At 38.2% G+C, this 119,330-nt stretch overlaps 5 protein-coding genes across 5 annotated transcripts; 4 read left to right on the top strand and 1 right to left on the bottom strand.

Moving 5' to 3' along the window:
* Positions 1 to 8,517: 8,517 nt before the first annotated feature.
* LOC108666433 (telomere-associated protein RIF1) lies at positions 8,518 to 34,873 on the top strand. The gene is made up of 20 exons (XM_018153308.2): positions 8,518 to 8,696; positions 16,609 to 16,791; positions 17,096 to 18,781; positions 19,231 to 19,474; positions 19,678 to 19,787; positions 20,154 to 20,268; positions 20,705 to 20,834; positions 22,012 to 22,241; positions 22,561 to 22,695; positions 23,259 to 23,403; positions 23,847 to 24,061; positions 25,656 to 25,804; positions 26,052 to 29,368; positions 29,608 to 29,704; positions 30,313 to 30,401; positions 30,869 to 31,138; positions 31,703 to 32,021; positions 32,774 to 33,415; positions 33,738 to 33,955; positions 34,168 to 34,873. The coding sequence occupies exons 2-20, from the start codon at positions 16,649 to 16,651 to the stop codon at positions 34,341 to 34,343; spliced, it is 8,430 nt and encodes a 2,809-aa protein (XP_018008797.1). The 5' UTR covers positions 8,518 to 8,696; positions 16,609 to 16,648; the 3' UTR covers positions 34,344 to 34,873.
* Positions 34,874 to 35,050: 177 nt separating this feature from the next.
* LOC108666424 lies at positions 35,051 to 39,084 on the bottom strand. The gene is made up of 3 exons (XM_018153299.2): positions 38,996 to 39,084; positions 37,592 to 37,762; positions 35,051 to 36,436 (listed from the first exon to the last, which is right to left on the bottom strand). Exons 1-3 carry the CDS (start codon positions 39,082 to 39,084, stop codon positions 35,335 to 35,337), a joined length of 1,362 nt encoding a protein of 453 aa, XP_018008788.1. The 3' UTR covers positions 35,051 to 35,334.
* A 13,846-nt stretch (positions 39,085 to 52,930) lies between these two features.
* Positions 52,931 to 61,665, top strand: LOC108666439. Its single transcript, XM_018153316.2, has 7 exons — positions 52,931 to 52,973; positions 54,328 to 54,508; positions 55,669 to 55,845; positions 57,012 to 57,110; positions 57,570 to 57,693; positions 58,484 to 58,605; positions 59,174 to 61,665. Exons 2-7 carry the CDS (start codon positions 54,383 to 54,385, stop codon positions 59,267 to 59,269), a joined length of 744 nt encoding a protein of 247 aa, XP_018008805.1. The 5' UTR covers positions 52,931 to 52,973; positions 54,328 to 54,382; the 3' UTR covers positions 59,270 to 61,665.
* Positions 61,666 to 88,160: 26,495 nt separating this feature from the next.
* LOC108666425 (monocarboxylate transporter 2) lies at positions 88,161 to 91,298 on the top strand. The gene is made up of 6 exons (XM_018153301.1): positions 88,161 to 88,165; positions 88,356 to 88,525; positions 88,911 to 89,054; positions 89,295 to 89,901; positions 90,210 to 90,430; positions 90,714 to 91,298. Exons 1-6 carry the CDS (start codon positions 88,161 to 88,163, stop codon positions 90,848 to 90,850), a joined length of 1,284 nt encoding a protein of 427 aa, XP_018008790.1. The 3' UTR covers positions 90,851 to 91,298.
* Positions 91,299 to 105,286: 13,988 nt separating this feature from the next.
* LOC108666415 (monocarboxylate transporter 2-like) lies at positions 105,287 to 109,019 on the top strand. The gene is made up of 6 exons (XM_047884957.1): positions 105,287 to 105,931; positions 106,031 to 106,146; positions 106,663 to 106,806; positions 107,040 to 107,646; positions 107,964 to 108,184; positions 108,479 to 109,019. Exons 1-6 carry the CDS (start codon positions 105,870 to 105,872, stop codon positions 108,613 to 108,615), a joined length of 1,287 nt encoding a protein of 428 aa, XP_047740913.1. The 5' UTR covers positions 105,287 to 105,869; the 3' UTR covers positions 108,616 to 109,019.
* Positions 109,020 to 119,330: the final 10,311 nt, after the last annotated feature.

Consider the following 119,330-nt stretch of genomic DNA (forward strand, 5'->3'; position numbering starts at 1 on the left):
AAATTAGTAGGTTAATAGTTTTCCATAAGTTTGTTTCGAAGTTGGTTTGATTCGTTTCCATTAGCAAATGTTTAGAAGTAGTCCAATGTATCGAATTTCTTAAATCGCCGATTATACATCATAAATTCTATTGAGATGTTTTCAAATATATTCTTGTTCTCAGCTATCACAATCACCTTAACTATTTTATTTTATAGGGACATTTCCGACAAGTTTTATTTTTAAATGAATGCGTCATGCGCCCTTGATCTCATGTACTGTTGTTAATTTTCTTAAATTTAGTATTTTAATTGAACCCCGAAAAATTTGATCGTGATGACATAGTACTGTATATAGATCAGATTAAGGTAAAATTTCGGAGTAAGAAGTAACTTTCTCACTATGAAGTAATTAGGCTAACAAAATTATATGAAAATTTTCAGGGGGGCTGGTAAAGGGTACGAGTATGCCAGCGAGGTGTTCCCGACGTCTTAGTAGTTCTTGTACTTACGTACAAGAAGTTACGTGTTGCGTAAGTAGTACTAATGTGCAATAGTAAGGAGTAGTACAGAAATAATTTTTCACTACCCAAAAGAATATAAATGAAAAATCGTTTTTTTCGTTTTCTAATCTCATTTTGTAGCTATGAAAAAGGTGCGTCTAACGCAGCAAACCTTATGTATGAGCTTGCTATAGTTTGCGAGTGTGGCAGTTTCTAACATGTAAAAAAACATTTTCTCCAATTGCTTCAAAGATTACTTTAATTTATTTTATTTATAGATTGTTATTATTGTTGAACTGGACAACAATAAGTTATGCAGCGCATGACGGTACCCTCAATGCGCTTAATAGGTGACGGGAAAGGCGGAGGTACAGTGTCAGTCAGGACCCGTTCCAGTTCCATAGTTCATTACCACTGAATTATTTAAATTTCCAATTGGCGTCATCTTAAAAGGTTATATTTTTCTGTCATTTACGAGACACAACGTCGATACACATATCAATTGATTTGAAAAGTAAATATCTTGCGACTCTAGAAGTCTTTTTAGCGCATTTTTTCATTTATGGAAAAAAGCTGCTATTGTGCTCGACATGTCCGTCCGTCCGTCTGTCCGTCCGTCTAACCGTCCGTCTGTCTGTCCGTCCGCGACCTCAAGTTTTCGTCGACGAGAAAATGCGCTCTCTGTCACTCACTGCAGTGAGTACTGAGTTATATTTTTCTTATTTACTCGAATTATTGCATAACACAAGAAAATTGAGGGCCCCCCTAAATGAATGCGTAATCGGAAATAATTCCTCTAGATATAAATATAAAAATGTGAGCAAAATTAGAAAAGAGAGCCTGGTCTTTTATAGTCGCTGAATGATTCCATTGCATTTCTGAATTATTGCATCCCGGTTTTCCACATTTCACACTTGTCAGACTGACAGGGCAATAGTTACCGGGGCTACTACTTTTATCCACTTATTTGAGCAAGGGTGTTACACGATCTTCTTTGTAATCGGTCGACAAAGTTCCTTCGTTCAAAGTTTTTTGAAAGAATACTGTCAGAGGGCCGGCCAGGACGGTTGCTAATTCTTTGAGCAATCTAGGGTAAAGTTGTCTGATCCACATGACTTGTTGGGATTTAGAGGGACCAGGCGCTTGAAAACTTCTTCTTGGTGTATTTCAAACTGTGTTAACTTTGAGGCAACTGGGCGGAATACTGTTTAATCCAACTCAATAGCTGGAATACTGTTTGAGTCCTCATCTGTGAAGACACTGCTAAAGAACTGATTTAGAACCTTAGCTTTGCCCTCATCAGAGGATATCTTTCGTTGGTCTATTTGCAGATCAGAAATACCGTCGTTTCTCTTACACTTTGAACTAGCGTACAAAAAAAGACTTTTGGGATCTTTTTTGTATTTTTTTGCAATATTTTTTTCAAAGTTTTTCACGGCGATGCGACTGTTTTTCCAGCTTGATTTTGAGCTCTTGCATACAGGTTATAATCAGCATCGCTGCGAGCTCGTACATAATGCATGTTGACTTCCTTTTTGTTCGTAAGCTGAGCTATATATAACTGCATTGTTCATTTTTACTCCTCCGAGCGTAATCTTAGGTACACAGGCATCAAATGCAGACATAACCGTGCCATTGATAAATGACCATGAATTAGCCACATTCATGTGTTTAATACAGTCAGAAATATTCGCCTCAAGCAATACATCACAGAGTTTACCATAGTCGCCTTTCGCAAAGTTCAACCGTTCACGTTTCCGAAGCGTCTTTTCTGCACAGCACTTTATTCTGAAAAATAATGATTGGTGGGGGCTTTTGCCCAACGGAGGCTCGTGGCGAAGCTCATCTAGCATTGATTCTTCACTAATAAAAACTAGATCTAGAAAATTTGGAGTCAGTTTACCCCTAAAATGGGTTGGCTTGGTGATGTTCTGGATTAAAAATGATTCTCGTACAGACTCCAAGAACTGGGATGCTCGGTGTTTCTTTAACTTGGAAAGGGTTCATTTACCCAGTCAATTTCTGGATGGTTGATTTTTGATCCAGAAAATCAGGCGGTAGATGGACAAAGGCAAAATTCAAAAAATTTTCACGAGCTATAAACATCTCCGTTAGGTCCTACTGAAAACGTGTACCAAGTTTCATAGAGCTGCGTTCACAAGTCTGAAAGCTATTCTTTGATCATTGAATTTGCAACCGATGTTAAGCATAAACCTAAAGCATGCAACCTTCTATAAATGCCAAGTACCGAAAACTTGCATCGTAAAATTGCTTTGTTCCAAAAGAATTGACGAGGAAAGTCACACCATGTAACAACATCTTTTAAAGATATTTGAAGGAAAAACTAGCAAATTTTCCTTTACAACTGAAATTTTCAGTCATATACGTCATAGTATAAAGAATACCACACAATAAACAAATGCCTGTCAATCCTAACAAAATCAAGATACTGCAGAAACACGATGGCAGCCGCCACCCGGTCACACTCTACCAGTCAACATATGTTTTTTTTTTTTGCAATACACCGTAAGCCGCTATATAGTAAGTATTGAGTTCTAAAATGAAGTTATTCTCAAGATTTCAATTTATCAACTGCACTCTAAATTTTTGGAGTGACATAAAAAAATATGGCGGAATATACGATACTAATGGGAATCAAATAAGCTGCTCAAAAATGGAATACCGTTTGAACACGTTCTCCTTCAGTCGTCTAGCACGAGATAGTCTACAAATCTACATCAACACGACAGCCGGGGCAGGGAATAAATTTAGTGTGCAATCTTCAATAATTAAGCTGTCGGCCGTCAGGATGCTCAGAAATTGTAACTAAAACCATATTTGCAGGAGCTAATTCTATTGCCGCTCAAACAGGCATACGAGTATGTCAAAAACCGAACATTTCTATTGTTAGAGAAATCATTAGGTCGCAGGCTTGCAGAACCATGGTCTCCAGACAATTCAAAATCGATTAGACATAGGTCAATACAAGTTCTCAATATGGGTTAATTTATGTATTTCAGAAAGTCTCCGAATCTTGGGTCCAGAGTAAGAACATGAGCTACGAGTGCACATGGTTTGATTTTTTGTATTATTATGTATGAAGTTTTATCATCATTATATATATTCAATTATAACTTTTATTTAATTCTTTTTGCCACAATATACACACGACATTATGATATCGCCCATCTTTGGCTTAGGGTCATTCATACTAATCTATTCCGACTAAGTACTGTAATCTGATTTGGTGAATCTTTTTCATATTTGAAATGGTTTAAAATCTCAAAATTCATCGACTAAGAAGATTAACGTAAATAAACAGACCGAATACTAAGCACGTTTCCGCGGGGTGGATAAATAAACAATTAATAAGTACATCACGTGCCTCCTTGGAGTCACGTCAGAGGTGACTTAAAACATCACGTAAAATATTACACGTATCCCAACTTTGATAAAAACCAATTATGCACTACGTACCTTAACAATAGATTATCCGTTATTGAAAATTTTAGCAGCATTTAAGATCACACATAAATGTTTAGATGGTTGCGTATACCGAAAATTATTGTATATATGTCACTTAAAAATTTTAGGTACTGTATACCTTTTTATATTTTTTCAGATCAAACTTCCTGGAAACCCTGTCTAATTTATGCGGCGTCAAATATTGACATAGATTCCAAGTAAAAAATAATACGTTGCAAATATTCTGAAATGTAAATTTTCACTGAACTTAATAGACTAAACAATTCCGAAAAAAAATATTTCGCAGAAAATAATGAAACTTTTCCTATAAGCCTTCTTACGGCCTAACTCAGTGAAGGTTTGGCTGCAAGTTCTGTGCTGACTGCTGGACTTCAGGCTGCCGCTGATGAGCCTCAAAATTCTGCGTCCAACGGTGACAGGAAAAAGTGAACCAAAACTTTTGTCAAAATTGACGTTTCAATTAAAGGTTAATTTCGACGTTGCTGCTTATGAGTGCAATTTCCGGAATCAATTCATTTGAAAACATACAGTTAATAATAAACGAATAACAATTTCATAATGATGTTTGACTCCAGATACTAACCTAATGATACTACATTAAACAGCACTAAGCAACTGAATCCAAAGAATACATTTACTTACAATTAGGTCTTGATGTCTTTTCATATAATGCTTGCTGTATACTGAAGTCTATTGCCTAAACATTCACGCATGTTAGCCCTGTAAATATTAGATAGGACGTTTTCTATTGTACATTAAGCTAATCCTCGTCTTCACCGACGAGTCAGTCTCTGGTGAACCTGCCTTGAATAAACTTGCTTTCTCTGCCCTGGTCTCTGCTTGTACCACCACTGTCGTAAGGGATTTCGTCCCAGCGTCGTAATTAATGATATTACAATGCGTTAACCTTGTGAGCCATTCGACGACGACCACCTGGCCTAACCAAGAAACTCAATTCGATTCTCTTATTTCACAATCTTCCGTTCCACAAATTTATCCAGTTGGTGCGATGAATTAAAAATTAGAACCTGAGACATACGTGCATAAATCGCTCTAATAACAACTGATCCAGAGCATACGCCTCAAACTGAAATTTTCTATTATTGTCGAGTGCCGAAACATTGCATCTGTGTTCTCAAATAAGTGATGGTGAAAGTCACACCACATAACTACATCTTGAAAACTACTTGAACGAAAAATTGACAATTTTTTTCTTCGCAATTGCTTTTTTCAGTCAAATACGTCATGGTTTAAGGAAGACAACGCAATATAAAAGTGTGTGTTAATCTTAGCAATGTAACTTAACTGATTAGGCAGTAGCTTAATTGATTGACCAATTGATTGATTGATCTGCAGTAGCTTAATTGATTGCAGCTAGCAGCCACCCGGTTACTGCTTGCCCCATTTGCCTAATATGCGAAAAAGACAAAAATAAAATATTGCTAAGCATATACCTCGATATAAGAATACTCATTCCTGCCTAAATAATTTGCTGCTTAGCTCCCCGTTAAAGTTTAACTGTGCGAACTTATGCATGCAGCAATAACTAACTCAACAAGTTTCATGAGAAGCTTTCGTCTTAATAACACCAGGGCCTGTACCTGGCTGTTAGAGAGCCACCTGGCTGTTAGAGAGCCACCTGGCTGTTAGAGAGCCACCTGGCTGTTAGAGAGCCACCTGGCTGTTAGAGAGCCACCTGGTTGTTAGAGAGCCACCTGGTTGTTAGAGAGCCGAGTGGCTGTTAGGGATCGAGCCACCTGGCTGTTAGGGAGCCACCTGGCTGTTAGGGAGCCACCTGGCTGTTAGGGAGCCACCTGGCTGTTAGGGAGCCACCAGGCTGTTAGGGAGCCACCTGGCTGTTTGGTTGCTATGAATTCATTATATATATATGTTTTCAATATCTGCAAACCTAATTATTATTCTTGTTCCGATGGTTCCATGTTATCAAGTTCAACGGTTTTCTTCAGATAGATCTAAAACTTACACTAATCGATGGGAGACGTACTCTCGGAAGGTGAGATACTGAAATGCTGGCAGCGATGACCGTAGACTTGTGTATAAATTTTAACTGACTGACAGGCCGTTCTATTGCTTGTCTGAAGAATTATGCCGGTGTAGTTAGTTCCTTTCTTTCTGCTCATGTGACTACGCCGTGAAAAATGGTATTTAAGTGTGAGTATATATTATGAAACCACAAGACACCCAAATTTACGTGCATGGCTATATAGATATGAAAGATATTTTAAGCGAATGTCGTTTAAGGCATAGAAAGAGACTCAGATGAGCATTTGTAACGATTAAAATATGGAATTGAATGAATAATATTAAGGCAGTTCATTTGCTACAAATTTAAGTGCTACAAATCCACCAAATTTATATTTTAACAGGCCAAAAAATTCTTTCTGCTGCAGTTACCGATATACAAGTTAATGATGGGATGCACAATGGGATCCGCTGTTTGCAATAACAAAAACGGTAGTCGGCAGAAGTCGTTTTTCGTCAATATTACGTTTTTAGGCGCATAAATCACAATATTGTCACTAAATTCTCGTTAATTTAAAATTTCAAAAGTAATCAGTATTGTTTTATGTAATTTAAATAATCAAAGGTTTACCCGAAACCTACTATGGAGCGCCATATATTTTCTTGCGGGGTTACGTGTGATATTTTCTCACAATGTAACGACATTTAGGCTGCAAGGGTCGATAATATATATTATGTATATAATCGGGTAATTGATTGTATATAATTGGTTAGTTGATTAATTAGCAGAAAATTGCCTAGAGGTTATAATTTAGTGCATCTAGATTGAAATAGAGATTTGCGCCTTCGGGTTCTAGCAAGCCAACCTTACAAGATTATAATAGATGCATCGGAATAATGGTGTGGTGGTGTTGATAGTATAATGCAATGGTGTCAGGTTTCAAGTTTCAGTCGTGGTTGGAATGTAACCATTTCTAGTTACCGCATGATTTTCACAGCAAGCTGGGTCTCGAGCCCACAGCTCACATCATGTTCTAATTTATCATACGACCACCGCACCAATGAAGCCGAAATCTGACCATTCATCATTTAATAGTGTATTCCCATGTAAATTCTGTCATAGCATATGATAAAAGCGGTTTCAGCGTTTAGTAAGCCGTGGGCCTGTCGCCGATTCTTAACATCGCAGAACATTCGCAGCTTGATGTGCTTTCGAACACACAACTCACTGCTCCAATTCTGCTGCGCTTAACCGCCCGGCCTCCTCGCCGTTTCTGCCCAGAAGCTGGCGCGCAGAGCTGGGATCGAACCCGCGCCTCTCTGCTCCAATCCTGGTACTCTGAACTTTAACCACTGGGCCACCCTGCCCCATATGCCTACATTACCATATGCCTTTGCTATTTATTTTATAAGTATTAGAAAGACACATCACTTAATTTTGATTAAAAAAAACACTCAGCCACATTTTGAACGCATCGTATGGACACCCAAATATAGAGCATAGGATTACCGGATACCGGTCCCCAATGCAGCTGTGCAAATCAGTGCGCTGTTGCCGAGTGTTTTATACTAAAAACATTACTTTTAAAAATCTGTAATAATTCTTACTGCAGCGTATTGAATACCTACTTATATTCCGAAATTCAAGCAAATCCGGTCAGAATTGATTGACTTATGAGTTACAAGGTTACTTAAAAAAATGCACTTATTTGTTTTAGTTAAAACGAATTAATGTAAAAATCTGTAATCCTTTCTACCGCAGCGTATTGATAGTACCTAATATATTAGTATTAAAAATACACAATATAATTTATATATTAATATATAAATAATAATGTATAATAATATAATAATAATAATAATAATAATAATAATAATAGCGGTTTCAGCGTTTATTAGGCCGTAGGCCTCTTGCCGATTCGTAACATCGCAGAACATTCACAGCTTGTTGCGGTCTCGAACTCGCAACGCACTGCTACAATTCTGCTGTGCTTAACCGCCCGGCCTCCTTGCCGATTCTGACCAGAAACTGGCGTATAGAGCTGTGATCGAACCCGCACCTCTCTGCTCCAATCTTGGTACTCTGAACTTTAACCCTGCCCACTTATAATATACTTATATTTCAAAATTCAAGCAAATCCGTTCTGTATTGAAGGACTTAGTGGTGGTTAGGTTGCTTAAAAAATGCTTTTATCATTTTATTCGATCTCATTTAATAAAATTCTATATTAAAGACTCTATATTAAACTGTAATTTGACTCCATACTGAAAATCCTGTCGAGTATAAGAATTAGTTTTACCCGTTGAAGTCCATAATTTTCACAATTTATTGATCAAAACCTATTCACCTGACAATTATTTAAGAACATAGAAAACATCAAGTAAAAACCCTAATCAAATTTATAAATCACATATTCAGATGTAACTTTAATTGCCCAACAGGTGTGGCCTTTGAAAATCGTCAAAAGGTATTGGGAGGCATCTGCCTAGTTGACATAGTAGCGATGAACGCTTCACAAATTTCCCGCCCGCGATGTTCGATGCCTGATCGCTATTTTGTTGTTTCGGTTTGATTTTAAATTCTTTCAACTGTTTTCCAAATTCCTCTACGATGTTGTTATTTCAACTATAATATTTAGGTAAATCCCACTCACTCATTCGTCAGGAAAAATGTGTCAATAAGGTTTTTACAGTTGACTTTTATTCCCTGCGGACTGCAATCACCATCGGAACGCATGATCAACTCGTGAGTCGACGTTCCCACTAGGCTATCTAGTAAGGGACGACTGAAATAACCCAGCATTGCCCAATACCAGCATAATTTTCATACTTCACCCCGTGCACAAGCATACTGCGGAGCAAATTAGCCAACATAATTGCATGTAGAGGGTTGGCATTGGCTTTTGGGCTGATTTAAGAGTCAAATTTTTGGGCTACGGCAGCGCTCCCTCTAGTAACACGAGGTGACGAGGCCTTTAGTTTAGGCCACCGTAAATAATTCTTTTGACACCGCAATTTTAATCTCTTCTTAAAGAAATAAATATTTTTCAAACGTAATTATGTTTATTCTTATTTGATATTGAACTAGCTAAGAATTAGTCTAAGTCTGACTATTGGATAAAATAAACGAGTAGGCCTATAATCAGTAGGCTGTAGGTAGCCTATATATTTGATCAGTATGTTTAAATGTTTCCATCTTAATCAGCCCAATCACTGATTGGCCCAATGGCAATGCTAATCAGGCATATCCGGGCCCGGGGCATGATTTATAGTTCATAGAACTTAGAAGGGAAAGATGTAATGCAAATAGGTATTTGAAATAAAAGTCTATAAAATTCTCTGCTTTGCCTCTATATGAATTGCATTAGCCTTAGGTAGGTAATTGCTTAGGCTAATTTGAAACACTACTAGCCTATACAGTATAGCCCACACCAATGTGAAATTGTGAATGTGTATTGCATAATTACACATTAGTAATTAGTAATGCTAGGTATATCATACATCATGATACATGGTTTGACTCGTTTGAGACTCTGTCAATTTTGCAACGTCAACAATGCAAGACTCAGCAGGTAAGGTGCCTGTACACAGGGATAGTACTAGCCGCTAGTTCATCGGCCAGTTGAACTGTCCACGCTACTAGCCTCATGTATAGGGGTTCAGCTGCTTCAGAGGCATGCGCCGGCAAGTGCCCGAGACGCGGCCGAGAGGGACAACGACGTGTTGATTTCTGCGCTGGAAAAGTGGCTAGTAGGTAGTAGTAGCGCTGATGCAGCCATGGTGAGAGCATCTGTGCTGCTCTTGTGGAGCTAGTCTGGAAAAGTCCTATTTTTGTCTGAAATATCACGGCTCTAATATCATATAATTTCAGTAGGTATGAAATCTCGCGGCTCGAATGTCATAAATTTTTGTTTGATTAAAAAATCGCGGTTTGCACTTTGCAAACATGTCATTTCATAAAATTTTCAACTTCCGCAATCCGCATTGCTTTACCGTTTCCGCCAAAAATATCTTGCAGAAAAAACATAAACATCGTAATGTAAACAAATAAACAAAACGTTTGTTGAAGATCACGCATAGTTGCGGTCATGTCAAAGCGGTCAGACTGTATATTAACACGTGCTGAACTTACAGTAGAGACAAATTTTATTGTTGCCGTTTGACTGTTTAAGGGTAAAATTAGAGATTTGGGGTAACACGTGCATAAACTTTGTAAATAAATTCGCATTCGCACCTCGTAAATGGCTTTTCATGGCCGAGATATGGAATTCACGGCTCGTAGAAATGGAATCACGGCTGGCAAATCCATAAAACCACGGCTTGAAAAATTCAGTCGCGGCTCGCCAAGTAGATATATTCCATACTAGTTGTGGAGTATCTTGGGTCATGTAATGATGTGAATCATGGCTTGTTTGACTGATAATGGTTCTAAGAACAGCCCTACAAAGTGGAGTCCAGACAATATTCAATTGTTCTTTGATATATTCTAAAAATATGAATTATTGTGGAATGTTTGCCATGTTGTTACTCCAACAAAATTAAGAGAGAAATGAGTACTGTAAAATGGGGTAACTTAGACCACTTTTTTTTATCAATGATGCCATTTTTTTACTAGCTAAATTAAACTTGAATTGAAACATGCAAAATACAGGTCTATACTCTAGCTTCACTCACCATAAATTACTGGCAAATTACCATATATAAGACTCTGTAGAGTCTGAAACCTAAAGAAAAAACATAAATAGGCTGTCAAACATAAAATATGTTATATATGGTAATTTTATATTAACTTCCAACTTCCAAGCCGGTCTATGTTACCCTGTCTTTCTCTTGTGTTATGTGGCCTCAGTATTAGGCCTTTAATGCCCATTGACAAAATTTTTCTATGTCAAATAGTTTTTGAGTTGTGGGGATTTTTGTTAAAAAAACAAAAAGTGGTCTAAGTTACCCTGCTGGTCTAAGTTACCCCATTTTATGGTATTTTGAAACTGAAAGAAGAACTTATTAGTCAGGGTTTAGTTATTCCCGACGTTGCAATTTTAAGGGCTAGAATAAAGAGTATAAAAATGACGTTGTTGAAGGTGATCCCTCAATCCATCTTCACAGACCTAACTTGACGGCTTCTAACGATGCACTGGCGGCGCGAACGAGAAGATAGCGGCACTTTATACTCTCCTCGAGTACAGGCTTACAGCTTACTAGCCGGATAGTCACCAATTAAACGACACTTGCCAGATTTACTAGCCGTCTGCACTATCCCCGTGTATTAGCAGTTAGCACCTTTACCTAAAGGCTAAATGATGGGTCATGGCCCACTGGTCACCACACCATTGGTGGCTTTGCTTTCAGTGGCTATTGGTTTATTCCAATATTTTGACTTCTTTCTTTCTAAAATATAAAATGTCCAGGACCAAGAAGTGTAAATTCAGTTCATATTTTGTAACATAATTAATTTAAACTATACACTGCTAGTTGCTACTGCTTCCTTTACTTGTTACTGGGAGTTTCAATTTTGTTCAGTTGAAACTTCAATCCTGGTCCTGTGTCTGCTTTCATATTTTCATTTATGATTAGGTATCAAATTGACTTTTGCTAATAGTAATTAGTAAGTGTGAGCAAAAAAATGATTTTTCCACTGATCTTAATGAAAATTATATAGCCTATCTGAAAAAGAAAAGAAAAAAGTCAGAAAAATATTACATAAATATGAGTGGTATGTACATAATATTGAAAAAAAACTAGTAATATTTTTCTTTATTAAATTACATTTTAAAGATTGACTAATTTGTTGCACTTTTCTTGGAAAAACTATAATTTCTAGGCAATAAAATGTCCTTCTGAGTTGTGTTTGTATTTATTCAAGTACAACTATGACAGTCGTATGTTGGCTCTCAAATCTTAATTTCAGCCAATTTTACGCTGTGACTGTTTTTAATTTTGTTTAAAGTGCCATAAATTACTTCACGCAGGTCCTTTGTCACATCTGGTAGAGTTCTGAACACAGAAAATGTTAGGCAATTGTCAATTCACTTGGTGGTCTTGGCCACTGCTTTGATTGGCCAGATTACTAATAGAATCTGCATTAGAAAATAGTGGTAATCTTATTGGCTTAAAATGAATCGTGCATGCTGACTGAACAAGTGACAAGGTCAACTGGGCTATGGGAATAAACCTGGAAAGCTGGATTAATCTGGACAAGCCACTCAGTATTAACCTGCTGCATATGGTTGTTCTTTTGTGGGTTAACCTGTCAGGCGTGGATTGGCTGCAATACCAGGTTATGTCCTAATGATAGGTTAACCTATTACTAATGACACTTTTGATTAACCTGGTAATCCAAAGTTTGACTATTTACTCTGTCTGCTAAACAGATTAAACAAATGGTTTTAACATGAGAGATCCCATGTAGCTCCATATTCCATACCATGAAATGGGATAACTTAGACCACTTTTTTTATAAATGATGCCATTTTTTTACTAGCTAAATTGAAACATGCAAACTACTAGCTTGAATTGAAACATGCAAAATACAGGCCTATACTCTAGCTTCACTCTGAATCACTCATAATAAATTGCTAGCTCCTGCCTCTCATAGTCTTTATGTAATTTCAAAAAAAGTGATGGTCTTTGTTACCCCAGCTTTTGGGGTATCTTAGACCGGGTGGTAAAATCAATTATATTTTTTGGTAAAATAACTCCAAATAACTCCAGGTTTTGGTGCATTGTAGTAGAACTCTTCTAAATATGCAAACTTTTTAAATCTTTTTATTGTGTTATGTAGCCTCAGTATTAGGCCTTTAATGCCCATTGACGAAATTTTTCTATGTCAAATAGTTTTTGAGTTTTGGGGGTTTTTGTTAAAAAAACGAAAAGTGGTCTAAGTTACCCCGCCGGTCTAAGTTGCCCCATTTTACGGTATAGCCTATTGGCATTAACTTAGATTAGGTTTATACCAATAATTTTGCTAACATCTACTGCTACAATTTGTAATAACATGATTGAGTTTTTAATCATGCCCTCTAATCATTCACAACAATCATATCAATTTGCTGATTAAAAGTGTGTGTGAGTTAGCGTGAGCTACAGCCATCCCATTTTGATTGGACCCATTAATTCCATTCCTAACCATTTACGAAATTAGGTATACAGTTTTCAATACCAATTATTCCGTGGCAAGGATATTTTTTCATATTTTACCTACTCTCAATTTCAATAGTTTAGGTTAAGTTAGGTTCCACTCCTTTTATCGTTTTAATTAAAGACTGGAGGAAATGAAAAAAATACTTGCCACAGCTCATGAGCATTTACATGTCTATTCAATTTCATATCTATTGCTTAGGAATTGATGAGAAAATCATGCCGAAGTGGTGTCGAGATGACTATTCTGTGCCATGCTAATGACATGGCCCACTCACTTCTATCAAACCAGTTGTGTTGTTGACAATTTTGAGACATGTTTGGAATGAATTTTGAATGAATGAATGACCATCTCACTCATATAGCAGAATACCGTCAAACAGGGTAATAAGGGACAGGCAAGGTAATAAGGGACACCCCTCCAACATTTTGTAGAAATGTCATAGCAGCTAAACTAATTAAAATATTGCAAAAAAATAGTGGTATGAAGTTCAATATTTTTCCTATGTAGCATAAAGCAAGTTAAGAAATCATACATATACTACCTCAAAAAAATCCTTGAAAAATAGTATGAAAAGTGAGATTTTGGAAAAGTACCTCTGCTAAATTCTGTAGCAAAAAAAAATGTTTACCGTATTGAAAAATTTTATGTAAATAAATGTTGCACACAGGTATTGGCTTAAAAATGTGATTAATGGAATTAGCGTATTTCATCCCAGAGAAAAATTGCGGCCATTTCCGGACGACAGGGTAATAAGGGACACCCCCTGGGGTTATAAGGGACACCCCCCGGGGTTATAAGGGACACCCCCCGGGGTTATAAGGGACACCCCCCAGGGTTATAAAGGACACCCCCCGGGGTTATAAGGGACACCCCCCGGGGTTATAAGGGACACCCCCCGGGGTTATAAGGGACACCCCCCGGTGTAGGCGGAGAGGTTTCAACTAGTATATCTGACTCCGCTCAACATTTCATCTCTGGTTTGGTTTAGCCATGGGGTGAAGGAAAATGAAACACGGAGTGTGACTGACAAGAAAATATAAACACAAAAGAAATGAAGCATACAAAGGTAAACAAAGAACACCCCCCGGGGTTATAAGGGACACCCCCCGGGGTTATAAGGGACACCCCCCGGGGTTATAAGGGACACCCCCCGGGGTTATAAGGGACACCCCTAAAAATACATTTACAGTAGAGCCTTGGTTAGCAAAGGCTCCAGTCAACAAAAAAATCAATTAACAAGAAAGAATTTTGATTAGATGAACCTCACTCAGCAAAAAAATTTCACATGACAAAAGATCAATGCATCATTGGTCATCGTCAATTGAATATAGAATTAGAAGAATAGAAGATAGAATTGTTCACTGGGCAACATAGAACGAAATGTAATTGACCTAAACTATGATTTTTTCTCAAAAAATATGATGGTTGTCAGTAAAATATTCCTTTGTGTTCCAGGTATGTTTTTTACAATCATTTTTTTTTTGTTATAGTGAATTCACTTGAGTCAATTAAAATGGTGCAAAATTACAAGTCGTCCTGTAAGCTTACCTACAGAAGAAATGCTATCTGGCTACTGATATCAAGCTTGCAGTGGACAAGGTTGTTGTATATTGTAAGGTTCAATTTAAGGACGACTCCAATTTGATTCAGTAAATTTCCGCCACGACTGCCACCTAACCTCAACAAAGGAGAAATGAAAGCCAGATAAACAAGTATCTATTAACCAGAGACAACTACAACAATAATAACTAACGGAACACTCAACTATTTAACAATTTATAACATGAACAGATAACTACGAATAATAGGCACACTGAACTGAAAAGATACGTAACTTTATAAAGAAACAATATGCTGAAGGCACAACAAGCTTAGGACGCAATATGCTGAAGGCAACACGCAGATGACACTATATGCTGAAGGCAACACGCAGATTACACTATATGCTGAAGGCAACACGCAAATAACACTATATGCTGAAGGCAACACAGAAGACACTATATATATGCTGACGGCACACTGTACTGTAGGGTACACGAAGATGCACAGCATCAGCTGGGAGTGAACACACTGTAGGTGTCAGGACCGGTAGAGACTTGAATGTGGCGGACACTTCCCTAGAAGCACCGCAGTCGTCGGCCTACGTAGGAGCCGTACTTGTTGGCCAGGCAAGAAATCGATCCTGCCAAACAATGGTGGTGAACTACTCTAGTTACGCAGATAAATACACAACACTATTAATTATATCAGTTATGCAATTCAAATTAGCGGGTCGGTAAACACTTATTAGAAAATTCATAAGCTAAATTACAAACACAGAATTAGCCTATCTTATATCTCCACTGCAACTCACCTACTAGGGACGCTACACAGTCACTAGAGCACAGTGAGAGGAAGGTGCGCTCCGACCAAGTCTCAACGAAATAATGAATAGGTATCCTAACGCGGACTTTAACCCGGTGATGCCACGTCAGCACACGCGACACGGTAGCCAACTTTACCGGTAACATTATACCGTAAAACAAGAAATAATTTTGATCACAATAAAGATCTGACAATGGGTGAATTTCCCTTACATATATGCACACAGAGTACTCTAAGTAATGGATGAGTACACTCTGCATGCTTCAAATGTTTTAAAATTGAGTTTAATTTCAAGTGTTCCAGGTTACCCTGTTATCAGGGGTAATTCAGGACACTTTTATTTGCATCTGGTACCTCACAAATAGCATATGAAATATTTTTGAAGATGCTTTTTGATAGCCCTTGCAAAGAGCTTTAAAATGAGCTTGAACTGGTTTTTGAAATGTTTTATAATAAGAAGTTATTAACAAAAAATGCTCAAAACCATCCCTTATTACCCCGTTTGGCAGTACTTTAATTTAAAATTTCTGCTTTCAGTATCCTATATTCAAGGAGTCAAGGCATATGCAATGGTTTCTGTTTGATTTGCAAGGCTAATAATTACTCTCCTATTGCTGTCAATTGCCTCTTTGGCCTCTCCTTCCTAAGCCCCGAGTGGCCAGCGGTTGGCCAGAGCATGAAGGCGCTGGCTATTATCCGGCCACATGAAAGCTGCCCCTTAACAATAATCATGTAGGCCTGGGGCATGATAGCTACATATATGTTGTTGAAGTGATAGGCCTGGGGCATGATAGCTACATATATGTTGTTGAAGTGATAGGCCTGGGGCCTGATAGCTACATATATGTTGTTGAAGTGATAGGCCTGGGGCATGATAGCTACATATATGTTATTGAAGTGATATCAGGCCCAAGGCTTGGTGATGACCAAACTGATGCGCAAGCTCAGATTTTACAGCAACTGCTGGTCTCAGGGAACTCAGACTTTGTACTGCAGTGGCTCAGCCTTTTAATGTTGACAACATATATATGTAATAAAATTCAACCTGATCTTGCTTAGTGCAACACTTATTCTTGAATTGTGATTGAAATGCAACTTTCTTAATCATTCTATTAAAAACTGAGGTAGATTTAAATAATTTTTTTATTCACAGGTGATTGAGATGCATTTTAATAGCAATAGACAACCTTAAGATGAAAGAAAGTGAAAAATTGAATGCCAGTCCAGCCCCTGAGGCTGACAGCACTGGAACTGTACCTTCTGATGCAGAGCTGCTCCAGGTCCTGCTCCATGGAACTCCAGCAGAAAGACTGGATGTGCAGTCAGCTATTGTCAGGTGAGGGGTGCAAACTGTATTTAATTTAATGAACACATTTTAAAAATATTTCCTAACATTTCTGTGCAATCTTCTACACTAGTTTGACTGATTTTTGGTACCTCGTTTCTAGAAGAAAATGTCTAGAGGTAAAAAGGTTTATTTTTTATGATAATTTTGATGGAATTTTTACAATAGGATCCCTGCATCTCAATGCCTACTGGATGAGATAGTTGCCCCAATTATGTGAATTAGAATAAAAGTTCCAGAAAAATAACAATAATTGTCTCTGTTGATGTTGTACCTCATGAAGTTAATTTTTCAGGAGAGCTTCAACTGCAGGCACAGTGGAATTTGACTGGTCAATTGTGGAAGAAAAAGATATGGTACAAATATTTGCATCCCTGCAAAAAGATATGACAGGACCAAAGAGCTCTTCTGAAGTTCTTCATAATTCTGTGTCTATTGCAAGTCTCATAATGAGCCGTTCTTACATAGTTGATTTGTTGCCTTTGTCATATCATGATGAAATGGCTAAAACTCTCATACAAGTCGTCAAGAAAGAAAACGATAAGAAAATTGTGTCCCGTGTCCTATGGGGATTTGCAAAAGAAAAGTATCCCATTGCTGTTTATCATAAACATTGTGATGAACTGATTGATATAATTGTGGATGCTCTGAACGAAAAACAATCTCTTGTAATTGTGACAGAAGGACTCAAGGTATTACTTATTCTACTGAAGACTTCCAGTCGGATGGTAGTAGATAGAGCTGTTGACTTCTATTCTGAAATTTTCCCTCAGCTCTTCCATGGCAACACTCAGGTACGCAGGCTTTCTCTTAAATGCACGCAAGCATTGCTTGATCAGCCTGACTCAGTGGAAGTGCTCAGTGCTGTTGTAAAGAAAGCTGTTCCTGAAATCAAAGCTTCTTACTCCAAGGTCCTTTGCACATTGATGGATGATGGTCAGTGTGCCTTAGAGTCTCTTATTATATGGCAAGTCTGTGTCAAGCTGCTTGGCCGGCAGCTGCACAGTGGAACAACTCTCATCAATTCTTTGTTGTCAGTGATAGAACGTGGCTTCAAAAGTCCTGAAAGCCTTGTCAGAATAGAGGCTTTCCAGTCTTGGTCATGTCTGATAGATAATTTTAGACTTGAAAAGTCAGTTCTGTGTAGCAACAAACGTTTGCGTCTTCTCATGGCTCCTTTCCTGGCCAATAATGCCAAGAATGAAGAAATTGCTGATGCTAAATTAACTTCATGGTGGCATTTATTGTGTTCTGTGGATTCTCACATTGTTGAAAATAATTTTGATATGCTTGTTGTGCCACTGTTGCAGCTTTGCTTCAAAGCTCCTATTGTCTCAACATCGCCTAAAAGTGCTAGCCTTGTAGCAAAGCATCTGAGCTCAACTTCTAGTGTTGCCACATCTTTTTCCAAGAAAATGCACCTCAAATTAGTCCACGTTCTTTTCTACCTTCTTAAAAGGGAGAATGCAAATTCCCTTCTTCCACCTGATGGTGGCTTGGAACCATTGCTGCGACCAGTAATGTCAGCAACTCATTATAGCAAGCACCACAGTTTGATCAACACCAGTTTCCATGAAGTCTTGCATGTCATAGTAAAGCTGAAGTGCGATTCCATGTTACTGGGGGAAATTTCCGAATCATTAATTTCACTTTTAGGTGAGCAACTGAAAAACCCAAACTCTCGTGAAGGTGCTGAATCTCTTAAAGGATTGTATGACATTTTGAAGAGCTGTTCTATTGAATGTTGTGCTGAAGCTCCAGACCAGAATGAGGAAGTGGCCAAGGCATTGAACTCTACCTTGTTGCAAGTGATAAACTCGATGGTCAGTGGGGGATCAGCTTTCCCTCTTGCTGTCCTCTCATCAAGACACTATCATGTTGGTGGAGCAGGAGTCAACCTCATGAGAGGAACGTTGGCCTCAAGTCTTCTAGATTTCTTGTTTTTGCCCTCAGTGTTCTGCCGCGCAGCATCTTCTGACTGGTAAGAAAAAGACTAATGTTTTTCTAAATAATGGGTTGTTGTGTTTTTTTAAATAATGGCTTGTCTTGGGTTGTTTTGATTATTTTCCATATTATTGTGTTTCTTGAGCACAAAAAGTATGTTACTTTGTAATTGTGAATAATCTTCTTTAATTGACATTCTAAATAGAGCACATTATTACCATTATTAACTGAATTTCACTGATCAACTACCTCTTTGCTTGTGCTGATTATTTCTTATTCATTTCCTTGCTAACTGGTAACTATTTCCATGCCAGCTAAAACACATGCAAAATGATTGATTGACAAATTAATATTCGTTTCATGATTAGCAGAAATTATTCCATTTCAAATGCATTGAAGAAAAATATCGACCAAGGAATAAGCATTCATTTACTAAAGATCAGAATTTGTTTCACGATCATGAATTTCTATGACTCTTCATTGCAGTTACTTTGCGTTGCTCGAGAATCTATTTGCAAGCTACCAAACAGACGGCTTGTCCCGACTAGCATTCATTGAAGGTGCAAGCTCGGGTCTCGCTGGCTGCCTCTCTACCGCCGCCATAAGTCTCGCCTCTGCCGAGTTGACAGGCAAAGATTCCTGTCACTTTGGCAGTCCTTCGCAAACTGCAGACGTTGCATCAAAAATTTGGATCATCATAGCAAAGGCTCTGCAGGCGTCTATTGAAGAAGTGAGGGTTCTTTTATTTAATTCATTTTATTATTTGATAAATAATTGTTATTCAGAATGTGGATAGATAAATGATTGTCCATCTTCTTAGTCTCTTTATGCTTGAAAAAAAATTGCAACAAAAGCCAGTTATTGTCTTTAATGGGCCTTTTCCATGATTTTCTGCTGAATGATTTCATTTACAATGTTTGAATTTTTGGTCAGACTGGAACAATTGACAATGGAGATGGAAGTGAGCACGACTTCAGCAGTGTGTACAGCGTGCTGCTGCTGCCTCTGCAGCACACATCTACTCTACTCTCGGACTTGCAGCAGTAACAAAATATATCGACTTGAATCTGTTTCCTAGTAGCAGTTTATTCTATATACCTACTATTAAATTTTTAATTTTATGTTGTTGAGTGAAATTTGCTGTTAGTTGCTTATTTGCTTTGAATCAGAATATGTCTTTCGTCATTTTTTTGTTATCTTAAAATATGACTCTATTAAAATAGAGGATATTCAAGTCAATGGAACGCTGCCTAGCTTACTAGCAATCATGACATAGGCTGAAGATGAAGTCAGGAATATCAGAGTGATGAAGTATTTACACAGAATTGTGTGTAATTAACTAATCTTATAACTCGATACGGTATGTGTTCAAGTTTGTCAAGGAGTTAATCAGTATGTATTTATTACAGAGTTCAACTGAAGGCATTGCTGGATCAGTGGTGCGGTGTGTATCGCTGCTTCGCCCGGCTTGCTCATCTGTCTCTTGCGCCACCAAACTGCACAGCTCAGCACATTTCCAAACTTGTAAGATATTTTCATGTGCTTGTAAAACATTTTTGAACATAAACTTGTTTCGGTTTTAGTAAAAATCGCTACTTTTATTAATCAATTAGTAGAAAGTTATTGTGAGTGATAGATAGCTCAGGGATTGTCTGAAGGCATTGGCCATATTAATTTTTTATCTTGATTTCGTTTAAATGAACAATAGAGCCATGTAAAGCCAGTCTGCAATTTTAACAACTTGTCATTTCATTTTGTTAGTTCAATTCCATACCAATTAAGCAATGCAAAATTAAATAGTACTCACTGACGGTAAACTATAATCAATGAACATTCCCACAAATTCTCAATCAGCATTTTTTTTATTTTTTTCGCATTTGTCAATTTTTTTAATCAATTCATTGTTAAATTCCCCATTGATATTCCCACAAATTTTCCCCTAAAATGTGTTCGTGTGCAGCTGTCGGAGACGTTGCAGCGTCTCTCTGGTCCCCCGGACCTGCACGGCAATGTTCTGGTCTTTTTTTGTGGCCTGGCAGCGTGTTGTGCTTCTGTCTTCTGCTACTCTAAACTCATCACGTCTGTACGAGGTGAGTGTCTGCGATGTCATGTTGTCCATAGACGTTCTTTTTACTATAGTATGTTGTCCATAGACGTTTTTATTACTCTGATATATCTTATGTTGTCCATAGACGTTCTTATTACTCTGGTATATCTTATGTTGTCCATAGACGTTCTTTTTACTATAGTTTGTTGTCCATAGACGTTCTTATTACTCTAGTATATCTTATGTTGTCCATAGACGTTCTAATTACTCTAGAATGAATATATAATCACCTCACTGCAGTAGTTTCTTTATGTAGCTAGGGACAGGACAGGAATGGTCTGATGACTTTCATGTGCCGAAAATGACAAATTTTCAATTGTGAATCATGTTCAAGTTCTCCCCGATTATATCGTGCACATTGGATGAGAGTGATGGCTTAGAGCTTAATAACTGTCGCAGGAAAGTCCCATAGTGGACCATGTCTATTATTGCATATTTGCCACCATGTATACTTCTTTACCATGTACATGTCACCATGTATACTTCTTTACCATGTATACTTTACCATGTACATGTCACCATGTATACTTCTTAAATGATATATTCAGATAAAGGACATATTATATATTCAGCTAAATTTATTAAGAAAATATGAATTACAACTTCTTGACTCGCCTCTGCTACTGTTTAGTTGATGTTAGCGCATATCTGCGGCAAAAAATTCATTTTTTTAGCATTAGTGTAGAATGCTATTTATAAACAGTACTATGCTTGCGTCCGTTGCTTCAGGAATTTGGATGCTATTTCTTTTCAACTTGGGTACTTTTTTAATGACGAGAATAAATTTAAAGTAACGTCACTGTTTGATTTTGGTTTGTGTTCATAGTACAATGAAGTTGTTATAGTCAACAAGAATATGAAAATATAACTCAGTACTCACTGCAGTGAGTGACAGAGCGCATTTTCTCGTCGACGAAAACGTGAAGTCACGGACAGACGGACATGACCAGCACAATAGTGCATTTTTTCTATAAATGAGAAAATGCGCTAAAAACTTCTATAATGTACTATTTGCATTAAAATTTACCTAAATAGAACAATACATTTAAAAAAATAGACGCGCGGAATTTCACCGGACCCCGAGTTCAGTCTCTTCTCATTACCTTTCTCCCGCCTCATCGCTTTGGTCCACTTAACGCTAATGACTTTGAACACATCAGATGGGCCCGGTGGTCGCAAGAAGGCACACAATCTACAAGAACTGGAGGGGCTAACCGCTGTTGTGGTGGAGTTGTCGGCGCGCGTACTGCGTATGGTCGGCCAGCAAAGACAAGCTACTGCTCGCCACCTCACTGCAGCTCTCAGCGCTCTGCTGGGCGGCCCCAAGCAAGCTAAACTCATCGTCGCCCTGCTTGTTGCTCTCCTCGGTACCTTCACTGACATTGTTGCGGTCAGTGGTGCACGTCATTTCAAACATTGCTGCTGCGTTTAACTCAGTTCTGAGCCACTAATATATCATCAAAATTCTCTGCCAAATTCTCTTTAAGGGATAATTGATCTGCCAAGAACGATCGTTAACTCGTTTTTAGCGCATTTTTTCATTTATGGGAAAAATGGTGCTTTTGTGCTCGTTATGTCCGTACGTGACTTCACGTCACGGACGCACGAGAAAATGCGCACTCTGTCACTCACTGCAGTGAGTACTGAGTTATATTTTTTTACTGCTATGCCCTTTTGCTGACATATCTTCACTTTTTGTTGTGTTACAGGTTAATCCAAGCGTGCGGTACGGACATGAGATCGCGCTGGAGATCATCAAGGCGTTCGAGATGTACTGCACTCTCATCGAGGAACACCGAGTCCTGAGCTCCGCTGATGCTTCGAAAGTGGTACCTCTGGTACAGGTTAGTTGATGGCCGTCGAGTTGTTCCTTGTGCATGTAGCTTCATTGTGTCTGTTAAGGCATTGAAGAGAAGCAAAGCTACTTAAAGCTTCCTTCACTTGACCAGCATTTGCTAAACGGTGATAAGAACGAGTCATTCATGATTTGTTTCTTGACGTTGGTGAGCAATAAATAAATATTTTTTTTAAACTTACTATAACAGATATAATATTAAAATTTTGAAATTTTGATTTTTGTGCAATTTGGAAGTTATATGAATGGATCGTACAACGCTACATTACCTCTTCATTCTTATTTTGTGCCTTTTTGCTGTGCTCAAGCAAATCTCTTTCTTTTATAGCTGTAAATTTTTATAAATTACATGTTGTATTTTTCTGGTTATTGGCCTCTTGAACTGAATTATCCTTACAATTATATAGCATTACCTATCTAGTAGCTATTTCTAAAGGCAATTCACCTTTGCTGTAGAATGAAAATTAAAACTGAGGTAGTTATGATTTTTTTTACTATTCATTTGTGCCACGTATCGTTGAAAAGTAATTGAGAAATATGGGCATATTACAGAAAGCATTGGAATCAACACACACGGCCATAGTCCAGAAAATATTTAGGCTGTGGAACAACAGCGACAAGAAGGCGCTCCCTGAAAATCTGGTGGCAGAGACTAACAAGATCGCCGCTCGCCAGAACTTGTCCCTACCCACGAGAGGTAAAGTGAATGCATAGGAAATAAGACGAATGATGCTGAATAAATACTTTAAAACTTAAACTGCAGAGGTAAGCTCGATGGTGTTGACGAGTACAAGTGTTCTCACAACTAGGTGCCTTTCATCCTATTATATCTGCCCATGGCGTTATCAAAAAGCGAGTTACTTCTTATCTTTGAACTCTTCTGCATGATTATGCTCCTATGTCAATGGTGTTTCATACGCTGTATTTACGATACTGCTCACTCATTAAGGGAACATGAACATAAGTTTTCTCGCACGTCAAGAGTACAATAAGCCTTCTTTCTAGCTGATTTAGTAAAAGCTGCTCTCTTTCCAGTTTCTGAAAGCCTGTTAAGGGAATATGAACATAAATTTTCTCACACGTCGAGAGCACAATAAGCCTTCTTCCTACCCCATTTAGTAAAACCTGCTCTCTTTCCAGTTTCTGAAAGCCTGTTGCCTCAATCAAGAGCTGCTGATGTTGGATCTCCCGCTACCACGCCTAAAGGGAAGAGGCATTCAGCAATCGCTTCTTTTGGGAAGCCGTCGCCTAAAGTCTATTCTCCAGCAAGAAAAATGGCGGCTCCATCTGCCCGCCTCAACACGCTCATAGAAAAGAAGTCTACTGCTATATTACCCTTGGATGATGATGATGTGGTTAGTAGAAATCCATATTACAGTTCACCTGGTTTCCCTCAGATTAATTTTAGAACGTAAGTTATTTTCCTGCATGTTTTTGATTAATTTGTAGTTAAATAAATAAATTTTGAATTTCCACACTTCAACTTCAGATGAGTGTATTTGAAACATTTCATTACTTGTCAAATTCTCTGTTACATAGTATATTTTTGACTGCCTGACCTATACCTGGGCCCATACTTTCAAAAAAAGTTACGAGATCGTAAGTTCATCAGCCAATCATTGACGGCCTTTCAAGCAAAATCCACCAATCATAGACAAGAAAATAGAGCATAAGTACTTACGTTCACTTAGCGAGTTTTGAAAGTATGGCCCCTGGCTAATTACGGTTACGAGAAAATAGAATATGACGAAAGCATGTCTTGACTCTCTCATTAAGGGATTTTTTCACGTTTCAATTTCTTAGCATGTCCCTTGATCAGCGCATGAAACGCCTGAAATTAGAAAGCATTTGTGCTAGTTGAATCGCTGCACTAATCGGAAACGTTGGCAATTACTGATTTTTTGGAGCCCACGTAACGTGTAAAACTAACATGTCTGTACCGTAAAATGGGGTAACTTAGACCGGCGGGGTAACTTAGACCACTTTTTGTTTTTTTAACAAAAACCCCCACAACACAAAAACTATTTGACATAGAAAAATTTTGTCAATGGGCATTAAAGGCCTAATACTGAGGCTACATAACACAATAGAAAGATTTAAAAAGTTTGCATATGTAATAGGTTAAAAAATTAAAAATGTGACCCACGGAAAAAAGCTATTATTTAATGCCTGTCAGAGTACCCCCTCCAATTTTTTTATTTTTGATTAAATAACTCCAGGTTTTGATGCATTGTAGTAGAACTCTTCTAGTTACATATGCAAATGACAAATTTTAGGAAAGTGTCATAGTTTGCAAATGGGGGGCGCTGCCCCCAAATGGGGTAACTTAGACCACCTAATGTCAGCCCTGACGGGGTAACATAGACCGGCTTGGAAGTTAATATAAAATTACCATATATAACATATTTTATGTTTGACAGCCTATTTATGTTTTTTCTTTATGTTTCAGACTCTACAGAGTCTTATATATGGTAATTTTAACTTAATTTCCAAGCCAGTCAATATTACCCCATCAGGGCTGCCATTAGGTAGTCACATTTCCCCCATTATGAGGCGGCGCCCCCCATTTGCAAACTATGACACTTTCCTCAAGTTTGTCATTTGCATATGTAACTAGAAGAGTTCTACTACAATGCAACAAAACCTGGAGTTATTTTACCAAAAAATATAATTGATTTTACCACCCGGTCTAAGTTACCCCAAGAGCTGGGGTAACATAGACCATCACTTTTTTTTAAATTACATGAAGACTATGAGAGGCAGGAGCCAGCAATTTATGGTGAGTGAAGCTAGAGTATAGACCTGTATTTTGCATGTTTCAATTCAAGTTTAATTTAGCTAGTAAAAAAATGGCATCATTTATAAAAAAAGTGGTCTAAGTTACCCCATTTTACAGTATACTATATAAATATAACATGTCTGTATAATAACTGTAAGTATCTGATGCAGGAATTCGTGGCAATCAACTCTCCTGTAGGAGGGCGTAAGCGCATCTTGACGCCCCACCAGCGCGAGAAGCTGCAGGAACGGCGCTGCGACATCCCGGCGCTCTACAGCGACCTGTCGCAGCAAGCCTCACAGTCCTTCCTCGACCCTACGTATGTGCTTGCTAATTCATTATTTCATGTTCCTATGACCATCCTGGCAACTTGCGGTCATTTAATTTGGTATTTTTGTTGTAGACCGCATTTCATGTTCCTATGACCATCATGGCAATTTGCGGTCAATAATTTTAATTGTGTTCACTTTCCTTTCTCAGTTTCGATGTTTATATATCTGACGAATGTTTAGGGGCGCAACGCTATCTCTCAGTATCCTCATTTGTTAAGAATTTTCTCGTTGTAGATTCAACAGTTCAAGCAAGGATAATGAATCACAGAGCTGCTTTGCTACTGAAGAGCGTGACTCCACGAAAAATACATTGGAAACAGAGGCAAAGAAAGAAGAAACAACGGTTGACCAGCCGAAAGAGATTGCTCCCGTGGAAGATCCTAAGAATCTACCTACTTCTTCTGGAATAAATTTACTTGAGATTTTTAGCAAGCTTGAGGATAAGGAAACTTCTTTGCCAACAGAAGATAAAAAGAAGTTATCTACGTTGAAAAATGGTAATTCTGCGTTGTCTGAAACGGAAAGAATCGACAATGTTGGCTCTATAATTAACAGGAGCTCCAACGAGAGTGAAATAAGGAATGGGTGTGAAAACTCCGATTCCGATGACGAAATTCCTGACTCTCAAGCTGGGGAGATTGATGACCAAATAAAAAGAAAGAGCATTTTCAGCGGCTTAGCCAGCCAGGCATTGGGAAGCTTCAGGTGCAGTCCAAAAATCACGTCCAGCATCGACGGAGTGGAACCTCTTGTTCCTGGCAGCACTCGGACTTCGCAGCGCAAGTCGATCAAATCCTCGGACGAACATGCAACTCTAACCAGATATTCCTCTAAATCTATCACTCCAAATAAACTTCTTGATGACCGTAAGGATTCTGTGAACGATGAATTGCCGCCACCAACTGACAACAGTGAGGTAAATGAAGTTGAAAATATTGATGCATGTACATCCTCTCGTGATTTGAGTGTTCAAATACAGAGCAAGGTCTGCCCATTAAACCTACGTTCAACGCCTTCAAAATTGAAGGACATTCCCTGTGAGAAGAAAGCTACACCTAGTAAAATAACGCGATCTGGTCGGAAAATAGTGCCGCCCAAGAAAGATATGCCAGAGCCGATGACTCCTCCGGGTCTTACATCGTGCAGTAAGAAATATGCTGTTGTAAAGATGGGACCTCTTGCTCCATCTACCTCGGCGAAAACTGTTGGGGCTACGCTCGATGTATCTGCCGATAATGAAAAATCAGATGAAGCCAATACTGCTCAGCAAACAAGAAGCTTAAAAAGTCATGACGACAACAGTCTGAAGAAGTCTGTACCCGTGAAAAACATTCAAAAGAAAATAACTGATGTGTTTGCGAGCTTGAGTGATCGGAAAGCTGCAAGTCCTTCAACTGATTCTCGAGTGATTAGTGAAGTGGAAAATGGGAAAGAACTCACTCTTACGACAGAAACTAGGAACCCCAAAAGCTATTCCCGCAGATCTGTAGCCAGTGCGTCTGAGGTCGCCTTTGCAGAACTTACTCAACATCAGGATGTTGGAGGTAAAAGTTCTGCAATAGACCCCAAAAACAAGACAAATTGTTCCAAGCCAAACAACGAGCTTCAAACTAAACCTGTTCCGACAGCCATTTTGATAGATGAAATGCATTCTGGGCTGGCAAATGAAAAATCTAATGATAATGATGTCCTATCGGAGGCATCATTGAACAATGACAAGAATCAGGATCCAGAGGTTATTAACGCAACTAGTGTCCCGTCTGAAGTAATTGATGCATTTGCTCTCGAAGAGCGGATAAAACCAAGTCATGAAGTTGAAGAGCAGGTAAGGGAAAAATTAATTGATGATGAGGAAATTAACTCTGAAATGATTGAGAGATCAAATGACTCTGATCGTCCTGTTACATCTGACAACCAAAGTTCTGCTAGTGCCTCCGCAAGTAGAACGAGAAGTAAACGAGTGAGAAAATCCGTTAATGAATTGCAGAATTCTCTAGCTGTAAGAAGTAAACGGGGACGCTTAGTAAAGCCGATAGAAAGTTCTGACCAAGGTTATGGAGTTCAGTCGGAAGAATCTTCGTCTGTGCTTGACTCTGATGATGAAACCCTCTCTAGTAAACGACTCAAGTCCGGAGACAAAATTGACGCAACGATCTCGAGCATAAAAGAAATTTCAGTGCCTAAACTTTCTCGTGACGACTCTACGTCCGTCATTTTAGGTAAATCTCCCGATAAAAATCCAACTATCACGGAGGCATCTTGTGATAACCCCTCAAGTAATTCAGATTCGTCATCGTTCCTGTCATCTTCGATGGAAACGTCAGACAAAGACTCGAGTCAGAGTTCATTGGTTTGTGATGCTGCAGTCGAGAACCCTGTTCTCACAAAAAGCACCAGTGAAGAAAACGATATGAGCGCTTCTAATATCCAGCCGGCAGTCGGCAAGCGTGGAAGTAAGCGTCTTCGAATGCATGAAAATACTAACGATGATTCCCCAGCAAAACGAAGAAATACTCGCAGTCTAACTGACTCAGTCAAAAACACTGTAGGAGTAAATGATCAAAACAAACTGAGAAGTTCAAGATCTCGTGGCTCTCACCGAAGTACCCGTGCTAACAGCGCTAGGTCGGAGCCCAGTGATGAGAGTGACAACGCATTTGATAACGAAAAAATTAACGCATCTCGTAAGAAAGTTCCAGAGTCTCAGGAAATAGGTGACATTTCTAAGCCTAGTGAGACATTTGTGAGCGAGCAAAAATCCAACATTACTCCCAAGGAAAAGGATGTTGATCACGAATTATTCCGAGAACAAGGAGCCATAATCAATTTGAATAGTCATCAATCTTCGGCAGGTGGCAAAGAAACATTAGAAGAATCTATGGAACTTTGTGTACAGGAGGGAGAGGGTCCTGCGTCAACAGAGAAAGACCTACGGAAACTAGATTCATCTACTCAAAAAACCTCGGAGTGCAAATTGGGCGAAGAGGCTTCAACATCTGACGAGAGAACGACTGGCAAGGACCACAACATCAACGCCTTTGTAGAAACCAAGCTTACGGAGTTGGAATCTCCAATGCTGCACTCTAGTGACGGTGACATTCCTAAAGATAATACTGAAGAATGTTCAATTGCCACAAATTATACTAAGTCACAAACGGATGAACCAAGCGCAGAGTTACGAGTGGAGCCACAAAATACCTTAGATTGTCACGTGGCTACTGCTGAGACAGAAGTCGATGCGGATAAACCTATTGATCCTCCTACATCAGTCAAACCTGATGACAGAAGTTCACCGGATGCTCTGGAGCTCATAAATTCAGCTTCAAAGACATTACCAGCATCACCGAGTTCCGTCACTCGGACCAACAAGCGGTGCAGGTCCACTGAAGTGACAAGCGAGAGGCGCCGTAATGTTAACGTTCGTTCACTGAGCGGCGGGTCGCGGTCTCGGGCGGCACTGATGGTCGCTTGTGCCCAGCGTAATAGACACGCTTCTTCTCCCGTCACTTCTGCAACACCTGCTAGGAAAATGATCATCGGCTCATCGTCAGGCAAGTCTTTTTGAAAGATTACGCAGCCGCAGATCATTTGTTGCGCTAGAGCCTTGTTGGACTTGAGATTTGTTGCTACTATATTGATTTGAGGTAAAACTTGAAAGGAACTTCACTCGTTTTCTTTGGTATATTTTCAAGACAGAAACAAATGGCAACTATTGATGGTTTTCCATGCAGTATGAAGTACGGCAAATACGGTTACGATATTCATTAACTTCACATGTATTATGTAACAGATGAATGTTCGCCTCCTATTCGTGACCTGTCTGAGGCGGTCCACACATCTGCCCAGTTCACACCTCCCACCGGCAAGAGACTGCAGCTCACTGTCACGTATGTACATGCAACAGATTGGCAAACAAGCATAGTTCGTCTCGAGAGAGAATTTGAGACTCGTTGTATGGTAATTTTATCTATCTATCCCTTCTTTTCTTATTTCGTATGAACGGTTCGAACTAGGCCAATTGCACGTTTGTAGCATTCATGTGTTCATAAAACACGGTCCATGTTGATACCTTAAAAATATATCCCATAATCTGTTAAGTAAGTGCCTGGAATTGCCTCTATGGTCTAGCGGTAAAATATCCTCACAGCGAAGTGCTTGTGTTCTGTCAGCATCTGAGGTCATAAAGATTAGCTGTTAATCACAATCAAAAGGAAACATTCGTCGAAATCATTCATCATATTTTCAATTAAAATGTACGGATGGCCTGCTCTATCATCAGTTCTTACAACTTTTCGCTATTTGATTGAAGTACCGTTTATGAATTGAAGCTTGAAAGCTCAGGCTTCCTCAATGAAATAAGTTAATGCAAACCATACCTGTTCCACAATCCTAATATTCTAATTGTCTATCTATGCCCTAGAGATAGCAGAACCATGTACTTTAAATTGAATTCATTGCTAAAATCTTGATGTTTAATTTGTTATCTTGTTCACAGGCCGCACAGCGAACGTCTGTGGCCGCGGCACAGACCTTCACCCGCGGCGTCGCCTGGTGGCAGCATCCTCAAGAAACCTCTCACAGATTGTGAGTTATAAACATACAAATTATCTTGAATTTTGTGAACTTATTGCGTACACTGAATCTTGTATAAAAACCTCAGGTTATTTGTGCAGCTTATTTGTTCTTTCGTGCATCGCATCGTGTTTCATGAAGTTGATTTTTGATGTCCTTGGCCATGAAAACGATTAATTTTTTCCATTTACGTTTTCACTGACTAGTACCTAATCAAGTTAAAATGCAATGAATATTACAGAAGTTAACTATGTGAATAATTGGAATTTTTATAGTTGATATTCACCTTTTATTCAGCCGGGACGGAAGGCCGGCGTGTGATTTACAGAAGTAGACTATGTGAATAATTGAAATTTTTGTTTGTTAATATTCACCTTTTTATTCAGCCAGGACGACAAGTTAAAATGCAATGAATATTACTGAAGTAGACTATGTGAATAATTGGAATTTTCTATAGTTAATATTCACCTTTTATTCAGCCGGGACGAAAGGCCGGCGTGTGAGCTTCGCCGACCCGCCTGTGTCAGACAGCGTTGTGATCCACAAGGACGAGTCCAGGGACCACAGCAGCAGTCCGCGCGTCTCAGAGGCCCCCACCAACGAGAGCAAAGTGCCGCTGAGTGTGCGAGCTCAGAAACGCTTGGATATGAGCCGCGCTGCCTCCTTATCTGCTGTTGTTCAAATCGGGCCTTCCAAACTTACCAAAATCGTTCACCCTTCAACCTTACCACAACTGCCTTCTCAAAAATGTGAGCTCGTATTTGTGTTGAAATTTCCCAGTTACAACTGTATCTTGGCTCCCAGCATGTTGCTGGGAAAATTGACAAATGTATGAATCATCGGCATTTTGATTTTTTCTTCATATAATTATAATGGAAGATATTAACTTTTGTGCAACATAAATTTTTCCCAAACGCCTGCAAAATTACCTAGCAAATACGAAGTTCTTCTCACATTTGTCTACTTGTATTCAATTGTTCATAGAAAATGTGTCCTATCGTATTCGAAAATGTTTTTAACATGTCAAAGATTCGTCAAATCTGTAATTTCCAATTTGTAATGGATTTTAGTTATATATAAATTAAATCTTTCAAGGAATAGTAAAATATTTGATGAGAACTGAGGCTACAATATTTTTCAAAATGTTCTCCATCCAATCGAACGGTCTGAAGTGTAATAATTACCCATGAAAAGAGCTTGACAAAATTTACTTGAATGTATTTGTTTACTAATTATATTTTCACTGTTATCATTATTTTGCTATTTGTAGTGCATATTCCTTTTAAAACCTCGGTTCAATTCTATTTCATCAGCCTTGGCGCTGCTGGTGGAGAACGGCGGTGACACCAAGCTTGATGAGGAAGAAGAAGACGACGACCTGTCAGCGATGAGCTGCAGTCAGGGCATCTACAGCAGCCTTGCTGGATGCTCAGCGCCTCTAGCATGTCTCCTGCCATACCTCACCAGCCCCTCCCTCATCTGCTCCCTTGAGGCGGTGCTGCGACACCGCGGCCTCACGAGCGTAGGACACGTCGCCAGCCTGACGGAGGGCGACCTTACCTCCCTGCCCATCAAGCCCCCCAAGCTCCAGAACACCGTCGCCGCTCTCAAGCTCTTCGAGCAGAATGCCAGGTACTCAGTGAACAGACTTGGTATTGTCAAGTAAAGTTGCGTCTGGAATTATTAGCTATGAAGTTCTGTTTATAAGTTATATTAATCTGAACTCTTTCTTTGTAGCTTCAAGAAAAATTTGCTATTTGAACTTTTTGTGTTATCTAATCACTAGACTGACATTTAAGGAAGCAGATAGTATTAATTTTTTTGAGGTCATTATACTGATGGATTCAATCATTATTACTTATCACTTGGAATTAAAATTTTATTTGTATCATTTTAAATTGTGATTTTAGTTGTTTATATATGCGTATCATTTCCTTTGCGTACTAATTTCCATTTGTTGATGTTCAATTAAATTATATCGGCGATCTTATTGTATCGAGTACTTTTTTTGCGATTTTTATTGGTCTATTGCATTGGTGGTTGCCAGATCTTGGTTTCTTATTTCATTTGTTGCCTCCATTTGGCAAGATTTCCATCTCACAACTGTATAAAATGGCACTAGGTTGAATTACGAACTTGACTAAATTACAACAAAACATCAATTTCTTCCAGACTGCCTTCTCACGGTCTTGAGTTTGGCGTGCCCCTTGCTTTGGGTGTACTTACTAGTTCTACTTTATAAAAGTTAACTTGTCAATGTTTAAACGTGATTTTTTACTTCCATGTTGGTCTTTAATAGATTTTCTGAATTATTGCTTCGAGTTTAGCTCTCACTTTGATTTGAATTTTGTTGTTTACATGCCAAAAAAATTATTTTTCGTCAGTGTTGAAAGTGGCAAAGTGCTGCTGGAGGAGCCGGCAGAACGTCCAGAGAGGGAGTCGAGCGAGTCTGAACTTTGGGGGCTCACAGGAGAGGGGCCTTCTGCTGCAGCAATGGCTGTTGAAGATCCTGTTACTGAGAACGAGGATAATACACTTGGAAAATTGAATGAAACTTCCACTCTGAATAAGGAGTATGTACCTACAAGAGACGGAGTTGAAATAACATCTCGTTCTAGCGATGAATCTGCCACTCACAATTATGGTGATTCAGCCATCAGAGATGATCAAGTCGATGATCAAGAATTAAATAGTGAAAAATCATTTGGTGTTGATCCAACTACTGACCCTATTATTACTTTGAGTGATAGACAGTCGAGGGAAGAGGATGTTGTCCTCTCTAATAGCGAAACTGGTCCCTTAGTGGATTCGAATATGGAAACTGAAGAGACGAGTGATAAAATGGAAAATAAAGTGGTCACAATGGATATGGATTCTGAGGATGATGCAATGCTGTCGGGAACTGAAACTGTCCATGTTGATTCAACTGCCTTAGCTGAGACCCAGGGTGAAAACAGCGATAAAGAGAATTCATCTCCTGAGCGAAAATCATCTCAAAATGAAACATCTTCTGACAGTAGTCTGGGGTAAGGATATAGTTTTGTACTTTTTTATATGGTTATCTGTTTTTGTTGTATTCATTGCTAGTGCTGGTATTTGGAGCCATGTTGTGTGTCGCTTCACAACTTTCGATATTTATACGGTTTGATCCTGCACTTTCTTGCTTATTCTAATTACTAAGGTGCAGTAAAAAGGAACGTAATTCCTATATGAGTTTTAATTTTCTACTTTTGGGTATTCTTGGAGAAAAATGCTACCCATTTTAATCGAAATTCGTTTCTTTAATAGTTACTCCATACTGACACGTACACCTCAGTCCCTAATTACAAGTTCACCTCTCGATTGCAGGCGAAGTGCAGTGTCGGTTTCCAAGTGGCGAGACCCCGTCTCGTTGGCGCGTCAGGACCGCAGTGAGGGACCGAGGCAGGTGCTTGCAGAGCTCCCCATCGGTCTCGACGTCCCGTCTGACGAAGAGAACGAGGAGGCCTCGCCTGACCTCAACGAGGACGTAACTCAAGACTCGTCTGCTGGAACCATCGCCGAAAGTACTCCAATTAATAATTCAGGTACTAGCTTGCTCTAATTTGTCTTGCTAGCGATTTACATCCTACATTCTTTAATTGCCAAGTTTGAGGGTACCTCAAATTTTTTTCTTTAAAGTATTTAAGATTATTGTTCTGATATCCCACGAATTGTGTTCATACTTATTTATTCGATCTTAATTTTTAAGTTTAGGAATGGCTTGTAAAAATGTTTCTTTCATATTTCGTTTCTGTAGGTGCTACGACGCCCATTGCGACTCCAAGCTCTGACCTCAGCGAAGAACAGCTGGTATCTTGGATGCGCGCTCTACCTCCTGAGAGAAAGAAGGCAGCACTGGCTGCCGTCCTGTCAACGCTCGAATATTCTGAAGTATTAGAATCGTTCTTTCACTATTTGCGACAACGAGAATAGCTGACCAACTTCAGTGCCCGATCGCGCGCGGATGATTGCGTAGGTTAAGCGTTATTTTTCTAGCTTTGTACTCCTGTGGTGACTGTTGTTGTCACGCTATTAACTCCAATTATTGAACAATTGTTCGCACAATAACGTAGCTTTAGTTTCGTATTACTATCCTTAATTTATAGTTTCTTTCTCATTCATTTACTGCAATCTTTGCATAATGTACTCGTACATTAATTAATCTTAACATGCTCTGACTGATTTGATATTGAATTGCAAATAGGAAATGCAGTTGCCAATAACCATAATCTATTCTTTCTCGTCTAATTGTTTTGAATTTATTATTATTTTTTTCAATATTGAAGCGTACATATCAGGATGATATTCAATGCTCGTTAAATTTAATTATTATGGAGGCGTAGCTGTGTGTGGTGTAGCATTGATACATTTTTTCGTTTAACAAATGGAAATTCGTTACTGTTTTATTACGTAGAAACTGTAATAAAAGTACAGATCAAATTAGTACATATCAATAGATCTTCTTCTATGGTATTATTTGCGTTACCCGACAATGATTTCCATTAGTTGTGCTGATGTGAAACAGTGAACTCTTACTTGCCTTGTCTCCGCCGAACGCTCCTGAATTGAATTCAGTGTACAAATAAACTATTGATTCAATAATGTACGATTGAATTGCTGAAAAGAACACCACTTTGGGGGTACATTCGAAGAATATAATAGGAAAGAGTCAATTATTTTGTAACCATAATGTGCAGAAACAAACTCTTACAATGTTATATTCTGTACTCTCCATTCGCTTAAAAAATTTTCGTAGAAATGTCTAACGAATTTTTTAGACGATGATATAGAGCATAATAATACAGTCTGGAAGCACAAATTTGATTGTCATTGAAGCTGTATCGTCTTACAGAATTCTTACTTGGCAGAATCATTCCATGGAAAATCACTAAATACAATAAGTTTATATAATTTCCCTTAATCCTCATATTTGATTGTCTCGAGCATTAGAAGTCAGGATAACACTGCACTCGTTGTCGCTGGAGATAACGAAGGAGTTGAGCGTCTTTAAAGGTTCAAACGAACTCCGTGTACAGATCCTCGGCATTTTTGGTGTTGATGGACCACTACAATTTCTGGCTATACTTTTGTAACCTGGCTTGTTTAACTGGACAGCCGTTGCGCTGCTCAATCCTTTTGCAAGGTTCGTGCCTACAAAGGTGGAACACGTACAGCGATTAGAACTGACAAGTGTTAAAGGATGAGTTAACTCAGTGTAAGGTCGAAGATGCGAAGTTTCTCCTGCCGGTCTCTGGCAATATTTCTCACTGTAAACCCTCGAGCAGCCATTGCCTGCGTGGCATGTTCCGTTTACATCTTTCGGCGGGCATGTATTTGGATAGAATTTGAGTTCCTCTTCCTCGCTGAATGTTATAAACTCCCCAATGCTTTTTTCACTGTTATGGACTGGAGATTTTTGAGTAGTTGATTTAATGCTCAACTCGGATGCAATGGGCATTTTGTACAGAATCTTGAACGATTGGAAATTGGAACTTCTATTACCGAGGTTATTTAGATTAATATTTTTTGCTATATGGAAAGATCTCTCCTTTTTTCCGGTTTGGTGTTCATTCGTTAGATCTCCATTTAAGCTGTCAATGTGGACGCTTTTGCCCGAGTTTTGGTCAACTTGATTTGATGCCTTAATGACCTCGCTATTTATCACATTATTCTGTAGATGTTCCTTCATTTCATACGACGTGAAATTGTTACCCTCTGGCCTGTTATTTTGACCTACCTCTGCATAACAATTGTTAACGATATCTTCACGTGGGAAATATGGACGGTTTCTACAATCACTACTTCGGCACAGACTTATTTGGCGTCCAGAATATTGGTCGGAATTGCACTCTGTGTAATTTGGGGGCTCGGCATCATAATAGGTCTTTTCCACCCACGACGAATGTGACATCATGCGCGGCAGCGAACTGCGATGACGTTCCTCATCAAAGGACTCTTCACAAGCGGGATCTGGACAAAGCTTCTCCAACTCGTCTTCGTTCCGCATGTATTCTTCCCAGCCAATTCTGCATAATGAATGAGAACTTTGAATTAAATTCAAACATGAATTTTTTATTATTATTAAGTGCGGTGAAAATTAATTTAGTATCATTTTCCAGTTTTAATGACACAGTTCATCTTGCCTTTCGGTGCGAGACCGCTAAAGAGCTGAAGCGCTAGTAAACATGTGGCCACTAAACTAAATAACTTATTGAACGCACTTCTTTTACAGGAATCATAGAACAGCGCAACACTAGAACTATTTCTAGCTAATTGACTTCGCACCCAATCATCGTCGAGATGACTGGTGGAAGCTTCAAAAATTTAACAGAGTTTATCTCATGGATTTGCGTCGCGACATCCATATAGTAAATCTTAATCCAATAGTGATAGTTCAATTAAATGTGTTTTTTGTGCTTTGAAGCCAAGGAAAGGAAACTCGCTCATGTTCGGTAACTGAAAACGCTGGCTTGACAGAAAATTGCGAAATAACCCGCCAGTCGGAAAATTGCACCGTCTTGTTTCATCAAGATTATGCGGAATTAGTCCAAAAACATTCTCGTCTTGGTCTGGAAAAAGGGTGATAGCGGTACATCCAAAACCAAGAATGCGATCTTTGATTATTACACTGAATATGAACGGTGGATTCAGTTACAGGTAAAAATTACCAACACTCCAAAATTACCAGCTTGTTTTCAAAAGGAGTGCTAAAGTCACTACACTTCTTTCTTTAAAATAAGCAAAATAATTCACACCCCTAAATTTGGGATTTGATATCCTATTAAATTTTAGAATTTACTAAAATGCGATTAATTCTAGTTCAGAAGCAATCTACGATACGGCGAACCCATGCACTAAATCCAGCTGCGGTGGTGCAGTGGTGAGAGACTCCGTCTCTCGCACCCAGCTCTCGGATTCGAGTCCCACTGAGGACAAGTTCTTGCGAGAAGCTCAGCTCATGGTCAACTCAGCCATTCATCCAACTCTGGTTGATAAATGAGTACCTGGCTTGTCCAGGGTGTTTTGTAATACAATAAAATGGTTCTGGCGGGTCAACGAGCCAATGATGGTCGTGGAACTACCAGCGGCATGAAAGTGCCCGGAAAAACTGACCTATCACCCCCTCCCTTACCTAGTCGCCACTACCAGGATGGGCAATTACAACAACTAAATGCACTTACCTCAAGCAATAAATGACGCTCGTCAAGACAAGCACCGTACCCAAGACGACGAATGTGAACGCGACAGCCAAGGGTGGCGTGTGTAGTTTGTGGCGGCCGTTAACAGGGTTACGTGTGATGACACAGAGCAGCACGGAGCCCACAGTGATGAACGCCACTCCTCCTGCGAACCTGAGGGCAAAACGCATTCATTCCATGGATCCTGCCTTATAAAATTTTCAGGCTATGCTATGGAAAAATATATGTTTAGACCTGAAATGCCTAGCGCCATATCGAACCCGGCTGAAGTCGAGTAGCTATTTCAAACTATCGTCTGTCATGAACTGAACAGGTCAAATGACACGCTATTAGATCTTCTGCGGACAAGGCACGAAAAGGAAAAGAATCGGCGACAGGCCACTTCAGCGCCGAGATCAATATGATGTGTTATGTTAATTGATTTTTTTCAAGAGTGTTTCATTATTTTCAAAGCTATAGCTCAGCGTTATCTGCTAGTTATTTTTACCCTTCCATAGAATTAGTTCGGCGTTGTCTGTTGGGAACTCCACCCAGACAGGCATGAGATTCTCTCATGCACTATCAGCTAACCCAATCTAGCCGCCCTAGGATTTGTGCACCACTGCCTGAAAGCTACTTGTTGATTTTTTCGTTTTTCGAATATTTAGACGCGCAGCGTGGAATTAATATCCGTAAATTCTGAAGCAATTTTCTTATTTTCGGCAGTGCTTCCGACATTACAGGCACATGTATTCAGAAAGTCTCCCTTTGCAAGATATGAAAGTGTAGTTATTCGGGTTGTATATATTAAAAAAAACCCTGCCATCATCGAGATATGACATCGCAGTTATTCGAGTCAGCAATATTGAACTCCTGAGCTCGCTAAAAAAAATACACAAAGGGATACACGCAAAAAAAGATCCATGCTTTTGGCCATACCGAAGTCCTGTTCAGCATTAATTATAAGGAGAAATATATTGCAAGCATTCGGCATGAAAACGCTTATTGTCAGGCCTTGTGTTTCATCAATCACTACTCGAGCGCTGACGCTGTGAACGGTAGCTTTATGCTGCCTCGACTTGAGTCGCGATGTGACGCAATACATTCCACTCACTGATGAGTAAACTTGAATTTCCTCGAATTTTATTCAATTTTTAACTGCAATGATCCTTTTTTCAACTGAATGGTAAAAGACTAAATACTTCGATAAGGTTGTTTGCGAGATAAAAGGTTTATAATAACTATATAAATGCGGACACATACTGTACGTACTCTATGGTTATATCCTGGAATAATAATCAATATTTGTATGCTTTATATTGATTTAAATTATATGTCAGAATTTAGATAAAGGTTGATGCGAGACGAGGGAGCATAAGATTAATTTTTAGCACTTAAGTTACTCACGTGAAAAGTGGGCAGTAGCCATTACACCGGCACCGGGGAGGCGCGTTCCAGAGGCCGCGGTAGCGATGATTGTACGTCTTACCAGCCATCCTGCAACCGACCAAAACGTAAGCATGGCAGTGGCCTACACGACAGGCAATAAAAGCGATGCCCTCATTGTGACAGGTAGAGGATGTATCATCCTGGGCGCGAAACCTAATATTCCACGGAGGCTGTGCAAGAAAATATCCCCACGCAAGAAGAATGAGACGCTTCGGCTCCCTTGATGAGAAAAACAATATCTGAAAATTCGATAGCTGAGGAAATATATTACCAGGTTACTGGCATAACAAACGGTAGACTATCGTTTCGAGCTGCAACATCAGGAATTTAAAAAAATAGGTCCATTCTGTTAGACACATGAGGAAGCAATGTTGCATAGTAACAGTGAAGAAAAACTATACCACATTAGGTGACTGGTAGGAAGCGTATTATTCAGTCTGTATAATAATTACGACTATTTACATTGTCATTACAACTATTACGAGTCGCAAACGATGTAATCACAGAGTCTTTCGGATAAATTGTTTGTTTTTTGTTCAAATTCGTCGTTAGGATTAGAATTTGACGCTCAGCATTTCTGCACGAAATTTGAGGCATTAAATGAAATTTTACGAAGCTAGTAGGTTTGATGACGAGGACTGGAAATTAATGAGTATTTTTTCTCGTGGGTTTCGAGTCTCACTCCGGTCGCTCGCATTATTTTGATGATCCTGACTAATGATTCACCAAATGGAAAAAAATGCACGACCGAAAGATCAGATTGGATCGCATGGAACATAAAAGATCTTCAATAAGGTCTTCAGGGTGGCCCAGTGGTTAAAGTTCAGAGTACCAAGATTGGCGCAGAGAGGCGCGGGTTCAATCCCAGCTCTGTGCGCCAGTTTCTGGTCAGAATCGGCAAGGAGGCCGGGCGGTTAAGCACAGCAGAATTGTAGCAGTGAGTTGCGAGTTCGAGACCGCAAAATGCTGTGAATGTTCTGCGAGCGATGTTAAGAATCGGCGACAGGCCCACGGCCTAATAACGCTGAAACTGCTATTATTATTATTATTATATAATAATCAATGCAAGCTCAAGCACGGGTTTCAGTAAACGCAGATATGCCATAGGTCAGTGGATGCGTGCGTGTAAGAACTTATGTAGTAAATAAAAGATCAGGTGGTGAGGACTGGGCGGTGGTCATGTACGCAAGCAATGCGCGATCGATGCTTGCAACCGAGTTCGACATGGATTATTCAGTCTTCGTACTATATTGGCAGCCAAAGTTCGTGTATTCGAACGAATCACGACAACGACAGAGTATAATGTCCGCACTACAAGGTCCGCATTAAAAGTTCCGCATTAAAAGGTCCGAATTAAACGGTCCGAATTAGGACAGAATTAAAAATTCCGCATTAAAAGGTCCGAATTAGAAGGTCCGAATTAAAAGTTCCGCATTACAAGGTCCATATTAAAAGTTTCGCATTAAAAGGTCCGAATTAAAAGTTCCGCATGAAAACGATCGCATTAAAAGGTCCGCAGTACAAAGTCATGATTACGAAGTGAAAATTACGAAATAAAAATGCTAAGGTCCCAATTACGAGGCGACCTGAAGTACTCTAACAGGCATATATTGTGCACGTCAATTCAAGTCCGCTTATAAGTTTCAGGAACAAATTATTTTGTGAAAATGTTGCATATGATTAATGTAGAGACGAAAACGAGATACTCAACAACTCGGAAAAAGTCTCACGCTCCTAGTGGCAAAGGTTACAACATTACATTTTCGTTGCAACATTACATTTTCTTTATATATAATTTCCATTACAAAATTGTATTTTCATCACAACATTATATTTCCATTATATAACTTTATTTCCATTACAAAATTGTATTTCCACTCCATCATTTCATTTCTAGCACAGCATTATATTTCCATTATATAACTTTATTTCCATTACAAAACTGTATTTCCACTCCATCATTTGATTTCTGGCACAGTATTTGATTTCCATTCATGTAGGTTGCCTGAAAGCATCAGTGAATTTTCACGATAAACAAATGATTCTGCACACACAACATTGGCTTACATTTTCCCTCTGTCCCAGCTTGATTGGATTTGGGACAATTTTTCTATCGAATGAATTCGATTAATGGATTTGGTCTCATGATGTACTTTGACGTTGCAGCACATACTGAAATTTAATTTCATGAATAGCGTGCCTCGACATGATTAAATATACTTAAGTCCTCCATGAAATCTAATTCTTGTTGAAATTCATTTAAATTTTCACCATTTGCATCTCAAGAAGACCATTCAGTACGCCAAACAGGAGCTCGTAGCACAACCTATGCCCCGAATTGAAGTTCCATGCTACGAACAAATATTTTTGTAGCAAATAAGGCGTTGACATTTGACCGTACGTACCCTGAATTGACACCGGAGGCTTGCAACTAGCCCCCAAGGAAATGAGATATAAATGACATTAAAATCTCCACGAAAAACCTGTAGTTTCATAAAGACGTAATTGGTTAATCGCCGGAAGCTCACAGCCGACGTGTCAGTTGAGATTAACTCTGGGATATTGAGGCTAGAGCGCGTGATGTGGCCTCATGAAGTACACCACAGGGCCTCCTGAGGCGCACGTCGAGAATTGTTTCAATTAAAAGCCTACTCCTGAGTACAGAGCGCTGTAAGCTTCACGAAAGATGTTTGGATTTGGTGCTCAGCCTAAAGACTTTCAAATGAGGACCCGGGGCTAAATAATAATATAATTATTTTAGGTTTAAGTTTATTAAATTTTAATAATTAAAATAAAAATAATAATTTTAATAAAAATAAAATAATAATAATAATAATTTTTAATGTAATAATTTAATAATTATTAAATAGCTTAGTGTTTTCTTAAGAGATTAAAAGATCGAATCTCAGCACATTTTCTTTATGGGAATATGCATTAGTTAAATTTACACAGCACTGGTTTTTTCGCTCCTGTCGGTGTTCTCTATCAAATTAATTATAGCAAAAGCGTTAAATTGTGAAATCTTTAATTGAAATGAAGCAGAAATAAACTAAATTAAGTTTACGACTGTTGGCTATTGGCATTTTTCCCCATTACATCTTTACAGCGCATTAATTTTAAACAGTTTATTCTATCGTAATATCTCATAACAATCGAATCGTGAGAGCTAGGAATGATCGGGAATATGCCGAATATTCATGTATATAATAGCATGCAACATATGGATATTTTCAGTTTTTGTCTGACGATTTTCAAGGGAATTTTTTGGCAATAATTAAAGCTCTTCTTCATTGAACCATTATTTTTCAATGTATTCCAATTTAGTGACGTGAAAATGAGAAGCCTCTTCAGAAAAAAACATCCGAAATTTCTACAATGTACTGATTTTTTCTCACCAATCGAATTTTAATAACGATCCATGGATTTTTGCGGCAGCGCTGACGATAATTCAAAACCATGCATGGATGCAACCGAAACATTTTGTCTGAGTAGTTCTCATTGTTTCATTGTTACTTGATATATTGAGGCTGATATATATATTGATATATTAATATATTAATATAATATATATTAATATATTGTGGTCCATTTTCTTCAGTGAGTGGTGAGGTTGGTTGCCATTTCCTGCGGTCTCGTATTTCTATGCTACCGCAAATTTCATACCGAGCAGTGAAGAATATCAATATATTAATATATAATATATTAATATAATGATATATTGAGGATAATCAACATTTGTTCGTAAAGCCTTCGGTAGAATAAGCATAAAATTTTTCACTGCGATTCAAAAGACATAGAAGTATTTACAATTTTCATTTAATGTAAGAAAATGAATGTTTCATTGAACCTTAATAATTCATGCTAGCACGCATGTTCCACGCGTGGTGGCGAAGGGAACGTCTTTTCCTCCGACACCTCCGAGCAAAATTTCCCTTCGATTACGTTCTTCAGGGATGGGCTGAGGGGCGCTCGCTTCCTGAGGAAACAAGGCAAGTTTAGTTCCCTTAATCAGCAAAAAAAGTTCGCCGGAGGCAGGGAAGGCATGGATGGATCTCCCATCTTGTTCAATTCCAGAGCCGTCGACACTGCCTGAGTCAGGTCCGGACACTTACGTTCCACTGAGGAAAAGCGCCGGTAGGTTTTATTATGCAATTATGGTAGCATAAATTCTTTGTCCACACATCCAATAACATTCGTCAATGCTATTCAGGTCTATATCCCAACAGGCAGTAAACCAAATATTTATCGAACGCAGTCGATTATCAAAACATGAGAACCATCAATATTTTGGTTTAAAAATCAAAATATTTTTGCTAAATTATTCCATCGACGAGACTTCTCAAGAAACGAATACAAGAACCAATTCTGCAATTTTAATAGGAAATATAGATATTTAATCTAGTGCGTTTCCCAGCTCCTCGACACAGCCGCCGAGAAGCAGGAGGCGAGCGAGGGCTGCGGCACCGGAAAGATGCGGCGTAGAAGACGAGAATAAAATCCTCTTGAAGAAGCAAGGGGAAGCTCTTCTGTGGCTTCCGAAAGTGGCAAGTCCCTTGCAGCTTCGGGCGATCTTTTGTGATTTGTGTGCACTTTTAGGCATGTGTATTTTTCATGAGCGGTTATTAGCGTTCCGTATTCACTTTAGTTGCAACATTGTTTGTTAGTTCACAATGACATTAGTTGCAACTTTGTTAGTTCATGAGAAGCAGGAATTATGAAAGGCTATTGACCTAGCATTCAGTTAGCGTTTTTTTCTTTGTTTCTACAATAGCGGTATTCATCTTTCAAGGAGCGCCTTTCGTGTTATAAATACGAGTAGTGCTCTCATCGCTTGGAATTTCCTTGTTTTTCAATATTTCTAGGTTCTTATTTACTTACATTCTCCTGAATAAGCTAGGCTGCCTCAATCAAAGCCTTTCTGCACTCCACGTTTATTCGCTGTGAGCCGTCCGTTTCTACAGGGCCGAGAGCTACCGACAATCGACCTTTGTGTTGCAGAAAGCCACGAGAATAGACCTAGCACTTACTTGATTGTAAGAGGAACAAAAATCATCCGGTGTAAAAAAAAACGTTCTATATTTTATGGGCTAAAATCTGTAATTTTAACATTGTTGAGTGGAGAAAAATAGAGGTAAATATTCGTGAAAAAAATGTAAAAGGTTTTGTGTCACACCCGGAAGACCTTGCTATGGAAACTAGCGTATTATATACTCTATCGAATAACTTACAATTGAAGTATATTCGTTTGAAGAGAAGATCCTAAAACTTTTATCTTTCACTTCAAAGCTCACGCGCAAATCAGAAGCAAAATTAGATATCGGCCATTCTGATCAAAGTGCTCGGGAATAAAAATATGATGAACGAAACAGAAATATTTCTAACTCATTTCTCGACAACACTAGAAGATATTTTTTACACTTTAACATTGAACTTCTATCGATTCATCAATGCAAGATGTGCGTTTTGAATTCAAATCTCCAAATCATGTCATGTCTAGAGCACTAAGCTACTTCTTACAGCGCATAATGTCCACTTAATTAAGCTAATCCTTCCCTCCATGAGTTCCATTCTTGGTCGTGTACATGCGGTGCACGAGTACGAAGCTCCGAACTCAGCGTGGGTTCGATGAGGATCAGAAAAACGTACCTGAGCTTTAATTTGAGCTCTCAACACCTAATTCCCCTGCTAATGACGAGACCAGCTGTGGTCCTTGATCGTCTCACCACTGAGAGCAGCTGTCGTTTTTCACAACCCTGATACGAAATGGAGCAGCAGTAATCCAGTGATTCATGTTTGAGTGCCATACGCAAAGCAGTTCGTTCATACAGACCATGCGAGAACTTCTGCTGCCATCCATTGACTCGGAAAGTTTGCTCTAAACTTGGGCGATCTGATGCATGGGGCATCATAGTTGTTCCTTATGGTTTATTGATCCACTGTATCGTCAACACAGACAAGTTTTCTTGAAAAACATGGTTAAGCATACAGACTAACACAGATATGAGTGAGACGATGGTCAACGGAAACCTTTAATTCTGTACAATAATCTGCACATCTGGAATTCCAATGACATGAAATTTTCCTTCCATGAAAACAGAAAACGAAATTTCACTATTTTGACATATTTCTTTTGAAACCATAAAACCATGAAAAGTGAATGGACGATTTCTAAGTAACTTGAAATAAAATTAAGATTAAACTATGAACGAAATTTTACTTAAGGCGCTGTATTGTTCTCATAAATTCCAGAGACGCTCTTGAGTCTTGTTCTGAAGGCTCCTCAAGGACCTGGAGGGCGGCGTGCTGAGCGGGAGCACTTCACGCAGACCTCGGGCGTCGGCTATAGATTTATTAATATTATTAATATTATTAATAATATTAATTAAATATTAATAATGATATATATTAAAATAATATTAATATTATTTTTCCTGAGATAAATGGGGACAAGTCGCTCGTTCTTATTCATAATTAAAAAAAATGCATCATCCGATTCGTTATCGTTTTGAAAAGGTAGATGAAAATTATTATTTTACATAAATAAGAGTGACATGAGGAATCATCAGGCAATTTTTTAATCATCGAGAAGAATCACGAACCGAAGTAAACTTCAGTCTTCAATAAACTCCAAAGATTTTATGAACGCGGCATCTTGGCATTTTTTATTTGGTAACATCGTTTGGAATTTTCAATTCATTTCAATGTTTCTTATTAATGTTGTCTATTTAATTCCAAAATGTGCGATTTTTCACATAATTTTAAGATAACCGCGATGTTTCTAACATTCAGCCGAGAAACTCTAATGCTCCAAATTACCATTCATATGCAATTTCTACTTATAACTAAATTAAGTTATTGCTCGTTCTCAACAAAAGACTTGCTCAATATAACTATAAAAATATTAATAAATATTACGCTAATAACTATTTTGTTCTCCTGGCTTAGTCCGCCCTTGACACTGCGTGTATCGGGGACAACGGCTTGCGTGATAAAATGAAACGAGTTTACGTTTGTCGGCACTCTGGCTGAATATTGTCGGCAGTTTCCATTAGCGTTTACTTATATAGAATTGCATCAGGACGTTGCATTTGTTCTATACATTGGTCGTTTACTCTTGAAACAACTTGCAAAATTGTTCAAGGTTGTCGCTTCAGGGCTGCGATTTATGTTTTTGCTTAACACAATCAATTTGCTTGTACACTCGTTTGAATAACAATGTATAACAATTTGAATAACAACAAGAATTTAAACTAAGCATAATTCATATTTTGAAGATAATTTAGATTTTGTAACTTATATAAAATTTGGGAATGATTCCGCAGATGATTACACATTCTACTATTCCCAAATTAATTAGTGGTCAGTACAGCAGAAGAATATTACCTGTCATTTTATCAGTGTCAGGAAGATCAATGGTTTAGACCTTAAAGTGTCAAGAACTTTAATGCATAAACCTCCAATAGGGCGGAAAACTGAGCCTTGAGGGACTTGAAATAAATTACAAGTGATGGCATTTTCGTGGAGACTGGAACGGGCTCTCGATTTATTGCACGAGTTTCCAGTCATAAAGTATCGGTCGCTAAATTTTAAAGTTTGCGAAGAACAAAAAATGTGCGTGATGAACGAACCGTGTCGATAGCGTCCCAGATTCTATGTCGATACGAAGAATCATTGGATTTTACTTCAGCTATATAACCAAGAATATTTAAAATTATTCCAGCGCTCTACGAATATATACTACTTCAATACCGCTTCCAAAAATTCATTATGTATATTCAAAATTCAAGTTCAAATTATATATGCTTCAATACTGCTTCCAAAATTCACTATTATTTTTCTTATGACGAGACACTCACACGACAACTTTAATCCAAAAGAGCTGGGGTTCGATTAACCGATTTGACACGCCACGTTTCCCAGCGTCATTTAAGTCGGACCAGGACTACTACGTTTGGAGTTTACGGTGCAATCCTTGCGTGTAGTGGCCCCTTCGCAGAGGTCATATCATTAAAGCCGGCAGTCTGAACGGTTCCGTGACTTACCTTAGCAAGAACATAATTGCTGACGACAAATCAAAACTAAGTTTCGAGTATACCTTAAATAGAGTAACTCCAGTCACTTTGTTGGAAAATGTGCATGTGGTGGTGGTTAGATGCAGTTTTATGTTCGGATATCCAAAGACTGTTCACGTATTTTGTACCGTTTAAAATAAGTTACATTTTCCATGGGTTTCTCCGAGTAAAAGGGTACACAGAAAGTACTAATTTGATATCTCCCTAATCGAGAATTCGAAACAATTATTTAAACACTACTACAAAAGCTAGTAACAGTTTTTACAGCATTAGCATTATTATAATTAGTAGCAATCTCATTGACCGAAGGTCTTCCTAATTGCGTCTAAGTCCCCAGAAAACACATTCTCTCGCAAATTCCCCCTTCTTTCACTGCCATGCATGAATAATTCTCATTGGAAATCCAATCGGATGAATGGAACCAGAATCCGTCATCATTTTTTCATTAATGACTCCAACGCTTCTTTCTATGTCATTTTCATTTGACTTTGAAGCAAAAAATTAATTATAACGAACAAAAAAAACCTCCATCCAAATATCAGCTCATTCAAATAACCCCTTTCGTCGGCAGCGCATTAGTCCTGATGAAGCCTTTCTTTCAGTCTTTCCATCAATCGCATTAGCGTCGCACCGGCGTTTCGTGCTGACCTAATGAGGTATAGAAGAGAAGCGCGTTAAATGATCGTTCCGATCATCGCCGTGTCTCCTAAATTTCAGTAACTCAGTTGATGGGATTTCCATGGGATAAATCCTTGATCGTCTCCACCACAAAATTAGCGTCATAGCAATTACGTGACGCGCGTGCATGCACTTTCTAGGAACCTGGAATTTCCCGAGATTTTAAAAATTCTGAAATTGAGTGTAGCTTTGATGTTAGATGAGCTCTCTTTTCTGTTCGTTGCAGATGGATTGCATGATATGCCTAGCTCGCCAGGAAAAAACGCATTCATTGTTCTTCCGGGTGATACGCGTTCATGGAAATCATGATCATGGTTGCGGTTAATTTAGTTACGGTGAACTAAACTTTGCGAGCGATCGAGGCTAGTGCTTTAATTTTGTTGCAGTCTGACCTCCTGTCCTGCGAAAGTTTCCCCCTCACTAAATATGTAAGAATTAAATAGTAATCTAACCAGACTCCGATCGGATGACTCCGGCTGAGTCACAGGAAAATTTTTTAGTCACGGTTCAGGACTACCATTTTTAACTGGCAATTATTGCATCAAGATGATTTTCGTGAGACCCAAAGTTCAGGATTCGGACGAAAACACTATTTTTGTTGAAATGCCGCGTTTCTGGATTAGCGGCTTTGATACAAAATACCAAATAAATCTATTTTTATAACTGCAAAATCTAGTTGAAAAAAGGAAAAGTATTGAATAAAATTTTTTTCTCGAGGAAGCTTGCAGTCTTGCACTTACTGACGCAGTTCTGTAGACAGGGAATGCGAGTAAAGCTCTAAAAATGCAAACAAATTCAAGTGAAAATGATTGCTTCGCCTAATTGCTCTGTCGGTAATAAAATAATAAAATTCATCGATAATAATATCAATCCGAAAATTTGTTACAAAATGTTGTTTTAGGCTCGTTCATCATAAACTTGAACAATTTTAGAACTGATGGTCTTGTTCCATATTCTGAGGCATAAAAACAAATTCAGAGGAACACGTCATTTCGCTTATCTCATGAATATTCTGTTTTGCAGACCTCCAGCCCCGGTCGAAGGAAGCGCTCGCATGAAGAATTGCTTTTAAATCCAAGGCGATCTCATGACTTTGATGTGCTTTTGAACGAAGAACATTCCACGCAATCAATGTCGGGACTCGTTTCATATATTTTTTGGGGGGAATTCCAGCCGCTTCTCTCCTTCACCCAGCGCCACATTAATTGGACCGTTTGACTAATTAATTACGGTGAGTGCTCTGTGCGAGCCCGGAGCAGTAATTTGTTAGGGCAGATCTCCACCGTAACAGTTATTGTTCTCCAGCTTTTAGGTTGCTTTTTATGTACAAGGAATAGCAGGACTGCGTGTAGCTCATGCCGCGCTCTCTGCCTTTGCTTGCTTCCCGTTTCGCTGCGGACGGTTGCTGGGCTCGGGTTGGTTATGAGGAATAATTTCAATATAGAGTATATCTATCAAATGAATAAATTCAAGTTCTTTGTTGCAAACTACTTAATTTAAATTTTTTAATTATATAAGTTTAAATTTCTATTTAATTTTTTTTTCACTTTTCGAATTTTTAATTTAAAACAAACCGGATATTTATAACATAAGAACTATCAAGCGAGTGGTAAAGTTATTGTTTTCCCCCTCACCAAAAAAAAGGAAAGGTTGCGACTGCCATTCCACTCTAAGAAATTTCCCGAGCTCGGCTAAATGAATTTATGCTGCAGATCTTTTGCAGATTCGATTTCTGTGATGTGGATTAAAAAGAACACGTAGCACCGGTCGTCGACAGCGCTCGACGTGCAAATTAGATTTGTCGGTCGCGGTCTTGAAAATGAAGTTGATTGCTGGTCCAACACCTTGGTTCGGTGGTCGAAGATAAGCTTTGTAAACGTGGAAATTAAGTAAGTTTCAACCTTGTACTAGCAGATGTATAGCAATTACTACAAATTCGAAAATGGGCTCAACAGCTCTTTGCCATCTTGTACGTTTACCAGAACTGAAATTTCGCAACTTCGTTTAATTTGAATAAAATAAATCGTGGAAATCAATATAGACCAACAGGAGAATCTAACTTTATCGACTGTCAAAATCAAGGCTTTTAATTGTCAACGGCAAAATTTACAATTTTAGTGACGTCATTTGTTTAACTTTAATAACACAGGCAGTAAAAGACAATGGAGTCAAATGAGCCTAGGGTTCTCGTTTTATTGCAATGAGTTTTATTGAAAAAGCAGTCAACCTCGCGTAATTTTCTCCGAATTCACACGCAACAGTCGCCATGCCTGTCCCAGGACGATGCACAAGATGCTTCTTTACATCGTATCTCGTTTTCTTGCTGCACCAACATCCTTTAAAGGTGAGCACCGAGTCTTTCTTTGCAGGATTTCTTAAAAAAAAAACTTTTATCCGAAGGAATCACCTGCAGCTTGGCCGAGTTATTTGTATGTCAGTAGGAGCCCCAGTGGGCCGCAACCGCAGTCCCTATACATCCTAACCTAATAAATTAGATTATTTGTTGAGTCTAGACGAAAAAGATCGATGCACAAATTCTGGTTGCATTCCTGGCAGGCTAAGCAAATGCTTGATAATCTGTAGATATTGAAAATAAATCATTTTACATTAAAATCACAAGCATGAATAATATTTTCTTTCGATGTGAGTTATAACTCGTGAAGCACGAATGATCATATTGCAGTAATCATCATTGTTATTTAAACATGCAGAACCACTTCGTCTGCATCACCATTACAAAAGTCCGTACGTATCCCAACTCCCTGCTAATCTAGCAGGCTTACTGAAAAATCTGCGGAGCAACTACTCACAATTAGAGATTAAGCCTGGCCCATGTTACCTAGCCTGTCCCTTGCTTTGCATGTCAGGACAAAAATATTCAAGAAAAACATCAAAGAGCCTCGCGTAACACAGGCTGGACGCGATCTGCCCCGCGGGGCGCAGCGAGGCGCGCAGAAAACGTGAGGCCGATGCAGCGGTAACTAGGATACTGGAAAATCAGGCCCGTAAAGATCAAAGTCTTGCAGACCAAGCGAAAGATTTGTTCCGGAAAAATTACGACAAATGTTTTGCTTTGTTGGTTGGAACGATGTATGCTCAGTATAGGTAATATTAAGATGAGCGAATTAGTTAAAAAATTTGGACGGATCTCGGAGCGACCGAGTTAAGATCACCTATATTGGATCAGTGAGTTGTTGGTTCGACATCCTCAGGTAGCTGTTAAATCTTTATGATTGCTAGAATAGGCGTCAGGATAAAAATAACCTTATTTTCTATGCCAACACAATACTATATTAAATATATGTTTATATAATTGGTTTCAATAGGCAGAAAATGCTGCCATTAAATCTTCGTGATTTATGAATGTTTGAGTGTTGAATGTATGCAGTGGAACCTTTCAGGGTTTCTTATGACGGAAAATTTTGCCACAACTATAAAAACCAAACTATTTACATGGCACAAAACGTGGTCACAGTTTTGAATAGTTGTGAACTTCAGTCGTTGCTGTATAATCTTATCCTGTCGTGGCTATGCCGATAGCATTGCAGTATTGTTCATTTGTAGCCTTAAAATATAGTCTAGTCGAGGCCATCCAAAGCTACCACATAAAATGTACAACTGTGGCCTTATAACAATTTTATTCTGACGATGCACAAAGTTTTGTCTGCTGCCACCGACACAAGACACCACAATGGTTGACTTTTATTAATTTTATGTAAAAATGCTGTAGTATTAAACGGTTTAGAAACAAGCCGCCACAAACAAGGTTAAGACCTAACCGCTTACCTGTGGTGATGCGCTCAGGTGTCCTCGAATAATCCGCTTACAAATTCCTAGTGCTGAGATACTTTTGAATAAAATTCAACGATGATTTGAAAAGACTTTCGGCAAGCATCCAGTAATGATCGGTTCAAGTACTGTTCCCGGAAGTACTCGCAAATATTGATATAAAAATGCACGTATGCGTAACCGCTAGAATATCTCCCTGGAACTTGGCGGCGGGACAGAGGAGTTACACCCTCCATACACGACGTCCGAGACATGACTGGGCAGGTCACACGAATTTGCTGAAATCAGCACTCCCTTTATGAGGGCGGCGCGCTTTTTTCCCCCGGATTTGCTATTCATGAAAATTATTTTTAGGCGTACAATTTACTGAGGGCGACTCTGCAGGATATTCTTATACGAACATGTCCATAAGAATAGAAGAACTGATAAAATTCATTATGCCCATCAAATATTTGTTGAGGAAAAAGAGTAATATAAAAGAGTAAAAACTATGCCATCATAGTTTTATTAGAATATATGAAAAATTTTCAGGTTTTTATGACAAAACATGAATTTTGAATATTAAAATCATCCTATTCACAAACTGAAAAGCGTTCAATAAATTTGTTCATGATTTTTCTATTAATAATTCATGATACTTTTTAAAAACAAGCGTCCATTTTGAAGCAAATTTTAATATATGATATCCCAGCCTAAGTCATTACCCCCGACGGCAATAACCGCGAGTTTCGTCAGGGTAAAAACGCCTATAAAGTACTGTCAAGCCTTTTATTTGGCAGTTATTATGATTCCAAAGAAAGGTTTCCAAAAAATAAAGTTTTCGTGAACGTCCAAAGCGTACGTAAGCCAATATTTTTCACGATCAATAGACTTGATCTCTTGTAATTTACACGCCTAACGACTGGACTGAATTGTTCATTCTAGTGTGGCTACAATTTAGTCAAGAAAAACAATCAGGATAGTTCTTTTAAAAAGAGCCATTAGAATTTATGCATAGAAGAAACTTTCTCTTAATTTTAGCCGGCAGTACGATTGAATTTTTAAATTACATAAAAATTTGTTACAAGTTTCGAGACATCACGACAAACGGAAGTGTGCTATTTGGTTATTACTTTTTGATGGTTCAAAAAGTAATAACGCCAGGCTTGGACTAGTAAAAGTAGACCTAGACAACGTCCTTATACCAATAACGTAGGAGACACGTAAGGTGTGGAGACACGATGTAAAGATAGGCACGTCCCAGATAAAGGACGATGATAAGGTTATCTCTACTATCGTTAACATTTGTCACAACGATAACAATGTCAGCTCTGAGTGATACCGTACGTACACAGAGACAGCGTCGCAGTTGCGGCTAGCATTGCGAGTGAGAAGCTGTGTTCGACTGGCATATCGTGGTACGACTTGTGTTTCAAATCAAATTTTGAAATCACACAGTTACTTTTTGTTAAAAATCACAATTTTACTTCGTTGGATCCTGTATTCAGTAACAAAGAAAGTTGTTGTTAACACGTAAATGTTGCACCGTTCAACTCTGGTTTTATTTTTGCCCCATTTTCTTGTACCGTTTAAAGCAGGTTTATTGTACCTTATTTGTTGATGTAAATGATGTAGTGATGTACCATTCAAAACAGATTTTGTTTCACACCGTATTTGTTGCCGTAAATTGTGTATACCATTCACCACAGGTTTTGTTGTGCAATACAGACTATAAACTTTCTACATGCTAAAATCATGGCTGATATTTTGTACACGGTCGAAAGTCGTATCTTCAATGTGAAATAATTCCGATCCGATGCTCTTTTTGGCTCAATTCGGGAATTTATTGTCCAGTAAATTAACACTCAGTAAAATATCTGTTGCATCAGTTGTGGAAAATGATGGAGCAAGATTATCTACGTTCGGAAAAATGTTATGTTGATTCAAGTATTCAAACTGCATGAGCAAATCATGTGTAACTTGATTGTCCGGTGGGGAACCATGCCTTGAATTGATGCTAATCCCTCTGCACGTCTGAATTAGGAGTTTATAATTGCGAAGGGCTGATTAAATAAGGATTTCTTTGCCATAAATTTATTAGTGCTGCGAAACACGCGCATTTTTTCTAGCGCCAGCAGGCTCTATTAACGCTGTTCTAATAAGAAAGCCAATAAGAACATTGGCCCTTACGGCTGCAGGGAGAGCAGGCTGTGCACCACATGTCTCTGCAGTGGCCGGATGCTGTGCTGTGCTGCCTGATAGTGGGACAGCTGTGCTGTTGTGACCACAGCACGCTTCCGTGCAGTGGCGTCGATGCGTTGCAAGGGCTTTAGCTATAGTATTTACCATAGAAAAATACACAGTCCCACTTTCAAATCAGAGATATCAATTAAAAAAAAAGATTGTTTATAGAATATCTAGTTACGTTCTGAACGTATTAGGGTCACAAATCTACTACGAACAACTCATATGTTTAACTAATCCTTCTTCCTGCAGTTTATATTATACTGATTTTTTATTTTCCTTTCTTTTCTTGTTTGAATTTGTGTTCAGTGGTATTCCCAAAAACGGTTAACCGCAATTTTTACACCATCACCAAATCAATGCAAGAAATTAGTTATTTGTGGAAATGAAGTTTGGTATACTTGATGCATCATGCATCATACGGTTTATTTATGCATAATGCTTCACTCTTCTTCACTACCTCTATTGTGTAAATCATTAGCAGTGCAAATACTTGTTATCTACATTAATTAGTGACTTTATTTGCAGATGAAAAACACGACGAAGTGTTGACGTAAATTCTAATACATCAGCTGGCAGTGACATGGCTCAGCCAGTGCAGCCCTCAGGAGCCGACGCTCCTTCCGTCAGAGGAAGACCAGCTCGTCCCCTGACTGCAGATGTTGCTTTCTTGAAGAGTTTCACGAGTGCGCTGTTTATCACTCAGATTGTGAGTTGCGTATCATGTTCTTTAAGCAGCCTGGACCTCTAGGATATAACAGGGTGGCCCAGTGGTTACAGTTCAGAGTACCAGGATTGGCGCAGAGAGGCGCGGGTTCGATCCCAGCTCTGTGCGCCAGTTTCTGGTCAGAATCGGCAAGGAGGCCGGGCGGTTAAGCACAGCAGAATTGTAGCAGTGAGTTGTGAGTTCGAGACCGCAAAATGCTGTGAATGTTCTGCGATGTTAAGAATCGGCGACAGGCCTATGGCCTATTAAACGCTGAAACCGCTATTATTAACATCTATTACTAAAGTTACTTTTTTTACATGTCCCTTTCCAGCTGTGATTGGTTGAGATGTCATTCTTACCAGACTGATTGGTTGATAGGACCATTATGTCATCCTATCCAGACTGTGATTGGTTATGGGATCATGATGTCATCTTATCCAGACTGTGATTGACAATTTAATGGCCTTTCAAATGGTCATTTAAAACCCCTCTAGAATTCCATCATAAATAACGTGAAGTGTATGACGTAAGATTCCAGAGATACGCTCAAATTATGTTAGAATATTTAATAAGTTACACTTCAACTATTTTATGATTGTTCAAACATAACATACAAACCATTGTACACATAACGTTGCCTGAAAACCCGCACGTAATTTCATCTGGTGGTCGTGATCGATGTTACTAATCTTTTATGAAGTTCTAGCAGGGAAGCCAGACAATATCGCAACATGATATGTAAGTATCCTGGATACACGCCCTAATAGCCCCTATATATTTACGGTACCAGGCTTCAAACATAAATACCATAACGCACACAAACTTTGACAATTGTTTAGAAGATTAACGTTTATTACAACACTGCTCTTTAACTTCATTTGTTGTTGTTTGTTTGTTTGTCTGTCTGCAACAAGTCTAATAATCGGTAATTGACACACTTCTACCTGTCCAATCAATCTGAAATTTTGCACACTTGCGTGAAGTTGGTGACAATGCATGGATCAATTGACAGAATAAAAAATGTTAAAAATATATTTTTAAAATATTTAAAAATAAAATAAGAAATGCATGGTATATGTGTAACATCGGAGAAACTGGCCTCTCTAGAAGTGTTGTCTTCAAAAATTAATTTTTAAACGCATATTATTTTCTGTTGTGAGGTCTGCAGTTTGATGGCACTGATCCTCTCGTGCTCATGGCGTGGTCGCTACGTCGCGGGCCACGTTATCTTCATCGTCGGTGACCTCTTCGTGCTGCTCGGCAGCTCGGCCGTCTTCGCGGCACGGCTTCTGAAACTCGACGACCATTTGCTCAGAAACTTCATGTGGCCCATCGTCGTGAGTGGAAAATGCTGCAAAAAGCCATTTTAAATATAAAGATATGTTCAGAACTTATATTACCATTAATTCACTTCCGTCAAAGTCCTGCTCAGATATCACTTGCTTTGTAAAATTTTCAAGGAGCGTAACCCGGCATTGCCAGGAAAGATAACCCCGAAGAATTAGGCATCCTGCTTATTATAACGCGTCACCCTTAATTATTTCCCAACGTAGGCTGTATCAATTAAATAATAGCTTATATTTTGTGTGTGGGAATAATAAGTAATTGAAAAACAGAGAGGGGAGGATTTTAAGAAAAAGTTATATTCTAAAATTGTTTTGTTAGATTTGGGTCTGAATGTCGTTTCCTAATCACCATTAGGTGATTTTGAATTTTTTTGTGGGGATTTAGTTTATAGAGATTCTCCCTTCTCAATGACAACAAATTTGAAGTTGTTAGTGGTACCATGCAGGGTGGATGTCAGGAAATAATATTTTGCAGACGTGTTTTGCTAATTGCAATCATTTACCGTGCGATCATAAATAGTAAAGAGTTCTTAGCTCCATCAGCCAATCATTGAGAAGCTAAGCGCAATAATCAGACTAAAAGTCAGCCACCACGTGTACTTAGGTCGCTACGTGTACTTAATTAGGCCACTACGAGTACTTCGGTCGCTACGTGCACTTAGGTCGCTACGTGTACTTAGGCCGATACTTGTACTAAGGTCGCTACGTGTGCTTAGGTCGCTACGTGTGCTTAGGCCGCTACGTGTAATTAGGTCGCTACGTATACCAAAGTATTTTGATAGTACGGCCACTGATCGTCGGAGCTACCTAAAAATTTATTGGCAATCCTCAGTATTTATTGGCAAACCAGCGATATCTCCACAAAACTGATAATGTGATGGAATAACTGTGCTAAATTAAATATTTTTATTTTAATTAAAAACCCTCTGTTGTTTCAGTGTTTAACGAATAAAAATGAAAGCCATGGCAGCAAGGCAGCGTTACGACTCCTTCCATTTGCGCGGAAGCGCAAGAAAATTACCCTGAAAGCGTCTAAAATGTAGTAAGAATAGCACCTCAATTTCTTGACGGTTCTTAAATGAATTTTAATGTAAACGGAGGCTTATTAAAAAATTTAATCAGTTGTGGTGGCATATTTATTTGTTTTATGCCTTCAGTTCGCATGCTACAGCGGCCCTGCCGCCCTCGTGATGGTTATCATCAGTTGTATTATGGTCGGCGTATCGTCGACAGCGTCTGCACTCAAGGCTGCGGCTGTGAGTGAATAACTGAGAAATTTCTTTTCAATTGTAAAGAAGTCGGCGCCTAATTGCACTAAATTGTTCTTTAAGACATGATGTTTTTTGCGATAATTTAATTGTAAAGAAGTCGACGCCTGATTGAATTAAATTGTTCTTTAAAATATGTTTTTTTTTGTGATCCGCGATGGTGAAATGACTTATTTCCAATTCATGCTCAAGAGTTTTTCCTCAAATCACTTCAGATTAGATAAAATTTATTCACAATAATTTAGTATAGAATTTTGGTGTCGTTAGGAACTTGTATATTTAAATTTATATTCTTAGCTCAGATAATTAGTGACAAAATTAATTTTTAGTTTTGAAATTTTCTGGACATTTAAACCTCTGTTGCTCCATTTTTCCTTATCAACAATGTATATACATGGATTTCACGAATGCAGTTAATTTTCTCAATTTGCTTTCATTTCATGTTAGGTTTTTGGGTTCTTCACGTGGACAGCGTTGTTACTGTGCTTTGTTCTGCACGTGAAGCCGCTGTGGGATGAGAAGATGCAACCTCGGGAGCGACATGCATCTCAAGATGATGCTCAGTCAAATGGTCAGTTAAATGCTGCTCAGTCAAATGGTCAGTCAGGATGCTGCTCAGTCAAAGGGTCAGTCAGGATGCTGCTCAGTCAAATGGTCAGTTAAATGCTGCTCAGTCAAATGGTCAGTTGGAATGTTGCTCAGTCAAATGGTCAGTTAAATGCTGCTCAGTCAAATGGTCAGTTGGGATGCTGCTCAGTCAAATAGTCTGTTTTATTGGATGGTCAGACATATAATAATGACTTTGATATTATTGACGCTGCCTTAATTCCGTGCTCACGGAAAGCAGCGAGTTGTTCGGGGGCAGAAAATAGAGAGCCGGAAGTTGTATTTCAGTTGAAGGAATTAATGAATGTTTTATTGCAAATAAAAATGTCTTGCGAATGATATTCCTCTAACTTATTAGAAAACGAGGGTGAACAGCAAGCGCGAAATGATGAGTATGTAGCTTGAGCTAACATTGCGCTAATATTTCAACTGGCTATCAAATACTTTTCATGAATTTATGATAATATCATTATATAGTAAGCTGGGTTCAATAATATCAAAGGAAGAATCAATCCATGTCTCGAAACCAGCCTGAGTAGTTGACTTGAGATCATGACTATCCTGACCGTAATACATAATTCAAAATATCAACAAGTATTTTGTGAATAATGATATTGGCATGGGTAGTTGACTCGCGATCATGACCATCCTGGCCGTAATATATAATTTAAAATAGCAGTCAGTATTTTGTGTATACCGTTGCTGACATATAATGATATAAGTCGTCGTGATTCTCAACACTAATCAATTTCCAGACGACAGCGAACCGTCCGACGACTGGTCCAATGACGAGGACAACAGCGCTCAACCCACAACTCCGAGCGTAACCCTGACGCGGGCCATCGCTAGACCCTCGTCTCTATACGCCTCTTCCCCGGTGACGTTTGCGTGTATCTCAGAGAAATTTGCAAGACCAAATTCTAATTAGCCAGACTTTGTCCAAATTTTGATGCAATTTTCCTCCTATCTAATCACTCTAATCCCTTTCCCTTATCTATTCCCCTTATCTCTTATCCCCTTCTGATACAATTTTCCCGTTTTCCAACTTAGCTTAGCCAAAGTATAAGGACGTATCACTGCTACGTTCGCTCTCTGACTGTGTTTTGGGTAATAAAGTGTGTTATTATTTGTACAATATGACTCAATATTTTCTTTGAGTATGCGCATGTTCCGCTAGACGATTCTGTTATGCCAGTTCATGATGCTGTTTTTGTGGACGCAATATATATATACATATACAGTATAAGGGTGCTGACAAGAAATGATGATTGATGTGCTAAAAATGTTACAGCTTCGAAACGGTAATGAATTCAAATTTTCGGGCACGTTCCGATGATAAATAAATAAATATATACTAAAAATAGCTCATATTTCCACTAGAACTCTGAATTAGTTTTCATGTGAATATTTTTCGAATTATAACTTAATGTTCGTCTGTCCAACAGCCAGCGATCACTGAGACGTTCCATGTCTCAACGCCGCAGCTCGTCTACGCTCTACCTAAGAACTCTGTCTACGCGCCTACCACGCATCCCGTCTGATGTGTCTACCCGTCTACAACGCATCCCGCCTAATGTGTCTACCCGTCTACCACGCATCCCGTCTGATGTGTCTACCCGTCTACCACGCATACCGTCTAATGTGTCTACCCGTCTACCACGCATACCGTCTAATGTGTCTACCCGTCTACCACGCATACCGTCTAATGTGTCTACCCGTCTACCACGCATCCAGTCTGATGTGTCTACCCGTCTACCACGCATCCCGTCTGATGTGTCTACCCGTCTACAACGCACCCAGTCTAATTAATCTACCCGTCTACCTCTCATCCCGTCTAATATGTGTCTACCCGTCTACCAAGCATGCCGTCTAATGTATCTACGATCCTACCACGCATCCCGTCTGAAGTGTCTACCCGTTCACCATGCATCCCATATAATGAGTCTACCCGTCTACCACGCATCCCGTCTGATGTGTCTACCCGTCTACCATGCATCCCGCCTGAAGTGTCTACCCGTCCACCATGCATCCCATATAATGAGTCTACCCGTCTACCACGCATCCCGTCTGATGTGTCTACCCGTCTACCACACGTCCCGCCCAATGTGTCTACCCGTCTACCACGCATCCCGTCTGATGAGTCTGCCCGTCTACCGTGCCTCCCGTCTAATTAATCTACCTGCCTACCACGCATCCCGTCTAATGAGTCTACCCGTCTACCACACATCCCGTCTAATGAGTCTAACCGTCTACCACAAATCCCGTCTAATGTGTCTACCCGTCTACCACGCAACCCGTCTAATAAAGTGCGCGTATCAAAAGAATCGTTTTGACATCCAATAATTTATTTGTTTATATATACGATAAGTTTTAAAAACGAATCAAAAGACTCCCTTTACCCAGTTCATCTGCGCACTCGAATTAAAAATAGTTAAACTTTCTAGCGTAAGCGAATTAAAAACCTTTATCATTTTTGGCGCTTACAAATTCAAGACATCTATGAATTTTGCTACATATAAATATAAAAAAAATTGTTTTGAAGGAAACTGATTTCGGCAGATTCCGGCCTTCTTCTAAACAATTGTTTAGACACAACTGTACACTTTTTTCTTCTAAACAATTTCAAACAATTGTTTTGAATGAACTGTAAAATAAACATATTTTGAGAAGCATGCCGTTTTTTTACGATCAATTCAAAGTTCTCTCCATGTATAATTACTCATTAATTAATATGATTTGTACGCCTCAATTTTATTCATTAAAAAGAATATTCATAATTGTAATGTTTCAACGCTGATGATGGCAAATGTTTTCAACTGATTGTCTCTAGTTTGATATTAGTGTAATCGTGGTTGACATTCTCAACATTAAACTAATTCGAAATTGACATTTCTTGACCTGAAAAATTTAAAAAACGCAGAAACGTTCATCTAATCTCCAATTAAAATCGATTGGGACATCATTGACATTGAATTATTGAAAATTTTATTTTTTTAGCCGCTTCCATAATTAACAATTAAATGGATTTTTTAGGCAGGGCATACTGCCAAATGATCTAATTTCAGCATGTATAGTTGATGTTATTTACAGAAACAGGTATAACGCACCGTATTTATTTGGATATATTACCAATTAATCGTTATCAATAAATATTGATAAAAGATGTAAAACTAGCATCACTGAGAGGTTTTATCCCCTATCTAAACTTATAATAGCAGGATAATAAATGTTGACATAGACTGGTAACTCAATTGAGTGGAAAAATACAGTAAGAGGAAACGATGGTAAATAAATAAAACAAAAATTCAATAATGTTTGGTCTGACATTGTTCATTGTACAATTTCACGATACAATATTTGTTTATTTGTGCTGGTTGATGAAGATGAAGTAATACTGATGTTTGCTTGCAGTTTTTCGTTTCACAAAAAAAAAGAATATAAGAAGGGCACGTGAGTCAATAGATAAATATGAATCACGGTGACTGATTGGATGTGTTTTTGATGTTTTTAAACGTTTTAAAGTTTATGAAGACTGTGTTAATTGTGTTACCAGTACATTTAATATTATTTTTAAGGTGAATAATATTTCTCATTCATATCAGTGTTATAATATTACTTTATCAACAATTTTTCACTGTATATGATCCGTGAACGTGTAACATTTAATTTAAACTTGTGCGGTGCTTGTGGTGCGATCGTCGATTTGTTAATCAAACGACTGCGACAGTTCTACTTCACCTAGGTTTTCTTTCATCCCATTTACTTCATGAAGTTTATAATTTCATTCAAAATTACTTCATAGCGTACACACAATTCGTTTAAATAAGATCTTAGTTTGTTTATTTAAAATTAATGATTTTAAATATTGAAATAAAGTCACAATGTAAGCTTCCTAGGAAAGTTCCACCACTGAAATAAAACAATAATTCTTCACAAAGATTTTATTTCTGTACAAATATTATGTTTCCTCCTCAAAATATACAGGAATGTTCGTAATTTCGTCAATCTCGTAGAATGGTAGCATAACATAAACCAAATGACTGAACTTCTGGGGCCATACTTTCAAAACTCGCTAAGTGAACGTAAGTACTTACGCTCTATTTTCTTGTCTATGACTAAGTGAACGTAAGTACTTACGCTCTATTTTCTTGTCTATGATTGGTGGATTTTGCTTGAAAGGCCGTCAATGATTGGCTGATGAACTTACGGTCTCTTGACTTTTATTGAAAGGTTAAGAGCAGATTTGATGCTGTCGTACCCATAATAAAGGTAAGTCATAATAACAGAGGTTTGATGCCGTCTTAACATAAAGATGCACAGAGATTTGATGCTGTCGTACCCATTATAAAGGTACGACATAATAACAGAGGTTTAATGCTGTCTTAACATAAAGTTGTACAGAGGTTTGATGCTGTCGTACCCATAATAAAGGTACGACATAATAACAGAGGTTTGATGCTGTCTTAACATAAAGATGTACAGAGGTTTGATGCTGTCGAAAATGATTCTCACTGAATACTGATTAATCGTTTGATTTAATACTAAGCAATTGAGATGCTGTGTGAAAATGCATGATGATAGGTCTTGGTTTGACTAAGATAATCCGAACTCAATCACGCTCGGCCACCTGCAAATACAATATAAGTTTAAAAAACTTTTTGGGATTACTTAGCAATATATAAAATTAATTTTCTTCTCCAACTAAACTGACTTTTATTTCTTTTGATGATTCATACCATTGGGCGAGAATTAAAACGTGAAAATTTCAGCAAAATTTCTCTCTTTCACTTTGCAGCGCATTTAAGAGTAATTTTGTGAAAAATGATATATGCTAAAAATGTCAGGTTTGAAACTATCTCAAAATAAGGATTGGAAACGATTAATGAATGAGAGTGATTTTGAACTGAATTTATCTTCAGAAACTTGTCAAATTATTAGATATTCGATATTCAGAGTTTCAGATTACAATCGATATATTCAGCGGTAATATCCGGTTTCCAATCTGAATATACCAATTCGGAAATATCCCATTTCCGAATCGGTATGTTCAGAGAATATACCTATTAGGAGAACTTTCAATGTTTTTAAAACGAAGTGCTGTATGTAAGTTAATGTCCGTGAAGCACAGCAGGATCACGAGCTCCGCAATGTTTCAAGCGACTTTTTGTCAAGGAAGAGTAAGAGTATAATAAAATAACACTATATCGGTAGCAGCTCAATAAATTTGATATGTTTGGCCGGTCGTCTGTTCATGACAACATAGAATTTTCGTTGTCAGCTGCGTTATGCGCCTCGAACTGAAACTCTCTGCTCCAATCTTATTTTTCTTAGCCACCCGGCCAACGCCGGTATTGTGAAGAATTTTGACTACAATATTAGGAGGGTAACTTTGAATGCTAGGGCAATACCAAAGATTGCTTCAAAAGTTACGCAGAAATTCGAATGGTAAGTACTGAAGTACTAAAATTTTACATATCTAGCAAAAAAATAGTTCAAAAAGTTTCACGCGTATAAAATAACTGTTGAAAAACGTTTTCTACGAGGATTAAAAATTTAAATTTTGTTTTTCGAATCCACAGGAGGTTAGTGTCTTCTCAAATTTGGTGCTTCAGTTTGTGAAGGCCTTAAAGAATTACAGTTTTGCTAGAGGTTAGCAAAGGCATCAATAGGAGAGCGGCCACTTCGGCGTCTTGAACGAGTACATGACAGACGGTTTACCTTTTAAATGATAGTTGTGGTGATTAAAAACCGCTTACATAACATTTATATGGTATCTAGGCTGAGAGTTAGTTGAATTTTTACCTGGAATATTAAGGAAGTACATCATAAATTTTACATAGCACTAAGAAATCGAGGTCTATTGCCGTATTCGACATTTGTAAAGAAGTAAAAGTTTCATTTGCAGATATATTTTTTCTGGAAGTATTTTGAATATATTCTACGCATTATATGAATATAATTTCGTAGCTTGGATCGCAATTTTATTAAAAATTCTAGAGCAGCCAAAAAATTGGACATAATTTATGTTTTTCTCGTGAAATGTTCAGATAAACAGCTGCATCAACAGTTTTGATGTACTGCCATTTTAAATATTATCAATAAATAATATTGATATGTAAAATACGTTTTTGATGCATAAAGTTAGATATTTCGCAATTTTAAATTAAAATATAATTTTTTTTTGAAATATTTAATTTTTTCTATCGATGACAAAACCGCTAAGTCTGCGCTCTAACAATATTTTCTTTATGTGATCAAAGAAGGTTTCAGATTAATGACTATATTAATTTTTACTATAGGCTGAAACCCACTGAGCAAATATTTAGGTTCGAGACATTTTTTTTATGTGTTGCACATATGAGTAGGAATTAGTAATGAATTAATCAAGACACAATCAAATTTACAATCGATTGCATTAATTTAATTCGACAAAATAATATTTTTTCTTTTATTCGACGCGAGGAAGGTTTTTCTATATTATTGAAACGCCCAAATATCTGAAGTAGGCTATCGTTATCGAAGAAAAAAATAACACAACGTATGCAACGGCTAATGCATTTCTGATAGCAAATAAATTCTATGTCAACCCACCCTTGCGCGCTCTTCCCTGAAATGGAATATTGGAGAAGGGACTGATAATATAAATATGGTGAACACGCCGCATAGGGGACTCGCTTCAGGCGCGAAAATTATCAGATATATAGCGCCCATGTGCTTATTGACTGGCTTTGCAATAAAAATAATCCCACGAATCGTATCAAATTACTGAACATACATCTTCAATTTAAATTGAGGTATATAACTAAAATAAGTTCATTCTTCTACAACACGAATTCTTATCTTTGATCATTTATTGAAGTAAAATGATCCATTATCTTTAGCGAAGATTGATCCAATTGCTGTTACGTTCACTTGAGATTGGCATTCTGAATTTCATTCAATTATAATGCATTCCGTCATGCAGCTGAAAAGAGTTTTCGCACAAAATTTCTTGTTTGGCACTTGTGGTTGTTCATTGGACGTATTAATACTTATTTTTTTGTCATCTTGGTGGCAACCGTATAGGTGCCTTGAACCATGAATGGACCTCTGCAACAGATTAATATTATATGTTTATTGGAGATTGCCTCACACATCGATGCTAATCGCTGTGTTAAATATTGTCAGACTTATTCATTGAACTTATACTTATATTTACTTAAGAAATGTATTATGTAGTATTTAAGGAGTTGGATTAGGAACTTGTACATATTCATTATGTTGAAAAATTTATTTTTTATCTGAAAATACAAAATTAAATTTCCTTTGAATTTTAAAATAATAGTCGCATGAAACTTTATACCTTTTGCGGCTTTGAAAAAGTCTGATTTAAATTGATCTCAGTGTATTTTGGACAATTTTTTTTATTTTAGGGATATTTATAATTCAGGGACCATTTATCACGAGCATCGCCTGGTTGAGCTGCTATTATCGTACACATGAGCTATTTATAATTAGGGAAGTGGAACAGATGTGTCATTTGCAGTCATTCGGCATTCACTGAAAATCTGTGGGTTATTTCTTTGCTTAGTCTTCTTTTTCTTTTCTTTCTAATTTATTCTTATAGGAGCACTGGAAGCTAGTCCGTAAAGCCCCTTGCCTAAACTTGGTTTAATTGGTACCTAACAGTCTAACAGCTCTGAAAGTTAAAATCAGTAAAACGTGGTAAAGGTAACAGTGAAAATTCCTGCTTAGTCTTCGCTGTCGCCAGAAATAAAGAACGGCGTCTCGGGTTAATGAACAGCAGTCTCAGTAAATCCGGCTCATGAGTGATTTAATTTGAGTTGCTCGTTATTGCGGAATTTCTATTAATTTCTCTCACAAAGTGTGAGAATTATTGCACGTTACTTTTATAAATTAATTTATATTACTTGATATATGTATATCAGAACATGATTCTAGAAGACTTCGCGAAGTTGTTCAACATTAGTTAAATGAAATTTACTTATTGAATATAATGTTAGACATTGCATAATCATACATCATAAACAATACAATGCAGCAATAATAAGTACATTGTTGATATTTTTCTTACCATTCTACATACATAAGTAACGTGACCTTGAATTTCGTGACGTATTCTTCAATAAAGTAGTAAATTTAGATAGTATTATAGCGCTGATCGCATTCAAAACCATATTTTTGCTGCAAAATAAATTTTCGTATTTAAAATATATGTTGAATTATGTCCAAATAATATTTTCGCTGTTTTAGAGTATAGATAGTTACTTTTGGCTTATTAAAGGATAAAGAATAGATTTCCTAGTGATTTATTTCCCAGCAGCAATAATTTTTCAATTTTGTGGGCCCATTCTTCTAAGCTCTCTGCATGTATTCCTCTTCTTCATAAACTATTCAACTTACCACTTTCTTATCAATGCTTTGGATTCAGAATGTTGCGTTTCGGTTGATTAGAGCTCAAGAAGAGGCAATTCGAGTTTCGCTTCAACTGTACGTCTGGGGCAGCACGAGCATCTCCAGATATATTTCCGAAACTTCATCAGCTTCAATGGAATAAGATGCAGCGCTGAGGGTATGGGTCCTTGGTTCAGATACACTCAGGAACCCAGCTGATCAACGCTCGATGAGGGTACACGTAAGAAGTGGCTACGACTCCCTGAATTGGTTGGTTGTCTTTCCGCTCGTTGCAACAGAAAGTCGGCTAACCCAAGAAGACAACACTCAACATCAATTTCAACATGATTCAACTGAATAACTGAAATAAAAAATATGGCAGATTTTCTGATCAACGACAGTGCGTGATATGCAACCCTCTGTATTTACGGCTGAATAGAAGAGAGGAAAAAGCCGTAAGAAGAAGTTAATAGAGGGGAAAAGATCAATATGTTTAGAAATGCATCTTTTGCGCATCTTGAAGCATATAACAACCGATATATTATGAAGAATAAATAAAGAAGTAGGTTACACTCAGATTGTTTAGGACACTAATATCACATCATTTAGTCATGTAAAATTATCAGCGGAAAAGAATGAAAAAATCGAATCGATGTTTCATCTCGATATCGATCTCGGCTTAACAAAAGTAATGACCGTTTTAGTTCAAGAAGCAATTATATACAGTTTATTCCTTATTCGTATTCGTTAATCACACATAACATAACAAGAAGGTCAAATAAAAATGATTATATAATGCTCTTAGATAGTTATATAATGTTTCGTAAAACACTATAATATGGTTCATAATTATTAAAATTGAAACTATGTGTCGTAAATTGCTTAATAACAATGACAGCTCGTAATCAAATCGGTAAGTCTCAAAAATTTGTTTCGTTTCATTCATACGAATTTTTGGTTGAATATGCGAATTTAATAGGTAGAGTCATATATAAACAGCAACCACCTTATAATTTATCATGTTAATTGAGTAATTTCTAAACTAAAATAATCCTATTTCGGTATAGTTTAGTTCTTAATTAGTTAATTAACCCTTAAAGGTGACAATTTGAAGTTGGGAATCCACCAAAATCGACAATAATGCTAATCAATCAATCAATCTTCTTGAACTACTGCGGCTTTAGTGCGCTGATATCCTTTGTCGATGATCCTACGTGCAGTTTCGGTTTCTTTGAAAGCATTAGCAATGCTATTCACTATGAATGTTTTATATTCAAATCTACGGTAAATACTCACAACATTGAACTATCTTTTGGAGCTAAGTTTCAGACGCCCGTTTTATGTTAGCCATCTACTTTTACCCACGCAATGAACTTAAATATTTGGTACAAGTGACAATCCATTTTCAAGTTGCAGTTCCAAGGTCCTACTATTATTAATAAACCGTTCAGTAAACCCATTTACTATCGAAAATTAATACTGCAGCAAATACGATAATAACAAGAAACTAATCTCTGTTTTTTTTAGCAAAAATTTATCACTAAAAAGCCAGCGCTAAACAAACCGACAACGTTTCAGAGCTTTATTCTGGTTTGAAATCACGTTTCAATGAACGTTTAAATGAAGACAATTTAAGAAATAGTGGACCTTAAAACTGACGTGAAAATGAATGACAAGGGAACAAATATCTCAAAATCTAATCAATCCAATTATTGCCTGGTTTCCTCCGAGCAGGAAGTTTATTTAACTTATGACTATAGTGTATTTGATGGAAGTAATGCTTTAAATTTCAATATAATTCTAAAGTTCTAACAATGTGACGTGAAGAAATCCATGACGCTACTTTGTTAATAGTTTTGAATGATTTTCTTTGCCAAAAATATAGTGGTGAGGAGAATTGGTGTACTTAGTAAATTTATTGAAGATTAGTATTTTATCGGAAACCTAATTTCGACGAATTTAATAGACGAAAATGCATAAAGTATTTCCTAATAATAAGGTATTTCTAAAATGCATATGGGGTGCGCAGCAGCCAGGAGCACTTCTAAAAGATTTTATCAATAAAAAAGTATATAATTATTCCAAATATTCAAGTTATTCCTTAGTTGAATAACAAATATCTAGCGGGCAGTTCAGGAGATAAGAAAGAGAAAAATTATCAAGAGGCGATGAATGTATAAAACCCATAATAAAGTAACTTTGTCCAACGACTTATTTTTTACAAAAAAATTGAAGAAATATAGAGAACTCGATTCAAAATTTCAAGAGAGCATGATTCTAATTTGAAATTATATTCAATTTGGAAGAATGCCATTCGTTTTCCTATGTATATTCTAATACACCAATCAATAATCGTATCAACAGGATCAGGAGTTCGTAATTATTACTGACTTCCGAGAAAATATATCCGAATTCTATTGCAAAAAGTTAGTTGTTTCAATCCTATGGTTAGAATAGAATTACTTGATGGAATGCAATGTATGAAGTCTACATATTACTCGTGATGCAATGTATGAAGTCTCTCTATGAAATGTATGAAGTCTCGTGATGCAATGTATGAAGTCTCACTATGAAATGTATGAAGTTTCGTGATGCAATGTATGAAGTCTCACTATGAAATGTATGAAGTCTCGTGATGTAATGTATGAAGTCTCACTATGAAATGTTTGAAGTCTCGTGATGCAATGTATGAAGTCTCATTATTGAATGTATGAAGTCTCGTGATGCAATGTATGCATTGGCTGAATTATAACTACTATGAGCCTCATACAGAATACAAACCGACAATAAAATGTAATGTATGAAGTCTAGATTTATTTCCTTTTATTGTAGCATATTTACGCATTGAGAACTTCTTCGCTATTGAACATGTATTGCATTAGTAGTAACCGTTTCCAAAACGTATACGCGCAAACAAATAAGATATTCATTGGTACCAATAGACGGCGTAGATTTATACTGTTTGGAGCTAATATCTTTTATTTAGCTGCAGAAATGTTCTATATTCGTTAAAGAGGCTGACTGAAAATATTACACAAATCCTAAGATTTAGAAGGGAAATTCTCAAAATTTACGAACGAAGAGGTATGGAGTTTGTAATGAATAAATGTATATGTATAAGTCAACCGCCTTCAGGTTAAACTTGCCAATACTCATCCATAACTTGCAATCTTAGTGATCTATTCGACAATGGTAATAATTTCTTTAGGATTTATGATGACCTAAAATTCATATTGCATTAGTTAGAACAAAACAAAAAATCCACTATCGCATTTTACTTGCACCATTAGTGCAAATAAGTAATGTTTAAAACCTGGCATTAGGGAGTTTTATGAAACGTTAAATTTACACCGGGACTTGTAATTTATTTCCTTCAGCTAATTGCACGTCATCATGTCTGCCGGGCCAGAACGATGCTTTAATGTTAATCATTATACCAAAAATTTCTCTACTACCAAATTTCAAAGTTCGTATTTTATTAGTTTTCATGTCATTTTCTGGCTCTCCGTATACATTAAAAGATACATGCTTAGAATTGATCCAGTCACATGTTTCACTATTCTCCGGTGAGCTGTGGCTTCATAGAAAATTACTCAAGTCTGCGTTTAGCCATTCATAAATCATTTTGAACGTGGCAATCAAAATTTAATTGTTAAATCAATTAATTTGACAGTCGAGTACCTATTTAAGGGTCAGATACGGTGTACACAACAGCTAAGGCACAGGCACTGTCCTTTAGTCCACAGTTTGTGTTCGTTCAATTCTATTGTGCACTTCGTTTCTTCTGTTATAGAGAACTAAAATATTTCTAAATGGGATTACGGGTATATTATCCCCTTGAATATTTTTAATTTATTCAGAAATTCGCCCATGTAACTACAAATTTCATCAGCATAAAAAAAGGATGAGGTGGGGATGACGACATATTTATTCACAATTTAAAGACTTTGTGTGGAAGTTGAAGCGACGTTGCGTTCTTATCCGACATTAATCGACGGTTTTCCTCAATTTTTTTCATCACTTATTTCACGTATCATCTGCTACGTACACCAAGCGACCCAAATTATTGAACAATTATAATCTATCAAATGTAGGCGCCTAATTAAATACAATTAATTGATATTCGTGTATTGATATTAGTCGACGAATAATAAGCTTTTGATAAAAATAACTTTGAAATTGAATCACTGTTTTGTGAAAGATTCCCGCAACTTGAGATTGCTAACCTCTTAAAAAGTAAGGTGTCTTTAGATTGTTTGTTATAATTAATGCGGACGTTATTAAATGTTCATCTTTATTCTTACAACATGAGGTTTCATATCATGCAAATGTACTTGTATCATCTTACGTAGAGTTATAGTTTTCTCACAGTTACAGTAACATACACAACTTCTTACGTTATTCTAGAGTAAAAATTATTATTCTGCGTATGTCTTTAGTCACTTCCTCATATAGTAAACTGTTAATAACCTAATTGTTCAAAATTTATCGAAATAGGATGAATTTCATGAAATAATGTCAACTTTCTTAGACCATCACGTACAGTGTTCAAGAAATCGAATATAAATAGAATAAATATTTACGGAATTGTAAACATAACGATGTTGATGTTATTGAAGAGCTTCCATGCAATGAACAAGCGTTCCTCGACATAGAGCACACGATCGTTCCTCAAACAAGACTTCAAAAAACCATCACTTTACCAAACCAAACATTTTTCAATAAATAAACAGTTGAAAGTAAATTTGACTAACATGTACTAAACAGGAACACACAACAACAAACCTAACACATCTAAACCTAACCCTAACCGCGCGGTTCATTATACTTCAAATTGATCCCAAGTCCAAAATCGAAGCCTTTCTGAAATAAAACAAAAATAACACTTGAAATACCTAACTAGAGTATATGAATATGTTATAAACAAATTAACACACACAAATATATAATCAATGTAGCACGAAACGATTCAATCTAAAATCAAACAATCACAAATGTAATCACAGAGCTATCAATTAACAAAACTCCACGGTAAGATCACGAAATACAATGGTAAATACAACACACTGCTGCTGGAGGTCACGGCTAAGGTGATTGAAAACTGAAAATGATAAACCAAAATCCTAAACCTAATACGTTGCAACTTAAAAATTATTTATATAGCAATTAAAAACTATATTTTCTCCACAATGTAAAATATAGTCTCATTGGTTATATACTATAAAAAGTAGTTACAGAAATTTTACGTGAGCAGCAAATCCGTTGTAGTTTGTTTCACATGACTATCATAAAAATCTTTACCCATAATTGACAACAGTTATAACCTGACATCGGGAAGTAAGAAGTGTTTTTTTTACAAACAATACAATTCTTACGATCTTGGTTGCTATAATCATTACTTAAGTGGACATACTTGAGTACTGGACATACTTAAGTAATACTTAAAGAATTCACTTAATACTTAAGTGAATTGTTTTATAAGCTCACAATAAGAGCTCTACGGGAATGATGACCCATCATGGGCTGCTCGGAGGGCTCTACCTCGCACTGTATCTAAGCTACGCAGCCGGGCTCGGCAGTCACTCGACGTTCACTGCGAAATCTTTGGGTGGGTTCTCTGCTTGAGACTTCGCTATAGCCTTTAAAAACTGCCTCTTTTGAAATAATTTCAACCCAAGTTAGTTCACTTAAAAAATTATTTGGGATGAGTTTTAATTGGTTGTGTAAATTTCAATAATAATTCAATATGTTGTAGATATAAATGGTCTCTTATTACGATTTTCCAGCTAATTCTCTAGTGAGTTGAAGAATAATAGTTTTTTGAAAGATATCGCAAAGTTAGACTGAAAGGTGAACTTAAGTGAGTAGAAATTTCATTATTCGATTAAATACTTCTATTAAAAAGTATATCCTAATTTCAAATAGTGTTCTCGATCAAAGTATAGTATTAGAATATGTTATTATAAAGCAATTTCAGGTAATGGCAAGCGCTTCTCGGGAACTTCTCTGCTGAATATTATATATATTATTTATATAAATATATGTTGTTAGAACATGTTATTATAAAACAATTTCAGGCAATGGCAAACGCTTCTCAGGAACTTCCCTGCTGAACAAGAATGTGAGCGGTCCGCTGGAGTGCGTGCGCTTGTGCGGGGACTCTAAGATGACATGCTCCTGCTTCAGCTACAAGGGTGACGCACGATTATTAAATTAAATTATTAAATAACTAGCGCGCGATTATATGTCGGGGGTCAATTATTGAGGAAGCGCGTTGTCATTACTGATAAACCAATAAATAACCTACGTTTAACAACAAAAAGGAAGGCCTAGGGTAAGATAATTTGTAAGTTTTTTTGACGGAACGCTATTGTTGCAGTTATATATGACGTTTATGTTACCTACATAACTAGAATATCTTTATTGTGTAGAAAAGAACTGATTAAGGCATCGTATGGGGAGGCGAGAAAGGCGATATAGATTTTGGACAATGAATAAGGTGAAGGGAGATTCAACTACCGCCAATTTCAAATTCATATGGATACATGTTCAGTAGCTGGTGCAAAAATATTCAAACGACCAATACACACAGCAATGATCATAACTCCGAGATTGGCTTGTTTTTGACTGAGGATTTCACAAAATCAGATTGAAATGGCGACTTATTTAAAACATCATTGGTTTTGATCGGTACCGTATAAGATTTTTCACGACCAACGTACGGAAGTATCAGTCAGACTGAAGTCATTAAACTTAATTCTAATCACCTCCATTCGACTCCCTCATTTAATGCCCCAACATCTCTCACATTTCTTGCCTTCTCATACGATGTTTTTACGTGTGCCCTTGCCAACAATAAACATTTTTCCAGTTTTTTAGTGACTATATATTGGCTGACTTGTCGAGGCCGGTTTGCAGGCGGATTGTGCCAGCTGATGGGCAACCGGACATTTCTGGTCGCTGCGCCAGGCTGGGTCTCCTACGATAGCAAGGTACCTGTAAATTTTGACATTAAATGTAACGGTATTTGATATTAAATGTATAAATTTAAATTTTAAATTTACTTTGTCCTTGAATGAGGTTATGAACTTAGGAATTTGTCATTTGTTAATTAATTAGTTAGTTTGATATGCTAAGTTAACCAGAATGACGCCTTGCCTGATTTATAATATTTTGAAGCAGTGAAATAAATCTCAGCTCAGAGTTGGATTTAGACCTTTGAGTCTGCAGCATTCACGAAATTGAGTTAATGCTTTCATAAAGCCGAAAAAGCAGCTGTTTTCCAACCTCGCGCTATTATATTGTTTTACAATACAAGATGCGAATAATTTTAATTTTAATTGCAGTGTCCCATAGTAAAATTTAATAGTATTGATATAGCATAGGTCTCAATATGGAACTGCTCTATAAACGACATTCATCCTTTCATTTTGATCAAATAGTAAGTACAGTAACAATAAAATTAACACGTCTAGTAACTCAGCTTAAATGTTTCAAAAATTCCTTCGTTAAAGTTTTCGCGATTGCGTAACAATTAATGTACCCACTTTAATACTTTATCATCATAACATGTTACAAATTAATACTTTTATATTATTACCAAAATCTTAAGCTGAAGCTCCCAAAAATTATTCGGTAAGCTTTAAAAAAATATATTTCAGCACTTCAAGGATTTAAAACAAGATTGAGTGAATAGTTCCAAAAAAGTTGTTGACTGATTTTTTACGCTGTTATCGCAGTGTATGTAAAGTGTTTTTTTTTCTGTAGGCCTGTTCTTCAATCTAAATATGGGCCGTTGCAGAGCATTATGCCCAAGCAGCCTTGCATTTTGGCCATAGTTTGATTTTCACAGCGCTCCACCATATAAAATTAACTGAACCATTGATGATGATTTTTTAATTTTAGCCTGAAAAATTGTGCTTAAATTTTGTGCCTGCGAAAATTTCCAATGTCAAAAGCACAATTTTGAAGCTTATTGAACAACGTCTACACGAAAAATGTTTGTTGCAAGCCTTCCTTTGGGTACATTAGTTTTGTCCAAAATGATTGTTTTTCCTACGAGTTTCTCCGAAACATTGTCAAAGAAACTCTTATAAAATGTTTTGAATTTAAAATTTAGCGCAATTCATGGAAATTATATTCGAATCAGGTCGCAATAAGAATGCATCCTGAAAAATATTTTTCACAGAATGATTGGTCTCTTTCTGTTCAGGTATTTTTGAATATACCTTGATTACTTTTCACCGAAAAAAAAATAATTAAATACCACAAAATAATTAAATACTTCAAACATTATTTCTCTAATTCACTGTTTTCGTTCGCAGGTTGTACACTTGTGAGTTCAACAACACTGACTTGTACGACCACGACATCGAGGACGACACCGTCTCAATCTCCCTGCGCTGCTCTGTCAACAACTGCGTGACGATGCTTATCATGTTTTTTCGTTTTCTGTTTCGTTCACCAGCATTTGCGGTTAACTCTTTTAGTTAATTGATTTCGTATATCAACATAGCACCAGGATTAAGATTTTAGTTGGGATTTACATGTGTGACCTGAATTAGTCAGTGAGTGTGTGCGAATAAGTTGACCTAGAACGTATTACTTGCGGAGTAATATAACCCAACCCTAGTCGTTGAAAATCTGGAAAATTATACGTATTCCATTTCAAATCCATATTCGCTATAAATGAGCTGCCAGGATTGGGGAGATCCAATTTTTCGGTAGAGATGTTCGAAGCTTGGCAACAACACACCAAGCAATTCTGTTCAGAGGACGACTAAATAATATTTGCATTGAGTCATTATGTTGAATTAAAATATAATGACTCAAGATGAACAGGTTGAGATGCAGTAATTTAATGATGATTTATATAAAAACTCGTTGTTTTACTCGTGGCCTTCATGCCTTACTCATTGACCTTTTTGACCAGCGATATGTGTATCAATTTCACCGAAAATATCAATTATGAACGTTGTAACGATGATTAAAATGATTTAGCGTAATTATAACAACGACTAGTTAAAGGTTATTATAATAAGGGAGCTGCTAGAATAATGTCCCATCATCGGCAGCTGATCGACTGTTCGGTGGGCTCTACCTTGCACTGCCTCTAACCTACGCGTCGGGGCTCGGCAGTCACTTCCCAAACAAAATTCTGAGGCGTGGCAGCTTCTGATTCTGGTAATCAGAAGCTGAGGCGGCTTTAAATTTTGATTGGGTTATTGAGTCATGTGAAAAAGCAATTTCTAAATGAGTGCTGCTCTCTGTAGTAGTAGACAGCTCTTCAGTTTACTGCCATGACAATCAGATTCTTGACTGAAGTGTAGGACTGCTACGCACTCCCCGGGATTCAGTGTTGGATTGCGTGCGTGCACCGGCATGTAGTATAGGATTGTGTGCATTCCCGGCATCCAGTGCACTTGAATGAATTTTTTAAATCGTATATAAGTACTTAAAAATAACTATAGTCTACTTTTAAATCGCAATCTTCTCTGCTTTTTAATTCTTGGAATTTTTTAACCTTTTTCTAATCTTTTCCTTAACTTTCTTCACATATTTAATTGAAAGTTCTTCATTTCTTTTCGCTGATTAAAATGGATGCAATTTCAAAGTTTCTACTATACTCGAAGAAAAATGTTTGTATGCGAGTTCTTGAAAAACCTTATAAATTCTTTTTATTTTTCCTGATCGACCCCCTTAATTTCGACCCTTATCAATTTATTACCCACATTAGTTAAGTCTTCGTCCCCGGGGGGTCGATATCGTTCACGATGCCATAAAACCTGATAGAAGCACATGCATAACTAGGAGAGTTTGGGTGTGATAGAATAGAATAGAATAGAAGTGTCGGCACTGAAGAAATAGGCCCTGGCCTGTTGCCGATTCTTGAACTTTTCGTGACTTGATTCACAAGGGATCCGGCCTTTGGAACCCGATCTTTCTATTAGCTGACGATTGATCGAGATAGCTGCTGGACTTATTGCCTGGTCCGTAATTTGCTAGGCATTTTAAGACTGAACATATGCTCCTGCATAGCTTCGTCTAGTCTGTTCTTGAAGGCGTTCATACTCGGAGCGTCAATGATGCTATGTCAGGGAGGCTGTTCCACATGTCGGTGACTCGAAGCGAGATAGACAGGTAAAGGTCTTTGGAGCTAAAAACTATGGTCGGCTGGTTATGCTTTGTTTAATTTCGAATATAAAATGCACGTCGATACGCTTTTAGTGAATGAACAAAAAACTCTAGAATTTATAGATCAATATTTTCTGGTAATTTCTAACGCGAATGGAAAACTAATTATTCCCTGGTATAAACACGACTGAAATTTATTCAATAAATATAACACGACTACATATTATTAGTTGAGCAATCGACAAGAATATTTCACAACTCACCGTGTTAGTAAATCAATAATTAGAACTCGCTTCACCTACCAAAAAGTAGCTGGTAGCTTCATTTAGCAGCCTACTGGCTGACATAGAGTAACGTACTACTTAATGTTCTCTTACGTAGCTTGCCGCGGAAATGTTTCATTAATACTCCGTTTGAATCAGCGTTTACTTTGCACTATTTACGAAAAAAATTAGTGACTTAGCGGTCTTTTGATAATCCGGCCTTAAAGCTTTCTACTAAGGATTATTCACTCATGTCTCCATAAGATTAATATGAAAGAAAATTTCTTATGTAGCTATCAAAAATTCGTAATTCATCTTATTCATGATTCTCTCATTTTTGGAATACTACCCATAAATGCATTCGATGTTCTGGCAAAATGCCTGCACTGTCGAAGAAATTTTCTTACCTCGGCACTGGTCGGTCATCGAGCTGGTCCACGGGGAAGTACCGTTCTGAATCACCTGTTAAAAAAAAGTCTGCGATTAAACTCGATTAATGAAACACAATACGAAATAATGAAATACAATACGATACGATAAAGGCAAGCAGAAGCAATGTGTTCTAAGGATCACGGATAAAGATTGATGAATTGTATTGGAATTACAAAAAATTGATATTTCATGTCGATTTTTTTGGATGCGTGAACTGGTTTGACGCTTTGGGCACTTCGATGCGCGTGATGGGCACGTGCAAACTACCCATGCATCGAATGACTGGTGGCCAGCACTCACATGCTCAGAAATGCTTGTGCACATGCATTGAAGCTTTCACCAAGGGACCGTTGCAAACTTTCATTCGTTGGTCCTTCGTTATCGCGCGAACACCTGACGATAGCGCTCTTTGTATATACCCTCTAGGAGGCAGGTGGTTGTTTCGGTTAAATTCACACTCTCAACGCCCGCGTAAGTAATCGAAGATTTGATGGATAGCTCGGGAACAAGCCACACTTACGTTGAAGTATTTTTACAAAGCTGTTTCTAAATTTCAGAGCTCTTTACTGACACGAGCATTTCTAAAAATGGTCCTCTGTTTTGGTACTTTAAAATACTATCAGTACCGTTGTTTTAATTTATATACGATCAAATATTTCGCCTTGTTTGAGGGACTACAGTAAACTCACGCTAAAAACTAACACAGCATAGCACATGCCATTGCTGTTGTTGTGAAATAGGCTCGAAAATAATGACGATCTAGTTAAAATTAGTTGAGTATGAGCAATAATTGCAAAACAGAATCAAGTGAAATTCAAATTAATAATTATTGCCGCGAAGTCTATCCCGAAAATGAGGTTATTGTTCATCACCATGTCAATCTTTGTTCCATTGCGGATCATTGACGTCAAAGAGGCCGTGTACGTTTTAATCACAGTCCATGACGTCACAGTGGACTTGGCGTAATAATCCATGTCCGTGACGTCACGAAGATCTTCGACTTTATATACTGTAATCACGGCCCATGATGATACGGAGGCCGTTTATTATATAATAACTGTCCGTGAAGCCACAGAGACTGTTGAAGTCATAATCGCGGTCCGTGACGTTCTTTGACGTCTTATTCACGGTTCGCGACGTCACGGAGGCCGTTGACGTAATAATCACGGTTCGTGACGCCACGAAGGCCGTTGACGTAATGATCACGGTTCGTGCCGTCACCGAGGCCGTTGACGTAATAATCACGGTTCGTGCCGTCAAGGAGGCCGTTGACGTAATAATCACGGTTCGTGCCGTCACGGAGGCCGTTGACGTAATAATCACGGTTCGTGCCGTCACGGAGGCCGTTGACGTAATACGTAATGATCATACGATGACAGTTGAAAATACGGTTGTCAAGGCTGCATCCGTGACGACGATCAAACAATGTACGTAATGATCATACGATGACAGTTGAAAATACGGTTGTCAACGCTGTTCCGTGACGACGATCAAACAATGGACATGGTAATCATACGATGAATGTTGAAAATGTAATTGCGGGATAAACTAGCTGCCCTAGAGCTCAATGAGCGCACTTCTCCATGATAAATTGCCCATTATTGAAATGATCACTTGAGATCAAAATCCCTTGAACTTGTGATTAATATATAGAAATAATATTCGAATGAAAATATCATATTTTAGTTGCATATATTAAGGTGGCACTTAAACTAAAATTAAACACTTTACAAGAATGTTTCTGATTTCAATCTTTTTATTACAACACTTCTCTTTAACTTCACTTCTTGTTGTTTGTTTGTTTGTTTTCATTAAATATATGTCTTTTCAATCATGATAAACTTGGATGCCATTGTATATCATAGCGCAGTCGACTATCTGGTACAAATCTTATAATCGATATTTAACACACTTCTATGGTTGATTCATGCATTGTTTCCAACTTCACGAAAGTGTGCAAAATTTCAGATCAATTGGAGAGGTAGAACTGTGTTAAATATCGATTATAAGATTTGTAGCAGACAGACAAACAAACAAGAAGTGAAGTTAAAGAGAAGCACTGTAAAAAATGAAATAAATAATTTTGTCTGCTACAAATCTTATAATCGATATTTAACACACTTCTACCTCTCCAATCGATCTGAAATTTTGCACACTTGCGTAAAGTCGCAGACAATGCATGAATCAATTGACAGAATAATTAATGTTCATAATTTAATTTTTTTCATAACAAAAAACATAAAATTTTTTAATATGAAAATAAAATTAGAAATTCATTGTACTTGTGAACATCAGAGACACTGGATTTTTTAGAAGAGTTATCTCTAAAAAGTAATTTTTAAACGCATATTGCATTACGAGAAAATTTTTTTACTAGGGTGCGAACAATGTCAAGTTATTAAAAACTACGAAAATGAACATAAAACTACACTTTGCCGGCGGAATTAATAATTCAATCACCTCCAAATTTACGGTAATCACAAGTTTTGACAATCGTCATGCACTGCGGTCTAAGCTATACGCTGCATGCAGTCCACAAGAACCCGCTTCGCACATGTACAGTTACGCACAAAGAAATGTCCCCAAAAATTACCAAATTTTGTCTCAGACGTTTATAATAATAAAATTTTCATAATAAATATCTGGAGAGACAATTGACTTTTAAATAACTAAGTCATACACAGCCAACCGGATAAGGCTATCCAGTTTAGACTCATCAAATAAAAGTTCCACCCCGCTCGGTGTGAAAATATTTTTAGGGACGCTACTCATTGATGTGTATAACTTTCAGTTCAATCAGCTCTTTATTGTCGTCACTAAGGTGGTCGCTCCAGCTACTAAAACGCAATTATCAGCGAAGTCATGAATGGTTCCATCTTCCTTTTAAAGAGGCTTAAATTGGCCAGTTGATATATCATTCCAGTTTTACCGAAGCACCGTCTGAACAAATGTATATCAGTACTGCTAGATGGAACCTTAATGCATTTCATGAACATTCTTTTATCAACAATCTCATATGCAAATGATGGTAAGCAAACTGATGAGCGAGGCGACCAAATTTTTGCTATAGTAATGTGAAGGCGTAATTACTGTACCCTTAGTGCTTGGTGTCTCGTCGACTGAAAATCCCTGAACTGGACAAGTAATGTTACAGCAGGGGCCATACTTTCAAAACTCGCTAAGTGAACGTAAGTACTTACGCTCTATTTTCTTGTATATGATTGGTGGATTTTGCTTGAAAGGCCGTCAATGATTGGCTGATGAAATTACGATCTCTTAACTTTTTTTGAAAGTATGGGCCCAGTCTAGCAGACAATTCTAGCAGACAATCAAACACGGACGTAGATTATTCGGAACCAGTTCCAGAATGAAGTCTTAGAACCTCCAATAACTTTGTCTTCACCGGAGACATAATGGGCAGTCGGTCATTGCACCCGTTCAAATCCGATATTAGTTCACTGCAATTTGGTGCTTATATGAAATTGACAACAAATAGCAAATCACAGTGCTACCTAAGTAAAGAAAATCAAATATTACAACAAATAAGCAGAGCTTAATAGAACTTATTTTGGTTAGTAGCAGAGCAGCTTGCTGGAAATAAGTGGACTTACTGCCAATTTTACTGCCAATTATCAATTAAAATCAGGTGAAATCTGACACTTAATAGCTAGGCTTAAAAATCCGTGAAGTTGTGCTGAAATAAACTTATAACAGAACACACCAAAATTTATGAAAGAGAAAATAAATTCGAAAAAAATTCAGTCACCACCCTAATATATATCCTCAGAATTATTGTCTTACTTGTATACAGCGGATGTTGGAATGTATATACATTCCTCTTCTATAGCAAACCTAAGTAAAGAAAACCAAATATTTCAACAAACAAGCAAAGCTTAATAGAACTTATTTGTGGTATCAATTCTGCACTTTCTTGTCAGCTATGCCCGGGAACAAGTTATCGGTAAATAATAGTTCATTTTCTATTTGATTTGTTGGAAATTATATACGCTGCCTTATATTAATATACATGAGGCAGCGTCATGCATTAAATTAGCGTCCCTTTTTATTCTTCCTACATTAATTGCTGCACATAAGGCTGTGTTATGAACGTGATTCTGTACATGAGGCGAGTCTAATGCTTATAATTATATATAAGCATTATAATTATTATATAAGCCAGTGTATACTGATAATAATAATAAGCCAGTGTATAATTATTATAAATGTATGAAACCTCTGCATGAGGTTTCATACACTTGAACCTTGGCAGTGCTTGGGGTGCTTCACATGTTTAGGATTCAAATTTTATAAATAAAAAAATGGATGGAGTGAATAATGACGTGACCAAATTGACAGTCAACGAAGCAAACTCCTCGAGGAGCAATAGAATCGAGTGAAAGAACAGAGACGTAAAAAGTTTAGGGTACAAAGTGTGCCAGAGTTTAGGGTACAAAGTGTGCCGGAGTTTAGGGTACAAAGTGTGCCAGAGTTTAGGGTACAAAGTGTGCCAGAGTTTAGGGTACAAAGTGTGCCAAATAAAAAAATCTTTCTTACTCGTCTAGCCAAGTTTTTTTGCTCGCTGCTGATCGTGCAAGTCGTGAATGCTTAATAAGAATCAGGTTCTACGAGCACCAGATTAAAGGAATATTATTTTTTTCAGATATTTCCGAACCCAGAAATTTCCACAACTATAAAAATGTTGTTTTAGAGTTTCATCCATTAGGGAAAAATCTATAATTTTTTACAAGGGAAAACATATTTTTTACATTTTGCAAGGGAAAAATCTAGAAATATTTTGCAAGAAGGTACTTGCATATAAATGAGAATGTTGGAAAAATCCCATTGCGATGGAGTATATAATGAGGCTTTTGAAATGGAAACAAATGGAGGGGGGAAAAAACCCTGTACTATAGGGGAAACCGTCCCGTCTGAAGAGAAGCTCCAACAGCCGCGCCCCACGACCACCGCCGCGTCTGAAGTCGAGGCAAGTTTGATCTTGTTTGCCGTCCCTAATTTATGCACCCCAGACAAGTCAGATCCCGTTAGCCGTCTTTAATTTTATGCACCCCACGCAAGTCAGATCCCGTTTACTGTCCCTAATTCTATGCAACCCGGGCAAATCTGATCCCGTTTGCCGTCCCCCGTTTTACGCACCTCCAAGGCAAGTCGGAGTCCGTTTGCCGATCCAGTTTGGCTGGCCGACTGGATGGTAGTTGAAGCATGTCAAAATTCAATTACGATTATATATGTGATTACTCAGATACGTGTATTAAATGAATTAAAACTTATATCTATTCAAATCAATAACATGAAATACAATGATTCGCCCACTATTGCCACAATATACACAATATATATGCTATATTTTTTTAGAATTTAATGTAAAAATTGGGTCGCCTGCCGAAGACCACCACTGCCCTGGATGTAATGGACCATCATGATTCCTGCCTTCCGGGACGTAACCTTCAGCACTTCAAGCCGTCCGTATCGGGTCGCCTGCCGAAGACCACCACTGCCCTGGATGTAATGGACCATCATGATTCCTGCCTTCCGGAACGTAGCCTTCAACACTTCAAGCCGCCCGTATCTAGGCCGTGCGTCGAACCAGCCCTCGGTCGAACGGCCACTCGTCCACGGACGATAAATTTTGGAACAGAAGTATGCTATCTGAAACCTAACCTCAGATGCGGTGAACGTAAAATTTACGTAATTTAACGATGCCCGGAAGTCATATTCGATCCGAGGCCTGGTGGTGCAAGGCAGGTTTTATGCAAGGCCGGAGGAGGAGAAAACCGAGTGGTTCACGGCTGATTGGTGGATGTCCGGATAGATCCAAGGCTTTCGATTCAGGGCTTATTGGCGCACAAAATGGGGGTGCAAGGCTGCGCTCCCTAAAAATTGTCGATGCTTTTTATGTTAAACGATGGGTAAAAACTGAACACATGTTCCGGTTTTTTATTTCGATCTTTGCACTTTTAGTGAATTGTTTTAAGTCGACTTATTTCTGTCCGGTGTCAAGTCACTTGACCTGATAGAGATTGAGGACGAGTCAACATCTGATAGACACGTGATAGATCACGTGATCAAGACCTCAGTAGTGGGCGGAAGCGAAGCTTTTAAAGGTCTAGCAATCTTAAGCAAAGCCCCCAGCAGCTGATGAGCACTCCGCGATGTAGCGTGATGGTAGAGTTCTCCGACCTTACGGTCGATGCCGTAGCTTATAACTCTGTATAGCAACTCTGTATTACCACCCCGTATACAAGATACGTTATCTGGACTTATGTATCTTACTTACCCTCACTACCTTAGTCGAAAAACCCGATCCTCAGGTAGAGCTTAATATAAAGAGCTCTATTTCAATGTCTTGAGCGCAACCTCGGACATTTCGAAATTTATGACAAACGACGGATTAGCATCAAACACGAGGATCACAGACATCGTATCACAATGGCACGCCTCTTAGACTGGAATGAAAAGATGGTAGCGTCAAAATTCATTTGAATTTACGTAAATACGAATATTAGATGCCAGTTAAAACTTCAAAACCGAAATAGTTGCAGCGTTCCGTCAAAGCTTAGGAACGCTGCGTACTGCGTTTTTTAAATGAGCATGCGACAATGTTGAAAGTTGCACTTCAATGTGAATCTCATGCCTAATTGAAGGTGAACCTCCAGTTCTTCCTTGCTAATCGGGTGGCAATGCGTTATGCATTGACTGATAATTTAAATTAGTAAAATAATGCATAAATTAGATCGTAATGAAAGTTAAATCGTGAGATCGGTGATAATTTTCTTATGGGTTTTGTCACGGCATAAATTATGGAATTAACTGGTGATAAAGTCCTTATTAAATACTGAGCTATTTGTGCTTGGAATGAAATAACCCAATCATAGTTTTGATTCCTGTTAGCCGCTGGCTCAAAGATGCCCCAAGCTCGCCTAGCGGTGTATACTAGCGGCTCCGTGTCCGTTTTAGGTTCTGGTTGAGCGAAGGAAATAAGCACCTGATTAGGATCTGGTCAATTCCTTGACGACCGTGGGGGGACCTCGGGGCTCACGTATTTGGTACCGGATACGTTCGGGACAGACACGGCCGAATCTGAAAAATGCGTTTAAAAAAAGCCCTCTCCCTTTCCCCTTTTATGGGGGGAAGGGAGGGGACATTTGAATCATCGCGGCACAATGAAGCAAGTGGCAAGTTAACACGGGTTTGAAACGGGAATAATATCAGTTAATGCAACTTCCCCCAACTTGCCACATTACCCACAACATTCTCTTATATTTGCCAAAATGCAAGATCCTCTCACATTGCCCGAGCAAAATTATCTTCAACATTCACCAGCAGTCAGCATTGTCACACATTTCCCAAAACCAAACTTTTTTAATATGCAATATCACTCAACTATCAACATACTCCAATATTCAACACTGCACTATATTATCCCACATCATCCATGTACGAAACATTCTACCATTTACTCGTACCAAACACTCCTAACTGTTGCGGTAGTAGCGGCCGGTGCCAAACATTTACCACGTACGGCAGAGCAAAACATTATATCTCACCTTAACCTGTATTAAACCTTCTCTCATATTCGCCAGCACTATATATTCACAAATACTGTTAAGCATTCTCCCGCATTAACCAGTTGAATCAGTCCTCAAAATTCTCCCAAAATTTTAGTAAAAAACAGCTTATTGCATCCACAGAGCTTAAGGGGAGCGTCTAGGGTAAAATTTATCTCGGCTATTTACAGCTGAATCACTCTGAAACGAGGTACACATATGAAAAACAGAAATCTAAGACTTTTTTGTTCATGTGAATTTTTCGAAAAAATAAAAAAAACGTGAAAATCTAAGAAAACGGCCAAGAAGGGGGTACCGTTGAAATCTATCTCCTCCTTGGATTTTCAAGCTAGAACATCGAGACACATATCATTCGATGCGTAAAGACCATATCCAAAACTGAACACGGCGGTTTTTTGGATTTCTCATTTTTGTGGGTGTGGGAGCATTTTTCGAAAAATTTTCGATTTCCTCTTCGCCACCCCCCTTTTTGCGGAATAAAATCCAAACTATAACGAAATTATAAAAACGCCCGTGTTCAATTGTAGATAATTTTGTTGCGCATTGAACGGTATATGTCTTATCGATGTAGCTTCAAAACTCTAGGAGGAGATAGGTTTTCCGTGACAATAAGTTGGAATGTTGAGGAGAGCGCGACAAAGTCCCGCGCGCACCGCAATATGCGCTCAATGTAGCATAGATACCAAACTAAACTTTCTGGAGCTTAATTCCACTCGAGGATGATGGGAGCGACTACATGCACATCTCTCCGTACAACGCCCGGAGGCACACTGAGTTAAACCTCATAGAAACACTATATTTGTAGTGCTGGGCAGCGAATTAGTTCCTATGTAATTACTGAAAGAACACCCCCCACCCCGCCCCCCTTTCATGAAGTGTCGTGAACGCATAAATTAACGTACAGAGATGGTAATGGTACCGTTGGATAGGCCAGAATGTCAGCTTTAAGATGAGCCTAAACACGTAACTGCAGCACAACTCAAGTAGACACTATATTATGGCAGTGGTACCGTTGGATAGGGCAGAATGTCAGCTTTAAAATGAGTATAAAAACCGAAAAAGAGAAAATTTTCAATGTAAGGGTTGACGCTCCCCTTAATTCTAACCATTCCAATATAGCAAAAATTCAATATAGTAGCTAATTCCTGTTTCCAGGTATGAAGTGAATATATAGCGAAATTATGCACGGAAATGCAATTTTTTCCAATCCTTTGTACCTAAAATTCTCGAAATACACACGTGCAAATAACAATAGTTCGATTTCATTTCGAATAGAGTTCACAATAACAGAACCGTGCAACTTAGTTACCTTACAAATTTTCTCTGTAACCCTGTTGTACCGCGTCTTCAGCAGCAAGCTGTCCGCCGACCATTTAGTAAGGTTGCCAGATGCCACTACTCAACTTAAGCACGCAATGTTAATCGACTCGAGGAGTCTATATAAGTTTTCGGTTCCACAGTCCACAAAACAATCCAGATGTCTTGGTTGGGGAAACAGAAATTATAACCTCGAGTAGAAGAACACGAGCAGCTGAAATAACACGTTCGTGTCAATATACCCCTAGCCAAGTTAAAAATTTCAGCAAAAGTCTTTAACCTCGACGGTGTGTTCTTAAATGTCGTTATTCCGGGTATTCCAAGCTCCAACCGCCAAAGAACTTCACTTTAGGAGGCACTGGACATTAAACCCTTAGGAAGTTGAGTTTCTAAAGATTCCTAAATTAACTTGTGCAGCCTTTAGAAACTTGATTGTTTTCTATTAGCTTGCATCGCAGTTCACACTAATGATACACGATTGAAACGAGAAGCATGTCTAATATAATTATCAACCGCACTCGACGAAATGCACCGAACTACTGACAGCTTGACACCAGAGCGTCGGGGGTAGTGGGTACGGATAACCCCACCTTGAACAGGAAGTATTTTGGGGGCTGTTTATTAGTCCTATACCTCGAAAGCGTGGGTTAAGCCGCAAAAACAATGCAAGCATGCCGCAAAAACATTGCATGCTTGTTGTTAGAACGCGACGCAAATATATAGACATAGAAGTAACACGAGCGTGTTCAAGACAACGCAATGCGCCACGCGTGTTTTACATATTTGCACATCGCAAGCGTGTTAAGGGGAGCGTCTGGCCAACTTTTTTGGATTTGGCTTTTCGTTTTTTAGTCTTATCTTAAAGCTGACATTCTGAGCTATTCAGCAGTACCAAAACCATCTCTGTACGTTGATTTATGCGTTCAGGACAGATCCCGAAAGGGAAAGGGGTGGGGGAGTTCTTTAACAAATGAGATAGGGGGAAATTAGCTGCCGAGCACATAAATAGAGTGTCTGCTTGAGCTGCGCTTCAGTAACCCGACTGGCGTCGTACGGGGTGGTGTGCTAGCAGTCGCTCCCACCATCCCTGACTGGAATCAAGCTCCAAAACGCTTAGTTTCGTATCCTTGCTACACTGAGTGGCTATTCCGGTGCACGCGGTACTTTGTCGCGCTGTCCTGAAAAGTTAATTTATTGTCACGGCAAACCTATCTTCTCCTAGAGTTTTGAAGCTACAGCGATGAAACATACACCATTCAATTTGCAATTAAAATATTTATCAATTTGTCGTATTTTTTTCGAATTTCGTTATAGTGATGAAAATATTTTGAAAAGGGGGGGAAATTGAAAAAAGCGGAAAATTTTCGAAAATTTTGGGAAAAATGCTCCCACATCCACAAAAATTAGAAATTAAAAAAAAATACAACGAATCGATGGATATTTTAATTGCGAATCGAATGGTATATGTCCCATCGCTGTAACTTCGAAACTCTAGGAGGAGAGAGATTTCTACAGCACCCCCTTTTTGGCTGTTTTCTAAGAATTTCACGTTTTCTTCCAATTTTTCGAAAAATTGACACGAATAAAAGCTGTCTATTTTTCGGCTTTACATATGCATGTGTACCAAGTTTCAAAGTGATCCGTCTGTAAATAGCCGAGATAAAATTTTGGCCAGACGCTCCCCTAAAAAGAAACGCAATGTCCGTGTTAGATAGGGTGTTGAAGATAACGCTGTTCACGTATGCGCTGCTGAAAACGCGTGTTGACGAGCATCAGTAGCAACCCCATTGATATAAAAGTAACGCAGGTTAGTTGAAGATAACGCAATGACAACGTATTTTTCTATGCGCACGCAAAGCAAGCGCGTTGACAGACACGCATTGCACGCGTGTTGAATCTCCAGCAACTCTTGCGTGAGCAATACGCACTCGATGCAAGCGTGTTGAAGGTAACGAAGCGCAAGCATGTTGTCGTACACGCAATACAAGAGTGTTTAAACGCTCGCGTGTTGATAACTTCGTACACATGCACAATGCACATGCAGCGTCACAACTAAAGGCAGGGGCTTGTCACGCTTGCGTTACGAACTCATGCCAGCTACTGAGCAGGGTAAGCCAATGATGGCCTGACAAGCCGCTGATTTCGTATGTTATTTGACCCTTATATTTTTCCCCATGGAATTACACAAAATAGCTCCTATTGGGCGGCTAAGTAGGGGAGGCGGCCATTTCGCATCTGAATTCATCTCTAATCAGAGAGTTGCAACCGAAACCCGACCGACAGCCGCGTCTAAATTTTGACAGGGTATGAGGTGAGAATAAAGCCCTGGGGCCATACTTTCAAAACTCGCTAAGGTAACGTAAGTACTTACGCTCTATTTTCTTGTCTATGATTGGTGGATTTGTCTTGAAAGGCCGTCAATGATTGGCTGATGAACTTACGATCTCTTAACTTTTTTTGAAAGTATAGGCCCTGTTGAGCTTACTTTGATGGCCATGCAGGTACGCTTGGCTGGTGGTGGCAGTGTTGTTCTTGGCGAACGCCATCACCGCCGGGTACATGAGGAGCTTCGGCGTCATCTACAACGCCGTCGAGATCGCCTACCCCGACACCTCTGCCACTGCAGGGGGCGCCGTCGTCGCTCTCCTCTCCGGATGTAGGAACATTTTAGGTGCGACAGTTGAATTACGGATCGGTTAAAAAATGTAATAAAAATGTTGAATTTTTCTAATGCGGACTTGCCGAATGTGGCAGTGATATACAGTAGTATGAGCAGAACATGAAAGGAATTACTTATTATAAAATGATAGGCGTATTTTGACGATGATGGCATATAATTGCATTCATTACACATATTGCCGTCTGAACCATTTTTCAATTTAACAAATAATGAAAACTTATTTTGAATAATTTGACAACTTTGCAAGACGAATGACAAAATTCTCATATACTTGGGTGCTGATTAAAGATATTGCTACGGGTGCTTAAAGCCACGAAGAGTATTAAGAAATGCGTTCAAATGTTCAGAAATTGTTTTGAATTTATTTCAATACCAGCACCTGCGATGGGGGCAGCCGCGGTCCAATTCGGGGCGAGGTTGGTCATGATATGCGGTATTTTCCTTTGCTCCGTGGGCCTGTTTGCTTCCTTCTTCTGCAATTCTGTCGACACCCTCGCCATTACGCTGGGTGCCATGATGGGTAAATACTATTTTTCATATAATTCAATGTCTAATCATCAAGTAACAAAATAATTAACTATTCAAAACTCAAAAGTAATCTTGTTCTGAATTCGAACAAATCCCCCCCCCCCCTTTTGCTGTAGCTTGTAAATAAATATTCCCCGATACTTTTGAAAGATGTTGGTTACTGGCTGTCAATAGTTATGATACTGGCCATAAGAAGTGTACTTGAGTGCATAACTTCTACTTTGTTTTCCAGGCACGGGCATGTGTGCAGTGTATACCGGACAGATTATAGTAATGCCGGACTATTTCCGCAACAAAAAGGAACTCGCAAATTCCATCCGTGTAGCAGGCCTTCCGCTCGGGGGTGCGGCCTTCCCGTTTTTCTTCCTGCCCATATTCGAAAATTTCGGACTTAAACTCACCTTCATTATCTTATCAGCATTGTTCGCACAGCTTGCCGCGTTTGTATTCCTGATAAGACCATTTTCAGTTCATGTAAAAATGGCTGAAGTCCAAAAATCACGCAAAGAAAAGAGGAAGCAAATCGCTACGAACTCTGTAATAGCTATAAACCATACAGAATCACCACAGGAAACTGAATTAAAGGCGAAAAAATTTGACCTAAAGCTTTTCTTAAATCCTATTTATTGGACTCATATTGGTGCGATTGTCGGATTGTCAGCTGCTCTTCCTCAAGCTCATTATTTCTTGGCCGTTTACGGCAAAGCCATCGGATTCTCACTTGAACAAAACTCTATTTTGATCGCGTTCCAATCGGTGCTGGACGGCGTCACTCGACTTTTGATCGGCTGCATGCTTGACAGAAAACTTTTCAAGAAGACGCACTGCCTCGCAGTGTGGTGAGAAACAGCCGAACGCTTGAGCTTGAAACATGCACATTACTATGATAAGATTTATATTACCATTATTCACCTTGACCATTCAAAAGTTCTTAATAACTTCAGTAATAGACTTAGTTTGCAACATTGTGTGCTCGAACCACTAGTACCAGTAGTACGAACCGCCATTCCTAACTACCAGTAGTTAGTTTCTGGGTAAAATTTCTTCGTTCTTTGGTTCGCAAAAATAATCACGAGCATAATGAATAGTTGCAGTCACTTCCACTCATTTCACACTTTACTTACCACTTTTAACTTATATACAACAGCCTGGTATCAGCCGGCATTGGTACTGTAATGATCCCAGCGTCAACCAACTTCTGGGTGGTGATGTGCACCTTTAGCCTTTTCTCGCTCGGAAGCTCCGGCTACTTCGGTACCATCAATGTCATTCTCATCGATCAATTTGGGGCATACAACGTGGCGTCCTCTTGGGGATTCATTCGTATGATCCAAGGAATCCTAAATTTTTTGTACCCTCCACTACTTGGTATGTAACAAACATTTAATCTCAAAATTCGTACAGTGATCTTGAGCAGCATCAGGCTTTTGTCCCATAAATAACTGAATTTATGTCAGTTGTTTTGTAGCTAAATAGCTCAATTTACGGTTGCAATGTCTTGAACATCGTGTTACATGCAACCCAAATCGTCAATTTTACTAGAGCAAACTTGGATGCATAATTTCTCATGTTACAAAATTCTTTCTCAAACATTCATATACCTGGAATTCAGCAGCATTTCGAGGAAATTTACGAATTTTACTATTTTCAGGTTATTTCGTGGATGTAACGGGCAGCTACCTTCTGACTTTCGTGATCATGGGCATCGGTACCATTTTCGCGGGTCTCTGCATCGCAGTACAGCCTCTCGTTGCCCGGGCTGCTAAGATCGACATGATTTTCTATTAGACGAGAACAATGACTTCGACTGATGAATGTTATGCTGACATTCTATGTGAATCGCCGGAAAATTTTAAATAAAATTGTAACCGAAGCCAATTCGCGTCGGTCGCTTAATTAGTATGAAGCATTGTTAATTACTACGATTGGAAAGGTATTTTCAGTGTAATTCACGACATATTGATCATGTTATACGCGTCATTGTGAATACCTCGTGTTATCACTGTGAGATTTCTGTAATAAAACGTATTTGACACAAACATCGCCAACTCCTTTCAAATAATTCATGGTCATTTATCAAATAATGAAATACTTCCTCAATTAGCATCTATATTTATTGACGAGGAAAATTGTTTATTGTTCTTTTCAGTATTTCGGCCATGTGCCCAAAGCTATGCCAAGAGAATCTAAAGATTTATATAGAAATACTTCTCAAACATTAATCTTCATACTTTTTGAGAACAATTTTAAAATAGGTTCTTTCCTTAGGTACAAAAATGTCCTCCCTTTTCAGATATAATCGTCCTTTGTTTATTAATATAATTGTGCATGATGTGCATCTGAGTACTTTGGGATGACGTCACGCTATCTTTATTCAAGGGTTGCTGAGCATGAAGGGAGAAGTAATGGGACTGGGCAGTCACTATCGCATCCTCATTCGGCTGTGCGCACCCACGCCACAGAGTGCAACGTTCCAGTGTCCGACAGTGAATTTAAGGCTTTAGCTTCTGGTTCTTCCGATCTCCGTTTATTAGAATCATTGTATATTTTCAAATAGAGACCTATTTTAAATGCAGCGTTTAGATCTTATCCACTAGAAATTGTGATGATATAGGTTTTTACTCTATTACTCTGTCTTTTGTTAAGGTTTATGTTAGGTTGAATATAGGTTTTAATTTCTGTTTTTTCTTTTAATTTCGACTGCATCACCGTCTGATTGTGTTTTGTTCTAATTTTTTTCGAACTGACGAAGGAGCTGGACTCCGAAACGTTTTCAGTAGAGATATGGTAATTTTTTGTGGTGTTTTCTTCACCACTGAATTTGTAATGAATTTGTGATCTAGGCAATCAAGTGACATTAATACTAGTAATCATAACGAGATGCGTTTGTTAACCTAATTGTTATCATTATCAGATGATTCCAGGCTTCATGACATAGTAGTCAACTTAATGTGCTACAGGACTGAGGACAGTAGAATAGACACGGCAAGAAATGTAAGGACACGGCAAAAAAATAGACACGGCAAAAGTGCAAGTAAGACCAGCAATGAAAATCTAAATGTTCACGAGATATTAAAACCGAAGTAACGACAAAATGACAGAAGTAACGTAAAAACCAATTGATTTACATTTGCAATGGTGTAAGAATAGTAGCGTTGAGTGATAAGATAAGATTGCAAGAGGATAATAACAGTGCGATCCGCATCAGTACAGGAATAACGTCCTTATATTTTAAAAAAATTTGCTAAGTACATATATGTACGAAATAGAAAATCAAGTGTCAAGTTTCAGATGAACAGATCAAATGCGAATTGTACTCAGGTATGTCAATGATATCTTCGTTGTCATTCGAGATGAAGCACAACTTAGGCATCTACGAATGGCCTTTTAAACTAATTCTGACTTGAAGCTTACTTACGAACTCGGACGAAATCGTACTTAACCTTTTTTGATATATTCGTCCGAGCTAAAAATAATTAGTTCGTCACCAAAATATGGCGGAAACAAACAGATGTCGGGATCGGAAGAGTCCTGAACACCGCCTGCGAATGCTCCGAGTGCTACAAAAGAAGCACAATACATGCATTCATCCAACGAGCTCTCAAAAAATTGCCAATAAAAAAAATTGTCAACAAAACTATTTCTCTTGTCCGCAATGAAACCTGCGTAAAGATACAAATGCCAACCATACTAATATCTGAAAAATATAACTCAGTACTCACTGCAGTGAGTGACAGAGAGCGCATTTTCTCGTCGACGAAAACTTGAGGTCGCGAACGGACGGACAGACGGACAGACAGACAGACAGACGGACATGGCGAGCACAATGGTGCATTTTTTCCATAAATGAGAAAATGCGCTAAAAAGTAACGAATTTTGAAATTATTCACCAACAAAACATTCAAGTTAACATTCGGAAATATTTTTCAAAATACATAATTAATTCATTATTTTAGAAAAAACTGGACACTGTTTTAACCTACCTAAGTAGAGGAAAGTGCAATGAATAATTTTCCTATTATCAATATCAGTAATAGATTCAAAATGACTATAATTAGTCAGAAACATTACATTTGCTAAACACATGGCACCATGAAAACCCATTCGTTTGATATATACCTGTATTAGGAATGAATTCTAATGAAGAATGCTGCTGGATAAATTCTGAATTAAAATTCAGGGGATGAAATAAACGAAAGAAATTCCATAGTCGCAGTGTATCAAAGTTTGAAGACTCAAAATTACTCAATTTGACATGAGATGAACAAATGTCGGTTTGCGGCCCACGGAAGTCTGAAAGCGACCAGTAGATTGCTGAACTATTGCTGGTGTCCATCTTGATGGCACAGGGTTATTCTAAGTGATGTACTCAATTTAATGATTCGTATTTATTAGTATAAAATGGATAATTTATGCACCAATGGAAAGAGAAAGATTCGAAGTTTTCTTTTATATATTTATAAATATTCATATATAAATAAACATTTAATATGTCCCTCTTTAAAACTATAAACGGTAGCCAAACTCGGCCCACACACGATAAAGCATATCTTTAGTTACTGAGCGCACCGTAGCAGTGATACTGTTCTTCAGATCAACCAGAGCTGCTGGTAGAGGCGGGACGTAAACAGAGTTACTGGTAGAGGCGGGACGTAAACAGAGCTGCTGGTTGAGGCGGGACGTAAACAGAGTCGCTGGTAGAGACGGGACGTAAACAGAGTTGCTGGTAGAGGCGGGACGTAAACAGAGTTGCTGGTAGAGGCGGGGCGTAAACAGCTTCCCTGACGTAATCCCATAAGAAAAAGTCACGTGGGGTGAGATCAGGTGATGTCAGTGGCCAGAAGTGTAGAGATCTTCATTTCCTATGCGTCTTATCCTTCATTTCCTATGCGTCTTATCCTTCATTTCCTATGCGCTCGCTGTTGGGTAGGACGCCAAACTACCGACGCCACCGACAAATTCCACGTTTGAATAGGTTAAAAATATTTAATTTTCTCTTTCCATTGGCGTCTGAATTATTCCTTTTGAATTTATACTTAAATATATACGAATTTATCAAATTGGGTTAATCATTTAGAATAACCGTAATTGTAGAATTTAGCGATAAATGTTTCAAGTTGAGATAACCAAAGAAAAGGAGCGCATTAAAGGGGTGTTTGATGATTAGAAAGGTGTCATCAATAAACCTATTGTATTCTTCATTCACCACATTGGTTCATTCAATATTTTTCTTCATATCGTTGTCTAAGAAATCCAGAAAAAGATCCCTACAATGCGGTTTGTGTAAAGCTCGGTGAACAGCAAGCACAGTAGAAATATTTTCCGTACAAAAAACAATATTCGTATAAAAATTACTCTTTAAAGACAAAACTTCTAAGGGCCCAGTGTCTCCAATGTTACACATGTGCAATGAATTTCTTATTTTATTTTTAAATGTTTAGAAAGAAATATTTTTTATTAAAAAAATGTTTGAATTTTTCAATTATTTTTTTTCTGTCAATTGATTCAAGCAATGTCTTCAACTTTACCCAAGTGTGCAAAATTTCAGATCGATTGAACAGGTAGGTGCGTGTTAAATATCGATTATAAGATTTGTAGCAGACAAACAAAGAAAAAGTGAATGTAAAGAGAAGTGTTGTGAAAAGGAATAACTTTTATAACTACCTATCTTAGCTGTAGTGCTATTGATTGAAACGGTGCGGATATTAACGAGCGGAATTTAGTGTTCATCAAATCATTTTGCTTCAAGCATAAAAATCTGTATATTCAGTTTCCGAATCAGCTTCAAAATATAAATCAGTAAATAAACACTCGTCGTGAATATTCTATTATCAAGAGACGGGTTATTTAGCCTCCCATAGGCCATGAGGATAGTTGAACTTCCGGATGTCGATTCATCAAATTTATTCGCAAATTTAGAATGCTGAAGTTTTGAGGCTACAGTTTGTTTAACATCTCCGGCCATTATATCGGTACGTCGCTACACAGATCTTGTGCTCATCGATTTGAATTTTAGAACTTTCTTAGAATACTTCTGCATAACATTTCCAATCGCATATTTTATTGCATATAATAATATGATCACTACGGTAATGGTGAAAGGTTTGCACATCAACGCTATATTAAAAGAAATGTTGTGCGATGTTTCAAACCTCTTCTACTATCAGCCCTAGCAGACAACTACGAGAATGCACGCAAGTTCGGCTGAACTTTAAAGTTGTCTCTCAGTGCTTTGATATAATCAAAATGTTTGTTTTTCTCATCTGAATGGATCCTTTCTGAATGGTCTTTAATTTTAGAAGGTTTCATATCATAATTGCTTAATTAAAGTCGATAAAAAAGTAGCCCTATCGGAAATCGTAACGTACAGGAGACCATTTGATTGGCTAAATTTTTGCGTCCCTTCAAGCCACAACACAACATAAATTTTTGCGAGCAGCTTATGGAAATTACCATACGCTTCTCGCAAAAATTTAGCCATTTTAATTGTTGATAATGTTTATTTTAAACCATTATTTAGCCATTATTATTATTATTAGTTGTTGTTTATTATGATCGTTCAAGCTTGAATGGTTGTGAAAACTATATCCTTAAGATACTTTTGTATGTCAAGTTTTTAGTGGACATCTGCCAAATAATACAAATATCTCTAATTCTTCACATAGTGATTCAGCCGATATATATATTTCTTCTGAATCATATGCAATCATTTCTCACTACAATGAGCATAAGCAATTAGTTCAAAGTTTCACGCTAATATTTCTATTGTTTGCGAATAGTCAGTAATTCAGAGGATGGACTTTAATTCTATTGACAGAATTTATGCACACTTTTAAAGCTATATTCATTTCACTCTTTCATTGTATGAAATGTACTAAACAACATACACAGTAGCATACACACCTTCCATACCTGGAGCGCCGTCGGATAAAACTGCAATATTACAGAAGGAAATTTTATGATTGTTCACAAATTACTTTCAAGCATTTAAAAGTCGCTTAACCTTTGAACCAGATTCAAGATCATCAGCAAAGAGAAATCCTTCATCAGTGTTTTCAAGAGCCTAAAATCCCAACGTTGCCATTAAAAGATGTGAACTGTCGAAAGTTCATTCGTCAAATTGAATAAGCAATTTATAATTTTAGTGTTCCGACATTACAGATTTTTCAACATCTAAGGTTATTTCCCGATGCATCGTTGCACAGATTACTGCACTTAAATTATATACATTTTAAACCGTATATACTGTAAGTACTTAAAAATAACTAGTCTGCTTTTAAATCGCAATCTTCTCTGTTAATAAATTTTTGGACTTTAACCTTTTTAGAATCCTTTTCTTGATTTTTTATATATTTAATTGAAAATTTTTCATTTTATTTCGCTGATTGAAATTTGATGTAATTTTAAAATTTCTACTGTATTACAACAAAATTTTTGTATGCAAGCTCTTGAAAAACCTCACCGATTCTTTTTATTTTTCTTTTTCGACCCTTATCAATTCATCGACCACTTTGGTTCAGTCTTGACGTTGACGCTCCGAGTATGAACGCCTGCAAGAACAGACTAGACGAAGCTATGCAGGAGCATATGTTCAGTCTTAAAATGCCTAGCAAATTACGGACCAGGCAATAAGTCTATTCTATTCTATTCTATTCTATTCTATTCTATTCTATTCTATTCTATTCTATTCTATTCTATTCTATTCTATTCTATTCTATTCTATTCTATATGCAGGAACTCGATTTCGGCCACGATGCCGACCCCTGATAGAAACATAAGCATAAATATGAGACTTATGGTGTGATGGACAGCGGGAAATCTTTGGAGCTGAAAACAATGGTGGGCTGGTTATGTTCAGTATAATTGTGAATCCAAAATTCAAATAGATCCGATTTTAGTGAATGATAATAAAACTATAGAATTTGTAGATCAATTTTTAATTGTAATTTCTAACACGAATGGAAAACTAGTTATTCCCTGTGATAAACACGACGGAAATTCGTTCAATATTGTTCAATAATTATAACATGACTACATATACTATTAGTTGAGAAATTGATCAAATATTTCGCAATTCACCTTTTATTAGATCAATGAGAACATTTTGCTTCACCTACTAAAAAGTAGCTGGTAGCTTCATTTAGCAGCCTACGGGCTGGCTTAGAGTAACGTACTACTGCTTGCCGCTGAAATGTTTCAATAATACTCCGTTTTAATCCACGTTTACTTTGCTCTAAATACGAAAAACATATGTCACTTAGCGGTGTTTTGATAATCCGGCCCCAGCTTCCTACTTATGCTTTTTTCACTCATGTCTCAATAAGATTAAAATGGAAGAAAATTTCTGTGTAGCTTTCAAAAATTCGTACTTCATCTTATTCATGAATCTCTCATTTTTGGAATACTACCCATAAATGCATTCAATGTTCTGTTAAAATGCCTGCACTATCGAAGAAATTTGCTTACTTCGGTAAAGGTCGGTCATCGCGCTGGTCTACGGGGAAATACCGTTCTGACAGTGGTGGGCAGTAGCGCGCTATATGTAGCGATAGCGGTAGCGGCGCTACATTTAAGCAATTGTAGCGGTAGCGGTAGCGCCCGTTGCATTTAGAGCATGTAGCGGTAGCGGTAGCGGCCGCTACATTTCAAAGTAGCGCTGCAAAGCTCTGCGTTCTGAATCACCTATTAATACGAAGTCTGCGATAAAACTCGACTAATGAAACACAATACGAAATAATTTAATACGATACGACAAGTGCAAGCAGAAGCAACGTATTCTTTCTTAGGATCACGGATAAAGATTGATGTATTAGAATTACAAAAAATTGATATTTCGTATATGTCGATTTTTTGGATGCGCTAACTGGTTTGATGCTTTGGACACTTCGATGCGCGTGATGGACACGTGCAAACTACCCAAGCATCGGATGATTTTTTGCAAGCACTCACGTGCTCAGAAATGATTGTGCACATGCATTGAAGCCCTCACCGCAAGGGACCGTTGCAACGCTTCATTCATAGTTCCTTCGTTATCGCGAGAACACCTGGATAGGTGCTCTAGGATAGGTGCTCTGGATAGGTGGATAGAGCACCTTCGTTTATTTATTTACACTATAGGAGGCAGGTGGTTCTTTTGGCTTAAATTGGCTCTCAACGCCCGCGTAAGTAATCGAAGATTTTTTGGATATCTCGGGAACTATTCATACTTAGGATAAATATTGCTTCAGTTTCTTTACAGAGATGTTTCCAAATTTCAGAGCTCAATGGACACGAACTTTTCATAATGGCCCTCTGTTGCGGTACTTTATAATACCATCAGGACCGTTGTTTTAATTTGTATACGAATAAATAGTTCACCTGGTTTGAGGGACTACAGTAACCTCACTCTAAACATCGTAACACAGCATTGCAAATGTTGTTGTTATTTTATGAAATAAGCTCGAAAAATGACTTAATCTCATTAATAATAGCTGAGGATGGGAGTAAAGCAGAATCAAGTGGAATTAAATTACAAATTATTGCCACGAAAATAAGGTTATTGTTTATCACAATGTCGGTATTTGACTGCCATTTTGGATCATCGACATCACTGAAGCCGTTGACATCATAATCTCGGTCCGTGACATCATAATCTCGGTCCGTGACGTCATAATGAAGGTCTTTGACGTCACGATGGGTGAAATCATGGTTGAACTAGTATAAGGTTGACCCACACTGTTAGATAAATGACCGTTAACGGTATTACCGGCGTTTCAGTGGCCGGTCGGCACGTGAAAAGAAACACCGTGCCACCGTTTTTATTCCAATTTACCACCAGAAATCCGTAAAACATCTGATAAAAACGGCGAAACAGTTTATTTTCACGGAGCGACCGGCCACTAGGACGCCGGTGGGACCGTTTTTTCACCGTTTTTTCTAACAGTGCATCAGAAGCCCAAATTTGCGGATGTAGTTCGTTATTCGCCTGTGACGTCACTGATCTCAGTGACGTCACGGGCATTAACCAATCATCGAAATGCGCTCAAACCAGTCAACCAATCCGTCATGGGAAAGACGGGTTTGTTTACGTTTCTCGATCTTAACGGACGTAACAAGAAAGCTGAACTGAAAGACGGAACTTCTCGTGGGTCAACCTTATATAGTTCAACCATGGGTGAAACGAGGGCAGATTGTTAAATGATGTACTTAACATTTATTGACAACAAGATAGCAGGTCACAGTGTAATATAAGTAACGAAAATCAAATATTGCAACAAATAAGCAAAGCTTAATAGAACTTATTTGTGGTTAGGAGCAGAGCAGCTTGCTGGAACTGAGTGGATTTACTGCCAATTTTACTGCCAATTATCAATTAAAATCAGCTGGAATCTGACACTTAACAGGCTTAAAATCTGTGAAATTGTGCTGAAATAAACTTATAACAGAACACACCAAAATTCATGAATGAGAAGATAAAATCGAAAAAATTCAATCGAATTATTGTCGTACTTGTATACAGCGGATGTTGACAAGCATATACTGTATATTCCTCTTCTATAGCAAATCTTCAGTTTATAAACCCCTTCTGTACTTTCTTGTCAGCTATGCCCGGGAATAAGTTATCGGTAAATACTGGTTTATTTTTTGTCTGATTTGTTGAAAATTATATATTTTACCCACATACTTCTTGCGCATGAGGTAGCGTCATGCATTAAATTAGTGTCCCTTTTTATTCCTCCGACATTAAGTAATTGCTGAACATAAAGCTTTGTTATGAGCGTGATTCATGCTGTACATGAGGCGAGTCTAATGCATATAATCATTTCTATGCGTGAGTTTTCAAACACTTGAACCTTGAAACACTGAACACTTGAGGTGCATGGGTTGTTTTCACACTCTAAATCAGTGCTGTGCTCTAAGTGATTTTCATACACTTGATATTGGTATTGTTTGAGGTGTTATTTGTGTGTTTGATCCTTGCGTTGTTTCCGGTGTAATTCATATACTGGATTTATGATATATTTTATGTGTTATTCATACACTTGATAAATGCTGTGTTCAAGGTGTAAGGCTCTGTCAAAAACTCAGGCTTTGACAACCGGCGAAATGATGTCGAGGCCCGCTCTGCTTGGTCCGCTGAATTCAATAGATAATAATTTAGATTGTGAATTGAATAAAGGTGACTACGCCTAGTTAAACTTAATGAGTCCTTGTAAGTATAGGACTAATTCTTGAACTGAACCCTGATCTTTGGTTTGCCGCTTGCTGGCATTTTCCGGTAAAGTTCAAACACGGAAATCACTTACGTACGTTGTCCTTGCTCGCGGATCCTATAGCTGGGCCGTATACCTGATCCTATAGTTGGGCCGAATCCTATAGCTGGGCCGTATACCTGATCCTATAGCTGGGCCGAATCCTATAGCTGGGCCGTATACCTGATCCTATAGCTGGGCCGGATCCTATAGTTGGGCCGTATACCTACCGCGGGACCGCTTTTCTAAAAAAGTTCATGCTTTCCTGTATAGAGAATCGTTTGAATTTTCGTTGTTCCAAATTGTTTATGAGAAGAAAACAATATTTCATGTCAAAGCTACCAGTAAACAAAAGAGAAGCAAAAAAGGATGAATATGGAACTATGGTGCCCTATTGTCTCACAATTTTGACCATATTTGCGAAATAATCTTTTGAACGTGCACTTAGGGTTATTTATGAAAACTATTCTTCTATTGGTCCAGATATTTCTGACACCACGCTTTAAATTGCTGTCAACTTTAATAGTGAGCGGAGTCAATATTAGCGGAGAACAGACCAAGCTCTGCGGTCATTGCGCTGCCAGACCACGTCAACAGAGCTGGGCAGCGCTACTTTGAAATGTAGCGGCCGCTACCGCTATACGCTCTATATGTAGCGGGCGCTACCGCTACCGCTACAATAGCTTAAATGTAGCGCCGCTACCACCACCGCTACATGTAGCGCTCTATCTGCCCACCACTGGTAACAAGTAACATGTTGACACTAGTAACAGGCTGAGGTTGACAACATTACACCGAAATCTTTCGTACAGTTTTATTCTGTAATTTATATTATGCATGTATCATGCTGGTTTTTAAATAAGATTTAATACTATTAAGTAAAATCTAAAGGCCTTATCTACATATAAATGTAGCGGCAAAACCTCGTATCACTACTTAAATATGTAGCGGGCGCTACCGCTACCGCTACAATTGCTTAAATGTAGCGCCGCTACCGCTACTGAAAATGTAGCGCGCTACTGCCCACCTCTGCACGTCAGTACGTATGCATGGGTTCCGCAGTTCTATTGTGCGGCTGGCTGCGGGCGCATACAGCACGACCTCGATCGTATTTGCACTGGCAAGTTGTACTGCGATAGTGCAGGATTCCCACTTATGGCTGTGGAAGGCACTGCGAATTGGCGAGAAATAGGCGTGCTCATGTGAAGACTTCGCCAGTGAGCAGGTTTAGAACGTGCTCACTAAGAGGGCCTTTGCTAACTAACGGCTAGAGTATTTATTCAGGAAGAGATCATTTTGAGTACAAATTATGCGTATAACAAAGTTTTAAAGGGCTTAGTGATTAGGGTAGTAATACTATCCCTGCAAGACGAATTTATGATATAAGTTATAATCCATACAAACTGTACGTGACTTTACATTGGAAATTTTCACACTAGATCCCTTTCCATTGACGATGAATTTTTTCTTAACGAAACTCGTCAGATTTGCATCTCGAAGTGCAGTCAGTGCGCGAGCTCGTAAAATTATAAGGCTGAAGTTTTTTGTTGGAAGCTACGTGATCGGAATAATCGAAGTTTAATATTGTTCAGCCAAATTCTTTATTCTGCAACAAATTATTCTAAATATAACATTCTGCACTCTGTAAACCTCCAGTACATCTATATGGTTACACTAGCTGTTAAACATAATTGCTGAAATCCGCTCAAGAGTTCGTAGTTAATAAGTAAGTTGCTTTCAATTTTTAGCTAACATTGTTGAAGGCAGTGAACCAACTGCTTACTGTTCACTGCTCTCTCGTAGTCATTCGTTTTAGAGAAGGGGATACGAACAGGCCCGATTCTGCAGTTTCTTAGAATGTGTTGCTTAAACGAAACTTTTCAGTTTATTGTTCTATTTCAGTTTATTGTTTCAGTTTATATTGTTGAATATTAGCTTCAGATTTAATACTTCAATTCTGAGATGGCAGGACGTATGACTTCATTCATCTTAATTGTAAGAATCTATCCGATTTTTCGTTTATTTTCGCGACCCCTCTGCTCAGATATATGTATATATTTGTTGGCATTGCTCTGACTTGAAAACTTGAGAGTCTCGAATATGTGGTCTGGCAAATGTATGGATCAAATATCGAATTTAAGAATAATGCTGTCTACTGAACTCTCATATAAAAAGTAATGAATAATAGTTTCCTTTCTCTGTAGTCTGTTTACTGCACCGTGTAGTGTCGTGTTCTCATCGTGTTGCATCACGTTCGCAAATATTTTGACCAATGCTCCGATTTGTTCAGCAATCTTTTCCTACTTTCTTGAGCGTTATAAAAATGTTGTTTTTGAAATTGGTAAAAAGTTATTATTTTATTATAACTTACTCTTAATTAATAGGTAATAATAATATTATTAAGTATTACTATTACTTAGTAAGTAATAATAGTGAGTAATAATTATTACTTTGCTATACTCACTGGTGTAGCAAATTTCGTGTCGAGGGAAAAATGTGCATTGATACACGTTTTTCGTGTTTTCTGTGAGTTGAAACGCTTAGTATTATAGCTAATAATCCATCAACTATCAATCAGCTCCAATAACTATCATGAATTGTAATATTCATAACAGAAAAATTTTATTTCTGAAGTGGAACCGGGTTTGACGACTTACCGCAGCGTCCTTTAATTTTTGTTTGACGATGAGCTGGGAAAAATTGTGCACAATACAGCATGTATTGAAGACTGGGAAGGAACCGCAACGCCGTGAACCTAAACCCAACGCAACGCAAACCTTAAATGGACTTGACGCCGGAAGGAAACTCTGAGCTGCTATCGTTTGATTAAATAACACATGTGTCATCAAGCGTCATAGTGAAAGTCATCTGAATGACTGGTCGTTAATTAAGAGACGACTGCCCTCATAATTATAGTACGTTTTAATTAATGCAATTAATATGTCATGAATAAATTCAGCGATATTTTCCAGCTTTCAACCCTTAGCGGAAAAAGTTGCTTATTGGTGTTGCCATACGCATACTTGGATGTCACATTTTTCGAGTGTTCAGTTCTATGATGCTAAATATTATTCAGAGGCGTGTGAAAGACATGAAGAGTGTGAAGTGCATGAAGTGTATGTTTATCTAAAGATAATTAGTTTAGGGATACAGCTCATTCAGAGTGAAAAAACGACCTAATTAAAGCGAAGTCTTTTGATATGAAACGTGTGACTCATAAGATCATAATCTTTATGTCAGTGCAAGCGGCAGTTCTTTGGTACTTGCTCACTGGCAATAATGTGTTACAAGACACAGTATTACTGCGATTATTCACAATAAATCGAAGGTTAAAATTTCTAGCTCCAAGCCAAGTATTAGATATATCTGCCATTGGCAATTTCGGTTTCAAGTAATTTTTAATTGTGTTCATCGTATGTTCATCTCGTCATTTTAGGTGATTTATGTCAGCCATCTGTTTAGTCTAGGCAAACGCAACTGATCATGTTCCACGTGTCAGGATGATATAGTTCTCCCTTGTATAGATATTTCTGTTGAATCATTTGAACACACATACCTCAGTAGAGAGAATGCTCCTTTGTTTTGAAGCATGACAAGTGAAATGAATATAATAACGCTTGATATATACAAAAACTAATTTATGGCGAAAGAATCATCGCTCCATTGAGAATTGAATGCATCCATTTCATTCACGAAATGTATGCCACAGTGAATACAGTGAAGGAATACTTAACCAAAAGTGGGCCCATTCGTTTCCACCATGATTATATGTGTCAAGTAATTGATGTGTCATCCAGCTTGTTACTGGCATTGAATTATCCAACACAATTGCTCCCTCTAATTAACCGCGTCATCAAAGCGGCTAACCGCGGTAAAAGTAATAACGGTGCCAGATCTGACAATTATATTATTAACTACCTTAATTGGCCTTAGTACCTGATTTAAAGTGAAAATTTTCCGGATTCTTCATCAATAACAGATAAAGAAGAGTCCATAATTAGTTTTACTGGTAGCGTTTTGTTGTATATTTGCATTTTCCTTATAAAGAATATTGAAAATTAATTCACCTCAATTGAATGACCCTATTTTTACTTGCTTTCCTCGCTACTGAAGTACTGATCATATTTCCAATTGCTTGAACAAATAATTTCCAGAGCTATGCACGTTCGTGAAAAATTTAACTTGCATTATGAGGTAGCATGCAACATTAAAGGCAAACAAGACACATCTCGAATTGGAATATTCTCAAATTTATTTCATCCATGTATTTCATACCATTTCATTCTGTATTCGTACCTCTTAGTGTGTGTCACACTAACTGAATCTGCTTCATCACGCATCACTTGGCATTTCATCACTTGGCTCTGAAATGGTTTAAGTAGATTCACTCAACCCATTAAACCTCCGCGGGCGGTCGTTATATGATCGGGCGTGTTTGTGCTATACGTTTTATGAGCGTATATCATTCCACTCAAGCTCGTATAACATGCCCAACATGGGGCTCGCACAGCATGTCACATCATTCATGTTCATATAAAATGCACAACATGTGGCTGGCACAGCATGTCACACCATTCATGTTCATATAACATGCCCAACATGTGGCTGGCACGGCATGTCGCACCATTCATGTTCATATAACATGCCCAACATGTGGCTCGCACGGCATGTCGCACCATTCATGTTCATATAACATGCACAACATGTGGCTGGCACAGCATGTCACACCATTCATGTTCATATAACATGCCCAACATGTGGCTCGCACGGCATGTCGCACCATTCATGTTCATATAACATGCACAACATGTGGCTGGCACAGCATGTCACACCATTCATGTTCATATAACATGCCCAACATGTGGCTCGCACGGCATGTCGCACCATTCATGTTCATATAACATGCACAACATGTGGCTGGCACAGCATGTCACACCATTCATGTTCATATAACATGCCCAACATGTGGCTCGCNTACGTTGATGGTCAGGTACGCATGGCTGGTGGTGGCTGTGATGTTCCTGTCGAACGTCGTCACCGCCGGGTCACGAATAAATAGCTCATAAATACAGCTTACGTTGATGGTCAGGTACGCATGGCTGGTGGTGGCTGTGATGTTCCTGTCGAACGTCGTCACCGCCGGGTCACGAATAAATAGCTCATAAATACAGCTTACGTTGATGGTCAGGTACGCATGGCTGGTGGTGGCTGTGATGTTCCTGTCGAACGTCGTCACCGCCGGGTCACGAATAAATAGCTCATAAATACAGCTTACGTTGATGGTCAGGTACGCATGGCTGGTGGTGGCTGTGATGTTCCTGTCGAACGTCGTCACCGCCGGGTCACGAATAAATAGCTCATAAATACAGCTTACGTTGATGGTCAGGTACGCATGGCTGGTGGTGGCTGTGATGTTCCTGTCGAACGTCGTCACCGCCGGGTCACGAATAAATAGCTCATAAATACAGCTTACGTTGATGGTCAGGTACGCATGGCTGGTGGTGGCTGTGATGTTCCTGTCGAACGTCGTCACCGCCGGGTCACGAATAAATAGCTCATAAATACAGCTTACGTTGATGGTCAGGTACGCATGGCTGGTGGTGGCTGTGATGTTCCTGTCGAACGTCGTCACCGCCGGGTCACGAATAAATAGCTCATAAATACAGCTTACGTTGATGGTCAGGTACGCATGGCTGGTGGTGGCTGTGATGTTCCTGTCGAACGTCGTCACCGCCGGGTACATCAAGAGCTTCGGCGTCATCTACAACGCCGTCGAGATCGCCTACCCCGACACGTCTGCCACTGCAGGAGGTGTCGTGGTCGCTCTTCTCTCTGGATGTAGGAACTTTTTAGGTGCGACACTTAAATTACAGATAGGTTAATTCCTCGAAAATGCGACAAAAATGTTGTATTTCTCTAACAAGGACTTAAATGTGACCATGATATATGAGGCATGTTTTTCAAGTCAGTACCGTTTTGAAATTAAAAAAAAGACGTGCAAAGACATCGCAATCATTTTATTTTTACGTGAAAGTCTGTACCTTTCTACATTCCTACCTAATTTCCGTGAATATTGAGGCACTTGTCAAAACGTGGCACCAGTTTTTGAATATTCATTCACATATTGCCGGCAATATTCACATATTGCCGCCTGAACCATTTTGTAATTTAACAAATAATGAGTATATATTTTCAATAACCTGACTACTTTGAAAGACGATTGAGTGAAAATTCCCATATACTACGGGTGATGATTGAAGATATTTTGGAGGTGAGCTTAAAATCATGAAGAGTATTAAGATATGCGTTCAAATGTTCAGTAATGTTTATAATATCAGATTATAAAAGATGAATTTGTTTTAATACCAGCACCCGTGGCGGGGGCGGCCGCGGTCCAATTCGGGGCGAGACCGGTCATGATCTTCGGGATTGTCCTTTGCTCCGGCGGCCTGTTTGCTTCCTTCTTCTGTGACTCCGTCGCCACCCTCGCCATAACGCTGGGGGCCATGATGGGTAATTAATATTTCTCAAATTATATTCCAATGTTTAATAATTAGGTAACAAAAGAATTAACAATTTAAATTAATCATGTTCTAAATTTGAATAAATTGGAGCCCCGAATGCCATTGCTGCAGTTTGTAAATAAATGTGCCCATTTTGAAATACATGGGTTAGTGGCTATCAAGAGTTACGGTACTGGCCGTAAGAAGTGAAATGGAATGCATAACTTCTACCTCCTTTTCCAGGCACGGGCATGTGTGCAGTGGGTATCGGCCAGATTATAGTAATGCCGGACTATTTCCGCAACAAAAAGGAACTCGCAAATTCCATCCGCGTAGCAGGCCACCCGCTCGGGGGTGCTGTCTTTCCGTTCTTCTTCCTGCCCATATTCGAAAATTTCGGACTTAAACTCACCTTCATTATCTTATCAGCATTGTTCGCACAACTTGCCGCGTTTGTATTCCTGATAAGACCATTTTCAGTTCATGTAAAAATGGCTGAAGTCCAAAAGTCACGCAGAGAAAAGAGAAAGCAAAGCGCTTCAAATTGTGTAACAGCCATAAACGATAATGAACCACCACAAGAAACTAAAATGAAGGCAAAAAAATTTGACCTGAAGCTTTTCTTAAACCCCATTTATTTGACGCATATTGGCACGATAGCCGGATTGTCAGCTGCTCTTCCACACGCTCATTATTTCTTGGCCGCTTACGGCAAGGCCATCGGATTCTCACTTGAACAAAACTCTATTTTGCTCGCGTACCAATCGGTGCTGGACGGCGTCACTCGCCTCTTGCTCGGCTACATGCTTGACAGAAAACTATTCAAGAAGACGCACTGCCTCGCAGTGTGGTGAGGAACAGCCGAATGCTTTTGTTTGAATCATGCAAATTGACATGAGAAGTTTTTATTGCCATTATTCACTTTGATAAATGCTTAATAGGGAAGTCCTCAATAACTTCCGTCTTAGTTTGCAACATTTTGAGCTTGAACATAAAGACCCTCTCGGTCATCTAATCTAATCCAATGAATCTAATCAAACAACCATTAGTTAGTTTCTAGATAAATTTCATTGTTCTTTTGTTCATGAAAATTCATGCGAGCAATTTGAATGCGTTGCTATCTCTTCCACTCATTTCACACTTAGCTTACCACTTTCTCAACCACAGCCTGGTTGTGGCCGGCATTGGAACTGTAATGATCCCAGCGTCAACCAACTTCTGGGTGGTGATGTTCATCTTTAGCCTTTTCTCGCTCGGAAGCTCCGGCTACTTCGGTACCATCAATGTTATTCTCATCGATCAGTTCGGAGCACACAACGTGGCGTCCTCTTGGGGATTCATTCGTATGATCCAAGGAATCCTGAACTTCACGTACCCTCCACTACTTGGTATGTAACAAAGATTTAATCTCAAAATTCAAAATTCGTTCCGTGAACTTGAGCAACGTCAGGCTATTGTTCCCTTAAATAATTTATTAATGCCAGTCATTTTGTTGGTAAATAGCTTAATTGACGGTTGAAATGTCTTTGATTTCGTGTTACCTGGCATATCCAATTGTCAGTTTGATACTAGAGCAAACTTGTATATAGAATTTCTCATGTTACAAACATCTTTTTCATACATTCCCATACATGAGATTCGGCAGCACTTCGAGGAAATTTATTAATTCTTACTATTTTCAGGTTATTTCGTGGATGTAACTGGCAGTTACCTTCTGACTTTCGTGATTATGGGCATCGGTACGATTTTCGCAGGTCTCTGCATCGCAGTACAGCCTCTCGTTGCCCGGGCTGTTAAGATCGACATGATTTTCTATTAGACGAGAACAATGACTTCGACCGATGAGTGTTATGCTGATATTCAACGTGAATCGCAGGAAAATTAAAAAAAATGTAACAGAAGTCAATACGTGTCGGTCTCTTTATTAGTATGAAGTATTGTAGATAAACACTATTAGGAAATTATTTTCAAGGCATATCACGTCATTTCGATCAAGTTATATGTTTCATTGTGATAAGCTTGTGTTATCCCTTTATGATTTTTGTAACATAACATATTTGACGCAAAGACCGCCAATTCCTCTCAAATTGCCTTATGGTCATTTACCAAACAAGGAAATAATTCCACAATTAGCCTAAATATTGATGAACGAGGAATGATTTGATATAGAGATAAAGAGTAGTTTGTTTTTTCCATAATTCGGCCATGCGTCCGAGGCTATGCAAAGAGAATTGAAAGATTTTTTTATAAAATACTTCCCAAACGTTAATGTTCATATTTTATTGGTGAACATTTTAAAATATATTCTTTCTTTCGGTACAAAGATATCCTTCCTTTTCATATGCGATCGTTCTTAATTTATAGATATAGTTGTGCGCGATGTGCATCTGCGTACGTTGGTATGACGTCACGCTATCATTATTCAAGGGTCGCCGAGCATAAAGGGAGAAGTACAGGACTGCTGGGCAGTTACTATCGCGTCCATATTCGGCTGTGCGCACTCACGCCAAACGTTCCAGTGTCCGACAGTGACTTTAAGGTTTTAACTTTTAGTTCTGGAACTTCCGATCTGCGTATTTTAGAGTCATTGTATATTTTCAAAGATAGGCCTAGTTTAAATGCAGCCTTTAGTTCTTATCCACTAGGACTTGTGAATAGATAAGTTCTTAATTTTTAATTTTTAGGTTTCTGTTAAGCTAAATTCAGGTTTTAATTTCTATATTTTTTCTTTTGAATTTCGACTCTATTAACTTCTGATTGTATTTGTTTTCTAGATTTTTCGAACTGAAGATGGAGCTGGACTCCGAAATATTCTCAATAGAGATACGATAAATTTTCGTGGAGTTTTCTTCGCTTTTAAATTTTTAGTGCATTTGCGATTAAAGTAATCTAGTGACAATAAAACTAGTGGTTAACGAGATGCCTTTGTTGACCTAACTGTTGTCATTGTCAGATGCTTCCAGGCTACAATTTATATAACATAGTAGTAAACTTGTGCTACAAGACTGATTACAAGGAAATAGAGCCATGGCAAGAAATGGAAGGCCGTGACGACTGTCATCATCTTTTTTCAGACCTAGCAAGAAGTTGTCACCCTCGTGGAAGAGAAACAATGTAAATAATTTGTCAACATATTTATTTACAATAAGAACACATTACTCGATAATTAAAAATTAAAAACAAAGAAAACACAAATAAAATTCACCACATAATCACCGAAAACGTTACAGAGACCATGCAGCTCCGACATCAGTTCAAACAGTTTCATATAATAACAGTGCAAGTAAGATCAGCAGCAATGAAAATTTAAATGTACACGAGAAAGATTAAAATCGAAGTAACGAGAGAACGACAGAAATAACGTAAAAACCAATCGATTTGCAATTGCAATAGTATAAGAACTGTAGCATTGAGAGGATAAGATAAGATTGCAAGAGGATAAGAACTGTAGCGTTGAGAGGATAAGATAAGATTGCAATAGTATAAGAACTGTAGCGTTGAGAGGATAAGATAAGATTGCAAGAGGATAAGAACTGTAGCGGTGAGAGGATAAGCTAAGATTGCAAGAGGATAAGAACTGTAGCGTTGAGAGGATAAGATAAGATTGCAAGAGGATAAGAACAGTGCGTCCCGCATCGGGGCATGAATAACGTCTTTTTATCTGAAGAAATTTTGCTGAGGGACTATACGTATGTTCGAAATTGAATATCAAGTACTTTTAGATGAACAAATCAAGTCCGAATTATACTGCAAGAATGTCGATGATATCTTCGTTGTTGTTCGAAATGAAAAACCGCTGCGGCACCTATAAATACGAATGGCCTTTTAAACTAATTCTGAATTGAAGTTTACTTACGAACTCAGACGAAATCGTACTTTTAACCTTTTTTTAGATATATTCGTTCAAGCTAAAAATAATTAGTTCGTCACCAAAATATAGCGGAGCGGAAACAAATATCGGGATCGACAGAGTCCTCAACACCGCCAGCCAATGCTCAGAGGGCTACAAAAGAAGCATAATTCCTGCTCTCATCCAACGAGCTCTCATCCAACGAGCCCTCATCCAACGAGCTCTCATCCAACGAGCCCTCAAAAACTGCTCATCCGAAAATGACTTGTATACGGAGCTGAGAAATTGCAAAAGAATAGTCAATTATGGGTTCAACTATGGAAGAATCGACACAGAAATTTCAAAATTTTGAGTGAACCAAAACAGTTTCTACAACAAACTAATAAAACAAAATTGATAATAAAATTAAACTACTGATCTATTATAAAAATAAGAAAATACAGAATCTTGTAATGAACATAAACCCTAGCAAAAAACGTCAGTTTTTCAAGAGACCAATGTAGTCTATAAATTTTCTTGCAATAGAGAAGGTTGTAGACTTCTCCCTAATATGGACTACATCGGGCTCACAACTACGACATTAAGCCGACGTCTCACGTGCCACCTTCAGTCTGGTGGACCAAAGAACCACCTGATGGAAGCCCAAAACGAGACCATCACGATATTCACAATCTGTTACTGATATGTTGATAGAGGGAAAATTATCTATAATAATTATCTGATTTTGAGCTCGTTAGGAACAATGTCCAAGAAACTGAAAAAATTATTTCTGAAATATTTCCCGAATAGTAACTGTTGGTTTTATATAATTGTTTGTTACAAACAATTATGTAGAATTTGTTCTATCATTAAAATTTTGTTCTATCTTGTTCATAAAAAATGTTCTATCTTCATCTATATACAGTTAATTTTATGGCCGGCAATAGAACTGGCAGTCGCAGCCGACAGATGTGCGATAGAACAGAAATGTCTACAGTAGAAATGGCACCGTCAGACTAGGCAGCACTAATTAGCTGCCAAGTAGTTGCACTCTGTCCTGCGGCCACGCAGCCCTCACAGAGCATCACCCCTAACAAAATTTAGAGTCGCCCCAGCATCTGGTAATCCAAATCAGAAGCTGCCGCGTCTGTAAATTTTCACTGGGTAACAAAATTTAGAGTCGCCCCAGCATCTGGTAGTCCAAATCAGAAGCTGCTACGTCTGTAAATTTTCACTGGGACCGGCTTGAACAGCTCAACGCCCTCTTTGCCGCGGCTATGGCATTTGGGTGCGCACTGCGCACACAGTGAAAGCAGGTTACCAGCGCGCTGGTTACCTGCTCAGGCTGGCGCCTGAAACTAATGATGAAACTAAAATTACTGTATCTTATCTAATCGAGCTACCTCATAACTCACTCTTACAATGAGGTTGATTATAAACATTCACGCCGCCACAGGTAAATTGTTTAGGAAACAGAAGCTGCAAATTACTTACCGCTTAAGTTTTCCCTGTAAGCAACATTCGCGGCAGCTGATGGATACGAACGTCAGTCCTGACTGAGCGTGAAGCAATGCTCTAAAAAACACTCTTAGCGACCTGAAACAGTGAGGCTGCGATTTGTTGGAACGAAGCGGGAATGTTATGTTTTCTGTCCTCATGTTCGGCAAATTTCCCAACCCATGTCATTAAGGAATTTTTACGCAAGTTCAAAAATTTTCCCTCTTGCGAGTTAATTTTTTTACAATTACCTCGAAATTTTTGGAAATTTGATTTTCAAAGAAAAATCTAGGCCAGATTCGATTACTATTAAACCTAACACATCTGCTCCCAAGCCTCCTTATCAAAATGCTGGCATCGCTTTGCATAATAAAGAATTTGCAGGAATGGTGTACAAGTTCTATTCATATACTGACCATTCCATGATGAAGTGTAGCAATTACCCGATTATAACAATAGAATTGCTTGGTGTTGGGAATTGATTCTCTGCACCAATTGCACCAGCACAAATTGCTCCAGTCTGCAATGTAGGAAAAAATTAATCATGAACGTGTTATTAGCAAGAATTGGGTCTCTGAGTGTTGGATCTTGGGTCTTCTGACACTAAATGTAAATTCTGCTTGTCTGGACAAAACAGTTTTTCTAAGAGCGCGTGATAAGTAGGCTATTGTGTAGTCAGTTTCTTCTTAGATAGTGGGGGTTTGTGAAGTGATCTATTTCTTGATCCGAATGATAGGTTGGGTGAGTTTCAAGTTACCTTTTTAGCGCATTTTCTCATTTATGGAAAATGCACTATTGTGCTCGCCATGTCCGTCTGCCTGTCTGTCTGTCCGTCCGTCCGCGACCTCAAGTTTTCGTCGACGAGAAAATGCGCTCTCTGTCACTCACTGCAGTGAGTACTAAGTTATATTTTTTTATAGATGGAAACTTCGCAATATAATTTAGTGTAAATTCTTTAGAAAGTTCCAATTAATCACGTCAAAGAGCCGGCTACTTTGGTTGATGTTGCTTAAGATCCTACAGATTTAGTGTAGTTGGAAAGTCTTTTAGTAGAGTTCTCGTTGGTGAAAGTTTATACTTAAAGTTCTTCATTTGGTTATTCTGTAGACATTATTGCGTTCGGCAGAAATGATCTTCTGTTACAAAAAGTTGTTCAATTTTACTCAACACAACCTCAACCTTTCACTTATATACAGATTAAAAGTATCAAGCGACGAGGTGCAGTTGCCAGCGTTTTGACAAAATCCAAGAAATGATGATTTTTGGGGCATCCTTGCTTTTCTTGGATGCGCCGTTGCAGGCAAAATTTCAACGAAACAAAGAGTTCATTAATTGAATAAATTTATGAAATCAATACCGACTGTGTGAGTTTCTTACTATTACCCGAAGAGATTCCTTACTACTCCTCCAGTAGATGATCACGTTGTGTCAGAAGGTAAGACCTCGTCTTGTGCAGAGCTAAGGTTTGCAAAAGTTTGAAATGCGCCTCTAAGAGCAAGTCGTTGCCCACACTTAATTGATGGCTGGGTTGCATCGTTTTAAATGCCTTGATTCACTTCTTACTACGTTTTCTGGTTTTGAAATATGAAATATTTTTAGTAGCGCAAATGCATACATTGTGCTTTGACGGGTTGACATCTGGTGAAGTTGAAACTGAAGGAGAATTTGAAAAAAGATTTTAGTGTAAATTTAAATACGTTTCAACTGGCATGTCTTGGGGTTAAACTCTGAAGGTTATTTGGTAAAGTTGAAACTGAAAATCTTTTAACTAGGAGTTAAGCAAATAATGCACTGTGCGCTGTTCAAAAGTTGAAATCTGGGAGAACAAAAGCCAAAAGCGGTCGAACAAAAAGTGAAGATGCGAAGTCGTTGGCAGTCGAAAGCATAAATGAGAAAATGCGCTAAAAATGAGAGTTGCCCGCGCCGAATCACAAGAAATGTTGGAAATTGTAGCGGCCAAATTAAATCATGCCGGCCAAATTAAATAAAACGCCAACAATAACAGTCTTCAAATCGTAATTATAAAGCAGGTTTCATTGAAGACCAGAGAATCCGTTTTATTGACAATTTTCTTATTAGTTTTTTTCAATAGGTAGAACAATATTTTCCGTATGCTGTGGTAAATCGAAAATCACCGTACCGATGGACATTTTCATTTCTTTAACAACGTTTCGAATGTATCAATCATTCATTATCAAGTAACAAAAGCACTGAGCGATGGGATTTGGTTCGAGGTATGTATAAATTCATGTAAATAGGATACCACTCAAAAATCAAAATTGTTAGAAATAAATCCAAAATCGCAAAAATATTGAGATAATAAAGAACTAAAACAATAAAATCACTCCGAAAACAGTCCCAAGGTTGTGACAAATCCAGTAGTCTGAAGGTTGATGGCTGAAGTCCCATCCTTAATTAATGATGAGGGCCTCCTGCAGCTATCGCGAGTCGGTTGGCGTCGGGACATCGCATGACGACGCTGGTGCACTCCTCCAGCACCGTACGGGTGATGGTCTCGTTGTGGGCCTCCATCAGGCACCGTACGAGTGATGGTCTCGTTGTGGGCCTCCATCAGGCACCGTACGAGTGATGGTCTCGTTGTGGGCTTCCATCAGGTGGTTCCTTGGTCCACCAGACTGAAGGTGGCACGTGAGACTTAATGTCGTGGTTGTGAGTCCGATGTAGTCCATATTGGGGAGAAGTCTACAACCTTCTCTATTGCAAGAAAATTTATAGACAATAGAGAGTGCATAAAAATGTATGCACTTACGACCCGGCAACAAGAGGTGAAATGATAACTGTAAGGTACAGATATGAACTTACCCAGCGAAAAATACAACTAATTAACTGTGAACTTGAAAATTGGAAGAAAATCGTCGAAGGTTGTCGAAAACTGTTTCAAGATATCACCAACGTGCAACGTCATCCCTAGAACCTCGATGAGTTGAACAGACTTCGTGACGCCCACTACAACAGCGTCAAACTTAGGACCCTACGGAAACTAAATCGCCTCTACATCTTCTTACCGCAGTATACTTTACGCATTTAAAGAGTCTTAAAATGCCCCGTACCCTACGGAACAACTGATATCTAAAATCGATTTTAAATCTACCGTCCGTTGAAAAGATCTGATCAAAAGGCCAGTCTAGTCAAGAAAAGTACAAGAATCGGCGACAGGCCTATCCAGGCCTACTCTTTAATGCCGAAGATACTATATACTATACTAGGTATACTATACTGATGTCTGATGGGTACATTAGGTGACACCTGCTTATCGCAGTATACTGATGGGTACATTAGGTGACATCTGCTTACCGCAATATACTAATGGGTACATTAACTTCTCCATTCACACACTGGACGAAAATTTCTGAATTTCGGAATGAATTGTCATTTAATGTCAAAATTCACCAATACAAATAGAAAAATAGAATTGGAATTATTGTATGTATCGTTACTGAAATTTAAAAACTAAAACAAAATTGAAATTAATCCCAACTTGAAAGATCAATCAAGAGCAAAAGCAACGAAACAGCGAGGAACATCTAAGCCTTCAATTCTCACACCAGCTCAACGCCAGGATTCGAAAAATCTCAGAGATAACGAACAAATTATGATAAGTAAACTGAAAGGAGGAATTTGTGCGTTATTTTTGGCACAACTGATTATCTATCAAAAATCAGCGACATTCTTTCCGATGAATCTAAATTCTGTCGCATCGCACTAGACCCAACGGAACAGCTGCAAAGGAAAGCTAACAAACTGATCAGTACTGCCAACTCCGTTGTAGGGTCTCGAAAACTCACGCCTATCGTCGAGAGTTACTCTCCCGGGCCTATACTTTCAAAAAAGTTAAGAGATCGTAAGTTCATCAGCCAATCATTGACGGCCTTTCAAGTAAAATCCACCAATCGTAGTCAAGAAAATAGAGCTAAGTACTTGCGTTCACTTAGCGAATTTTGAAAGATATATGGCCCCTAGTTACCTCTACGGAAACGTTAAAAACCACAAGCAAGGCAATCCATTCAGACCCATTATTTCTCAAGTCACGTCTCCAATCTTCAAAACAGCCAAAGAACTGGATACCATAATAAAACTTCCAAAGCAATTCTCTGTGAAATCTAGAGACGATTTTTTTGGAGATCCTCCGTGCTGCACGCCCATCTGGCCTTCTTGCGCCACCTTATGTCACCAGCCTCTTCACCAACGTCCCTACTGAAAAATTATTAGAAATCATTGCGAAGCACGTATATTCCCATCCAACTTTGCCGGCTCCACCAATAACATAAGAAAATTCTCCTCGATCTCCTTCGATTTTGCACTTCCGAATCACCTTTCCGGACTACTGACACAACTGACAAACCAACGGCGTAGCCATGGGCAGTCCCCTTGGTCCTACTTTTGCTGTGTACTATTTGTGCGATATTGGAAATCGAGTCATTTCAGATGGACAGATCAAGCCCGAATTGCACTGCAGGGATGTCGATGATATCTTTGTTGTCGTTCGAGATGAAGAACTGAGGAATCTACGAATGGCCTTTGAAATGAATTCCGATTTAAAATTTACTTACAAACTCGGACAAAATCCTACTTTGCCTTTTTCAGATCTATTCGCCCAAGCTAAAAATAATTCGCTCGTCACCAAAGTTGACCGAAAACCAACAGATGTCGGGAAAGTCCTGAACGCCGCCAGCGAATGCGCAGAGTGCTACAAAAGAAGCGCAATACGCACTCCTATCGAAGTATGCACCAGCGTCGTCATGCGATGCCCCGAAAAAAAATATATAACTCAGTACTCACTGCAGTGAGTGACAGAGAGCGCATTTTCTCGTCGACGAAAACGTGAGGTCACGGACAGACGGACAGACAGACAGACAGATGGACGGACAGACAGACAGACGGACGGACAGACATGGCGAGCACAATAGTGCATTTTTTCCATAAATGAGAAAATGAGCTAACAATTTCTCTGGTCTTCAATGAAACGTGCTTATATAGAGGAACAAATTCTGCCAACCTATACTAATCTCTTAGAAATATGCACAAATGGAAACACAACAGAGAACAGGAATGTTCAGAGAGGTATGAATAGGGATAAAAATAAAAAAGGAATGAAAAAGTTTTGAGTTATGATAACTATAAAAGACAAATAAAAAAATCTGAATTGTGATAAATGGAAAAGACAAATGAAAAGACGAATGAAAAAGTTATGAGTTTTGATAAATAAGAAGACGAATGAAAAAGTTATGAGTTTTGATGAATAAGAAGACAAATGATTAAGTTATGAATGATGATAAATGTGGCAGGCTGGCGCAGTGTTACACTTCAGAGTCCCAAGATTGGAGCAATGAGAGTTGCGGGTTCGATCCCAACTTCCTGCGACAGTTCTGGTCAAATCGCCGAGGTGGCCAGGCGGTAAAGAACGACAAAATTGGAACAGTGAGTTGCGTGTTCGATACCTGCAACAAGCTGTGAATATTCTGCGATGTTAAAAATCTATGTTAAAAGGGCCTTTTCAACATTCTGCGATGTTAAAATGGCCCTTACAGCAGGTGTAATGGCCTTATCAATGCTGACACCGCTATTACAAAACTAAACTAAATAAAAGGATGAATCCTTAAGTTAAGTAGTAAATCCTACAAAGGTGAATCCTCAAGTTATAAATGCTGATATATAAGAAAAAAATCCATAGTTTATTTGTACTCACACTAGGAAGTTGTAGCACGACTCTGTGGCCGGACGATCGACATCCTTCCTCTGGCAGCGACGACGACCTATCGCGAGTTATCAGACGATGATAAGCGATATCAGACGATGATAGGAGATATCAGACGATGATAAACGATATCAGACGATAATAAGCGAAATCAGACGATGATAAGCGATATCAGACGATGATAGGAGATATCAGACGATGATAAACGATATCAGACGATGATAAACGATATCAGACGATGATAAGCGATATCAGACGATGATAAGAGATATCAGACGAAGATAAGCGATATCAGACGATGATAAGCGATATCAGACGATGATAGGAGATATCAGACGATGATAAGCGATATCAGGCGATGATAAGCGATATAAGACGATGATAAGCGATATCAGACGATGATAAGCGGTATCAGACGATGATAAGCGATATCAGACGATGATAGGCGTTATCAGACGATGATAAGCGACAACAGACGATGATAAGCGATATCAGACGATGATAGGAGATATCAGACGATGATAAGCGACATCAGACGATGATAAGCGACATCAGACGATGATAAGCGATATCAAACGATAATTGATAATTGCTGACGGTCACGTACAAAAATCAGAATAAAAACAAGATAACCCTCGGTGCAAGACGGTAGAATTGAAAACCATGCAATTTTGTATCGACGATAAATAACGATCATTAACGATCTTAAGAAATACGAGACTCTACTGATCGAAGCCATACAACGAATACGATACAATAACGATAGTATAAAATAGGGACAATACTGGACGATTACCGATAAAAATACTCGACCATTTACATACATAAAACGTAAATTTAAATACCAAGTAAATCTAAAATATGTACTTCACCATGATCTTTCCTACATGCAGCATACACTATGGGTGATAAACAATATAAATACTCGACCATTTACAGACATACAACGTAAAGTTAAATCCAAGTAAATTTAAAATATGTACTTCACCATGATCTTTCTTACATGCAGCATACACTATGAAATGCTTCGAAAACAATGGGGCACTTTGCATTAACCTACGAAATGTTTATAATGCAGCGTGAAACGTAAGGCATAACTTAAATATCTAAAGTTTTAAAACTTGAGTTATCCCTGTAACGATAACGACAAGAGTTGAAACGATGCTAAGCACTTTAATGATCATGTATTGTGGGTACAATAACAGTAATGAGGTACAGCAACAAAGAGCTATAACAATGCGGGAGAGTAACAATATAAATCAGTAGGAACGCAAGATACAATTGATGCAAGTTCCAGGAATGGAAATGAGCTACACCAGGAATGAGCTACACCAGGAATGAGCCTCAACACCAGGAATGAGCTACACCAGGAATGAGCCTCAACACCAGGAATGAGCTACACCAGGAATGAGCTACACCAGGAATGAGCTACACCAGGAATGAGGTACACCAGGAATGAGCTACACCAGGAATGAGCTACACCAGGAATGAG

This window comes from Hyalella azteca, unplaced genomic scaffold (assembly GCF_000764305.2).
Source record: "Hyalella azteca isolate HAZT.00-mixed unplaced genomic scaffold, Hazt_2.0.2 contig16599, whole genome shotgun sequence".
NCBI lineage: Eukaryota > Metazoa > Arthropoda > Malacostraca > Amphipoda > Hyalellidae > Hyalella > Hyalella azteca.

Coding starts and splice junctions, on each gene's coding strand:
- LOC108666433 (XM_018153308.2), top strand. CDS start 16,649: ATGAAAGAAAGTGAAAAATTGAATGCCAGTCCAGCCCCTGAGGCTGAC. Junction 20,269..20,704: donor CTCAGCACATTTCCAAACTT/GTAAGATATTTT, acceptor GTTCGTGTGCAG/CTGTCGGAGACGTTGCAGCG. Junction 30,402..30,868: donor CAAGAAACCTCTCACAGATT/GTGAGTTATAAA, acceptor CCTTTTATTCAG/CCGGGACGAAAGGCCGGCGT.
- LOC108666415 (XM_047884957.1), top strand. CDS start 105,870: ATGGTCAGGTACGCATGGCTGGTGGTGGCTGTGATGTTCCTGTCGAAC. Junction 107,647..107,963: donor ACGCACTGCCTCGCAGTGTG/GTGAGGAACAGC, acceptor TCTCAACCACAG/CCTGGTTGTGGCCGGCATTG. Junction 108,185..108,478: donor CACGTACCCTCCACTACTTG/GTATGTAACAAA, acceptor TACTATTTTCAG/GTTATTTCGTGGATGTAACT.
- LOC108666439 (XM_018153316.2), top strand. CDS start 54,383: ATGGCTCAGCCAGTGCAGCCCTCAGGAGCCGACGCTCCTTCCGTCAGA. Junction 54,509..55,668: donor CGCTGTTTATCACTCAGATT/GTGAGTTGCGTA, acceptor TTCTGTTGTGAG/GTCTGCAGTTTGATGGCACT. Junction 55,846..57,011: donor ACTTCATGTGGCCCATCGTC/GTGAGTGGAAAA, acceptor TTATGCCTTCAG/TTCGCATGCTACAGCGGCCC.
- LOC108666424 (XM_018153299.2), bottom strand. CDS start 39,084: ATGGCTGGTAAGACGTACAATCATCGCTACCGCGGCCTCTGGAACGCG. Junction 37,763..38,995: donor GGCTACTGCCCACTTTTCAC/GTGAGTAACTTA, acceptor TTTTGCCCTCAG/GTTCGCAGGAGGAGTGGCGT. Junction 36,437..37,591: donor AGCGTCATTTATTGCTTGAG/GTAAGTGCATTT, acceptor TTCATTATGCAG/AATTGGCTGGGAAGAATACA.
- LOC108666425 (XM_018153301.1), top strand. Junction 89,902..90,209: donor ACGCACTGCCTCGCAGTGTG/GTGAGAAACAGC, acceptor TATATACAACAG/CCTGGTATCAGCCGGCATTG. Junction 90,431..90,713: donor TTTGTACCCTCCACTACTTG/GTATGTAACAAA, acceptor TACTATTTTCAG/GTTATTTCGTGGATGTAACG.